This window comes from Perognathus longimembris, chromosome 15 (assembly GCF_023159225.1).
Source record: "Perognathus longimembris pacificus isolate PPM17 chromosome 15, ASM2315922v1, whole genome shotgun sequence".
Classification (NCBI taxonomy): Eukaryota; Metazoa; Chordata; class Mammalia; order Rodentia; family Heteromyidae; genus Perognathus; species Perognathus longimembris.
In genome coordinates this window covers 39198092-39300638 of record NC_063175.1, presented here as the reverse complement: position 1 = coordinate 39300638, position 102547 = coordinate 39198092, and the positions used below count along the sequence as shown (strand labels likewise).

Sequence of the window (102547 nt, the reverse complement as noted above, 5' to 3'; positions counted from 1 at the left end):
AAAAGGGTACAGTTACATAGTAGGGGAGTATGTACATTTCTTGTGATATCTTAAGCCCTGTTTTTCTTTCCCTTCTCTAGGTCAGGTAGACATATATACGATATACAATGTATCAAGAACATATACAGTAGCCACATGGCCGAGCCCAAGAAAATTCGCCTAGGGCTTTAAATGCAATGTCGATATTAGACAATATGTCGACAGTAGTCTTATATGAACATACATACATAGATTTTGAGCTATTGTATTCCAATGAGAGGTCAATTTTCGACTTTTATGTGTTGAGTAATTGTTTGGTTTTAGTTACATACTGTTGGGTCGCTGCCCCAATCCTGTGGGAAATACTATTTGACAAGCAGTTTTTGGTTTCACAGACTTGGTCTCTACTGTCTCTCCGTCTCCCTTTGTTAACAGTCATATATCAGGGAGATCATGCCCCTTTGTTTTCTGTGTTCTAGGCTTGTCTCGCTCAACATTATTTGTTCAAGTTCTGACCATTTCCCTGCGAATAACAATATTTCACCATTCCTAATCGCTATGTAGTATTCCATTGTGTATAGGTACCATATTTTTTAGATCCATTAGTCTGTGGAGGGGCATCTGGGTTGTTTCCATATTTTGGCTATTGTGAATTGTATTGCGATAAACATGGAAGTACAAATGTCTTTTTGATATCTTGGGGTTTGCTGTTTAGGATAGATGCCTAGGAGTGGTATGGCTGGGTCATAGGGTAGGTCTATATTGAGCTTTTTGAGAAACCTCCATATTGTTCTCCAAAGTGGTTGTACTAATTTGCACTCCCACCAACAATGGAGAAGGGTTCCTCTTTCCCCGCACCCCCTCCAGCATTTGTTGTTGCCTGAGTTCAGAGTATAGGCCATTCTAACTGGGGTGAGGTGGTATCTCAGGGTTGTTTTTATTTGCATTTCCTTTACTACCAGGGATGTTGAACATTTCCTCATATGTTTCTTTGCCATTTTTATTTCTTGTGAAGTCTCTCTTTAGCTCCTTTGCCCATTTCCTAATTGTAAACCCTTCCTTTTGCCTTAATTTTTTTTTTGTCCAGCCCCTGACTCATGAGACTTCTCCCAGGCTTCATTCAAGGACTGACATCTACCAAGGGACTCTGCTGCTAGCCATCTCCAGGAGGGGCCGCATTTCTGCATTTCTGCCTTTTACCCCTAATGCCAATGCCCCTTGCCAGCAGGAAGCAGCCAGAGAGTGTCTTCATCATTTTCCATAACTATTAAAAGGCTGGTATGTAAGGTCCATCCCTGGAAGGCTCCAGGTAGATGCCCCCACCTCATTAAGTCTCCACCCAGTTACCTGGGTAGCCAGCAGACCTGGAGGCAGTTACCTCCCCTTTCCCTGAGGTCACATCCTAATCCACCTGGCCACACCCCCTGCCCCTGCCCTGGATATGTGGCAGGGCTGGGTGGGGGTCGCCCTTCTCTCCCTTCTCTCCGGCATGGATCATCTTGGCCATAGGCCAGCAGTTCGGTAATAAACTTTCTCTCCTGACTGAATACCACGTGGCGTTCTCCTTTACCGGCTACCTACTTAAAAACCTAACATAAACTATATGGAGTTTACAGACAGGTCAGAGCACAGAGAATGTAGCTGAAGAAGGCAAAGAGGAAAGTGATGAGAAAAGTCCAAAGGCAGAGGACAGGCTATGCCACTGCTGTGTTTTACAGGTCCTGTCAAGGTTTGGTGTTTATTCCAAGTATAATCCAAAGGCATTAAGGGGATGAGAGGCAGGAGAGAGGGCAGAGACTGAGATAAAATTTTAACATTGTACTAACAATCCTCTCTATAAAGTAATCAATCCTCTCTATCTGGGAGAATGGAGCGGAATTTGGTTAAAGGCCTACCCAGGCAGAAAAATGTTGATTCTATCTCATCAGATATGAGCTTGGCCTGGGGCATGTGCCTGTCATTGCAACTACAAAAGTCAAACCTCAGTGACTCTCAGTCCAGTACCATACATAGGCAAGAAGTGAAACCCTATCTTTTTAATTTTTTTGCTATTCCTGGTGCTTGAACTCAGGCTCTGGATGTTGTCCCTAAGCCTTTGGCTCAAGGCTAGCACTTTACTATTTGCACCACAGTGCCACTTCTGCCTTTTCTGTTTATGTGGTACAATGAAACAATGAACGGAACCCAGAGCTTCATGCATGCTAGACAACCACTCTACCAGTAAGCCACATTCTCAGCCCTGGAAACCTTTCCTACCTTAAAATTAACCAGCACCTGCAAAAGAGTCATTTTGTTCAAAGTATATAATGAACCCCACTTGTATTACCAATGTATATTAACTTAAAAGTGAAAAAAAAATCTAGGTCCTTGTGACTCACCTCATACTGTGGAAGCTGAGACCTGAAGGGTCAAGGCTGGGCAAAAGTTCATGAGACCCCATCCCCAATTCACCAGTAAAAAGCTGGGCTGGAGATGTGGCTCTGTTACGGGGTTTGAGGGAGGAGATTCCACATCCCTCCAAGAGTCCACCACTCAGAGACAGTCTCAAGCAAAAAGATGGACTTATTGGGGAAGCAAAAAGCGAACTGACCAGCCAGGGATGCAGCACAGACTCGGGAGCTGAAACTGCGACAGTGAAAAGTGGGCTGACCAGCCAGGGACAGTGCAGACTTGGGCGCTGAAACTGTGACCCCGAGCAGTCCTCAAATTGGGGTTTATAAAGGTAAAAACGTAGCACAGATGTAGGGGGTTGACACAGGGAGTAGAGCAAGCAACAAACAAGCCATTTACAGAAGCAGAATTTTGGGGTCAGGTTGACCTAATAATGTTTCCCTAGTACCATGTTTCCCTAGTCAAGATGGAGTCAGCTCTACTCCCTACAATAGCTCAAGTTGTAGAGAATCACAACTGATTAAGAACACAAGGCTCTGAGTTCTTGTCTTGGTACTGGCAAACAAACAAATATTTTTTAAACTACATTGCAAGATGGGGCTGGAAGTGTGGCTCAAGAGTAGAGTACCTGTCTAGCAAGAACTAGGTCCTCAGTTTAAATTCCTATACTGATAGAAAAACAAACAAACAAATAAATATCACAGTTTGGGTGAAGAATGAACGCTAATGAGACATCCAGACCAAGAAATTCACCTTTAGTCCTAGCTAAAGAGGCTGAGCCATTCCAAGTAAGTGAAAAGCAGCCTAACCTAGAGCTGTTTGACCCTTGCAAAACAAAGGGAGAGAGATCAGGCATAATTATTACTCCAGTTGCATGTTTTAAAGAAGTTAAATGGGTAATCAGTAAATACCAGTTACACCCAGAACCAAGAATTAAAAAAAGAGTATTTTGCTTGCTTAAATGGTTCATTGCTTTATTTGCCAGAGTTTTACTGGAATGGCAATTTGTGACCACTAACTGCCAATTCGGCTTCTGTATGTCAGCTTGCTATCACATGCACTATCACCTGCATGTGGTACATGTGATTCTGGCCTTTAAAAACCCAGTCCTGGGCTGAGAATATGGCCTAGTGGCAAGAGTTCTTGCCTCATATACATGAAGCCCTGGGTTCGATTCCTTAGCACCATATATATAGAAAACAGCCAGAAGTGGCACTGTGACTCAAGTGGCAGAGTGCTAGCTTTGAGCAAAAAGAAGCCAGGGACAGTGCTCAGGCCCTGAGTCCAAGCCCCAGGACTGGCAAAAAAAAAAAAAAAAAAAAAAAAAAAAAGAAACAAAACCCAGTCCTAATAAGGCCCAGTGCTGTTTGTCACCATTCTGGTGGTGGCGATCAGACACTATGCACAGCTAAATAAAAGACTCCTAGCCCGACTGAGTGCTGGGGACTACCATCTTGGGTTCGAGGCCCACCTGGTTGTCCAGTATACAACACTAAAAAGTCCAAATCAAGGGCTAGGAATGTGGCCTAGTGGCAAGAGTGCTTGCCTCGTATACATGAAGCCCCAGGTTCGATTCCTCAGTACCACACATATATAGAAAAGGCCACTGAGATACCACCTCACCCCAGAAAATATGTCTATTAGCAGGAAATCTAATAATAACAAATGCTGGAGAGGATGTGGCCAAAAGGGAACTCTACTACATTGTTGGTGGGAATGCAAACTTGTTCAGCCTTCTGGAAAGCAGTGTGGAGATTCCTAAGAAGGCTAAACATAGGGGCTGGGAATATGGCCTAGTGGTAAAGTGCTCACCTCGTATACATGAAGCCTTGGGTTCGATTCCTCAGCACCACATATATAGAAAAAAGCCAGAAGTGGCGCTGTGGCTCAAGAAGTAGAGTGCTAGCCTTGAGCAAAAAGAAGCCAGGAACAGTGCTCAGGCCCTGAGTCCATGCCCCAGGACTAGCAACAAAAACAAAACAAGTAAAGGCTAAACATAGAGCTCCCCTATGGCCCAGCAGCTCTACTTTTATGCATCTACCCAAAAGACTACAAGCAAGATCACACTAAAGCCACCAGCACAACTATGTTCATCACAGCACAACTTGTCATCGCTAAAACATGGAACCAAGCTAGATGCCCCTCAGTAGATGAGTGGATCAGGAAAATGTGGTACATATACACTGGAATTCTATGCCTCCATCAGAAGGAATGACACTGCCCCATTCATAAGGAAATGGAAGCAATTGGAAAAAATCACACTGAGTGAAGTGACCCAGACCAAAAGAAACATAAACCCTATGGTGTCCCTCATAGGAAATAGCTAGTACAGGAATAGGCTAGTCATGGTAGAAGACCAAAATACCCCAATAATTACACCCATATGACCACATAAGATGCCACCAAGTGAAATGAGCTCCATGTTACGGTAACAAAAGTTATACCACTGTTGTAATTATTCTCAACATACCATGTGAACTCATACTACTTTTTTTCTCTTTTTCCTTGTCAGTTTGTTTGACTGAGTGGTTTGTCTAGTTTTGCTTCTCTTGTACTCCCTTCCTGTGGCTGTACCCTTGCTACCACTGTACTACATCCGAGTACCCTGGATATTATCTGATACAGGTAATGGAACTGGGGAAGGGAGAAGGAATACCAAAATCGAGAGACAAAGAACAAAAAGACAAACCATTCAAAAAGCAACACTTAGAAACCATTTGGTGTAAACCAACTGCACAACTCTTGGGGGAAGAGGGAAAAGGAGAGGGGTGAAAATGAGGGAGGAGGTAACAAGTAGAACAAGAAATGTACTCACTGCCGTTCATATGAATCTGTAATCCCTCTGTATCACATTTTGACAATAAAAAAAATGAAAGAAAAAAAAGAAAAGAAAAGGCCAGAAGTGATGCTGTGGCTCACGTTGGCAGAGTGCTAGCCTTGGGCAAAAAGAAGCCAGGGACAGTGCTCAGGCCCTGAGTTCAAGCCCCAGGATTGGAAAAAAAAAGTCCAAATCAATAGAGAATAGCTAAGAGGCTATTAAAATGTTCCAATGAGAGATTCTGGGGATTTGGACCAGGATAGTGGCTATGGAAACATAGATTCTTAAATCGACAATAAGATCTCCTGATGACAATCTCCTGTGAAAGACAGAGGAGGACCAAGAGGAAGAAGCTATGTATTATGACTTGAGAATTCAGATTTGAGCGATTGAGTGCATGGTGGCTTCACTTTCCCTGACTGAGGAAGATGGGGGAAAGTGTAGGTTTTAGAAAAGAAGGCTACAAGTGATGTACTGGCCAAGTTCAGCCACAGAAACTTAAGCTATTCTGCTAGATATATCAAGTAACTAGGTGACTCACTGGACTCTGTATTTCATCTTCTGGGGCATGGATCTGGTGGGTCTGAGCAAAAAAATTTGGGTCAACAGTTTATCTGGCAGAGTTTTTGGCATATGATGGTATTGAATTTATAAATCATATGTGACCATTTAGAGCTGTGGTTTTTAAACCTGCAGTGTGTGTTATACAAGGCAAGTTTCAAGACCCTATCCCAGAGTTTATTTCAATAAGACCTGGTGAGGATCAAGAATCTGCTTTATTAAAAATATATTAAAGGCAGCCCTTTTGCCTCTACTGCAAGCAATTCAGGCTCAGAGCAGAATGGATTTAAGTGCAATTCATAGTTACACGAATAGCAGTGGTACATATAGCTAAACCTTTGTAGAACTTGCAGAGAAATAAGCAGTCATTGGCAGCGAAAGAAGATAACAATGAGTTATTTCAATGAGTTATTTTGTTGTTACTAGGTTTTTTTCCCTCTCAAAATGGTAGGAGATATAACCTTTGCTACACAGTCTGTTAAGCATTTTAAAAATAAATTGAGCATGATACACTCCTGTAATCCCAGCACTATAGAAGTTCAAAGCCAGCCTGGGCTATAAAGCAAATTCAAAGGCAGCTTGGGCTGATGCACATATATGCTTAATTTTTTTCCCCCAAAGTATCCTATTAGAATTTCCAAAAATAGGCCCCAGATAATTTTTTTAAAAATTTTAATTTTATTCAACCTCCCCCTCCCTAAAATACACTGTTTTTGTCTCCTCGGTGAACATGCCTCCAGTTTACATTCCATGTTGTGGGAAATATTCCTAGCCTATAGAAGATGCCACATACAACTAAAAAACACAGAACATATTGTATACTTCATGTAATCTTCGTGAGAAAAGGCTTACAGTCTCTTTCCTTACTTTCACGTGAGAAATTGAAGCCACGAGAAGAGTTAACTGACTCAAAAGTCTCGCCTCCTTAGTCCCAAGTCAGGAAGATTCCAACTCGAGATCAGTGCTTTTCTATCTTTCAGCTGTCTCATTTTAACCATTTCCTAACCGCTAATCAAGATTCAGACTAGTAACTCCCTTCAATATTCAGTTCTCTAAGAAACCAAACCCAGTCTGCTGTCTCTTCTTCCTTTCAACAAACCATCTCTCATTGCCAAACCTGCCTCTCAGGTTTGTCCTCAGGTCTCAGAGTCCAGCCCAGCCCCCTCCTTGACCCGCTGAGCCCAGGACGTCCCATTGTGCTGGAGCCACTCAAGCGCAGGCCTGGGTCGTCATAGCTACCGGCCACACGCTCCTGGGCAGTCCTCAACGCTGGGACTTGAGTGTCTGGTGCCAGGGGGTAGTTTGGTGGGTGTTGTTGTTTGTGCATGTTTTCCTTACCGCCTCCCGCGCCTGGTGGGTCAGTTTCAGGGTCTGGTAAGAAAGTTCCATCAGACACTTTGTGAGGGCAGGAACCAAGACTGGAAAGGAGCCAGTTACTTGACTGGCCAGTACCAGTACCGCCAAAGAATTCAGCTCCCTGAAACCTGACACTTCAGCGGCCCGCCCCTTTCAGGATTGGCTGGAGACTAGACAGCTTGGCCAATCACTGGCCAGGGATGAATGCTTTACCGGGTCAATTTCTACGGTGCTGAGCATGGCCTGGCCAATCAAAAGATTTAGAGTGCAGGTGCCTGTAACCCTAGCTAATCAGGAGACTGAGCTCTGAGGATCAGATTTGGAAGCCAATCTGAGCAGGAAAGCTCAAGAGACTCATCTCTAATACACACACACACACACACACACACACACACACACACACACCTGCAAACTGTGACTCAAGTGGAAGAGCACAAGCTTTGAAAACCAAAGATCAGGATCAGTACCCTAAGACACTGTCTCAGAAAAAAAAAGTGTCATGAGATTGGAGGGAAAAATTGAGAAGAGCAAGGAAAGGGGTGACACTGGACCAAAAGATATATACTCTTTACCTAAATTATGTAACTAACACCTCTGTGCATCACTTTTATAATAACAATGTCATGAGTCATGAGATAAAAACATTAACAAATTCTGGAATAAGTTGATTCTGAAAATCATGAATGACTTCTAGGAGTACAGAGACTCAGTAGAAGTAGAAAATGCCAATGTGGTGAAAAGAGGCAGAGAGACTGTATTATATATGAAGCTGTGACTAAATTGTTGCAATCTCTTGATGAAACTGTAATAGCTGAGTTCTTCCTAATGGATGAAGAAAGTTACTTGAAATGGAGCCTATTCCTTTTGAAGATGCTATGCATGTTGTTGAAATGCCAACAAATGATTTATAATAGCAAATAACATTAGTGACAAAGTGGTGGCACCATTAGAGAGAAATGACTCCAATTCTGAAAGGTCTCTTATGGATAAGATGCTATCAGATAGCAATCACATGCTCCAGAGAAATCTTTCCTGAACCAAAGTGGTAAATCTCATTATTGTCTTATTTAAGAAATTGCCACAGCCACCCCAATCTTCAACCATCACCAACCACCCTGATCAGACAATAGTCACATATATGGGAGCAAGATTTGTCAACAAGAAAAAGATCATGACTTATCAAAGGCTTTGATGATCACTAGCATTTTTAGCAATAAGAAAATGTTAAGATACGTGTATTTTTTCAAAATAATTCTATTGCACACTCAATAGATCACAGTATAAACTTTTTTTTTTTTTTTTACCACTAGAGGTTGAACATAAAGCCTAGAACTTGCTAGGCTAGTGCTCTACCACTTGAATCATATTCCCAGGCCTTTGGTTTGGACTTTATTTTGGCACAAAGTTGGTTTTTTGTGTTTTATTTTTTTTTGCCAGTCCTGGGGCTTGGACTCAGGGCCTGAGCACTGTCCCTGGCTTCTTTTTGCTCAAGGCTAGCACTCTGCCACTTGAGTCACAGTGCCACTTCTGGCCATTTTCTGTATATGTGGTGCTGGGGAATCGAACCCAGGGCTTCACGTATATGAAGCAGGCACTCTTGCCATTAGGCCATATCCCCAGCCCCTTGGCACAAAGTTTTACTTCCTGTGCCTGGGCTAATATTGATTTCAAAAGCCTCCTGCCTCCAACTTCCAGGGTAGCTCAGATTGTAGGCATGTATCACCTCTGTTTGTGTGTGTGTGTGTGTGTGTGTGTGTGTGTGTGTGTGCAAAACATTCTATGGGGTAAGCAAGTGCTTTAACATTGAACTACATGCTAAGCCCTACACACAACTTTTTTTTTTGTAGTATTAGGGTTTGAACTTGCTAGACAGGTACCCTTACATGTGAGCCACTCTGCCAACCCCCACCTTTTTTGTGCCAATTCTGGGTATCTCCGCTTGGGTGCTGTCCCTGGGCTTTTTTGCTCAAGACCGGTACTCTACCACTTAAATCACAGCCTCACTTCTGCTTTCTAGTGGTTAATTTGAGCTAAGAGTCTCAAGGTCTTTTCTGCCCAGGTTGGCTGAGAACTGTGATCCCTAGATCTTGGCTTTCTGAGTAGCTAGGATTGCAAATGTGGGTCACCAGCACCCAGTGCTGGCTTGGCTTTTTTAAAGTAAGATCTGTTGTGCTTATACTGGCCTGCACTGTTATCATAATGCCTCTCTCACCCCCTCCCTTCCCACCAGCCTGTGATCCTTTCATTTTTCCCCCCACATTGATGGGATGACAGGTGCATGTCAACTTGCCTAGCAACCGGATGAGATAGAATCTTGAGCCCTTTTTGCCTAGGCTGTTCTAAAAGTACAATGCCTGTTCTCTTCAAAGTATGTTGCCTACTCCATTGCCTCTCAAATGGCTAGAATTTTAGGCTTGAGCCATCACCCTAATGACATGACTTTTAATTGTACTGGGAAACCCAAAAATGCATGAGATTTGACTTATTGCAATATACTCTTTAATGTGAGATAGTCTGGAACCAAATCTCGGTATCTTTGAGGTATGCCTGTACATTTTTCAAGTGATGACAGAAAAAGATATACTGTCAAATTAGACTTCTAATTTCAATAAAAATATTCTTGAGGGCTGGGGATATAGCCTAGTGGCAAGAGCACTTGCCTCGTATACATGAAGCCCTCGGTTCGATTCCCCAGCACCACATATACAGAAAATGGCCAGAAGTGGCGCTGTGGCTCAAGTGGCAGAATGCTAGCCTTGAGCAAAAAGAAGCCAGGGACAGTGCTCAGGCCCTGAGTCCAAGCCCCAGGACTGGCAAAAAAAAAAAATTCTTGAAGAATTATAGGGTGTGTGTGTTGGGTGCCAGTGGCTCATGCCTGTAATCTTTACTCTTAGCTATACCTGATAACAGCTCTGAGTCATCATACAGTGTCTTTCATTCCTCCGGTGTGCACATAGGCTGCTAGTTTGGAATTTTTCTATGGCTCACAGCACACAATCTCCATGCACAAGTCCCTAAAGTCCAGTCCATTCCTAAGTTCTCACAAATGATTGTCATTTCCATGGGTTTATCCTGCTTTAAGCCTGGCCAAATCCAATCCATCCAACGTGTTTTGGACCTAAATCAGGGTCCCAACCATGATCTCATTCTCTTTCTTTCCCAAAGTTTTCTCCACACTTATCCCACCTAATATGGTCTTCAGTTTCCAAGTAGACCTGAAGAAGAAAATATTGGGCAAGGAGAAGGTGACATCTGAGTGCAGCTCACATGTATACACATTGACCTACCTCTGCTGCTCAGCTGTGCATAGAGGTAGAAAGAACAGAGATCCATTTTACTTATGGCAATAATAGTTAGCTAGCTAAATTCATCAGATAAATGATTAATGGGTAAGTAACAAACGTGTGTGGTATTGCTCTAGATAGAAAAGTTTAGTAATGTAGAAAATATTTCCTGATAGACAACCCATCTTCATTTCACTGAGTGCTGAATCCCAGAAAGGCAACTGATACCTTCAGCAATCTTACTGCCAAATCCTCCCCATAAAGCGATGGAAAAAAAACCCAAGCTAAGAGAGTTTAGTATAGTGAAATGTTCTCTCCCAAAATGAATGGGAATATGGTTCCCAGGAATTGGGCACATAGGGGTTAAGAGTTTAAGAGCAGTAAAGTTGGAGGGAGCAGTGTAGAAAGATGAAAGTAGGGAGAACATCCATTGTAGAAAGCTAGCGGGGAGGAAGGAGGCATATCATCAACTCTGGGAATATTCCTAATTGAAAATCTTACCAGGGGGCTGGGGATATAGCCTAGTGGCAAGAGTGCCTGCCTCGGATACACGAGGCCCTAGGTTCGATTCCCCAGCACCACATATACAGAAAACGGCCAGAAGCGGCGCTGTGGCTCAAGTGGCAGAGTGCTACAGCCTTGAGCGGGAAGAAGCCAGGGACAGTGCTCAGGCCCTGAGTCCAAGGCCCAGGACTGGCCAAAAAAAAAAAAAATAAAAATAAATAAAAAAAAAAAAAAAAAAAAGAAAATCTTACCATAGAGGCTGCAGTCTTGTTTCTGAAAGACTATTTGTGTTCCGGGAGGATGGAATACAAGGAGGACTTGAAACCTGAAGATGTTCATTGAGCGGCTGCTGCTACAATCTCTATTTGAACAGTTCATCTCTGCTCCTACAACCTGCTAGAGGCATCCTTCACTGATCTGCACTTGGCTACCGTGCATGGGTACTGGAGAAAATGGAGGCTGTTTAATTGTTCAATTAGAACCGGGGACAGGGCAGCTTCTCTCATTGACAAGCTAATCCCAGGACAACTCAAGATCCTGAAAACTGTTTAATAGGTAGTCCATTATAGCTCTCAACAAAGGCAGAATGGTAAATCCTGTGAAAAGCAGTTAAGGAGGGGACATATTGCAACTTCAGTACCTTGAGGATGATGGTCAGTAAAGTGGAGAGCAAGGTAGGTAGGTTGGCTAGCCCTCAGTCCTACTCCAAAACTTGTGACTCAAGAGTCTCAACCATAGATGCCTATTAGAATTTCCTGGAAACTGCAAAATGCTGATACTTTGGTTACCCCTCCCCAAGATTTTGATGGAGTTGGTATGGCTGTGACCTAGGCATCAGAGTTGGAAAGCTTCCAATTAAAAATCTGGGCTGATTACAAAAAGAGAACCTGAGCTACTTGAGTTCTCAGGTCAACCAATTTTCTCATTTACCACTCTTTTACTCATCATATGGCCATAATCAAGTCTTGTTTCCTTACAGCCGTGGAGACTAGGAAGCACAATAGCCAAGTGTCTGCATCAGTTGAGTGTTTTATTGTGTCATGAATTGGCAAAAGGTATCACATAACAGAAGCAAGTTTAGTTTTTTCCCTTGGCCTAGTACTGGGGTTTGAACTGGACACTGTCCCTTGGCTTTTTCCACTTAGGACGAGGGCTCCATCATTTGAGCCACAGCTCCACTTCTATTTTGGTGATGAAGTGGAGATAAGCGTCACATAGACTTTTCTGCCTGGGCTAGCTAGCTTCAAATTACCACTCTCAGATCTCAAGCCCCCTGAGTACTTAGGATTACAGGCATCGAACCACAGGGACCCAGCTTTTCACCCACCAAGTTTAAAGTAAACTTGAACTGGGGCATGGAAAGGGAATTTTCCCAGGCATCAGTTAGACTCATCATCATCGCTCCTTTATCGGAAGTGACAAGTATCATTGAGCTTTTTCTCGCCTACTTGGGGTCTTTTTCCAATTTATTCTTTCCCAGCTATGAGATTTCCCGTACCCCTTGACCTTCTACCAAGGCCTTTCTGAGGCCTCTCTTATTTCACTTCTCGGCCCCACACACCAAAATACCTCCACTCCCAGGCAGCCCAGGACTTAATGGAGACCTTCAAGGCCAGAAGGAATGGACCAGGGTAGTAGTAGGCAGACATTAGCCATCAGTTGAACATCCCGCATCACTGAATCTGAACTCTGGCCTGCCTGTACCCCAACTCGGAACAGTTTGGGGGATAGTTTTTATTTACTTTGGCTTCGACAGTCTATAGCCACCGGATGAAGGGCACCGTTAGAAGCGCCCCAAATCACGCCAGTCATGGGTGCAGCCACGGCTTTCCTTCGGCTCCTTCCACTGGCCAGGCCCTCCACCAACCTCTTGGTAAAGTGGCAATCCTTTACCGCAGCCTCAGAGCGTCGGTAGCGGCGGCCGAGCAAGACAGCGCAGCTCCAGATTCAGAGCGACCAGGCCGGACCTGGGCCACCGGAAGCGTGCGGGAAGGGCGCGAGCGCCGCCAGCGCGGGCGGAAGACGGCGCGCGAGTGGGTAGGGGGCGCCGCGAGGGGCGGGGTCTCATTGCGCCGGGGGCGGGGCTCCTGCGCCAATCACGTGACGGGCTCGGCGGCGGTGGCGGCGGCGGCGGCCGCGGCGTCTTCAGCGGCGCCCAGTACAGGATGGTGCTGGAGGCGGCGGCGGCGGCCGTGGTGGCGGCGGCGTTGTTGGCTGCAGCGGGTGGGGGAGCGGTGGCGGCAGTGGAGTCCGCGGTTGGCATAAAATGGCGGATTTCGAAGAGTTGAGGGTAAGCGGGGGAGCTGAGGACGGAGGCGGCGGGGGAGGGGAGCGGAGCGGAGGGAGGCGGGGAGCTGCAGCCGCGATCTCGGACGCCGCCTTCGGATTTGGCGGGGCCGGTTGGCGGAGCCCCGTTACCCGGCCGGCGTTGGAGCTTACGGGGGGGGGGGAAGGCCGTGGGGGCGAGCGCGGGGGCCCGGTAGCTTCGGCAGGGCACGTGGGCCCGAGTCCCCGCGCCTCGAGGGCCGCGGGAGCCCCCCGGGGCGTCCGCCGCGATTCACGCGTCTCCCGGTCCGCCGCCCCTTCGGGGTGCGGGGGGGGGAGGGGGAGACTTTCCTACGGCGAGAAGAAGTTGCGTTTAGGAATTTCTCCGTCCTGCTCTCATGGCTGATGCTACTGTTTCGTCAGGTCTGAGCCGAGATAAGGCCCCTTCCTCCCACTAGTGCTTTCTCACGGCGCTCCGAGGAGCGTGGTGTTTGGGGGAACACACTGCCTTCAGATAATCGGCCTTACATCCTGAGAGTTGGCTAGTGCCGTGGTGGGAAACATGCCGTGTCCGTTTTGACTCGTGTGGTGTGTCTTCTTGTCTGTATGTTCCTTCTGCTTTTGAGGGAGAAAGATTGTTAGCCATTAGCATGAGATCATAACTTTATTGTTGACAACTTTGTTTCATTGGGCTGGTTGGGGGGGGTGGTAAATGGAAAAATAAAATAACCAACCACCCCCACTCCCATCAGAATGATAGCTTTCAGAGGATCTTTTTAACTGAATGAAACAAAACTCAGTGAGCCAAATGAGAGAACGGGGACGCTGGCTGACTGGAGACCTGTGTGAAATAGTTACAGATAAGAAACCCTGATTGTAATTTGAAAATGTATCTCAAAGTCGAGGTGAGAGAAATCTGAAGTTAAATTAACGGTAACTACTTTGTATAACCTGGGGTGCGTGATGTTAGGGTTATTTTATTGAATCCTATAAGAGATTCTGGTTTTGTATGTTTATTACTGTTAAGGAATGGAGGTGGGGGGAGAATAATGTAGGTTGATTATGTGGTGCTTAAGTGGACATCAGCCAACGAAAGGATGTTCTCTAAAGAACATTGAACATAGCACATTGCCTGCCAGCCATTTTCCCTAGTTTGAAAAATAATTCTTTTTCAGTAAGACGTTTGTTGATGCATGTTCTATCCTATACTAATTTACATAGAGAACCTAGGTAGCCTAAAGGATATGTAATTTATAAGTCTAAGGCTTTTAGTGGATCTGTGCCCCAGCTTTGGAGCTTTGAACACCTGTGGAGCTTTTGCCACAACACAGATGTGAGCCTTACCTGGGTAGATTGAAAAGACTCAAACTCGAGCTTAAAAATATTTTGACTTGCAGAATTGCCTCATTTTTGTTTTAGTTTTAGTTTTCCCAGTCCTGGGGCTTGAATTTAGGGCTTGGGCACCGTCCCTGAGCTATTTTGCTCAAGGTCAGCACTCTACCACTTATGCTACAGCTCCACTTCCTGCTTTTTGGTCATTAATTGGAGATTAATATCTTTTTTACTTTCCTACCCTGGTTGACTTTGACCTTGATCCTAGGATCTCAGCCTCCTAAGTAGCTAGGATGACTGGCCTGAGTGACCAGGGCCCAAGCATGCCTTTATTCATTTTTGTGTGGAAACAGATGTATACAATTTTCTTCCTTTTCCAAGATTTTTTTTCCCTAGTGAAAACTACCACAATGTTCATAATGTTTAACAGAAAGTAAAGAAATACCTTTGAATAGGGCAGGGAAGGCAGTCTGCACAGATTGGAACGGAATCAGGAATAGGGAAGTAGTAGAAACCAAAGAGGCTTTCAAACTTTCTGCCTCCTTTTTTCCTCTATCAATTTTGTTCTGTAGATAACTATCATCTGGCCCTGTAAATCAACTGTCTTTGCATATCTTCGTGAGGTGGTATCCTCAAAATTCACAGTCCATGACCAACAGAAACTTGACTGGTAAGAGTTTTCAGATGAGAGGAGAGTATATGGGGCTAGTAGGGTTGAAAGTTAACCACTTAACTTCCCTTACCTGCTCAAGGCAGATACATGTCACCTTTCATTTAAAGATGAAGTACCCCACCCCCTCACCCTCAGTGCAGAGTTAGGTGCCCAGCTGTGATCTAAGTAGTTAATGTGTACTTCTAAATAGTTGATTCTTACTTTGACAATTCTGTAAAGAAATTGAAGCACAGATATTAATCTGACCTAAATGATAGTTTGGGAACAGCAATAGGAATTTTAACATTAGCCGCCTGTGATCTTCTGATCCTGTAATGTATTACTTTGTAGACCAGGTAGGTACCTGTGTGTCTAGGTGGAACACCTATCATATTACAATTTGTGGTGGAAATTAAATGAAAAACAGCAGTGGAAGGAAAATGAGAGCTGATTGAAACACTAGAAAGGGAGAGGGGGGTCTCTGGTGAGGAATATATTGATGTTCAGACTGATAATTATATATAGTTACAGGCATTAGTTTCTTTGGCTATCTTGGAAGTGGAGGAAATGGTAGATTGATATGTATGCTATTTATTTGACTTGTTAATACTGCTACAGAGAGGATTCTGTTACTTTTCAGGGCCATTCCCTACAAATTAGAGTAAGACTACTATAGCCTGAGCAGTTCACTTGTTGCTGGTGCTGCACTTTAAACTGGAGGTTGGGGATTTAGGGAAAGATCGCTCTCAATGTTGTTTCGTGACCTCTGGGCTTTTAATTTTAAGTCTGGGGCGATGATATTATGAGGCAGCTTCTGTAGAACTTTATAGAACTTGTAGAACCTTAAGGGGTTGCTTGACAGTTTCAGGGTTTGCTGTTTTTTGGCCAATTTTAGGGTTGGAACGTGGCCTGGGCACTGTCCCTGAGCCTCTTTGTGCTCAAGGCTAGTGCTCTACCATTTGAGTCACAGTGTCACTTCAGTTTTTTTTTTTGTCAGTCCTGGGCCTTGGACTCAGGGCCTGAGCACTGTCCCTGGCTTCTTTTTGCTCAAGGCTAGCGCTCTGCCACTTGAGCCACAGTGCCACTTCTGGCTGTTTTCTCTATATGTGGTGCTGGGGAATCGAACCCAGGGCTTCATGCATATGAGGCAAGCACTCTACCACTAGGCCTCATCCCCAGCCCCACTTCAGTTTTTTTTTCTGAGTGTTTTGTTGCAGTTAAGAGTCTCAGGGACTTCTCTGCCTGAGCTGGCTTTGAATTGCGATCCTCAGATCTCAGCCTCTTGAGTAGCTAGGATTATAGAAATGAAGTACAGGCAACTGGCCATTTTCAGGTTTTGAGACTTACATGTGAGCAAGTACCAAGATCTTTTAGTCTGAATTACCAGTAAGGTACCAACACACATCTCTCTCGAGTCCCATTTCTGCTGGGAGAAAGAATAGGCAGATTTTCCAGGCAGGGTCTACTTGTAATCATCTTGCAGGGGTGGGAACATCCAGTCAGTTCTGTACATTGTGGGACAAACATTGAAATTCTTCTCTCAGCCTATCTGTGGCGGATTTGCTTGTATGACCCCCTGACCGAGAAAAGGTTCCTAGACCCGACGTAGAGAATGGGTGTGTTGGAGTCATACGGTATAAACTTGATTTAGGACATTACCCTGATATGTTGAGGAAAAAGAAAGGGGAAGATCTCTCAGAAGGGAAAATGTGGCTGGTGTAATCAGAAATGATTATAATAGTGTTCTGAGTTGGAAACTTTCCAGATGCCAGAGATGAAATTATTCAGTCTACTAGATGCTCATTTATAACATCTGTGTTAAAAGTTGAAGGATGACTGGCTTGTGAGTTAACAAGTAGATGAATTAACTAACAAGGTGTAAATTAATATAGTACAAGATCATGATTTCTGATATGTTGGACTTCGGTTGCTGTCATTTTGCTTTCTGCCCTAAAAATAATCTGTGAAGGAGTAAAGCACAGGAGTGGAAAGAGTTGGATTTCTGGAGCCACTCACTTCTTTAGGTAGCACTTTTTCTGCCTTCGTCTTTCCCTTCCTGTTACATATTTCCAATACTGTACATTACTGGTGGAAAATCATTCTTAAAAAGTTTCTTCTCCTGTTATCTCTGCCACTTAGGAGGCTGAAATCTGAGGATCACAATTTGAAGCCATCTGGGCAGGAAAGTTCGTGAGACTATTGATCTCCAATTAACCACCAAAAAGAAAAAAAAAATCCTGAAGTTTATCTGTGGCTCAAGTGGCAGAGCACTAGCCTTGAGTAAAAGAGCCCAGGGCTCCTGCCCAGGACCTGAGTTCCAGCCCCAAGATCAGCACACACAAAAAGTTACTTGTGAATTTTTTTTTTTTTTTTTTTTTTGCTTGAACTTGAACTCCAGGCCTGGGCACTGCCCCTGGCTTTTTTTTTTTCCCCCTCAGGGCTAGCTAGCACTCTACCACTTGAGCCACAATGCTACTTCTAGCCTTTTCTGTTTCTGTGGTGCTGAGGAATCGGACCCAGGGCTTCATGTATGCTAGGCAAGCACTCTACCACTAGGCCACATCCCCAGCCCACTTGTTAAAATTTTTTTAACCCATTCTCCCTGTTTGTCTCTACTCTTAAGATGACTCTTCTTACCCCCTCAACTCCCCTCCACTCCTGAAGGATCTCCCTTTTTTATTCCTCATTCCCTTTCATGCATTGGGAGTCAATTTACTGTGTGTATGTCACAATGTGAAGACTCATTCCAGAGTCTGGGTGTGTATTTGAGTCATGAAAGAACCAGTGATTGTACCTTTCTTTGTAGCTGGGTAAACCTGGATATTTACCATACCTGGTAAGCTTGCTTGTGGTATGTAACTAATTTGAATGTAAGAGTTAAGTTGGGCTGTGATCCTAGGTGTATCTCAGTGGTAGGGCAGCTAGCTTTAATGGGTCAAACCCTGGGTTTTGATTTTTAGTACTAAGAGTAGGAGATCCTGGAACAGAGTTGGATTTTGTCAGCAGCCTATGTAATTCTATAAATTGGCATTTATATATGTAACTTCATGTGCCATTAGGATACTGAGGTAGAATGGGGAATTAACCACCCCTCCCCCTCAGCTGTTGGACTAGGAAATAGACAAGGATATATATACTTTAACACCATGTAATTGAAAGCTATTAGGAGACAAAACTAAAATTGCCAAGACTTTTCCTGAAATGTCTTTGAAGGCATAACCAAAACTAAATACTAATGTTAAGATGAAGTAGGCAATTTCTGGTAGTCAGTAGTCAGTGAACCAAGATCTGTACCCTTCCCCGGGCAAATAAGAATTTTTATTTCTGATGAAGTTGATAGTTTTCTGACTTTCACATTCTCCATGGGTCTTTTTCTCAGCATTTTTGCCATTGTTTTTCTGGGTTGGATGTCAGCTTCTTGTTTATAGTTTTTTTTTTAATTGCTACATAATTTACATGCCATAAAATTTAGGTACTGAAAATGTCGAATATGGTGGCTTTTGGTCTCTTTACAAAGTCATGTCACAGTTGTCTAACTCTAGGACACTTTTTAGATTCCAAAAGAAATCCCATATCCATTAGTAGCCATTCCCTTTTTTTCTTCTCATCCACTAAACTACTATCTTTGAATATGTCTTCTGAACATTTTATATGAATTAATTAGTGTTCATATAATTTCATACTACCTGGGGTGTTTTATGTCCAGCTTTCAAGATTCGTTTATATACATTAGTGGTTTTCCCCCCCTTGGCTGAATACTATTCCATTATGTGTTTTGTTTATCTACTCATAAATTGATGGGCATTTGAGTTGTTTCTACCATTTAGCTAGCATGAGCACTTATTTACACACTTATGTATACATGTTTTTAATTTTTTCAGTTGAATACCTAGAAGCAAAATTTCTGATTAATTCTATGTTTACCTCTTTGGGCTATAGATGTAGTTCACCAATAGAGCACTTGCCTAACATGGATAAGGCCCTGGTTTGTGTCTCAAGTACCCCAAGTAAACAAAATGCTTCTTAGGTTTAACTTTTTTAAAGTTGTACTGGAGGCTTGAGAGTCAAGGTTGCTCTCCCTTAGCTTCTTCACTCAGTTGTGTCAGGAAGGATCTACTGGTCATAAACTATCTGAATGTTTGAAAATGGCTCTTCTTGTTCCTGAATGAAAGTTTAGGTATGGATCATAGTTACACATTGCTTTAACATAGTGATATATTCTGAGAATTATGTCAATTGGCAGTTTGATCTTTGTGTACACATAATAGTGTGTGTTTACAGAAAACTAGATGGGATAGCCCACAATACACCTAGGCTACATGCTAGGTGTATAGATTTGTGGAATAGCTCTTAGGGCCATATGGTGAACAAAAGAATACAGTGACAGATTAAATCAAGCATAAGGGATAATGGCGCAATTGATAAATGGAATGAGCAAGAGGTAGATGAGGCTATTGCTGAAGTTGTAACAGAACATACTGTTTGCAGTGAATTTTCAAAAATATTTAGAAGTATATTCTAATGATAAAAAGTACTGAACTTCATAATAGATGATGGGACAGTTTACTTGTGGAGAGAAAAATATGCATTTGGATCACCATTAATATTATGTACAAAACCAATTCCAGATGGATTAAGACATATGAGAAAGGTTTAAAAAATGGGCAGCTTCTATAAGGTGATAATGGCGTATACTCTGCAAGTACTGTTGAACATTTTCCCCTCTAATTTAGAAGTTCTGTTTATATGGGAAGAGACTTTAACCACATTAATAAATAATGGTAATAATTATGAAAATATACAGTAAGTACATATATTACTAGTATGTACTGCACATAATTGTGATAAATACATTCATATGACAACATAATAACATGATATTTACATACATTTGTATACCATCCCATATGTGTTTACTTAGACATTTATAAGTTAGTTCTATCTTCTATTGAGACCACGACCTTTGTAGCTGACCCTGACTTGATTCACTTGAATCTAATTTTTTCCAGTTCCATCTGTTTCTTTGCAAATGATGCAATGTTCTTTTTAACAGATGAGTAAAATCCCATTGTATACGTATACTACATTTTCTTGATCTGTTTATCTAGTGAGGGGCTTCTGGGCTGTTTCCAGATGATGAATAGTGCAGCAGTGAACATGGTTGTACTGGTGGCTTTAATGTATCCTGACTTGTAATCGTTTGGATAAATGCCCAAGAATGGTATTGCTTGACTGTAGGGTAGTTCTGTGTTTAGTTTTTTTGTTTTTTTGTTTTTGTTTGTTTTTTGCCAGTCCCGGAGCTTGAACTCAAATGATCACTGTCCCTGGCTTCTTTTTGCTCAAGGCTAGCACCCTACCACTTGAGCCACAGCACCACTTCTGGCTTTTTCTCTATATGTGTGCTGAGGAATCAAACCCAGGGCTTCATATATGCAAGGCAAGTACTCTACCACTAGGCCATTTTCCCAGTCCCTGTATGTAGTTTTTTAAGGAATTGCCAAGCTGCTTTTCTGAGTGGTTGAACAAGTTTACATTCCCACCAAGACTCTTATGAGCTAGAGAATTACCTTTTTTTTTTTTTTTTGCCAGTCCTGGGGCTTGAACTCAGGGCCTGAGCCCTATCCCTGGCTGTTTTTGTTTTTGTTTTTTTTTTGCTCAAGGCTAGCGCTCTACCACTTGACCCATAGTGCCACTTCCAGCTTTTTCTGTGTAGTGGTGCTGAGGAATGTACCTCAGGGCTTCATGCATGCTAGGCAAGCACTCTACCACTAGGTCACATTCCCAGCCCTAGAGAATTACCATTTTTTTTTTTTTTTTTTACAATTTACTTCTTTTCTGATGCTTTTTTTTTCTTTTGTGCTACATATGGAACCTAGAGTTTCTTGAATGCTAAATACATACTCTACTACTGATCTACAGCTCTACTCTCTGAGACTGAATTTTTGAGGCAGGGTCTTGCTATGTAACAAAGGTTAGCCTTGACTTGAGTATCCTTTTTTTTTTTTTCTTTCAAATTTTTATTATCAAACTGATGTACAGAGAGGTTACAGTTTCATACGCTAAGCATTGGATACGTTTCTTGTACTGTTTGTTACCTTGTCCCTCATAGCCCCCTCTCTCCTCCCCCTTTCCCTTTCCCCCCCTGAGGTGTTCAGTTCACTTACACCAAACAGTTTTGCAAGTATTGCTTTTGTAGTTGTTTGTCTTCTTTTACCCTGTGTCTCTCAATTTTGGTATTCCCTTTCAATTTCCTAGTTCCAATACCAGTATACATGGTTTCCAGTAGACTCAGATAAGATTACAGAGATAGTGTAGGTACAACCTTGAGAATCCTTCTATCTCAAGCTCTCTAATGTGGATAATCTCTGTGTGTGTGTGTGTGCGCGCGCGCGCGTGCGCGCGTGCGTGCACGTGTGTGCTGGGGCTTGAACTCAGCGCATGGGCATAGAGACCTTGAGCTTTTTCCCTCAAGGCTAGTGCCCCACCACTTTGAGCTACAGGGCCACTTCCAGTTTTCTGATAGTTAATAGGAGATAAGAGTCTCCTAGACCTTGCTGCCCTGTCTGATTTCGAACTGCGATCCTCAGATCTCGGTCTCCTGAGTAGCAAGGATTACAGGTGTGAGCCACTGGCACCTGGCTGGGACCAGAGAATCTTGATAGGCAAATAATTGTGATTTGTTGATTTTATTAACATTCTGGAAATTTTCTTTGACTTGGTCTTTGAATTCCTCTCCGGAATTTATGTCAGCAATTCTTCTTTATAAGAGATTTTTCTTTTTTCTCTCTCTCTTCTCATGATTTATGGGGAAATGCCTTGAGTTTCTCTGCGGATGCTAATTTCTTTTAAAAAGATTATTTGGAAATCAGTTTGAATTAATGATCTGAATAATGATGTGTGTGTTTAGGTATATACCACACTAATCTTTATCTTCAAAATGCTTCTTCTGTACCTGTCAAATAATCTAACAAGTAAGATGTAGATAAACATGTTCTTATCACCCACCGGGACAGTTATTACCAGAGGTTACAGCATATTTCTACTGTGAATCATATTCACCTTCACAGTGGAGGTAGCCACTGTGCTGGATTTTGGATTCATCATTCTTTTGTTGGCCTTTATACTTTTCACATATATAAATAGTTTATTCTTGGAAGACAGGTGCCGAGGCTCCTACCTGTAATCCTAGCCACTTTAGGAAGCTGAAATCTGAGGATCACTGTTCAAAGCCAGCCCAAGCAAGAAAGTCTGTGAGACTCTTATCAAACTATCAAAAAGCCAGAAATGGAGCTGTGGTTTTAAAGTAGTAGAGTGCTGGCCTTACACAAAACTCAGGGACATTGCCCAGGCCCTGTGTTCAAGCCCTAAGAATGGTATACACACACACACACACACACACACACACACACACACACACACACACACGTTTATACTTTGAAATTTTTATAAATGGGGTACTGTACATATTTGGGGTGGGATTATCATTTTCTGTCATCCATTACTGAATATACCTCAGTTGATCCACTGTTTGGGTGAAAATTAGTACCTTCCATTTTTTCCTAATAAGGGAAAATCCTTTACTTAGATTTCTAACATCCAAAAAGCTCTGAAAATGTGAATGTTTTAAAATTTCTGCATCCTTAACTAGTAGAAGAGTAAAAGCATCCCCTTTGTTCCCTCCTTCTTGGTCACTTCTTGTCTTCTCACTTTCTTCCCTCATTCTAGTGGCAGAGATCAAACCCTGGGGTCTTAGTCATGCTAACTAAGCACTCTACATACCAATGAGTTTACATTCCAAGCCCAGTTTTGTAATCTGAATCAAGCTTCTTTTTATTCCCTTTTCCTTTGTGCTTACTAGGATCTTAAGTACAGTGCCTGAGATCTGTGTCGGGGCATCCTGGAGAGTGTTCCTGATTTTAAAGTGAATACTTTCAGTCTTTTTTTTTTTTTTTTTTTTTAAGTTCAGTCTCAATGCTTCCTGTGGGTGTATTTTGTATTGATTCTTCGTGTTTAGGATATTTTGCTGGGGGCATGCCTTAAGTGATAGAACACTTCTGGCCTTAAAGCCCTGAGTTCAAACCCCAGATTGCCTTGAGAACCAAAAAAGAATGGGGATATATGTACATTTTCACACTTATGTATGTATGAATATAAATATATATGGGGTTTGAACTCAGGGCTTTATGCTTGCTAGGCAGGTGATCTACCTCTTGAGTCACACCTCCAGCCCCTTTTCTCAGGTTATTTTTGAGGTAAGGTTGATTTTTTTGCGCAGGCCAGCCTAGAATTTGATTCTCATATTTATGCTTCTCTACACATCTTGGATGATAGCTGCACCCTGCTATACCTAACATTTTTATGCTGAGATGGTATCTCACAAACTTTTTGCCTGGGCTGGCTTTGCACTAAAATCTTTCTGATCACCTCGATCTCTCAAGTAGCTAAGATTACAGATATGAGCTACTAATACCCAGCTATGAAATGTACCAAAAGCTTTTCTGCACCATTGAAAAGATCGTGTATTTTTTGTCTGTAATCTGTTAAGCTGGCACTAGTATTGAACATGCATCTGGACTTTGTAATCTATTAACATCGTGAATGAGTTGATTTTCTAACACTATTAGTGTTCCAAGTATAAATTCTACTCAGATCTATCTCTTTTTTTCATTATCTGACTTAGTTTGGATTTTTGTCCCTAGTAAGTAATAATAATTGGCCTAAAATCTTTTTTAAATATACCTTTTCTGGAAGAGTTTGTATGATAGTAGAATGATGTGTTTCTTAAATGTTTACTGGAACTTACTTGTAAAGTTGTTACTGGTATTTTCTTTGAGGGACATCTAGTTGATTCTGCCACTTTGGTTATAGGATTGTTAATATTTTTAATTTTCAAACTTATTTTGGTAGGTGTGTGTTGTTAATGTCTAATAAGCTAAAGATTACTAATAGTTAAGCGTTCAAAGCATTTACCTGTTTCTAGTGTATTTCCCATTTCATTAATATCTGCCATTTTTATGCTTACTTTGAGATTTAAAAATTTTTCTTACATTGTACGCCTTTTATTTACCTTTAGCACCAGCATTTAAGATCATACATGTCTTTGTTTGCTTTCCCTGCAATACACAAGCTTAATGTGTAGTGACTTCATTACTTGTAATTTTGCTTTCTTTTGTGGATTCTTTAATTTATGAGTTAAAGATTTTATTTCCCAAACAATGGAATTTTTGTAGTTAATTTGGCCTGTGTTGTGGTTAGGCAGCCCAGTTTGTATAACAAATCTGTTAAAACTTGTCATTTTTCCTTCCTGTGGTGCTTGGGTTCAAACCCAATGATAGGCAGGTGCTCCACCATTGAGAACTTCTGCTTTGTGGCTTAAGGCTGGCCTTGATGTTGAGATCCCTCCTGCCCCAAATTTCCACATATAGCATCACTTCTGGTACATGTATAGCCAATTTTTGTTTGCCCTTAAGGAAATCTGTAGTTTTCCTGTTATTGATGTAAACTTTCAAATATGCTTAGTAATTAAATTTGATTGGTACATTGTTCATGTCTCATACCTGTTTTTCTTAAAGAGCAGAGACATGTTCATCTTTGGAATTAATTTTTTACTCAGTTTTTTTTTACATCTATTTAAAAATATACTTTTAAATTATTAACTCATAACGTTTAAATATGGTTTGCTGAATTGAAACTTCTAAGAATGCTGTTTGTATTAAATACCACTGTTTGATCTTACTTAAATCAAACATTTCTGTGTTCTTTTAACTCTTGTTAAAGGGTTAAAAAAATTAAGCCAGGTGCCAGTGGCTTAAGCCAATAATCCTAAACTTCTCAGGAGGCTGAGATCTGAAGATAATGTTTCAAAGCCAGCCCCAAGCAGGAAGTTGGTGAGGCTCTTTATTTCCAATTAACCAACCAAAAGCCAGAAGTGAAGCTGTGGCTCAAGAGGTACAAAGCCAACTTTGAGCAAAAAAGCTAAAGCACATTACCTAGGCTCTGGCAAGAAAGCAAAAACAACAAAAAACTGTTATGGGGATAAGAATGATACTCAGCTGGTTTCTTATGGCTCATGACTGTAATCCTAGCTATTCAGGTGGTCAAGATACTGAGAATCATGATTTGGAAGCCATCCCATGTCGAAATTTCATGAGACTCTTAACTCCAATAAACCACCCAAAAGCTGGAAGTGGAGGTGTTGCTAAAGAGGTAGAGCACCCAGCTATGAGCAAAAACTGAGCCAGAGCTTGAAGCTCTAAGTCAAGCCATTGATAATACTGGTGTATGAGCATGCACACAGACACACACAGATACACTCAGAATTGTGGATCATACAGCTTTTTGGGTTTACCTTTTTCCTTCAGAATAATTGGAAAAGTCATGTAGATTATACACTTTTCTTTATTGCTCAGTGTGTAATATGGGTCGTGTGTTTAACCCTTCAACTCTTGAAGGACATCTGGGTTAATAGTTTGGGGCTGATATGTTAACAGTCCTATAAACATTTGTGCATAGATTTTTTGGGGGGAGCGAAATGTTCTTTTTTTTTTTTCTGGGATAAGTACCCAGGAATGCTTATTGTATATGTAATTTTTAAAGAACTTGCTGAACTCTTTTCCAGAGTTGCTGTACCATTGTACATCCCTACCAACAATGTATGAAGTGATCCAGTTTCTCTGCATCCTTGCCAGCATTTGGGGTTAACACTTTTTCCTTTTAGCCATTCTGGTAGGTATCTGGTGATATCTTAGTTTCCTGATGGCTAGTGTTGTTAAACATTTTCATGTGCTTATTTGCCATCTGTATATTCCCATTGATGAAATGTGTCCATGTCTTTCATCTTTTTTATTAGAATTTTTTCTTTGGCTATTGAGTTTTAAGTATTCTAAGTATATTCTAGACACTAGTGTTTTGTTAGATACATGGCTTGTAAATATTTTCTCCAAACCTGGTGACTCATTTTTCATTCTCTTAAATAGATCTTTTACGGACCATGGGTTTTTTTTTTGTTGTTGTTGTTGCCAGTCCTGGGGCTTGGACTCAGGGCCTGAGCACTGTATCATGCTTCTTTTTACTCAAGGCTAGCACTCTACCACTTGAGCCACAGTGCCACTTCTGGCCTTTTCTGTATATGTGGTGTTGAGGAATCGAACCCAGGGCTTCATGTATACGAGGCAAGCACTCTTGCCACTAGGCCATATTCCCAGCCCCCAGACCATGTTTTAATTTTAATAAAATCTATATTTTTCTTTTTCTGAATCTTACCAGTATCAATTTAAGAACTTTTGCCTATTCCTACATCCTGAAGATTTTCCTGATTTAAAAAAAAAAGTTATATGATTTGTTACATTTGTCTGATCCATTTATAGAACATGGCAGATTTATATAGACGTTCATTAAAAAAAAAATCTGTGGCTGTCTTGTTCCATAGCCACTTACTGAAAGCCTGTCTTTGCTTGCACCTTTGTCCAAAATTATTTGGGGATATTTATGCAGATCTATTTCTGCTCCCTTGAGCTATATATCTTCCCACTAATAGCAGACAATCTTTATTACTGTAGCTAAGTTATAGAAAAGGATAGACTGACTCTATCTGTTCTTGTTTTTTGTTTTAAATTGCTTTGTTTCAGCTTCCCTCTCCTTGTCGTCCTTTCCCTTATTAGGATTGAGCTCAGAGGCTTTACACAGCCTAGACAAGTGCTCTACACTGAGCCATATCTCTAAGACTCCCATCTTTTAAAAAAATTGTGTAGCTCTTGTAGTAGTTCTTTTCTCTTTGTAGGTAAATTTAGAATAACCTCATCTGTATCTACAAAATGTCTTGCTGGGATTTCGATACTAATTATGGTAAACTTCGATCTCAGTTTGGGGAAAATTGATTTGCTTATAAGTCAAGCCTTCCAATCCTTGAAGACTCAAATCACTAGATCCTCTTTGATTTCCTTCTCTATAGTGTTTTGTAGTTTCAAATACAAGTTTTAGACAAGTTAGATTTTCATATGTGTATTTTCATTTTCTTTAGAATTGCTATGTTTGATTGTTTTTACTTTTTTCCACATATGTTCATTGTTAGTTTAGAGTGATGTGATTAGTTTTTGTGTATTGGCTTTACATTCTGTGATCTTGCCGGACTCACTTGTAAGTTTTAAGGCTTTGTTTACTTCATGGGTTGCCTATGTAGTTATGACATCTGCAAATAGTTTTCTTTTCAGCTTATTAAGTCTTTTTTGTTCATTTTCTTGTGTTATTCTGCTATATGTGAGTACTATGTTGAATGAGTAGACATCCTTGTCTTATTCCCATTATTAGGTAGAAAACACTTCACCATTCAGTAAATTTGAGTGTGTGTGTGTGTGTGTGTGTGTGTGTGTATGTATTGTAGATGGTATATATCTAATTGGGGAACTTCTTATTTTTTACAAAATCACGATTGGATGTTATTTTTCTGCATTGATTGATTTGATTGCTTTTAACTATTAAGGTGGTATACCATGTTGATTTTAAAACATTGAACTCAGTCTAAACTTTCTTTTTTACATATTTATGAGAAATTATTGATCAGTGACTTAGAAAACTTCTTTATTTTCTGGTATGATAAAATATTCTAGGATCCTCCTCTTGGTGTATTTCCAACTTAGATTTATAATCAGCTACTTCCTTTAAGGAGCCTCAATTCCTTTTATGGGAAATAGTATTTAGACTACAGTCACTTTTTTTCTCTCCCACCTGAAAACAAACTAACATTTTTGTTTAACTAAAACTGGAATACTTGTTTTATTTTTTAAATTATTATTATTATTTTGGCGGGGGGGGGGCATTCCTGGGGGCCTGGACTCAAGGCCTGAGCACTGTCCCTGGCTTCCTTTTGCTCAAGGCTAGCTACCCCTTGAGCCATAGCTGTGATACTTAATTGGAGCTAAGAATCTCATAGACTTTCCTGCCCGAGCTGGCTTTGAACCTGGAACCTCATATCTCAGCGTCCTGAGTAGCTAGAATTATAAGCATTGAGCCATTGGGCACCCAGCTATTTTTTAGTCATTCATTCATTCATTTATGGCCAATCATGGGGCTTAGACTCAGGGCCTGAGCACTGTCCCTGGCTTCTTTTTGCTCAAGTCTAGCACTCTGCCACTTGAGCCATAGCGTCACTTCTGGCCATTTGCTATATATGTGGTGCTGAGGAATTGAACCCAGGGCTTCATGTATACGAGGCAAGCGCTCTTGCCACTAGGTCATATCCCCAGCCCCTATTTTAGTCTTTTAAAAACTTAAGTTTTTTAAAAGTTTAATGTGTACCAGCTATGCAGGGAGATATTCCATCTCCATAGAATGATTTTAATTGTATTTAAAAATTTTTCTATACATATGCACAGTGTGCTTTGAACAAATTCATTTCATTTCAAACAATTTGATGGGTTTCGTTATGTTGTCGTCGTGTATATGTGCCGATAGCTCTAGATCCTCATCATCCCCTCAGTGTGGCCTCCTTTTCCTGCTGCCTGCTTGCTCCCTTGGAACTTCAAGACAGTTACTCCTTCTACATTCATGTCCCATTACCACTACTGCTGTTGTCATCATTGCCATCATCATCTTAGGTCTCTAATAATAAACCAGAAAGAACATGGAATATTTAATGGTTTTCCTTTTTCTTCTTTTTCCTCCTCTTGTTGCTGTTGTTAATGTTATTTTAGGGCTTCAAGTTTACTTAGTTTGCTTCTGGGAATCTTATTTGAGCAATGCTTTCAGTCCAATATTCGGCTTTCTGAGTTTGACTTTTCTCTATTAATATGGTGATCTCCAGTTCCATCCATTTTATTGCAAATAATATAATTTATTTATCTATATGTTTCAATGGTATTCAGTGTTTTGTTGGTGTGTTTGTATGTAAATACATATATAAATCATCATTTTCTTTATCCATTCATCAGTTGTTAGGCACCTAGACTGATTGTACTACTTGGCCATTGTGACTAGTTCTGCATTAAACATATGTATATAAGTATCTTTCTTACATTCTTACTTTTTTTTTTAATGTTCTTGGATATATGCCTAATAGTGGTCTAGTAATATCATAAAGAAGGGTAGATCTGCTGGGTGCTGGTGGCCTTTGCCTGTAATCTTAGCTACTCAGGAGGCTGAGATAGGAGAATCATGGTTCAAAGCCAGCCTGGACAGACAGTTGTTGGAGGAGTAGAGCTGACTCCATCTTGATTAGGGAAACATGGTAGCAAATGTTGGAGGGAGTAGAGCTGACTCATCTTGATTAGGGAAACATGGCAGCAATTGTTAAAATGAAGTTAAATTTTAGGTCACCCTGACTACAAAATTCTGCTCCTGTACATGGCTAGTTTAACTTGTTTGTTGCTTTCTCTACCCCCTCACCAACCCTCCTCAACTCCCTACATCTGGGTTATGCTTTTACCTTTATAAACCCCAGCTCGAGGACTGTTAGGGGTCACAATGTTAGCTCCGGAGTCTGTACTGCGTCCTGGCTGGTCAGCCAGCTTTTTTACAGTTGCAGTTTCAACTCCCCTGAGTCTGTACTGCATCCCTGGCTGGTCAGTTGGCTTTTTACTTCCCCAATAAATCCATCTTTGCTTGAGACTGTCTCTGCGTGGTGGACTCTGGAGGGATGTGGGTTTGAGTCCCACTTGGGGTACCTCCCCTGGGCCCCATAACATCTGTGAGACTCTTTAACTCTAATCAGTTACCAACAAAACTGGAAGTGGAGCTGTGGCTCAAAGTGGTAGAGTTAGCACAGAAGCAAAAAAAAAAACCCAGCTCAGGGACACTGCCCAGGCCCTGTGTTCAAGCCCATGACTGACCAAAAAGAAAAAAAAAAAAAAGGTAGACCTATTTTAAGTTTTTGGGTGAACCTCTATACTGATTCTCATAGTGGTGGAAATGTAAACGGTACCAGTTTACATTCCTACTAGCAGTGTATGAAGGTTCCTTTTCCCTCGTATCCTTGGCAGCATTTGTTGTTGTTTACTTGATGACTGACATTCTGATTTGGGTGATAGTAATCTTAACTGTAGTTTGCATTTTCTTAATGGTGAAGAATATTGAATTTCTTCATGTATTTGTCATTTGTAGTTTTCTGTAGAACGGTCAACTGATTTGCCTTGCTAATTGGATCATTTGTCCTTTGCTGTTAAATTTTTGGACCTCTGTATATTTTGGATATTAATCCTTTTCCCATTGAATAGCAGATGAAGGTTTTTTTTCTCTTCTAGTAATTGTTTGGGGAGCAGAAAGTTGGTGGGTTTTTTGGGGGGGCTGGCGGGGGCGGGGTTGCCAGTCCTGGGGCTTGGACTCAGGGCCTGAGCACTGTCCCTGGCTTCTTTTTGCTCAAGGCTAGCACTCTTGAGCCACAGCACCACTTCAGGCCATTTTCTATATATATGTGGTGCTGGGGAATGGAACTCAGGGCTACATGTATACGAGGCAAGCACTAGGCCATATTCCCAGCCCAGAAAGTGTTTTTTTTAATGTCATAAAACCTTGTTTATTTACACCTTTTTGACCCTGAACAAAGAATTAGGTATAATAATACAATTACGTGAAAACATTAGTGGGTGTGGAAATGTTGACAAAGGGAAAGAAGATAGGGAAAAACAAAATTTTGTGCCAGAATTGGGGCTTGAACACAGGGCCTCATGCTCTTGCTTAGCTTTTTTTGCTCAAGGCTGATGCTTGAGCTGCACCTCTACTTCCAAGAATAGGACATTTTCATAGCAGTTTGTCACTATACTCTTATCTAAGCTGAGATCACAAAGTTTCATGTGTCAGAGGCAGGGAATGTGCAGAAACTTAATGCAGTACCATTTACCAGTTGTTCTTTCCTTATTTCCTGGGCAATTGAAGTTATATTTAGAAAATAATTACCTATGCCTATATCTTTCAGTTTTCCTATAGTAGTTTTTAGGTCTTATGATCTTTCATCCATTTGAGTTGATGTCTTTAACAGGGAAAAACTATTTGTTTTTTGCATCTAAAAACATCAGATCTCCCAGCATCATTTGGTAAAGAGGCTGTCCTTTTCCAGTGTGTGCTTTTGGATCCTTTGTGATTTTCTTTTTCTGGGTCTTTTTTTTTTTTTTCTGGTCCTGGGGCTTGAACTCAGGGCCCGAGCACTGTTCCTGGCTTCTATTGTTCAAGGCTAGCACTCTACCACTTGAGTCACAATCTCTCTATAGAATAATTTGAAGACTGGTGATATCTTTAGTGTTGCTCTTTTTGCTTAAGATTGCTTTTGCTTATCAGGAGTCTTTGAGGTGTCTACATGAGTTTTAGGATTGAAAATCTGGAATATTCTAGATTTATAGAAAAGCTTACGTTTGTAGAGTCCTTAGATGCTTATACGTTCTTAGTTTCACCTGATTAAACAAGTGTGTGTGTGTGTGTGTGTGTGTGTGTGTGTATGTGTGTGTGTCAGTACTGGACTTGGGCTCTGTCCCTTAGCTTTTTCTGCTCAAAGCTGAAGTTCTACCACTTGAGCCACAGCTCTGCTTCTGGCTTTTTGGTGGTTCATTGGAGATCAGAGTCTCACGAACTTTCTGGCCCTGTGTAAGCTTTGAAACTCTGATCCTTACATCTCAGCCTCCTAAGCAGGTGGGATTACAGGCACCTGTAGCATGGCAAAGCAAACATTTATAGGAACAGTCTTTCCCTTTTGAAGACAGAAAGTTTAATTTTTCATGTTCTCATTACTCATGTATACTTCTGCCTATTCACTACAAATTATTTGGGATAAAATCTTGAGTAGTATATAATTTTATGCATATTTAGTACTATATAACTACATAGATAGCATAAATATCTGTGATAGTTACATAGATATTTTCTATTTTGTTTACTTTTCCTTCTAAACTCTAGGTAGTATTTCTACTGTGGGGCAAACCTATCTCTGGATAGAGACAACCAATAATTTATTCAGTTTTATATTAAACCATTTTTACATTTCTATATTAAACTATGTTTGAATGACTTGTTTTATTTTGATGTGTGTGTGTGTGTGTACACACAAGTACTGGGACTTGAACTCAAGGCATCATACTCTTGCCTAGCTTTTTCACTCAGGGCTGACAGATTACCACTTGAGCTGTCCTCCCACCTCTTAACATTTTTGCTGGTTAATTAGAGATGAGTCTTTCAGATTTATCTGCCTGAGCTGACTTTGAATTGAGATCCTTAGATCTCAGCCTCTTGAGTTGTGGGAATAATAGATGTGGGCCACCAATGTCCAGTTCACTGAGGACTTCAATGTTTATACTTACAGGAACATTGATGTATTAATACTGGTTTATAAATTGTTATATTTATAAATGAAAATGTAAATTATTATACAATAGCTCTAATAAGCAGCATTAATATTTATCAGTTTACTTTAGTAATCCTTCTCCCTACCTGGTGACCAATTAACCTGAGATAACCAACTGCATATGGATGAAAGATTTATCTTGACTGTTGTTTCAGAATGTTCTGTCTATGGTTACTTTGCTTCTTTGTCTTGATCCTGTGGTAAGGCTGAACATTAGGCAGGGAACACATGGTGTCCTAGTTACTCACCTCATGGCAGCCAGGAAGCAAAGTGGATCTACTTCAGGGGCAGTCTTTACAGTGACCTAACTTCCTTCCATTAGGTGCCTTCTAAAGGTTCTTTTATCTCATTAGTTTGACAGGCTGGTGACTAAGCCTTCAAAGTATGGCCTGGCTTTTTGCTGGTTATTTGGAAGATGGCGTTTCATGAATTTGGCTGGCTACAGGTACCAAATGCCTGAGTAGCTAGGTTTATAGACTTTAGCAGCCAGCACTCAGCCTTCTTTGTTGTTGAAAGAGTGTCTGGCTAGCCTTAAACTCAAGATCCTATTGCCTATACTTCCTGAGTAGCTAGGGTTATAATGTTGTACTATCATGCCTGGCTTAGTCCTTATACATGAGGTAATAGAAACATGTAGAGAGATGTTCTCTGAAGCTTCAGCTTGTTACAGATATTGAATTATAGTATGTTTTTATTGTTGAACAAGTGAGTTTCAGTTTTGGTGTCTGTCATTTGGGAATTCATTATACTGTAAAGAAAAGATCCATTTAAGGACCCTTAATTGTAGGAAGTAAATTATTTTCCCAGTGATATAAACCAGGAATAGATCCTGACATGAACTCTGAAATAAGTAGTGATTAGGAATTAAGTCATCTTCCTGGTTTGCATACAGTTTCTCTTAATCATATTAGTATCTTTGCTCTTTTGACATGATGATTATATTAATCTGTGGTCTTCCTTTATGATTATTTATAAACAAAGATGTAGGATTTATGTGTGAGTCTGTGTGTGGGTGTGCTAGTTCTGGGCTTTGAACTCAGAGCCCAGTCACTGTCCTTGAGCTTCTTTGTTCAAGGCTAGCACTCTACCACTTGACCCATTGTTCCACTTCTGGCTTTTTGGTGATTAAACGGAGGTAAGAGTCTCAAGGACTTTCCTGCCCAGGCTGGCTTTGAACCATGATCCTCAGATCTCAGCCTCTTGGGTAGCTATGATTATAGGTATACGCCACCAGTGCCCTGCAGGAATGGGCATATTTTAAAAAAAAAAGTGAGTTGTTATCCTTAGTAGCCTTACTTTCGGCCTCCCATGTTAGGTGACATGGCAGATATGGGTATATGCAAAATCTATGTTAGAATTTCTCCAGATTTAATTTTTTTGTTTATTTCATATTTTTGTCATTTTCATCTCATATTTAAGTCTCAAAGAAACATTTTTATTCATTGATGATTACATGTATCCATTATTTTCCTGTTCAGTGAGATATGTTCTAAATGTAGTGACTTCAGCTTGCCTTCATTGGTATATGCAATCTTTCAGTTACATAATACATTAGCTTAAACATTTGTATAACTTTGTGTATACCTTAAGTGTAAAGAAACAAGTTACTTTGGGCTGGGGATATGGCCTAGTGGCAAGAGAGCTTGCCTCATATACATGAGGCCCTGGGTTCGATTCCCCAGCACCACATATACAGAAAACGGCCAGAAGTGGAGCTGTGGCTCAAGTGGCAGAGTGCTAGCCTTGAGCAAAAGGAAGCCAGGGACAGTGCTCAGGCCCTGAGTCCAAGGCCCAGGACTGGCCAAAAAAAAAAAAAAAAAGAAACAAGTTACTTTAAAGTCTTAGTCTTTATATTAGTTTTTCTTAAGAATGCAGTTTATCAGCTGTGGGGATTATCAATTGTGGGGCTACGGATAGATTCTCGGGGCATGTGTCTGCTAGACAAATACTCTACCACTGAGCCATACCTTTAGATTTGTGCTTTCTTTTTTTTCCCCCCCTTGTACTGAGGTTAGACTCCTGTGCTTTTGAGGCATTCTTGCTTCTTGAGTTGACATTATTCCACTTGAGCCATACTTATCAGCCTAACCTTTTGTTGATTATTTTGAGGATGGAGTCTTACAGGTTTTTCTGCTTGAGCTGTCTTTGAACCTTGATCTTACTCAGCTTCCTGAGTAAGATCAGAGACCTGAGCTTCCAGTGCCCAACTCTTTTGTATATTTAAAAAAAAATGAATTTTGCCATGTTTCCCTGTATAGAAATTTCTATACCTAGAGCCAATACCAGTTGTAATGGAAATATTGAAAGGTGGATTTGGGGAGCTTTGGGGAGGCACCAGGGCAGAGTGGAAAAAGTGTGCTTTGAAAATACTGGACCAAAGATGTAGACATCAGAAATGAATGAAAGAAAATAGTTGAAATTCATTCTTTGTGTGTGTGTTTAATATGATTTGATTGTTAAGGTGTTGTACAGACAGAGGGTTTTCTATTTTATAAGTCAGGTAATAACTGCCTTTTTATTTTTATTTTTTTGACAATGTCATCCCTCTCTTTGCTTTCCCTAGAAATCCATTCTTAATAGTACTTTATAGTCAGCTAGCTTTATTCTTCTGATGACCCTTTTTACAATACATGCTACGAAAAGGACCAAATTTTGAGCTTGGTTCAAAACTAAGTTTTTGGGGGTTTTTTTTTGGCCAGTCCTAGGCCATGAACTCAGCACTGTCCCTGGCTTCTTCCCGCTCAAGGCTAGCACTCTGCCACTTGAGCCACAGCGCCACTTCTAGCCATTTTCTGTATATGTGGTGCTGAGGAATCAAACCCAGGGCCTCATGTACACGAGGCAAGCACTCTTGCCACTAGGCCATATCCCCAGCCCCAAAACTAAGTTTTTAAAAATCCACATAATCCTATTTTGTAAGTGTTTTGGAGATTGTACAAGTGCTGAAGTAAATGAGGGTTGTTATTGTTCTTCTGAAATTGAAGTTGATGACCAGAGGGATGAAAATACTTTTTCCGAGTTCTGATGCTTAGTGCCAAGGCTTAAACTCTTAACTACAATGAGGTTTTCCCTAGGGTCCTTTTGACACTCAGATTATTCATTATCTTTAGTTGTGTTTCTGGTAGTATGTCTATCTTGTCAGCATTTTGTAGTTCAAAGACCATTCCATTTGCTGTTCAGAATCCAGTAATTTCATATTTATGGATATAAACCTTTACCTCTGTCTTCCTTTATTGTTTTTAACTCCCTGCCCATCCTTTGGATGCCCAAATAAGGCCTTTAGTCTTGTTTGTTTGTTTGCCAGTCCTGGGGCTTGAACTCAGGGCCTGAGCATTGTCCCTGGCTTCTTTTTGCTCAAGGCTAGCACTCTATCACTTGAGCCCCAGTGCCACTTCCGGTTTTTTCTATACGTGGTGCTGAGGAGTTGAACCCAGGGCTTCATGTATACGAAGCAAACACTTTACCACTAAGCCATTCCCAGCCTGGCCTTTAGTCTTTATTGGAAGTAATCCAGGCTGCTATGGATATTCCTTACTGATCAGGAAGGCGGGGAAACAAAAAAGTATAGTAAGAAGAGGGTGCCCTGAGATAAGGCTCTAAAAGGGCTTTGGTCAGTTCCAAGAGGTCTATCTTCTCTTTGTGTCTGCTCTGCCCACTCCCTGCCCCCCCCCCCCCATGGTCTTTATAGGTAAATTCTGACTGGTGTGGTTTACAGATTGAGAACCACTAAGTAGCCCTATTCTTGAGGCAATGGGGCAGCAAGTGGTAAAAGTACTTAATAGGTTTTTCTGAATTAATGACAGGTAATATGTAAAGCTTACAGTGTTTGTTTTAACATCCAAGAACAAGTTAGTAGAGTGATATTGAGGGTGATCTTGATGTTTAGAGTTTATGGCTATCTAGTTCTTTACTCTCCTCTGAAGAAGGTCTTTTTCTCCAGTGAGAAAAAGACCAGGCTGAGAATTTAGTTTTGGAAGTTTTACATACTTGTAAATAAGATTTACTTGAGACAGGTTCTTGTAGCTGAAGCTAGTTTTGAAGTAACTTTGTAGCCTAGAACTTAATATCCTCCTGTGTGTCCATTCCCTCCTCCTGAGTACAGGGATTATAGACATGTACTACTGAGCCCAAGATCTTTTTATTTAATACTTTAAAATACAGTGTGTGTGTGTGTGTGTGCGTGCATGCGTGTGTGTGTGTGTGCGTGCCAGTCTTGATGATTGAACAACATATTTTTTAGATTTTTATCTGAATTGGCTCCGTGAATATTAATCTAGGTAGTATATGTGAAGCTGGTTACTAATACATGCAAGTTGATGGACTACAGGAGACTGTAGGTTTTAGAATTTTTATATGCTTAAAGATGACTATTGGCTTTCTTTTCTTTTCTTTTAGAATATGGTTTCTAGTTTTAGGGTTTCTGAACTACAAGTGTTACTAGGCTTTGCTGGCCGAAATAAAAGTGGACGCAAGCATGACCTCCTGATGAGGGCACTGCATTTATTGAAGAGCGGCTGTAGCCCTGCAGTTCAGATTAAAATCCGAGAATTGTATAGACGCCGATATCCACGGACTCTTGAAGGACTTTCTGATTTATCCACAATCAAGTCATCTGTTTTCAATTTGGATGGTAGTTCGTCACCTGTAGAACCTGACTTGGCTGTGGCTGGAATCCACTCGTTGCCTTCCACATCAGTTACACCTCACTCACCGTCATCTCCAGTTGGTTCTGTGCTGCTTCAAGATACTAAGCCCACATTTGAGATGCAGCAACCATCTCCTCCAATTCCTCCTGTCCATCCTGATGTGCAGCTAAAAAACCTGCCCTTTTATGATGTCCTTGATGTTCTCATCAAGCCCACAAGTTTAGGTAAGTGCTAGAGAAATCAGTTGTTGTTGTTTTTTCTGGATAAGAAGGAAAATCAAGAACTTTCACCTATTGGATGTAAATTGCTGTTAATTCTGTAAATTTGAAGCATTAATGAAAATGTTTAAATGTACAGGTACTAAAATACTGGCAACCATAACTGAAATCTAACATAAATTTTGTATCTTGTGCTCTATTTTTCCAACTTTGCGTTATGCTAAAATACATGTGATATAAAATTTACCTTCATGACCTTTTTTTTTTTTTTTTTTGAGACAGTCTTATTGTCTCCAAAGCTAGCCTTGAACTCATGTCCCTCCTGCCTCAGCCACGCTACACATGTGGTTCTTGGTGGTTTAAAATGTATAGTTCAATGTATTAAGTATCTTCATAATCATTTTTTAATTTAATTTTATTGTCAAGGTGATGTACAGAGGGGTTACAGTTAGATACGTAAGGTAGTGAGTACATTTCTTGTCAAACTTGTTACCTCTCTGAGTATATTCATAAGCTTGTGCATCCTTTAGCCCCATCCATTTCCAGAATTTTTTTTAATCTGGTGAATCTTAAATACCATCTCTAGCTCTTTACCCTTCTGGCAACCACCATTCTCTCCCTCCCTCCCTCCCTCCCTCCCTCCCTCCCTCCCTCCCTCCCTCCCTCCCTCCCTTTTTTTCATTTTTTTATGCCAGTCTTGGGCTTGAACTCAGGGCCTGAACTTTGTCCTTGAGTGTTTTTGCTCAAGGCTAGCAGTCACTATACCACTTGAGCCACAGCTCCACTACTGGTGATTAATTGGAAATAAGAATCTCACAGACTTTCCTGCTTGGGTTGGCCTCACACTCAACCTCCTGAGTAGCTAGGGTTATAGGCATGAGCTATGAGTGCCCAGCTTCTTTTCTTTCTTCTTATTTTTACTGGGGATTACACCCTGGGCCCTTGGCATACTGAGTAAAGGCTCTATGATGGAGCCACATTCTCAACCATTGTACTTTGTGTATGTGTATATATAAAGTCTTATCTGTTAATATATATTTGAGACAGGTCTTACTTTGTAGCCCAGGCTGGTTTTAAACGTGTGATCCTTGTGCCTCAGCCTACTGAGTGCTGGGATAACAGGCCTGTTTTAATTTTTTTAGTGGAAGGGCAGTACTGGAGATTGAACTCATTCTCAGGCTTGCTAAGTAGGCACTCTACCACTAGGCCATTCCTCTAGCTCCCTTTTCTTGCATTGGTTATTTTCAAGGTAGGGTCATGCTTTATACCTTGGCCAGTCTGGATTGCTACCTCCAACTTGTGTTTCTTCCTGTTGTTGGGGGCAACACACGCAACCACTGCATCCAGCTATTGGTTGAGATGGAGTCTCACAAGTTCTTAAGCTTGGTTTGGCTTCATACTTTGATTCTCTGATCTCACCTGCCAAGTAGCTAGAATTGTAGGCTTAACAACCGTTATGCCTAACTCTTAATTTTTTGAAGAGTCACTATAGCATTTTAAACAGCAGCTGTACCATTTTATGTTCCTACTAGCAATTCCAGGAGTTACAATTTTCATATTATTTCCAAACCTCCTTCCCTCCCTTCCCTACTCTCTTTTTCCCCACTCCCTCTCTTTTTCTTCTTTGGTTCATGTGGTGGCCATTTTAATATGTAGGAGGTAATTTCATGTCTGTGATTGTGATGTTGAACATCTTTATATGCTTATTGACCATTTGTAAATCATTGGACAAATGCCTGTTCACATCCTTTGCCTCCTTTTTGCTTGTTTTTTTGAGAAAGGGTATCATGATGTAGCTCAGGTTGGTTCCAAATTCACATTTTCTCCCAGATGCTAGCTAGGATTACCACAATGTGCCACATGTCCTGCTAATTACTTTTAGTCATCTGTTTTTATTTGGAAGAATGAATCTATTCAATAAATTCTCTATAGAAAGAAGAAATCAGTCTCTAAAAATCTTAATAAAATTAAGCCAAGGTGCTTTGCTCTATTTCGTTTTATTTTATTTTAGCTTTCTTTTTTCATGTGTGCAGGTATATTTTATACTTTTAGTATTTTTTTCTTTTTGTGTCAGTTGCGGGGCTGGAACTCAGGGCCTGGTCACTGTTGCTGAGTTTCTTTTGCTCAAGGTTAGTTCTCTACGACCTGAGACACAGTACCACTTCAGGCTTTTTCTGAGTAGTTTATTAGAGAAAAAGAATCTCATGGACTTTCTTGCCTGGGCTAGCTTCAGAGTGCGAACCTCAGATCTCAGCCTTCTGATTAACTAGGATCACAGGCGTGATCCACCAGCACCCTGCTATTTTTAGTATATTTGTACGTATTTGACATATCTTACCAGATTTATGATTTGTAAACATTTTCTTCCATTCTGTGAGTTGCCTTTTTTTTTTTACCCTATTGATAGTATATTTTGGTGCAGAATTAGTTTTTGATGATGTACAGTTTGTCTACGTTTGGATTTGTTGTCTGTGCTATTGCTGTCATATTCAAGAACTCATTTCCAGATTATAAGGCTTTGCTTTATGTTTTCCTGGAGTATTATTATTTTAGGTTTGATCCTTTTTAAGTTCATTTTTGTGTATGGCAGTATAAGGATTCAACTTTATTCTTTTGTGGATAGATATCTTCTAATTTTTCCAAAATAATTTTTTGGGAAGCCTATCCTTTCCCCTGAGAATAATCTTTCTACCCTTATCAAAAATCAGTTGGCCATAACAGACAGCTTAATCTAGTTTGTCTATTCCTTTTTGTAGGTGTCTGTCTTTTGATTACTGTATCATTACTTGTAACTATGTAATAAGTTTTTTGTTTTTGGTTATTATTATTTTTTTGGTTCTTGATTTGAATTTAGGTGTGGGATTTGCAAGCCCATTTGCTAGACTTTAACTTGTATAGAGTCCCCCTCCAAGTTCCACTCACCTATTTTTTGATAAGGTGTCTAATTTTTCTTCTGGGGTAAGATTTGGACCTCAATCTTCTACTAATGGCCTTTATCTGAGTAGCTGGGATTATAGGGGCATACAACCATACCTATCTTGTTGAGATGATGTCTGCTTTTTGCCTGGGATGGCTTCCAGCCTTGATCTGATCTCTGCCTGCTGTGAGTAGTTAGGATTACAAACTTGAGCCCCTGCACAGTATTTTGAAATCTGGAAGTGTGCATTTTCCAGCCTTATTCCTCAAGGTTGCTTTGGATTTTCAGGGTTCTTTGAAGTTCTGTAAAAAATTATTACTATTGTTGTTGTTATTATTTTCTGGGTTATTTGAGGTTCTGTGAAAACATTATTATTACGATTACCTCTACTACTATTTTGTGTGGGTCCTGGGGCTTGAACTCAGGGTCTGGGTTATGTCCCTGAGCTTTTTTGCTCAAGGCTAGTGCTCTATGATTTGAGCCACAGTTTCACTTCAATGGGCTGTGTGCTTTCAAGGCAGGCACTTTATCACTGAGCCATGCCTCTCCCCATTTTTGAGATAGGTTTTCACTTCCTGCCTAGTCATACACGTGGACTGCAGTCTGCCTATTTTAGGGGTCCGTAGTTGCTGGTGTGACAGGTATATGCAGCTGCATCCAGCTTCCCTCATATTGAGAGGGAGTCTTGTGAACTTTTGTGCCTGGGCTGACCTGGACCTTCTATCCTACTGATTTCAGCTTCCCAGGTAGCCAGGAGTATAGCTGTGAGCCACCAATACTCAGATTAAAGTCACTATTTTTGTTGTTGTTGCAAGACCAGGATGCGAACTCAGTACCTTATGCTTTACTTATTGGCTGGTACTTACCAGTTGGGCCATGCCTCCAACTCCCAAGCTCACTATATTAAAGAGGTCTGAAACATCAGTTCTCTGACCTTCCCAGTTGACCTTTATGATGGTTGCTTTCTATTATGATGAGTTCTATTTTAACACACTCTGAAACAAGTCATCAAAAATGGATTCCTTAGTTAACATGAAAGAGAAAGCTTTATTTCTGTTAGCCATTGTGTATGAGGATGTTTTTACATTTTGTATTTATATGTTTGAGATTCAACACTCCTGTACTTTAAAAATATTTTCCTTGATTTTTATTATGCTAAAATACATGTAAAACTCAACAGTTTTGAATATTTTAATGTTCAATGCCTTATGATTTTGATCATAAACTACCTCATACAAATGAAATCATACAGTATTTCTTTTTGACTTGGTTAATTTTAATTAGTATAATGTCCTTAAGACTCATCCTTGGTAAGTATATGTCAGAAATTTTTTCTTTTGAGGGCTGAATAATACCCAGTCATATCCATATGCCACGTTTTGCTGCTTTATTTGCCTATCTGTTTACATTAGCTATTGCAGATAATATCACTTAGGCCTGTAATCCTAGCTGTGAGGGAGACAGAGATCTAAGGATCCAGGGTTCCAAGCCAGCCTGGGCAGAAGGAGTTGTGGCTCAAGTGGGAGAACTCTAGACTTGAGCAAAAAAGCTAAGGGATAGTGCTCAGGCTGAATTTAAGTCCCATTACTAGCCCTCACACAGAATACTGACAGCTGTGAATATAGTGTACAAATTATCTCTTTAACTTAAAATTGTCTTTAATTTTATTGAATTAATTTTCTTTTCTTTTTTTTGCCAGTCCTGGGCTTTGTACTCAGGGCCTGAGCACTGTCCCTGGCTTGTTTTTGCTCAAGGCTAGCACTCTGCCACTTGAGCCACAGCGCCACTTCTGGCCATTTTCTGTATATGTGGTGCTGGGGAATTGAACCTAGGACCTCCTGTATACGAGGTGAGCACTCTTGCCAATAGGCCATATCCTCAGCCCTTATTGAATTAATTTTAACTTCATCAGGAGTAGAATTTCTGGGTCTAGTGTTAATCTCTAGTGCTAATTAATCCCTTGCTCTGTTTATTTGACTTTCAGGGCTTGAGCAATGTTTCCTCTGTGTGTGTGTGTGTGTGTGTGTGTGTGTGTGTGTGTGTGTGTGTGTGTGTAAAAAACATACTAAAAGATTTACTAAGATCTTTTCCCATTTTTTCTTTGTTTTTTAACCTTGCATAACTAGCTATACAAGGGGGAGTTTCACTGTGACACTTTCACACATGTATACTATTATGGTTAATCTCTGCACCCCTACTAGTCTCCCTGACTCCTTTTCCCGTTTCTTAATACAATTTCAGGGGGTTCATTGTTCTAGTTTCCTAATTGCTGGCTATTTGACTATATCCATCCCAATACACTTTTTTAAAACTTTTTTCTTTATTGTCAAAGTGTAGTAATTCATATTTAAGGCAGTGAGTACATTTCTTGTTCAACTTGTTACCTCTTCCCTCATCCCCCTCCTTTCCTTCTCCCCCTAAGAGTTATGCAGTTGGTTTACACCAAATGGCTTTTGGAATGGTTTGTCTTTTTGTCCTTTGTCTCTTGATTTTGATATTCCCTTTCTCTTACCTAGTTTTGTTAACCTAACCCCTTCTTGCTAGTATCTCCTTCAAAAGATCCTATCACTGCCCTTCCTTCACCTAATTGAAAACACCTTTCATTTAAGTTCTTTTTTTTTTTTTTTTTTTTTTTTTTGCCAGTCCTGGGCCTTGGACTCAGGGCCTGAGCACTGTCCCTGGCTTCCTTTTTGCTCAAGGCTAGCACTCTGCCACTTGAGCCACAGCGCCACTTCTGGCCGTTTTCTGTATATGTGGTGCTGGGGAATCAAACCCAGGGCCTCATGTATATGAGGCAGGCTCTCTTGCCACTAGGCCATAGTCCCCAGCCCCTCATTTAAGTTCTTTATGCTGTTTTCATATGTAGTTACAGTGTATCTCAATTATTTTTTTCTCTTTCACTTTTCCTCTTCAGTAGTCCCTTAGATTCATGTTCTGTGTTTATCATGCAAATATAATTATGTATAACAATACACAAACGCACATACATATGTGTATGCTCATAAGTAAATTTGTCTTTATGTCTGGCTTCTACAAATGAGCCAAGCCATACAAAAAATGTCTTATTTTTGAGTCTGGCTTATCTCATTCAATATGATGTCCTCCAGTTCCACCCATTTTTCTACAAATAGCGTTGTATTTTTTTCATGGCTGTAATATTTCATTGTATATGTATATTTTGTCATATATGTCCAAGGACACTACTTATTCAGCAGTTACCTTTTTTGTTTGTTTTGGGTGTCAGGTACTGGTGTTTGAACTCCGCTTCAAACTGGTCACATCTCCAATCCCATATTTTTGCTGGTTTGTTGGAGACAGTCTCAAGGACTTTTCTGCCTAGACTGGCTTCAAATCTCAGTCCTCTAGGTCTCAGCCTCCTGATAGCTAGGATTACAAGCATGAGCCACCCACCAATGCCAAGCAAAGCATCTTTTTTTATCTTTATGCTCTAGGAATATTGCAGTAGTAATATATACAAGGATGTTTTGCCCTTTCTTGGGAAGTCATAAAATTTGTTCTCGAAGCAGAAAACTTGGAGCCTGTATAATTACTTTTTAGATGGATGGTTTCTATTTCACTAGGTAATCTAGTAAAGCCATTTGACTAGGTAATCTTTTGTAAACAAATGATAATTATGTATTGTAACTTATTTACTTAGAAGTAATGAAATGTTATATTTTCTTTGCTCCTCTGACTAAGGCACTGAGAACATGGCATAACAAAGCAAATAGTTCTTGGATAGCACTCTTCTGGGGGTATGTTTCTGACCCTTTGAGTTCTATTATATAGTTATAGTTCAGTGACAGTACAGGGTAGCTACTATTTTAGAGTAAAGAACGATTAAATGCTTAGAATTAAGGTAACTCCTTTGGAGTGATTTTTACTTGTAATTCCAAGACTAATGCAGTTAGTTACCTACTTGACTTTAGAATTTTAGCGTTTTCGGATTTGGTAGAGACTTTATCAAAAGTACCTGGTTATTGTAACTGCCTCGATCCTTGGATTTGTTACTGAAATGTTTGTGTTTTTTTTTTCCCCCTCCTTTTCCCAGTTCAAAGCAGCATTCAACGATTTCAGGAGAAGTTTTTTATTTTTGCATTGACACCTCAACAAGTTAGAGAGATATGCATATCAAGGTAAGAGGGATGTTTAGAATGTGTTTCTCCATGAATGGGTGTAGTCCCTTAGTGATGCTGTGACAGTGCCACACACTGTGTGGCCTAAACAGATTTTTTTTTCTTATAATTCTAGAGAGTTCTGTCCAGTATCAAGGTATCAACAGGTTTCACTTTTCTTAATCCCTTGTCTGTGTATTTTTCCGTGTCCTCATATGGCTTTTTCTCTTTTCCAGTACATCCCCGATGTCTTTTCCTGTTTTTATGAGACCAGCATTATTAGATTAAGGATCTACCTTTAAGAACTAATTTAAGCAGGCCAATGGTGGCTCATGCCTGTACTTTTAGCTACTCAGGAAGCTAACATCTGAGGATCCCGGGTTTGAAGCCAGCCCAGGCAGGCAAGTCTGTGAGATTCTTATCTCTAATAAACTACTCAGAAAAGACCAGAAGTGCTGCTGTGGCTCAAGTAGTAGCATGCAGTCCCTGAATTCAAGCCCCAGGACCCTCCCTCCCCCCAAAACAAAACAAAACCTCATTTAACCTTAATTGCTTCTTGAAAGGTCTAGTTTCCAAATACTGTCAAGGAGAATGTGTGATAACAACTCAAAGACAGAGTGTTCATGTGTTTATATGACTTCAAAATGAGGCATATTTCAATAAAGTGAATATTATTACTAGATAAGAGCAAAACCTTGAACAGTTCATGGCAAATTGAGCTGTATGGTCACCTTGACCAAAAATTAGTAGAAATTTGAGAACAATTAAGAGAAGTGCTGTTAGCTTTGATAGTTTTGAAAATAGAACTAATTATGACACATTTGGAAAGAATGAATAAATGAAAAAATGTAAAAGGAAAGGAATTTATATCATGTACTTTTCAAATAAAAAATATAGTCATCTTTAAATTCAAGGCCCAGGGGCTGTCCCTGAGGGTTCTTTTTCCCCCCTCTTCCTCAAGGCTAGTACTCTACCACTTGATCCAGGGCTCTACTTCTGCCTTTCTGGTGGTTAACTGGAGATGGGAGTCTCACAGACTTTCTTGCTTTGAACAGCAATCCTCAGATCTCAGCTTCTTGGATAGCTATGTATTTATAGGCACAAGTCACTAGCACTTGGCTAATATCTTGTTTATATGACTCTCTGATGTTGCCTTCTTACAAGATGCAGCATAAGCAAATTGAAAAGTAATTTTTCTGAGACTATAGAGTTGAGTAGAGTGGCACTATTTTAGAATCCTTTTTTTGAGATGTTAGAAAGTTCTTTATAAATAACGGTGTTATAGTTTAAGAAACTTGAGTAATTGCTTGTTGAATGTAATTCTATGAGTTGTTTACAGTCAGAATTTTCAGTCTTTAGTCTCTTGTTAAGTGTGTATTATCAGTCTCCCAAGTTAATGGGTCTGGATTTATGGGCCATGCAATTCTTGAACACCTGTTACCTTAAAAGTGTGTTGTTTTCTGGAAGACTCTGGGACTTTTCACAGAGTCATAAGATTTGTTAAGGTTGTAAACCTCACCAAAACCCTCAAGATTTTAAAAGTTTGAGCTTTGAAAAGCTGGGTAGATTGACTTGTAATAATTTTGAGGATACTCATAAACCAACTGACCAGTGAATTAGAAAAACTTTAAAAATATTTTATTTAAAAATATTATTTGTTCTTAAATTTGTTATCACATGATGAAATGCGGCTTGAGATCAGTGCTAACTCAGTATTTAGTAAGTACAAGGCACTTTCTACAAGGTGCTTTTTAGTCCTGTAACTGAACCAATTTATTTACTGATATTGCAGGGTGTTACAGGAAAAGAGCCAATTCAGTAATAACTGATGATGTTAACCTTGGTAGTTTGGGAAAACTTCTGGGATATCCTGTGCACTTTTGAGGGGAAGAGATTGGAATAAGTACATGTAAAGATACATTTTTTTAAGTTGACAGAATGGGAACAAATTGTGAATAGTTTACTACTTAATAGTTGCCTTGAAAAACATGTGTGAGGTATGATCTGGTGGCTCATGTTTGTAATTTGTAATCCTAGCTCTTTAGGAAACAGAGAATGAGAGGATTGCGATTTGAATGAAGTCAGTACAGTCCAAAAGTACCAAGAGCTGGCATTGTGATGTGTGTCTATCATCTTAAGCCTTGTGGGGAGCTGAGATTGAGAGAATTAGGATTCCTGGCCAACCTGAGTAGAAGTCTGAGACTATATGTCAGCCAAAGAAGCTAGATGTGGCCTTGCGTGGCTGTCATTCTAGCTACAATTGGAAGCCTAAAATAAATGTATTGTAGTCCAAATGCATGCCTAGGCTGAAAGTGAGATGGCTCTCAAAAATAGCCCAGGCAATGAAAAAGGTAGTAGCATACCTGCTTAGAAAACATGAGGCTCTGGTATGAAACCTAATACTGCCAAAAGAAGCATGTGTTTATATATGTATGCACACACAATTTGATTATATGCATAAATATGTAAATATGAATACATGTTAAATGTAAAGATGAGCTGCTTCTCAACTGAGTATATAGGTGACTGAGAATTGACTCAGATTGTTGAGTGTACATGCTTTTTGTATTTGTGGTTTAGGCTACAAATGAATTAAGTAGTTAAGTAATAACTACATTTTAATTATTTTAAAATAAAAAAGTCATGTTCTGCTGATAAATGGTAACGATGATTGCACAGTATGAATGTACTGAATGTTAGACCATTAACTAATTGTAATGATGAATTTACTTTTCATATATTTAACTCAAATTTGTAGTTCTCTTTCCAAAAGAAAAAGACTACACAAATGCATATGTACATTACAAACCCCAGCCCTTTTCACAATCTTTAATCAAATGATTAAACAAAAAGTCTATGTGCACTTCTTCCCCCAGCCCGGGTCATTGGACTTGAACTCGGGGTTTGGGTGCTGTGTCTCTGATCACTTTTGCTCGAGGCTACCGTTCTACAACTTTGTTGAGCCACAGCTCCATTTCCCAATTTCTGGTGGTTAATTGGAGATGAGTCTCATGGCCTTTCCTGCCCTGGGCTGTCTTTGAATCATGATTCTGAGATCTCAGACTCCTAAGAAGCTAGGATTACAGGCGTGAGCTACCCCTTGTTTTGAGCCACTGGCTTATTTTTCAATTAAGTGGAAGTAAAGTTTTGGTATCCATTACCTAGTTGCAGTAATCAATTATAACACATAAAAGAAATAGAAGAAAGAAATAATCCATTTGACTGTAGCATGTTATACATTCTGCATTTGAGTCATTGCTTCTGTGTCATTTCAGTGTGCCTGTTTTGATGGTTCTTAGACTTGGTTGCCTATTGGAATTAACTCAGAAGCTTTTAAAAATCCAATTCAAGGGGCTGGGAATGTGGCTTAGTGGTTCTTGCCTAGCATGCGTGAAGCCCTGGGTTTGATTGCTCAGTACCACATAAACAGAAAACGATTGCTCAGTACCACATAAACAGAAAGTGCTGGAAGTGGCACTGTGGCTCAAGTGGTAGAGTGCTAGTCTTGACCAAAAGAAGCTCAGGGACAGTGCCCAGGCCCCAAGTTTAAGCCCCAGGACTCCCCCACCCCCCCAAAAAAATATAATTCAGATGCTCAGGTTTTATTTCATTTGAAGAAAATTAAAATCTGTGAGGATCAAACCCTCAAATCACTGGGTTTTAAGGCTTCTTGGGTATTTGCAGTGTGCAGCAAATTTAGGAACTGTTATCTTTAATCTCTTCCCTTCCTGAAACAATAGTGAGATCTAGAGTAGAGCCTTGAATACATTCAGATTTGGAGGTGGGAGAATGTATCTTGTGAAGATTAATCAGTGGGGTTAGCTGTTTTTGGCTTTAGCACTAGTTCCTTTTGGTACTATTACACTACTAATCTTTGTAGCTCCCTCCCATTGATTACACATTCCCAGAAATCAGTCTATGATTCTCTTCCTTTGATTCTCTACTTGCTACTCTTTGACAGTAACATCAATATGCTTTATTATTTTAGTGTTGGAGGCAGAAAAATCACCAACACCTCCTTCTGCAGACTATTATCATTGACTCTACTTTGGTAATACACAGTACATCAAACATAACACAGGCTGGTCACTGGTGGCTTACACTTGTAGGTATTGAGAAAGCTGAGACCTGAAGGATTTTAATTTGAATCCAGCTTGCACAGAAAAGTATACAAATGGCATAATGCCATTCTAGGGTCATGGCTCAAGTAGTAGACTACATGCCAGCTGTGAGTAAGAACACCAAGTTAGAGCTTAAGGGCCCAAGTTCAAGCCATATACTGCCACAAAACAATAACAACAAAAATAAACAGCAGCACAGCACATCTAAAGTTAAATTTGCTTGTTTCTCAAACCTGCTTGTTTTTGTGTATGTGTGTTTTTTCACTTGTTCATTCCTTTAGCACATGTGTTGTGGTCTAGACAATATTCTATACATCAAAAATTCTCCTTTAGGAGATTTTTGCTTGGCATATATCCTCCCATAGTCCCCATTATATTGCATTGGGATCTACCTGGGCAGAGGCCCCTTTAGCAATATCTTATATCGCGTATTACCTTTTGTTGATTTTTTTCCCCTCCCTCCCTCTATCCCTCCCTCCCTCCCTCCCACCTTCCTTCCCTCCCTCCCTCCCTCTTTCCCTCCCATCTTTTGCCAGTCTTGGGGCTTGAACTTAGGGCCTAGGCATGCCCTTGATCATCCTTTGATCAAGGCTACCATTCTACCACTTGAGCCACAGTACCACTTCCCGCTTTTTCTGTTTATGTGGTGCTGAGCAATTGAACCCATGCCTTCATGCATACTGGGCAAGTACTCTACCATGAAGCCACATTCCCATCCCTGATTTTTCTTTTCTCATTTTGAAGATTCAAAGCGTGACCATGCAGCTCTTGACCGTGCATGATCTTTAGAGCGATACAAATGGGAAAATGAGGTTTTACTGTACCACAAGGTCTGTATGCCACTGGGAAAGTGACTGAATCACTTACTTATCCAGTAGGTAAGATGGAATAAGAAGTTATTACCTCCGGCTCTGAACTGGAAGCATAGAGAGGTAGTAGAGAGCCAACCTTAAGCAAAAGAGCCAAGCAAGAGTACAGGCCCTGAGTTAGCGCTCCAGTACTGACTCCTCCCACCCCCAAAAGAAGCTCTTGGCCAAACTATCAGAGTATTTCAGGTATCTCAAATGTGAAATATAATTCTGCTTGTCCTACAAAGTATGAAATGGTAGAGTTTGGCAACATAAAGCTCAAGTTGGTAACTCCTGTGCTGCCCAAGGAACTTAGAGATTAGTGATTAGAATTCATAGCCAAGATGAGAAACCACTAAAAATATAGGTTAATTTATCAGACTTCTTCAGAATCTAGGATGTTCCTTTTCATGTTAACCAGATTTGTTGCCTGTTGAAGTAAGTATTGTATCATCAAAGTTCGTATGTATTGAATACCTTTGACATTGCCCTGAAGCATCATTGAAAGTTAAATAAATGGAGTTTTTTGATTAAGGCTTATGTTGTTGATAGGCTAATGTTTATCTTTTAAGGATAAGACTATATGGGATATGTGTGTACCTGCACATGCCTGTGTGTGATTATGCGTATATTCTCCCTTGCATGAGTACAGTACTCCTGTGAAATCTGATGGTGTTTTTTGAGTCTTGCTTTCTTTCTCATTGTCATAGGGATTTTTTGCCAGGTGGCAGAAGAGATTATACAGTCCAAGTTCAGCTGAGGTAAGTTTGATATCTTATCCTTGTTAACTGTCTATATGTCCCTGAATTTGAAAACACAGAAGTATGTTTGGGTACACTAAGAAAATTTTTCAATTTCTTTAAATACAGACTTTGCCTGGCTGAGACAAGTTGCCCTCAAGAAGATAACTATCCAAATAGTCTGTGTATAAAAGTAAATGGAAAGCTGTTTCCTTTGCCTGTAAGTTGCTTTTTATTCATCACATGCTTATGTCAGCTTAGAATAAACACTGACCAAGTCTAGAAACAGTGACAACTCAGTACCAGTGAATAGTTCTAACACCCCAATTAAATACAGTTTTCCCCAGGAATAATCTCTGGCTAATTTCAACTCTAAAGAAGATGAGCTTTGAAAACCTTGCTTTAGAATTAAGAGATGCTATAAAAGACTCATGGGATCACATCAGACTAGTGAATATAGCTCTTCAACATACAGGACAGCATGTTGTGCTGGATGTCTGGGTTGGCTAAGCCTGGAGCATAAATGACATTGTGCTAAGAATGATTAGCCACAGAATTCTAAATTCCAGGTTTGTTCCTTGATGATTTCAGTTAGGAGGATGCAATGATATTTTGATGGGCAATCTATTACTCAACAAGGAAGCAATATATGAGGTACAATACCTGAGATACATATAGGTGAGTGTTTAACAGCCTTTTTCTCACCTAATATTTGAGTGTCAAATCATTTAGTCTTTTAAATAGTACTTAAATTATTGAATTTCTGTGTGTCAGTTTCACTGAAGCTTGTAATGTGTTACTAAGTTGGTTATATAGAAGCCTAATAACAAAGGCATAATAATAATAAAATACACATAGTCAGGCACATTTGTTAAGTACTACAAGGTGTAGGTATATTTGTTGTAACTGAAGTTCTCTAAGAACAAAAACCCTACTGGTATATATTATGTGCTGTTTCAGCAAAATGCACCATTGCAGCTGTTGCAATTATGGGAAAGCTATTTAGCATATTCACTGAGCATGAATCTTGGCTCTGGAAAGAGTGTATGAATAATTCCTATTAGCAGCTGATCAAGTCAGACAGCACAGTCTAGGACTTTGGTGTATCTCAGAGCCTAATACTTATAACTGAGTTGGATCTTACTTTTCTTACTTGTTAAAAAGTCTTGTTTCAGATCTTATGGTCTTGGAAACCTGAGATATGGTTGTCCCATAAATTTTAAATATGAATGTCACATATTTTTCAGAGCTTGAATACCACCACATCAGTGATGGGCTTTTCTTGTAAATGCTCTGGAGACTAAAATCAATTTAGCCAGTCCTCTGTAGGACAAAGGGGGAAATTATATACAGACTGAGTAGATATTTTTAGGGAGGGTTGCTTACTATGTGGTCCTGTTCCTGTTCAAAAGTCAGGTGGGAATTTTGCCTTTTATTTTACAAATCCTAGCTTCCAGCAATGAGATTACTAAAAGCTCTATTTCATCTAGATGGATTGAACAAAGAAATCCTACAGAGTTAAAGGATAACCAGTGGCTGGCTAGATGTATGAGGAAGGAAGCCTGGCAGAATTATAGATTATAAAGTGATTCTGCGTCTGCTTTCTTTTTTTTTTTTTCCATTTCATTTCATTTCATTCTATTTATTTATTTATTTATTTATGCATGCCAATCCTGGGCCTTGGACTCAGGGCCTGAGCACTGTCCTTGGCTTCTTTTTGCTCAAGGCTAGCACTCTGCCACTTGAGCCACAGCGCCACTTTGGGCCATTTTCTATATATGTGGTGTTGGGGAATCGAACCCAGGGCTTCATGTATATGAGGCAAGCACTCTTGCCACTAGGCCATATTCCCAGCCCCTGTGTGTCTGCTTTCTAATACCTTTTTGTATTCATTTTTCTTTTCCTTTAACCTTTGCCTCTCATATCTTTTCTCACTGTCCTTGAAGAAAGGTCTGTGGAGCTTTGTTGGAATCTACTTATTTACCCTTAAAGACCAACCCAGTCTCATTATGTGCCTGTGCCAGTAATGGACTGTCTGGAATGTGTGAAGTTCTGCCTAACACTTTGCCATTTTTACGGAAAATGCAGTGGATGCACATGAGTATGTTTACACTCACAAGATGCATCAAACATCCAAATGGACAACTCAGTGGCTTCATTGCTGAAGTCTGTAGCTCCACTGTGGTAGCTCTAAATTTGTCACTCTTCTAGTCCTTTTTAGAAAAAGAATATTAGGCAGTTTGCCAGCTCCTCTGTGACATTGTTAAGCCAGTAATAACTGCTGGTTCCTGCCCCAAAGCACCAAGTAACCCTTGAGTACATCATTAGGCTATTTGGGACCATACCAAGACATAAAGCATCCTTTGTCTGATGAGTCTGTCACTCCTCCTTCAGGCCAGGGGCAGTTGTAAAGGAGAAGAAATAGAGCATTGGGAGAAGGGCAAAGACATATTTCAAAAAAAGAAGGCAATGGGGTGAACTTGCCTGACCCATATACAGCCATTCCAGAGAATATCAAATACTAGCCTTCAGGAAATCTTATGGAACAGCTGATGTAAATTTACTTGAAACTGATGAAAAACTTGTTAAATCACTTGTAGAACCATAGTTACTATGTAGGATATGAACTATAGAGTTCTGATTTTGAGGATTGTTAAGTATGCTGCAGCTGCAGAGGAAGAAAGCTTTCTTGAGTCTTCAGGAGGTACATTGAATCCTAGAGCCTCAGGGACCTTGTTCTAATTCTCAGCAGTACTAACAGGCCCCAAAAAGGAAGAAGGGGGGGAGCGGGGAGAGAGAGAGAATGAGAATTTTTGACCTGGATTAAGTTCTTCCTTGTGTATGTAACTGTATAAAATATCTAGTCATTGTGAATCCATTGCAGTTGACCATTATATTGCATGTACAGAATAAATAGAATGGGATATTGTCTTATGTCTTGACCATAGTTATGTCCCTAGACTTTTAAGGATCAAGTAATAGTGAAAGCAGCTTATTTGCTGCTCTACCCAATTTGAGATGGTAAGTTCTGTAAAACACTTAGGTTCTCTTAATGCAGGGAAGACAGTAAGTATCTCATGGAAGAGGTTGCAGGGTGATGGACAGACACGCAGTCCTCAGACATTCCTGCATCTTTAACTCTTAATTAATTAGATTGCCCATGTATGGACTGAAAGCCATAAGAAAAATGTCATGTTTTTAGGAAGAAAGGAAAAAAGCTTTTTTACTTAGCTGAGTAGTTGGATTAACTTTATTTTTTAACGATCAGAAATTTCTGTAAAATCTTTGGAGTTGTAAGGTTGGATGGGGAACAAAAATATGAGCCAGGCACTTGGTGGCTCATGCCTGTTATCCTAGCTCCTCAAGAGGCTGAGATCTGAAGATTAGGGCTTGAAGCCAGGCCAGGCAGGAAAGTTCATGAGACTGATATTCAGAAAACCACTCAGAAAAGTTGCAAATGGCAATGACTGTGGGTCAAGTGGTAGAGTGCTAGTCTTGAGCCAAAGAAGCTCAGAGACAGTGCCCAGGCCCAGATACGGTTCGACCCCAGGACTGGGGGAAAAAAAAAGTATTATGGTTGCTTTTTAGCATGTAGATGTTACCAAACTGAGAAATCTTAAATTTTCTAAAATACTATTTTGAGTTGAAAACTAGTCTGAAAAGCTTTGTGGCAGTTCTTGAGAATTGATTATACTGTGACTAAAAAATAGGTATGTTTTCTCTTTAAAACAAAATCAGACTAACAACTTTTGTTCATTAACTAAACTCACAAGATTTTAATCATCACTTTGAAATTCACTTAGGCACTCCTTTTGTTTTCAAATTTCCTAAGTTTTTTCCTTCCCACTCTTGTTATGATTTTGAGCAGGGCCTTCTCAGATGAGTCATTTCACAGAGATGCCACTTGATTGGGAAAGCTTAGTTACCTATTTATTAAAAGGAGGAAGATTCACAGGCAATATGGCAGGATGTCAGAATCTTTATAATGGTGGAATGTTGATTTGTGTTGGTGGTGGTTGTAGGGCTTGAACCCAGGGCTTTGGTGCTGTCCCTGAGTTTTTATGCTCAAGGCTAGTGTTCTACTCCCAGTTTTCTACTTTCCAGTTTCCAGTGGTTAATTGGAGATGAGTCTCTTAGACTTTCCTATTTGAGCTTAGCTTTGAGCCGAGCCATCATTCTCAGATCTCAGTCTCCTGAGTTGCTAGGATTACGGGCATGAGCCACCAGTGCTCAGCCAGAATGTGGGATTGTATTTTTTTTTTTATTAGACTGGTTTTCAGGATAAAATAAAAATGACTTAGTGGCCAGGCACTAGTGGTTCATGCCTGTAATCCTAGCTACTCAGGAGACTGAGATCTCAGGATTGTGGTTTGAAGTCAGTCCTGGCAGGAAAGCTGTTATCTCTAACCACCAGAAAACCAGAAGTGGAGTTGTGGCTCAAAGTGGTAGAGTACTAGTCTTGAGCTGAAAAAGCTCAGGGACCACATCCTGGCCCTGAGTTCTAGCCTTATGACCACCACCACCACCACCAACAACAACAACAGATAACCTAGTATAACCAAACTTAGACTGTATTTTAGAGAAAATATCTAATCGCTCATAATTTTTTTAACCCTTATAGGGCTATGCACCCCCACCTAAAAATGGGATTGAACAGAAGCGCCCTGGACGCCCTTTGAATATTACATCTTTAGTTAGATTGTCTTCAGCTGTGCCAAATCAGATTTCTATTTCTTGGGCATCTGAAATTGGAAAGGTAAGACCTCTCCCCTAGGTAGTACAAAAGTGACTCTGCTTAGGATGCTAGCTACACCTCTTTCATTTTTCTGGTCATAATTTCTGAAAAGCAGTAGTTTTCAATTGAGGGGTGGTGTTTGGAAATTCTTAAGGAAGATTGTGGTCTGACATCAGCTCAAACAAATAGCTATCCAAAACCTAACTAAAAAGCAGGAAAGAACTGGGGGGAGTAAAGTGGGGGTTGTGATTTAAATAAAAAAGATTAAAAGTTCTAACTCAGGTTTAATATTGTCTCTGCATTTTGCCTGAAAGCAAATGGAAATGTGTAGTATGTATACTTTTTCTTAAGGTAATGATTTAATCATAGTTGTATATGTACATAGTGTAGTAATAAACTGAAAGCTTTGAGTAAATATGAAGAGGAATGAAGAACTAAATTTTCATGTCTTTGTATGGGACATTGTTAAGTGAACTCATATTGTGAGTAGAAATAATTTCTTCCCAGCTTGGAATCAACAGCTAATAGTTCAGGTAACACACAGGCATTTCATGAAAAATAATCACATTGAACCAGACATGGTGTCACTTGGCCATAATCCTAGCTTTTCAAGAGGCAAAGAAAGGAAGATTGAGACTTTAAGTAAGCCAGCCCGCCCTCTCAAAATTAGCAGGAGACCTTACTTGGAAAGGAAACTAAAATCAGAAGGACTGGAGGCATCGTTTAAGTGGGTTTGCCTCACAAGTACAAGACCCTGAGTTCAATACCAATATGGGGGGTGGGGCGGTGCTTTTTCTAAAGAATTGCTTTTTATAGGCCTTTAGACTGATGAATGTAGCTTTCTGTCTTTTTATGTATGGTACAATTGGTTAAATAATGCATCTGTCATCCTAGCCACTCAAGAAGTATGGTTTAGGCTGGCCTAGCTAAAATGTAAGAGACTGTTAAAAATAACAAAATCCCCAAGTCTGAGAGGGTAGCTCAAGTGGTAGAAGGTCTGCCTAGCAATTGCAAGGCCCTGAATTCAAACCTTTGACCAAGGAGGCAAAAAGAAAAACTTACTATTTTATGGTTGGAGAAATAGACGCCTATTTATAGAATTTTTGTTTTGCCTATTAAGATAATTACAGAGTTGGAAGCAACTTACAGATTTGTGTGTGTATGTGTATGTGGTATTGGAGTTTGAACTCGGGGCTGCACATTTGGTAGGCATGCATTCTACCACTTGAGTGTATATACACCTCCAGCACTGATTTGTGTTGGTTATTTTCAAGATAGGGTCTCATTTTATGGCTAGCTTGGACTGTAGTCTTTTTACTAGTACTTCTTGTATTGTTGGAAATAATAGACATGTGCCATTCCACCCAGTCATTGGGTGAGATGGAGTGTCTCAAACTTCTGTTGCCTAAGCTGGCTTTAAGCATCAGTCACTCCATCTCTACCTCCCAAGTAACTAGGATTACAGGCTTGAGCTACTATACCCATCTTAATTTACAGATTTTTGAATAAATTATTATGCATATTGAAGACGGACCCATTGTGTCACATGTTTACTCTTTATTCTTTTTCTTAAAGCAAATAATGAACCTAAAATTTGTGCAGTGTATTCAGTTATTTCAAACAACATTTAAAAGTCAAATATTTGGTTTGACAGCTATTAAAAGTATATGCTTATTGTGAATCTTTTGAATAAATAGATGAATAAAATCTGTTGAAGGAAAAATATAGTAAAATGGGAAAATAGGGTATTTTAGCGTAAATTACATTTCATCTCATAACAGCTTCCTTTGTATCTTATCTATAAGGCATGGAACTGGATGCTATTATTTTTGGCCTTCCAGGTTTTATTTCTCCATGTATATTACATACTATAATAGTTGCCCTTTTCTGGTAAAATGCCCACTTAGGAAGTAGAATTAATTTGTCAAAGCTTTCCTCAGAAGAAAGCGATACTGTCTTTATCTGAGTGATGGCTATATGCCATGTAATGTGTGGTCTCCTCTTCAAGAATTAGAACTTTGGAACTCTGGACTTGGAGCATTTAGTCAGAGTACTGGCACTTTAGCTTTGTTTCTACAGTGAAACATTCTTGTAAATGAAAGTATGAGAGCCTTGTTACATAAGTAGATGAAAGCAGGATTCTGATTAGAAGTGGATATGGGAGAGTACTATTCTGATGGTGGCTCCTGTTATTCAGCGTAGTTTAAAAAAAAATCACCAATGGATGCTACTTACCAATCTAATAGGTACTGTAAAGTGATTGAGAAAGTTCTTTATTACTACACAGTTATTTCTTCTCTGAAAAGGCCTACTTGATTTTGTCACCATCCCATTGCCCTTTCTGCAGAAGTTATTTTGAATGTTATTTTTAGAAACTAGTTTTTTAGGTAATAGGGTTTTTCTAACAGAACATTATTATTATTTTTTGTTTTGTGCTTTGGAATTTTTTTTAGAATTACTCCATGTCTGTATATCTTGTACGGCAGCTCACATCAGCCATGTTACTACAGAGATTAAAAATGAAAGGTATTAGGAATCCTGACCATTCCAGAGCACTCAGTAAGTAATGTTTGTAATAATGAACATATGAAATGCTTTATGAGAGAGGAGAGACCAAGTTCTCATGTACATATTAATATTTGTGGTATTTATTGCATTTCTATTCTATTAACTTAGCTTCTATGCCGAGTAATTTGTACATATTGTCTCAGACACATCATTGTGTACGTAGTAGTTTAAAGTGTCAAAAGGAAATAGACTATATTTTTTTGTTTCTGAATTTAGTAGTTATTGGAAACAACTACTAACCTAATAAAAATAATAATGAGCATTTGTTAGCAAAGAATTAAAAGCTCAGGATACTGCTATCATGTTCTCCTAATTATTATTTTGTGCTTAAATTTGAAAAGCAACTTTGGTTTTGTAATGCTTCTTGATGAGCAATCTTGCTTTAAGAGATAAATACTAAAATTCAATTAAATTTGTGATCTGTAGTTTGCAGATTCCTAATTTCAAATATGAGGAATATTGTCAAATATGAGGAATAGTGTTCAGTACATAAATATTCAACATTTTGTATTTCTAGACTATTTGGAAGAAAAGTTGGATATATTAAAATAGGATGCCTTTCTATAATTCTGCTCATACATCACCATTAATACTTAAAGTTGTTGCTATTTTGTTTCTCTTTTTAAAGTTAAAGAAAAACTTACTGCAGATCCTGATAGTGAAATTGCTACTACTAGTCTTCGGGTATCCTTGATGTGCCCTGTAAGTAAAGTGACAAAACATTCTGGTCAATTTTACGTTTTACAAGTTACTGATTTTCAATAAAAGTAAGGCTAGGACTAATGATACATTTTACTAGAATTCTGGACTTACTTTTTTTGTTTTTTTTCTATTTTGGAATCTTCATGAGTAATCATTATAATTTATTGTATTTGTCAGGCAATGGTAAAAGGTTAATCTAAAAGGCTATTGTATCAAGTGTCAATACATATATGTGAGTTGAAAATAATCTGTCATAATAATTACATAAGTAATCCACAGCTATTAAACATACATTGTTGACTTCTTTGATAAGAATGTATATGGTACTGGAAAATACCAGTTATATTGCTAGGGCCTGAATGTTAATTTGTAGTTTTGCCTTGATAAGTTAGGGTGTATAAAGTATCATTTTAAATTACACAGTCAGCAACTCTAAGATCCTCTGTGTACTTGACACTTAGCTAATTGTGGGAGAAAGTACTGAGGACTTAACTATGAACGTTATGAGAAAAGTTATAGAATCAGGAAAATGTGATGACTAAATATACTAAAGGGTTCTCAAGCTTTCAATAATAGCAGAAATATGTGTTAGAGTGGTTGGAATTCCTTTCATATAAGAATACAGAGCTGTCAGATGCTAGTGGCTCATGTGTGAAATTCTAGCTATTCAGTAGGCTATGAGCTCTCTGAGGATTGTGGTTCAAAGCTAGCCCAGGTAGGAAAGCCCATGAGGCCCTCCACTTTACTACCATAAAAAGCCAGATGTTCCTCAAGTGGCAGAGCACTACAAACCTCAGGAACAGTGCCCAGCTCCTGAGTTCAAGCCCTAGGATCTGCACCTAAATAAATAATAAAAAGTTTTTAAAAAGAATAAAGAGTAATAGCAAGCATTTTATTTAAAAATGAAAAATTTAAGAAAACTCTCTTAATTACCCGAAGAAATGGTATAAGTCAGTATCTTTCCGTCTTACTCTGTGGTACCAGGGGTCAAATACGGAACTTCATGAATACTAAGTTTGCCCCTACCTTCTTTATCCTGTTTTGTTGTTATTATTGTTTTGTGTGCTGGTCCTGGGGATTGGACTCAGGATCTAGGTGCTGTCACCGAATTTCTTTTGCTCAAGGCTAGTGCTTTACCACTTGAGCTATAGTTAAACTTCTGGGTTTTTTTGAGTAGTTTATTGGAGATAAGAGTCTCATGAATTTTCCTGTCTGGGTATCCTCAGTCTCAGCTTCCTAAGTAGTTAGAATTACAAGCATGAGCTATTGGCACCCATCTTGTTTGTAATGTTTTAAGTTCATTGCACTTCAGTGTTTGTAATTTTGTGTATGTATGTGGGGAGGGAGTACTAGGATTTGAACTTGTGGCTTCCCCTGTCTAGGGAAGCGCTCTACCTTTTGAAAACCATGGCCCCAGCTTATTTTAAGTTGGTGAAATATTTTCTTTCTTTGGCTTATAAGTGACAATATGTTTGTTCCCTCAGTCTTTTCCTCAGAATTTATCCTAGTTGATTTCATTCAGCGTACTTTGAAGGAAAGAGTAATTGGTACTGTTTGGACTGTTATAGTGTTAAAATAAGCTTATTAGGGGCTGGGGATATAGCCTAGTGGCAAGAGTGCCTGCCTTGGATACACGAGGTCCTAGGTTCGATTCCCCAGCACCACATATACAGAAAACGGCCAGAAGCGGCACTGTGGCTCAAGTGGCAGAGTGCTAGCCTTGAGCGGGAAGAAGCCAGGGACAGTGCTCAGGCCCTGAGTTCAAGGCCCAGGACTGGCAAAAAAAACCTTATTAATTACAAAAACAAGTGCATGTATTTTAATCATATTTAATGGAAAGGTTCTTGAGAAAGAGACAATCCTCACACCAGATAGGGATAGCATAACAGACTCTTAGCTGTAAAGATAATGTGAGATCTGGTATAATAATGAGAAATGAAGAAGGAAAAAGAAAATGTATATCCCAGGACTTGGAAAGATAAAAAGTGAACCCTGGGTTTATGTGTCAAAAACCTGAGAAAACTATGGCCTATGGAAGTAAAAAAAAAAAGTTTGTTGTGTTTCATGAAAGTCTGACAAATGATTTGGGATAGACATGAGTCTGAATAGTGGGAACCAGTTCTAAAATCTCTGCTCTTAGGGGACGAAGAAAGCAACTGTACAGTCGTTTTTGAAGAGAGTTCTGAGTGTGCATAATTATATCTGTCCTATAGAGAGCACCTGTGTTGTTTATATAACAGTGTAATGGACAAATGGAAACTGAGTAAGGATTATGAATTGACAGTTCTTAGAAACACAGGTCACTCTTAAAAGCACAAAGAGGCTCAACTACCAGTAGTAATAAGAGAAAAGTAGTTCATAACTGTTTCTCACCTGACACCTGACAAGGTGAGTGAAATTAAGCACATTGGTACACATGTATATATGAATACCAGTAGAGTCCTTTGTGCAAAGTAGTTGTCAATGTGGCAAAGATCAGATGTTTTTTCCTTTTCATTGAAAAACTTTATATGTAGGTATTAATTACGGCATTAATTGTAGTGATGAAATATTAGAAACAATGTACATTTCTATTACCAGTGTACCGATAAGCTGTGATGCTCTTGGAAAAAGGTAGCTTTTACATACTATTTATGAATAATAGCCACCCAATTATGTTACAGAAGTATAGGGTTCTGTGTAGAGGACACTACACTACCATTTGTGGAAAAATACTTTGTTAAATATACATTTGATTTATGCTTAGAATATATATGAAAGAATATCCTTCTTAGCAACGAAATTGAGGATCAGGTAATAAATAGTCTTGTTTTCATTATGTCTGATCTACTTCTGCCTTACACTTTACATATTTCAAAAAACTGAAATGATACTTGAAAAATCATGGGATAGTCAAAATGAATTTTTAAAAATGTTGGAATTAGTCTTGGTTTTCTTTTGTGTTCTGATCATCCCTCTGGTGTTGTCAGAAGATTAGGAGCATTTCTGGATCCTGTGAGGCTTTCTTTGTTTAAATCAGCTTCTGTATTGTGTTCTCTATCCTGTAGTTAGGAAAAATGAGGCTGACAATCCCATGCCGCGCAGTGACTTGTACACATCTGCAGTGTTTTGATGCTGCCCTTTACCTACAAATGAATGAGAAGAAGCCCACCTGGATTTGTCCTGTGTGTGACAAAAAAGCTGCCTATGAAAGTCTGATACTAGATGGGTAAGCACACACTCTACTCCTTTTCTACTACTGAAAATCTAACCCAGGACCCTATAAATGCTATACCCTAGCCTGGTTAGTATTAACTCTTAACAGTTACTAGCTCTCTGTTCATTAGATCCTAATGTAAATTTTACTCTAGCAATAAAGTCCAGATGTTTTTCTTTTTTATTCTTTTTTTTTGGCCAGTCCTGGGCCTTGGACTCAGGGCCTGAGCACTGTCCCTGGCTTCTTCCCGCTCAAGGCTAGCACTCCGCCACTTGAGCCACAGCGCCGCTTCTGGCCGTTTTCTGTATATGTGGTGCTGGGGAATTGAACCTAGGGCCTCGTGTATCCGAGGCAGGCACTCTTGCCACTAGGCCATATCCCCAGCCCCTCTTTTTTATTCTTAATTATCTGTGCTATTTTTAAAAACAATGGTTAGTGGCTCTTTTGTCCTTATGAGTTCTGTGTTACTTAAGTGTAATGTTTGAACCATGTTTGGGGTTTTCCAGATTTTGCAGTAGACTCAGTTGTATACATTCCTAGTCTGAAAATTCTAAACCTAATACTTGTTGGTGTTTAAAATAGTGTTTCAGGGGCTGGGAACATGGCCTAGTGGCAAGAGTGTTTGCTTCGTATACATGAAGCCCTGGGTTCGATTCCCCAGCACCACATATATAGAAAACGGCCAGACATGGCACTGTGGCTCAGTGGCAGAGTGCTAGCCTTGAGCAAAAAGAAGCCAGGGGCAGTGCTCAGGCCCTGAGTCCAAGAGCTCCAGGACTGGCCAAAAAGAAAAACAAATAGAGTTTCAGATTTTCATGTTACTATGCTCATCCTATAATAATGATTCGTGTTGGAACCAGTGGGCATATAGTTTACTTTTCTTTTTCTTTTTCTTTTTCTTTTTTTTTTTTTTGCCAGTCCTGGGGCTTGGACTCAGGGCCTGAGCACTGTCCCTGGCTTCTTTTTGCTCAAAGCTAGCACTCTACCACTTGAGCCACAGCGCCACTTCTGGCCATTTTCTGTATATGTGGTGCTGGGGAGTTGAATCTTGGGCTTCATGTATACGAGGCAAGCACTCTTGCCACTAGGCCATATTCCCAGCCCCTTGTTAGTAACATTTTGGAAAGTATAATTTTGTGTATGTCTGTGGGGTTCTCCTTAAGATAAATCAATAGAAATGCCAGTTCAAGGAAAAAGTGTGTCATTTAGATTTCACTGTTGTTATGATGCCTCCTGGGTGTTGTTTTACCGTACTTGTAAATCATTTCACTTTACTGACAGCATGTATATTACCCATTTCTCAGTCTTTTCACTGGATTTACCTGTCAATTCTTCTTCACTGTGTTGATTTTCTAATTGGAAAAATAGCACATTGGTTTGATCTATTCCTCCTTCCTCCTCTTTTAGGATAGGGTAATAGTCTCAGACACAAGACTAGCTTGGATGGAACTCACTATGTGGTTTAGGCTGACTTCAAACTCTTGGTCAAGTGTTGGGATCAGAGGCATATGCCACCACATCCACCTCATACTTTTTATATTTTCTGAATTGTGAGGTTTCATTGGGTTTGGTTTTGAGGCAGTCACAAATGGAAATCATACTGACCTGGTACTCATGATGCCTCTAGCCTCCATTGCTTGTATTAATGATGTGTGCCACAATGCCAGGCTTAGGTAGTTCTTTACTTCATATATTGATCATTATAATATCTTTTGTGGATTACCTTTTAATATTCCTACTTTTCATAAGTGGTTATTATGTATTGGGGTTATTAATTTCTCCGTTGGGGTGTAGTCAATATTTTCCCAATTTGTTTGACTTTTAAAAATTTTTTTTATTTATTTATTTTTGCCAGTCCTGAGGCTTGAACTCAGGGCCTGAGCAATGTCCCTGGCTTCTTTTTGCTCAAGGCTAATACTCTACCACTTGAGCCACAGCGCCACTTCTGGCTTTTTCTACATATGTGGTACTGAGGAATCGAACCCAGGGCTTCATGTATACGAGGCGAGCAATCTTGCCACTAGGCCTTATCCCCAGCCTGTTTGACTTTTAATTGTATTTATTGTGACTTTTTCTTTTCAGAATATTTATGTTTTGATTTTATTATCTTTGTCTCTTCTTTCTGCCTTTTCTGTCTAGGTTTCTAGAGTCTTTATATAAACATTCACTTATTTTTCATGTTATGGCTTTTTTCAGTTATGCAGCTAGGTCTGTCATATATTCCTTCAAGAATATGTTTCACATGTTATTAATGTCTATTCTGTATAAGGTACTGGTCCTAAAATTGTGGGATACACTAAAAAGAAAATTAGTATATTAAGTTATTAAGTGTTATGAAGGCAAAGAACAGCAAGCACGGGCTGGGGTTATGGCCTAGTGGCAAGAGTGCTTGCCTCTTATACATGAGGCCCTGGGTTCATTTCCCCAGCACCACATATATAGAAACAGCCAGAAGTGGCACTGTGGCTCAAGTGGCAGAGTGCTAACCTTGAGCAAAAAAGAAGCCAGGGACAGTGCTCAGGCCCTGAGTCCAAACCCCAGGACTGGCCAAAAATAAATAAATAAAGAGAATATACACTTAAAGAACAGCAAGCACTATGTAAGAACACTTGGCAATAGGGAAGAAATGTTAGAATATGGGCTACAATCCCCTTAGTTCCCCTTCTTCACAACCCTTATTATTATTATTATTATTATTTTTGGCCAGTCCTTTGCCTTGGACTCAGGGCCTGAGCACTGTCCCTGGCTTCTTCCCGCTCAAGGCTAGCACTCTGCCACTTGAGCCACAGTGCCCCTTCTGGGCGTTTTCCATATATGTGGTGCTGGGGAATCGAACCGAGAGCTTCATGTGTAGGAGGCAAGCGCTCTTGCCACTAGGCCATATTCCCAGCCCTCACAACCCTTATTGTTTAGAGTGAATACTGTTTAATGAATAAGCTCTTCTTTGAGCTAGTGTCTGTTCAGAGGTCTTTTGCTTTTCTATACAAATAGGCAGAATTAGATTTTGATTTGTATTGCCTTCACTGTAGATCAAATTGTGGTTACATAAGACAGTGTTGAGTCTTCGGTTTCTCAGTAGTTTTAATATATCTTGTCTTTGTTTTGCAACATTTGTTCCTATGTATTTTTTATCATGATGTAGTAGTTTTTCAAGAAATTTTTAGTTGTTGCTTATATGTAGAAATGCAGTTGGTTTCTGTATGTTGTTCTTACATCTTGAAACTTTCCTAAACTCAGCGGTTCTATCAAAGCTTTATTGTGGACAACTAGGATTTTCTATAAAGACAATTATGTTGTTTTTGAATACAGTTTTATTTCCTTCAAATCTATGAAAGATTCCTTTGTCTTTCTTCAGCTAATTGCCTGTTAATATGTTGATTAACTTTGGAACATTAAACTAGCCTTGCATTTTAGGGATAAACTCCAGTTAGTATCGTGATTTGTTTTTGCTAAGTTCATGATTAAGTATTTTTTTAATGCTTTTGGCATTATCAGTATAATTTGGCACCATACAGAGTTTTTTTAATGACAAATCCAGTGTCTTTAGCAGATATAAAACTCTACAAAAATTGTTTTTCTTGAGTGAACTTAAGTAACTATCTGGTAGTTTGTCAGTTTTACTATTTTGTTCAGTGAACTAGCTTTTCAATTTCATTGATTTTTTTTTCTATTCATTTTCTACCTTATTTTTTATTCTCTTCTTCTGGTCCCTCTTTAAGTTTGCTAAACTTAAAGTTATTTTGTGTTTTTCTACTGGTTTAAAGTTACTGGTTTAAAACCTTTCTAGTTCAAGAAGACAAATTGTACCAATTTTCCACTACTATTCTATGTATGGTCCACATATTTTATTGTATTTTCAGTTTAGTTTTGTTCATATTACTAGGTTTTCTTTTCTTTTCTTTCCTCTTGTTTCCAAATATTGAGATTTCCCAGATATTCGGAAACTGGCTTAAAATTTAGTTTCATTTTGGTCCTAGAAAATAATTTGTATTATTTTAAATTGGAACCTCTCTGTATACTTTCCCCCTTCCCTCAGTCCTCTGTTCTTCATTTCTGATTATTAAAGCTTATAAATACATTGTGTAATAATAACCTTTGTCTACTCTTGTTTTATGTGCCATGCTGGAATTCTTATCTGCCAGTCCTAGCTAAGAGGCTTCAGGTGCCTATTTCTGTCTTAGTCACTGACATTGTAGTTGATACTCAGTAAGTCACTTCACTCTTGTGCCTTTTGTATGCCTAAAACCTCTCTGGGGATTAGCTGAGTTACAGAGCACTTACTAGCAAGTACAAAGTCCTAAGTCCTCATACACACAAATTCTAGGATCTTAGGAGGAAGAGAATATAAATTGCTTCTTATAAAGTATACATGTTGAAATATAAAAAAGTTCAGCATTGCTTTTTTCCAATGTATTATACTACCTATACTATGGTTTATCTTTTAATAAATCCATTGGTGACATGTGTGTATTTCTTAATTGGTTTCAGGCTTTTTATGGAAATTCTCAGTGACTGTTCAGATGTGGATGAGATCAAATTCCAAGAAGATGGTTCTTGGTGTCCAATGAGACCGAAGAAAGAAGCTATGAAAGTATCCAGCCCACCATGTGCAAAAATAGAAAGTATGTGCAGAATAACAGTAGAGAATGTAATCATTGAGATTAGTGCAACACTATCAGTGAACTGCTTTTGGAGTTGGATTTGCTTACTTTATATTTTGATTACTTGCCACATAATTTCCCCCTAAATTCTTTTTATTCTTTCCTTTAGAAATGTACTGTGGTATACAACAGCACATCTTATCCTTCTCATGATGTCTGTTTCATGTGTAAAATAAATGAGTCACCTAAAATAATCTGAACATGCTATGTTATAGAATGAAAAGTTAGAAAATACATTTACATTGGCATTCAGAATTGATTTGAGACTATCTGGCCAGAATGCTCAAATGGAGTTGTGGTTAGAAAGGTTTGGTTGCATCATCCATTAATGAGTGTGAAGGCAGGGAGTCACAGATTAGTTATCAAGAGGGTGATGGAGTTGTTTCTATTACTTTTGGGAAGGATATTTGCCATTGTCTTGGTTGTGTAGCATGTACACTCAGCATTTGGTCACTTATTTGATTATTTGAAATTGAAAATCCCTTTTTATCTAAGTGTGTGTGTGTGTGTGTGTGTGTGTGTGTGTGTGTGTGTGTGTGTGTGTGTGTGTGTATGTTGATACTGAAGCTTGACCTCAGGGCCTGGGCTTTGTCCCTTAGCTTTTCACTTAAGCTGGTACTCTACCATTTGAGTCACAGCTCAACTGGCTTTTTTGCTGGTTAATTGGATAAATGAGTCTCAAGGAGTTTCTCAGCTAGGCTAGCTTCCAACACAGTTCCTCAGATCTCAGTCTCTTGAAGAGCTAGGATTATAGGAATGAACCACCACCACCCAGCCACATATGATTTTTGTCTTGGCTCTATAAAGTTATAAAAAGCAATAATAGATTTTTCAGAGGAAAAGGAAAAAATAAGGATGTTTACTTATTCTGTGACTGGAACGTAAGGGTGCAGTAGCCAGGGTTTTGAAAAATGAGAAATAACTTGATTAGCTGCTGTTGCTTTTCCAGTATAAACTAATTTTTTTATTTTCTACTACGGAGAATTATTATACTCTATGAAAATATGAGTTAACATATGGTATATAATTGTCCTTATGGGAAAAAAGAACCTCGGTAATGAATCGCTAATTCATAAATAAAGCTATAAATATCTGAGATGGGAATTTTTTCCCCACTTTATCAAGGTGCTTTTTGTTTTTTTGCTAATACTAGTGCTTGACCTCCTAGCCTCTGCTCTAGCCCCCCTTTTTCTCATTGGACATTTTTCTCTCTTGGCTAGTACCTTTACCACTTGACCTGTACTGTCACTTCCATCTTTTTGCTTTTTAAGTGGACAATAGTCTCTCAGATTTATCTGCCTGAGTTGGCTAGCTTTAAGCAGTTCTCACATCTCAGCCTCCTAAGTAGCTAGGATTTATGGGTGTGGATCACCAGTGTTTGGCATCAAGGTAAATTTTTGTGAAGTTCTGACCTTAGAATGATGTTTCTTTTTTGTACATTCTTTAATTTGAGCAGAATTGCTACCATGGAATTAGTGAATTCTAATCTAACTCTGGGAAATATCTCTGAGAATACGTAGCATGTGAAACTATCTACTCCTTTCTCACAGTTTTGTCATTGTTCTATATGGAGACCAGTTCCATGATCCCAGAGTTTTGTATATACAATTATTGCTGATCTGGGAGAAAGTGTAAGCAGCAGCAAATTTGCCCATGTCCAGCAACAGTATTGTTGAGAATGAGAACATTTTCTGAAGGAAGCTTTTGGTCTCTGTTAAGGAGTAACAACAGTCTTGCTGTCTCTGTGGGTAAATATTTAGTGGACTTTTGAGTTAAGGAGTTGGTCTTGGGTCTATGTTACAGAGCATGTGGCATTTCTAGATGTGTATCATTATGGCAGTGCTGCACTGTTGATGTTGAAACAGCCATGGCTAGAGTTTACTGTTGTTACACCATGTTTCTGTTTTCTTCCTGTTTTTCTCTCTCCAGGTTCAAGTGTCCTCAGTAAACCATGTTCAGTGACTGTAGCCAATGAAGCAAGCAAGAAGAAAGTGGACGTTATTGATTTAACAATAGAAAGCTCTTCTGATGAAGAGGAAGAACCTCCTGTTAAAAGGAAATGCATCTTTATGTCAGAAACACAAAGCAGCCCAACCAAAGGGTTTGTTAATTTCAAATTCATTATTGTTCATTACATTTTCAAACCAGTTTGGGATTTTCTTGAGATGAATGTCTTTGAGAAGTTGCATCACTATAGAAGGCAGTTTTTAGTTTCATTGAAATATCTTCAAGTAAGCACATTGTTTATAGGAAAGTAAATTTTGATGAAAATACTCAACCTATCTGGGACATGAGAGTTTGAGGAACTAGATATTCTTGAACCTATGTGTAAGGAAATTTGGTTTCTCGGCAAATGTTGAGGATTCTGGAGAACTTGAATGTGAAGTCAGGAGTCTTATAAAAGCAGATTCTATTTCTGACATTTGCATACTTAGGTATTCTTGGTTGAAAACTTTAACTTGCTTGGGACTATTTCTAGCCTGTAAAATGAGGTTAAATAACATTTATCTCAAGATTATTGTTAGGTTTCCATGAGATCATGAAAAACCTTATCCTTCATGCTAGGTACATAGTAGTTTCTCAGTAAAAATCTCCTATCTTCCCTTTATACCCTTTCCTGGACAAAATATGGGTAAGTAGATACAGTCTTTTGGTCTTCTACTCTCTGATTCATCTGGGAGAAGCCATTTGAATCTTAAGGAAAACACTTCTCAGAGTTTAATATCAGTGCTTTTTCACAGTGCAATCTTAGAACACACATAACAGGGTTCTCTCGATGACAGATGAGCACATTCTTTCAAACTTGAGTGTTTGCTTGTCCTAATCTCTGATCTCTTGGTCCACTTTTTGTCATCTTTTTAGGTACAGTAACATTTACTTACCTTAAGCTTGTATATATCATAGAAATGTACACATCATCATAAATCAGTTATAGAGTATTTCCAACATGCAGAAAAGTTAAATTGAAAGCATTTAGAATCATTTCTCTATTTAGTCCTGAGCTTTTTGATGGTACTACTTCTTGATAATTAGGTTTTATTTAGATAGTATATATTTTATATAATACTGACAGCACTGTGTGTTTAATTGTATCTCTAGTTAGGATGAGCAGCGACATTTCAAAGACACAAACTGTCTTAGAAGCTTATCTTTATTTCTAGATATTATATCTTAAGTACTGGCCATCTTTCCCTGATTTCTTATTGCTTTCTATTACCAACAGACTAGCTTGCTTGAAATACCCAGTTTTGCTCAGATCTTTCCCATGTAAGATTTAAAATACTACAGTTCAAGTAGAACCGAAGACCCTACTCAATCATATTTTAGGAGTCCTCTATTTTAGTTTCAATTTATAGATAAATTATCGAATATCAACATATATCACTGATCACAGATATACAGTGTATTTCTACTTATGGATAAAAGTATTATGTCTTAATCCACCACTAATGACAACTTGCTCATATATCATAGTTGATGTTGAGAGCCAAGATACATTAGTGTTAAAGTGAAGACTGTTAGGTGGAATAGAGTGTGGAGTACTGTGTAGTGAGTGGCTGTCATATAATTGCATTGGGAGTAAATGTACATCCAAAAATGCCCAGAGAGGTTCAGCTCTTTTTCCAGTGAACTAACAGCCAGATTGTTGTAATTTCCCATGCTGTTTAAAACAGGGTTCTCATGTATCAGCCGTCTTCTGTAAGGGTGCCCAGTGTGACTTCAGTTGATCCTGCTGCTATTCCACCTTCACTGACAGACTACTCAGTACCATTCCACCACACACCAATATCAAGCATGTCATCAGATTTACCAGGTATGTGGAGAATGTTTGCTTTCTTTTTCTTTCCCTTTTTGGAAATAGAATTACTAAAGAAATTTGATGGCTTCATGTAAAAGTATTAGTGTTTTAGTACATCATATTCAGTTACTTTAATTACCTAGAAATCTATAGATTTCTGATGACAAGAAATATAGAATAAGGCTGGGAATATGGCCTAGTGGTAGAGTGCTTGCCTTGCATGCACGAAGCCCTGGGGTCGATTCCTCAGTACCAAATACACAGAAAAAGCCGGAAGTGGAGCTGTGGCTCAAGAGGTAGAGTGCTAGCCTTGAACAAAAAGAAGCCAGGGACAGTGTTCAGGCCCTGAATCCAAGCCCCAGGACTGGCAAAAAACAAAACACAAGAGATATAGAATAGTAGGAAAATTTTATTGAAAAGAATTTTCATTCTAGAGAATTTATACCCAAACCTTTTCTTGGTTTATTACATAGAGGTTTCACAGGTTAGGGAGAAGGTTTTCTTATATTATTCTTGGTAGCACCATCATAACTTCATATGCTAACATAGTTTGGGTCTGATTTTGTCACCCATAAGGATAGAATCTACCAAATGTTTCAAAGCTTAGCATTTGGGAATATATTTCATATGAATTAGATTTTAGAAGTATTAGAATTACATGTTTTATATGTAATTTGGGAATTAATATTTTTATTTATTTTTATGTTTTTATTTTTGTAAAATAGCTAACACTAAAAAGTATTTGTTCTGTGTATGGGCTGATCCTAAGATGTAGATGAGAGGTTTGGGTCCATAGCAAACTCTAAATATCTTAATTTCTAATATCATGCGTTACTTTAACCTTGACTAGGTTGTAGAATGTTTATGTTATTATCTCAATGTTGTTGTTTTTTAAATAGTCCAAGAGCATTTGTTTCCTTTTGATCATGAGTTAAAAATTAATGTTGAAAAAAAGATAGTGAATGATTTAAAAAACTGCCTGCTTGTTTTCAAATATTACAGTCTGGATGAATTTGGGGATGAATTCCATTTTTTCAGTTTTTAAAAAATATTTTTATTTTTGCTTATCTCTGGCCTTGAACTCCTCAACCTCTAAGTACTGGCCCTAAACTTTTTTGCTCAAGGCGAGCACTCTTACCACTAGAGCCACAGCTCAACTTCTGGATTCTTTGCTGGTTAATTGGAGATAAGAATCTCAGGGAATTTTCTGCCTAGACTGGCTTTGAACAGTGATCCTGAGATCTCAGCTTCTTGAGTAGCTAGGATTATAGGCATGAGCCACTAAAGCCCTGCTGATCTTTTAAAAAATGAACATGCAGGGGCTGGGAATATGGCCTAGTAGTAGAGAGCTTTCCTTGTATACCTGTAGCCCTGGTTTTGATTCCTTAGCACCACATATATAGACAAAGCCAGAAGTGGTGCTGTGGCTCAAGTGGTAGAGCGCTAGCCTTGAGCAAAAAGAAGCCAGGGTTAGTGCTCAGGCCCTGAGTTCAAGCCCCACAACTGGCCAAAAAAAACACAAAAACCCACAAAAAACAAAAATGAACATGCAAATATCAGGGGAGGAAAAACATACATATGCACTGTGTATTTCATAAAATGCATTTCAAGCTGGTGTTGAGTAATGCTAATATTTAAAAAGACTGATACTTAGTATAAACTAATATTTGCTTTTTACAGTGTTGGAAGGCTTTCTTACCAATTGATAAATAGGAAATTCTTAGGAAGAACTTTGGAAGAACTTCAAGCTTATTATTGAGTATAAATTATGTAGCTATTACTCCACCTCTAAATAGTTTAGATTTTTACTTTTGTTTTATTGTTGATGTGCTCTTTTGTAATTAGTACTTTGAATTCATTTTTGTGTAGCATTTTTACTTAGTCATCATGTAGAGTTTTAGTATGGATAAATGAATACGTTTACAATAAAATATAAGCTAGAACACCAAGAATGGAGAGATGACAAAGTTTGATCCATTTCTTAACATTTCTTGTAAACATCATAAATATGAATCTTCTGAATCTGCAGGAGAACAAGGAAGAAATGATATTAATAATGAACTGCAGCTTGGAACATCTTCTGATACTGTGCAACAGTGAATACAAAATAAGTAATTTGTGTTTATGGAATGGAAAACAGCTTGATTATTTCAAGAAAAAATTATGACTGCCTTATTATTACTAGTGCCATGTTGTCAGGTGCGAATGGTGCTCAAAGTTGTATCATTAAAATTTGGAAGTGCTAAACTTTTACATATTTAATCATGTAGCAGTTATGTTTTGTGAAAGTTCTTGGCTTAAGTAAAGGGGGGAAAATGTATTGGCCTCAATGAGGGGAAAAAATGAGTCCATTTCATTTAATAAAGGATTTAAAATTACAAAATTATAACTTTATCACTGTTACCAGAACAAAAACATTTAGAGTGTACCATCAGAATATTTGTCATGGGCTGGGGATATAGCCTAGTGGCAAGAGTGCCTGCCTCGGATACACGAGGCCCTAGGTTCAATTCCCCAGCACCACATATACAGAAAACGGCTAGAAGCGGCGCTGTGGCTCAAGTGGCGGAGTGCTAGCCTTGAGCGGGAAGAAGCCAGGGACAGTGCTCAGGCCCTGAGTCCAAGGCCCAGGACTGGCCAAAAAAAAAAAAAAAGAATATTTGTCATGACTTGCTTTTTAGTTAAAAATAGTAAGAGGATGTTCAACCATAAAATACTGTAAAGGCAAAAAAATACATGAATATGGTATAGATTACAGTTGGAACTTAACAAACAATAAGGAAGTAGCCTTCTGCAAAACTTACAAAACAGGCAGCTAAACTTAAACCAGTATAGATGAAATTTTATGTAAGAGTTTTGAAGATTTGAATGATAACTAAGTTTTTTGGGGGGAAGAATAAGTCCAAAATGTATCAAACTTTTCACTGTTGAATGCTTGAGACAAAATGGTTTCATTGAGAAATAGGCACATTGAAACCTTTTGGGGGGTTGTAAAGTAGCAGCACCTGTGTAATGCTTGAAAGACAATTAGAGTTTCCACTAAAAATTTAGAAAAATGTCTAGGTATTTTATTTGGGCACTGTGTAAGTCACTATATTTCTGTTGGTTATCAAAAGATATAAATCAAATAAGTCACTTAAATTTTTTCTGAATGTGCACACATCAAAGAGAATTCATCTGAAGATCTGAACAGTTACAATAATTAAAACAGGAAGATTCTTTGCTCCTAAAGTGATGAGTTACAAAAAAGTTTGAATATTGTATCAAACCTTTAAATTTATTTAAAAATTTGAAATAAGAACAGTTGAACATTTAAAATAGGAACATTGAGGTGATTTGGTTTCAGTACACCTTATTTCATCTGAGGTGTCAATAGTTTGCTTTAGTTTCAGTTATTAAAGTAGACTGAATAAACGTTAAAAACATGGGATGCAGAAATCTAAGAAATTATTAAAAGTAAAAGCTCTTATAAAAACGAAGAAATTGCCTGGTGCTGGTGGCTCATGCCTTGCTACTCAGGAGACTGAGATCTAAGAATCGTGATTTGAAGCCATACCCAGGAAAGTCCATGAAACTTGTATTTCCAGTTTAACCATCAAAAAAGTCAAAAGTGGAGCTTTGATTCAAGTAGTAGAGCAGAAGCCTTGGCAAAATGGCTCAGGGATAGCACCCAGGCCCTGAGTTCAAGCCTCAGGGCCAGCATAAAACAAAGGAAAAATGCCATTTAAATCCAAACAAAAATTAATTAAGCCAGTTGACATTCCAGTAAAGTTTGTATAGCTTAGTCAATAATGGAAATATTGACTCTATAAAACATTCGAGGTTTTAAAGGCTGCACAAGTATTTAAAGGCTGCACAAATTTTGAAGTGCTGTTCAGAAGAAGAGAGAATAATTACTGAACAATATCATTGAATGAAGATAAATGGTCTCACGTGATCAGTATAATGAACAAGTCATTGGAAAAGTGCATTGTGATTTCCTTAGCCCAGTGTTGGCTCAAACTAGTATCATGTAGCAAGAACAGCTGTAAATAAAGTTAGTATAGTAACATTTTTTTAAAGCTTTAGAAATAGTTTCATTGATTTCTTGCAAATGATTGGTGCTACAACTTAAATCACTGATAATATTTTAAATACCCTCATTTAGAGATAAAGGAATAAATATACTTTTAACTTTTGAGTTAAAATTATTTGTAGTGGTTATTAAATTTTTCAAATACCTTCCATACTATTTTGAAAACAGTATAGGACCACACTTTGACTCTGTCTGATTGTTGCATTTGGGATGACATTGAATACCAGAATATAAAATGTCATGATATTGATGATATTTAAATACTATCCTGTCTTAATGACCTGTACCTAGTATCTGATATCTTTTTTTAAAAAAATATACTTTCAAAGAATTTGGACACACAGTGAAGTGTAATGGAGCCGACTTAGAAGTTTATTTCCAGGCTTTTCATAGCTGAAATATTTTTACTGTTAATTTTAATACCTCAAAATGATTTGGGAGAGTGGCCTTTTCCACATCTCTATTTCTAAAACATGATTGTAGAATTCCAGTTCTTCAGTTTAGAGAATTGTATTGTGAATCTTTTTGCCCCTTAGCTTGTTAGTGAGCAGAAAGTGCTTGCTTTGTGCAGAGCATTGCACTGTGTATTAACTACTCTGGATGTGGGAATGGGGACAGAGAGCTTTCAAAGAAATAAGTATCTGTTTTAAGAGTGACATTTCAGATGAACCTCCGTGTGGTATGTATTTCTGAAAAATAAATGTGAAATATCCTAAGAGCCTAAGTATGTTTTTTTTAAATAATGGTCTGAAGATCATTATGATTTTTCATTGCTTCTCAATTGTGTTAAATGACAAAATATATTTGCCTTGACTATATTTCTTTCCTGGGCATTTTGGACCACTGACTTTGAGTTACTTTGAGGTGGTTTTTCTAGTTGTTTGGTCAGGGAATGTGTTCATCTTTGGAATTTCAAGACACATTAAATTATCTGATCATGGTTATTGGACTTTAATATGGCAAAGTGATGAGCACTTACTTCCCAAGTATTTTGTGATTTGTGGTAGAGAATGATTTGAGAAAATAATTCTAGTCTCCAAAATATGAGGCAATTATTAACAAAGAATTTTTGTTTTAGGTTTGGATTTTCTTTCCCTTATTCCAGTTGATCCCCAGGTATGTATCCTGAATTTAAGCAACTAATTTGTATCTATTGTTGGTTTTATCATACTAGAAATGACCAGTTGCATAAAATCAGGACAGTTGACTCTTAATAACCTATATTGATAGGAAAGAAGTACTATATAGATATCTCATTATTTTTGGAGGAAAATTTCTCATTTGATAATTCTTTGTCTTTAATACCTAATTTTAAGTTATATTTTACTCATCATAGTCAGCTGATATTATAAGCATCTAAGAGACAGAATGTATGGAAGCATTGCCGGAGGACCAAAACTTAAATACGTCTAAGTAAAATTTCATATTACATATGAGACTTAGAAAATCAGCCATTAAAACTTTAAACAGACTTGACTTGTTAGCTTGTGTCTTCATTGTTTGAAAGAAAGTTAGATTTATACTGGGGGTGCTCTCAATTCAAAGTTTTGGTATCTCTGCTTCCTCCATCAAAGATAAATGCTTGCATATCTCAAAATCCTAGACCGATGATTGTGTAGTGAGCATGGGTCTTACTGTCAGACTTACAGCAGAGGCATAGTGAATGAAGAAAATAGGGACAAGAAAACATCAGAAGAGCAGGTGTGGCACCTAGAAAGGAAGAACCCACAGGTTGCTTGTTTCATGAATTTCTCCCCATCAGCTAATTTTGCATGTCTAGTGTGAGCATCCTTTTTCTGTTTTTTAGCTGATTGCACAAACTACATAGTAAATTTGTCCCAGGGTAGTATGTAGACTGAGGAAATTTTCGCATTTATCAGTACATTTTATACCATAGTTACCTGTCTTTCTAGGATATAGATTCTTCAGACTTATAAAAGATTACCAGTTTTTGTTGATGGTTTGTGCCTATAATCCTAGCTACTGGGGAGGCTGAGATCTAGAGAATTAAGGTTCAAAGCCAGCCCAGGAAGAAAAGACTATGAGACTCCCTCTCCAAAATACCCTATAATAAAAACCAGGCTGAAAATCTAACTCAAGGAATACCGTACCATCTGAACAAGGGCAAGATCCTATACTGGTTAAAACCCTGGTATTCTTTTTTTTTTTTTTTTAATGTGGACAATACTAGAAGAATAACTTAACTCATAAATTGCTAAGTTTGTGCCTTCCATTTACCAAAGAATCTTTTGCTTTCCCTCATCAACTTTGAAGTGCTCCACAATCCCTATTGTGTTTGTACAGAAGTATACATAGGGGTGTAGGGTTAAAAGCAAATTAGCTGAAACACAAGTTTAGGAATTGAGTACATCCTTTGGGAACAAGACTATATTATTACTTACTTTATGAATGAGGAGTATCTTTTTTTTCTAGTCAAAGGTAGACTAAAAAGTAGCATGAATAAAGTTTCTGGACTTTTTCTAGATTTCCCCCTCACTTCTAGTTAAATTGACAGGCTGAATGCAGTGGCTTACATCTGTAATCTTAGCTACTTGGGAGACTGACTTGTGGAGAATAACAGTTCCAGGTCACCCTGGCAAAAAAAAAAAAAAAAAAAAGGCCCTGAGACCCTGTCTCAACAGACAAAACTGGATATGGCCATACACACCTGTTGTCCTAACTACAACAGGGAGTGTAAATGAAGTTTTGTGGCCCAGCCCAGGCAAAGTGATCCTCAGTACCAGAGCAAAATCATTTTGGAGGAGTGGCTAAAGTAGTAGAGCACCTGCCTAGCAAACTCAAAGCCCTGAATTAATACCCCAGGATCTACTACCAAATGGGTGGTTGCTTGGTAGGTAGGTAAGTAGATAGATAGATAGATACATAGATACATAGATACATAGATGCATAGATACATAGATCATAGATCATACAGTGAAGAAAATTAAAATAAGATTAACTTTTTAAAACTTACAAGCTCTTTAAGAGCGAATACATCTTCGTCTTCTCTGTGTGTGGCAGTAATTTTTGCCAATGAAACAATTGATATGCATCCAAAATTTTAGTTGTTCTTCCTCTGACAGCTAAACCTCAAGCCATTATTACCATTTTAGGGAGATAATATAGTTTAAGCAACTTCAGTTTTAACCACATACCCTGCAGTATATTAGAACTTGTGCTAAGGTCCATGGTGTTGTTTCTCATGTAAATTATTCTATGGTGATATATAAATTAATATTTATATTATTTATATTATATTGACTCTGTCCCTCAAGTTTGTACTTCTTTGAGAATCAGCCGCCAGGATGTGAAATACAAACACTTGAAGAAGGATATAAAGTAAACATTGCAAGGAAGATTATAGTAGATCTCTAAGATGTATTTCAGAGTTTTGTGATGTATGATAGGATTCTGGACCATCTTGTAATTAACTGTGTGGTCTAGAATGAATGTTGACATTCTAATTAACATAAATATTATGTATGTATGTCCAGAGGAGTTGAATGCCAATATTCAGCTGGTCATTCTTAATATTATTCATAAAGGGTGTGTTTGATAATAATTTGAGGAATTGTTGGATTTTTACCTTAGTATTTTTCATAATACCATGAAAAATAAATCCTTGTTAGCCTTTCATAATTTTGTTTAAACCTCGTAAAAATACACTTAGTTGAGGAAATTACTTTGTGCTTTTAGTCTGAGTCATAAATGCAGGAATAATGTTTAATGTTTAGTTATTGTTGACATTACTGATAACTCTATCTCTGGATATGGTCAACAAACAAGTTGCATACATTTTAAGTGAATAAGAAATATTCTGCATTCATTAAAGAATATAAAGCAGCTGAATTTATGCCATCTTTTATCCAAAGGTAAAAAGATTTGAGATTTTTTTTAAGTCTAGGGGGATTTCACTTGCAGCTCTCACTTGTGCATATCTAAGTTTCTAGTCTTTACTTAAAACCAAGTAGCCTCTTCCTTATCCACATCATTGTTTGTTTCAAGCAGTACTGTCCTCCTATGTTTTTGGATAGTCTCACCTCACCCCTAACAGCAAGCAGTACGTCTGTCACCACTACCAGCCCCCATGAAAGCAGTACTCATGTTAGTTCATCCAGCAGCAGGAGTGAGACAGGGGTCATAACCAGCAGTGGAAGTAATATTCCCGACATCATCTCATTGGACTAAAGGAGGACTCACTTGATTCTGGGAATCATTCATCAAAACTGCCCTTTCTTGGATCTTTGGTCCATGGAAACTTTTTGTTTATTTGTTTTGGCAATTTGATATTTATTGAAACACCAAATGGATTCTTTCACTTTCTGAGAGATGAACACAGATGACTCCAGCAAGAACCAAATGACTTGAAACAACTTTTGTTATTCATATGCTGAGCATCAGATACATTCAGCCATAATGGTGTCTTCTTGAGCAGTGGATTTGTTTCATACATTACTGGATGATGGACTCTACAAATCAACATAAACTTTTTTTGTTACAATAAACAGCAATAAAAATCATGTACATAAAATTTAAACTTTTTAATTAAAGATGAAATCACTGATTCTAGATAACAACTTCTGTTTAATCCAATGTGAAGGAAAAAATAAGGAAAAAGAAGTCAGTCATGTTTGCTGAATGAGTCTTTTCCTCTGAGATTTGCTCTGTTTTGTTGAAGCAGTGAAGTTTTGATAAGTGGCCAGAACTTAGGTCCGCTTTTCTTCTCAAAGGTCAACACTTCATGATCACATCAAAGAAAACTTGTGTTGTGTGTTTTTCTGGTTGTCATTTCCACTTTGACACTGTTTGCTAATGTATGCAGAATTAAGTGCGGGGACTTTACTGCTCTTTACTAGTGATTATGTTTAAGAACACTATGCAGATTCTGCCCTGACATAATGTGTTATTTTTGGTAACTGTACATTTTCATTCTAAAGTTTTCTATAAGTGCGAGGCTTGCCTTCTTAAGGAAGAAAATCCTGTGCAGCCTTTAAAATATTTTTGAGGTAAAATGTGGCTGGAATGTTTGTTATAATATTCATTCACAGTGTCCAGAAATACTGATAGTTTGGAGGCAACAGAAGGGTTTTATGGGAGATGAAGATAACAAAATTCAGTTTCTTCCTATGAGCTTAATTTGCTCATTTATTTTATAGAAGAAAATACTATAATGCACAGTCTTTGTTGAAAATTTTCAAAATTTTGGTGGCACTGACTCAAATATATTTTATGTCCGTGATCCTATCTTGTCAGTACAGTTTCTGTGTAGCAATGATTTTGAAATTTAAGGATAAGGAAATGGGAAGGGATTAGGGGCAACATGGGAATCATTCTTTTTCCCCAAATCACAAAAGACAAGAGTGTTTGGATCAAAGTGAGAAAGGGTCCGAAGTCTTATTTCATGGCTCCCTTGTGGCTGTGCTGTGCTGTGCTGGCTGTACTTTGAAGACCAGTTTTCTATGGTGTTTGATTTTGAATCCCTGAAACAACTGGGTTTGACTTGTAGAGAAACATTTTCATCCAGCTTTTTTAGTTTGCTCCCAAGTCATTTTGAGTTCTTGTGGATTTAGTGCTTACTTTTTTTTCTTTCTCTAAGCTTTACGCATTTTAAGGCAAAACTTTTAGTGGCTAATTTAACTGATTTCTCAAAACAGAAGTGCCAGGTGAGGGAACACCACTTGCAGTTATTTATAATAGGGACATACTATTTCAAGATGGATGCGACCCATCCCTACTGGGAGTGTTTCATAAAATTTTCATGGCCTTTGTGTTCTGTTCTTGTGTCTGACATAATATGTGGTTTTCCACATCATCCTGTATTTGATGCTGTATCTTTGGGAGGTTTATATGTCATTAAGCATGGAACAGCAAAGCCCAACCCAACTTTTACAACAGTACTTGTATGTACCACAGTTGCCAGCTTTGCCATCTTAGTAGATTCCAACCCAGGTGACTGTCTTTGTCAAGATACCAAATTTCTTCCCGGTAGGATTTTATGTTGCTGCTGTAAGTACAGATTGAATTTGTTAGCTCTGTAATTAGATCAAGTAATCTGACTTGTGTGGCATAATTTGTTAATAAAAGAATGATGTATAGTTAACATTTTGTTACCCATTAGTCTCAGAGTCTCCCTTTTTCCCAGTTTAATCAACAGTGTTTTATAAAGTAAATTAATATATTGATAGAAATTAGTTTATTCTTATTGCAGCTGATAACAGTACTTTTGTACTTAGGGTATGTTTCATTGTTATTTATTTTTATTTATTTTATTCTATTTCTTTGCAGTGGTAGGGATGGAACTCAGGGCTTTGTTCAAGCTAATAAGCAAGTGCTCTAACAGAGTTGTATCCCCAGCCCCCCCCCCCCCTTTTTTTTTTCTTGAGGCAAAGTCTTCCTAGATAGCTCAGAACTTGCTGCGTAGCCCAGGTTGCCTCCTGAGTGTTGAGATTAAAGACTACCATGCCCAGCATTCTTGGTTGCTATTTTATATAAACAGTTTCAATGTGCACTTCCTGGTGCTTTACACTGAAATTACATGTAAAAACTTAAATCGCAAATGACTGAAGACTTAAAAATACACAAGAATTTCAACTTTAAAAGTTGGAACTTTTCCAGTTATCTTTGAGGACACTTTATACCTTTGGCCCCGTGACAGCATAATTGTTCATTTTCTTTAATATAGCTACTTATTTTTTAAAGATCTCTGGCCTTCTAATGGTGTATGTGTTGCCTAGATTCTGCTTAACCAAGTGTAATGGCAAAGAGGAGTAGGTTGTTACCTGGCATCCAACCAGCTAGTTGTAGTCTGGAGTGTGTTAAGGGAAAGAGCTGCAGTTAATATTTATAGTCATTTAACCTCTATTTTGATCTTGCTTCACTAAGAAATACCGAGCTTTTTTTCTTGGTTTGACACCTGGTTTTCTGGCCTCTAGCTGAGCAACTTTAGAACTTCATTTCCCTTTTTGCCCAGAAGTTATAAATGTTCACCATCTGCTCTAGACCAAGTGAAACTTGAATTCAAGTCTCAAAGCCATTTGTCTTAGAATAGTCTTACAAAATTAAAAGAAAGGAGAATAGGAGATTTTAGAGTAAGTAGTGTACAACAGAGACAGTTAAGACTCTAGATATGCCTTCAGGCCACTCAGTCTTAGACACTCAACATTTAGAAGCCTAGTTATCTTTTTTTTTTTTTTTTTTGCCAGTCCTGGGGCTTGAACTCAGGGCCTGAGCACTGTCCCTGGCTTCTTTTTGCTTAAGGCTAGCACTCTACCACTTGAGCCACAGTGCTACATCTGGCCTTTTCTATATATGTGGTGCTGAGGAATCGAATCCAGGGCTTCATGTATGTGAGACAAGCACTCTACCACTAGACCATATTCCCAGCCCCTAGTTGTACCTTTTTTTTTTTTTTTTTGCCAGTCCTGGGGCTTGAACTCAGGGCCTGAGCACTGTCCCTGGCTTCTTTTTGCTCAAGGCTAGCCCTCTGCCACTTGAGCCACAGCGCCACTTTTGGCCGTTTTCAGTATATGTGGTGCTGGGGAATTGAACCCAGGGCCTCATGTATATGAGGCAAGCACTCTTGCCCCTAGGCCATATCCCCAGCCCCCCCAGTTGTACTTTTATGTAAAGTTTTCACAAACATTCTTTTAGTTCTCAGGTTTAACTTTTAGCACTTAGCTTTACTAAACATTTTTTTCTGTTGAGTATTTCTTCTATGTCTATCATGATGATTATTTACTAACTTTTCATTTTAGTAAATGTAAAGCTGTGGCCATTTAAACTTGAGTCTGACCTTGGGTTTAGTGGCCCCGGTCCCTATGGTGTGAAAGCTTGGAGTTACTGAGCAATTGGATCCCTTCTTTTGCTACAGTTGTACACACATATGATAAAACTTGTTAAAAGAATTTAAGGAGTCCTCTGCCTTTTAATTGTTAATGCTATTTTGACATAAACTGGTTTCCCCACACATACATTTTGGGGAAGGGGTGGTGTCAGAAACCACACTACATTTTCTAAGAAGATAACTTCTCTATGCAGGAATCTTCACTAGGATCTTTCTGATACTAAAGTGGGCTGAAGGAAGAGATTATTGGCAGACCTTTTCTGAGATTTCAGTTAAAAATATATGCTTGCCCCTCATTATCTGTGGGAGATGTGTTCTAGGACCACACTCCACCTGAACACCAAAATGCACAGATGCTCAAGTCTTAGAAAATGTGCATAGTATGTACACATAACCTACACGTCAGCTCCCTTGCCCACTAAAACATCTAGGTCATTTATACGACATTTTGTTTGCACTGTGAAGCTGCAGTTTATTCTTTATCAGGCTTCATTTTGTGTTGTGTTCTGTTTTACGCTATTTGTGCCCGGGGCAAGCCCCTAGTAGCCAGCTCTCTCTTTCCTCTTGTAGGCTCCATTTGGTCTTTGTGAGCTCCTTAAAGCCATTAGGATCTACTGAGACAAAGGCAGTCCAACTCAAACTGGACAAGTGGTAAGGCTAACAAAACAGGGCCAAGCTCTGCTTCTTTCACTTTGTATTTCATCTTGCCAGTTAGATCTTATTCTTGATGTTCTAAGAGCTGCCATGGAGAAAGAAAACAAGCTATATTCAAAATTTCAAGGTGTAGCATTTTCTTGATTGGCATGGCCTGTTTTCTCCACTGCTTTTTATTTGTGAATGGATTTTAAAGCTTCCTTTACTTTGTGTTATCGAAGTTTAGAGAATGTTTTAAAATAGAGTGCCTTGATTGGACCATCATCAGACTAGTCAGAATATTTAGTGTTTTTGTATGTAGGATAAAGTAATAGTTACGAGATCTTGTCTCTGGCTTCAAAGGATTTAGTATAATCCAGATTTTAAAAACCAGAGTTCTTACCTAGTAACAAGCATTATGCTAAGAACTATGAGACTTGTTCCTTGTAGCAGCCTTTTTGTTTTTTGTGTGTTTTTTTTTGCTGCTTGGTTTTTTTTTTGTTGTTGTTGTTGTTTTTTGCCAGTCCTGGGGCTTGAACTCAGGGCCTGAGCACTGTCCCTGGCTTCTGTTTGCTCAAGGCTAGCACTCTACCTCTTGAGCCACAGTGCCACTTCCGACTTTTTCTATATATATGGTGCCAAGGAATCGAACCCAGGGCTTCATGTATACAAGGCAAGCACTCAACCACTGGGCCATATTCCCAGCTCTGTAGCAACCTTTTAAAGGCAAGTTATATCCCATATGAGAAATGATGAAACAGAATGGATATGGGAGGTCTGACTCACAGCTGTCTCAAGACCTCTGACTTAACAAAAATGACACATGTGATACATACCAGTGTTGGTATGGAAGAAGTGCAGATGATTTGAAATCATGACCAGTAATCAGGAAGGAGTAGACACCATTTAAAGAGATGGCTCAAAAGGAGGTGACTCAGCAGAGACATCAGTAAGGGCAGGGTCTCTACTTGGGCCTGAAGTGATGCTGCTGCTATCTATGGTCATATTGATGATAAGCTACCTATTTACAGAGAACAGAGGCTGAGTGGTCAGTCATTTAGGTTTAGGGGAGTGACAGAATTCTCCCTGGTTTTCCTGAATTCATTTAAGAAGTGCAAGCTTCCTTTGTCATCATTTTCTCCTTTACTTGCCTCCATGATATGCGTTGTAGTCACTCCCAGTTGCCTGTTCATGCTGAGCCATGCCTAGTTACATCTCAGTCTTGTTGCCCCTTTCACTGCTTTGTAGTAACAAACTTGGCTGTCGCCTGAGGTCCTGCTATGTATGCCCTGCCACTCCCAGTGAGTGCCATGTGTTTCAAGAGGTGTTAGTTGCTGACCTCTCACCCTCTTGTAATGCCTCTGTCAGAAGTCTGCCTGGCAAGGAGAGGTCTTGTGAAACAGTGGAAAGGTATTGAATTTTCTTGATCATTAACAGTAATAAATGTTGTCAAGTTTGATGTGATTATCTCCATTTTACAAATGTGGAAACTTTCTGGGAGGGTAAGTAGCCCAAGTGAGAAGTTTTAATCCAGCTTTTAACTGCTTTTGAGAGACTCCTTCCCTGTCCTGTTTTATTTTTTGGTCATTTTTGTTAAACCCCAGGGTTGATGGGCATGTGCCATTGATCACCAAACTACGCCCACAGATGTTTCCTAATTTCTGTGTCTTCTTTCATACCACCCACTTTATATCTTGTGTGGTCTTTTTACCACACCGGTGACTTATGTATTAGTTTACTGTGTCTTGTCTTCTAGATTGTAAGCTCCATGAGGGCAGGTGTGATAACATTTCACTTGCATTTTAGAGCCTAACATAGTAGATGATCATGATCAATAAATATTTGTGAATTAAGAAAGGATGGATAATCATTTCCATATCAATTGTGCTAAGTGGGAATTTAAGGCCTGTTGGGAATGTTTTACCTAAACAGCAGACTCCTACCAATAGAGAAAAGTAAGGTGGTGTACATGTTTGCCATGGAAGATGAAGGTAACACATGTCATGGAGTTGGGGAGAAGACCGCGGTCTTTGTAGCCTGCAGCAGTCTCTAGAGGCAAGTTGTCCATAAAGGCTTGGTAGACTGTGTGCAGAGGAGATGGTAATGTGCAGCATATATTACAGTAAAATTGACTACCTAATCCCTTGTAGAGTCACACTACTGTATGTATAAAGGTTGAGAAAAATATAGATCATGTACAGTTACACAATATAATTGTAGATATAACATTCATAAGAATAGCAAACTTGACCCCGATCATTTTGGTTTCAGGTTGTTGGAACTGGAATAAGTTAACCCAGTGCCCCTGTCAGTCATGCTGCGTACATGCTATCAGATGAGCTACCGTACCCTAAAAAACCCTCATTCTCCATTCCCTCAGCCATCACACTGTTCCTCCCAGCACTAAGCAGCCGCTATGCAAACTTTCTATCTTTACATGGGGCAATTGCAAACATTGAATCACAGACTGTTGTCTTTGTGACTGTCCTCATTTTGCCTAGGATTTGAAGAATCATCCATATAGTAAGTGCCTTCCTACATGGTGGGGGGGGGGGGGAGTCCACTGATCTGTGTATCATTTCCCAATAGCACACATTGCTCTTGTTGTGGGGCTTGAACTGGACCTGGGCCCTGTCCCTGAGCCTCTTTGTGCTTTGCCACTTGAGCCAGCCACAGCACCCCTTCCAGTTTTGAGTGGTTAGTTGGAGGCAAGAGTCTCACAGGGACTTTTCTGCCCAGGCTGGCTTCAAACTGCAATCCTCAGATCTCAGTCTCCTGAGTAGGATTACAGAAGTGAGCCGCCAGCACATGGGTACACTGTTCTTAATTACTGTACCTTCATAGTGAGTCTGAAGTTTGAGTAGAGCCTGTTCTCACACTTACTGGCTTCTTTAATCTCATGCTGGCTATTCTCTTTTGCCTCTCTATACTGACAATAACTAAACAGCTTGTTGAATTTTTATTAGAGTTGTATTGGTTGTATAGATCAAATTGGCAAGAAGTGACATCCTAACCATGTTGTCTTCTATGACCATGGAATATCTTCATGTATCCTTTCATTTTTCTCCCATTGGGAGGTTTATGTTTTTCCCTTTATAGTTCCTGTACATATTTTATTAAACTTGTTTTTCTAATTCCATTCACCTCCCTCTGATGCTAATGTAAATATGAGGCTGGGGGGACATTGTTACAAATTTCAGTATTTGTTGCTGCTATGTAAGAAAGCCATGGGGTTCTGTATGTTCATCTTGTATCCTGCCAAGGTATTAGTTCCAGGTCGGTTTTTGATCTGTTCTTTCTGCACAGCTGATTATATTATTTGCAAGGAAAGACGGTTTTATTTCTGTTCTTCTGTCTGAATACCTTTTCTTGTCTTACTACATTAGCTAGGCTTTTAGTGTAATATTTAGATACTTCTCGCTCATTGCTTCCATGTTTGCAAAACAAATTTCAAAGACTTCAATTAACCAGTGAAAAGCCGGGATTGGAGGCATGGCTCAAGTGGTAGAGTGCTAACCAAAAGCAAAAAAGTGAAGTGAACATCCACTGCCTGGGGTTCAAGCTAAAGTACAGATGCACATGTGTGCCCGCGCACGCATGCGCGCACACACAAGAATCAAGCAATAGATATTGTTAATAATGGAAATCATATAGATGATAATGATACTACATGTTCCCTCATGTCAAGAAATGTGAAAATGTAGGTGGGTAAATAGCAATAGAAAAGTGGCAATTACCCAACAGGGTTGATGAAAATCTGAATTGTTTCATAATCACGGAAGGAAATTTACATGGATGAACAGCTTGACCAGCAAAGAAAATTGCAGGTCTAGTTGACTTCACGAGTGAGTTTAACAAATACTCAAATGAATAACTCCATTTTTACACAGTAAACCATTAATGAACATAAGGAAGAGGAAACAAAACCCTCCCAAATTTCCTAGCACATTCATGTATCTCTAACACTCATTGGAACAAGGATAGCATGAAAAAGAAAAGGTATAAACATTACAAATACAAGAGTTCTAGATGAAATACTGGCAGACTGAATTAGGAGTGTTCAAAAAGGATAACAAATTAGTTGAATCATCCAGAGTTTGGTGATAGTTTAACGTTTGAAAACAGCTAATGGAATTCACATTCTATTAACAATAAAGAAGTGCAGTGCAGTCATCTTGATATATAAACAACAAAAGCATTAGATAAAATTCTTTTAGGTAGGGATGGTAACCTTGCCTGGTAAAGTCATGTCCAACCATCCGGGGATACCAAGAGAGACTATATGTTGTGATGAGTTACTTGCTGTACTTACACAAGCTTAACTACAGAGCAAGATTTTTTCCCCCTGCAAATTCGACATTAAGACAAATCACAAAATAGGCATCTGGAATTTCCACACATGTAGAAATGTTTCTTAGATAATTTGAAGAACTTACACACTTTGCCATTTAACTATGCCTTTTCAGGGCACAGATCATTCACTTTTAATTAAAACTCAACAGCATTGAACAGTAAAAATGTGGAGCACAAGGGGCTTTATCTGTGCAATGATACACTAGCAGTACTGGCACTTGAAACATCAGCAAACAGCTGAACTGTGGGATAAAGCCAGCTAGTTTATTTATGAATGGTGTTGGGAAAATGGAGAACGGAAAAGGAATAGGCCAGACTTGGTTGTACACAGGTGAGAACTATTTGTTGAGGAACAGCGAAGGGGCACAGACCTTCCTGCAGGATTGGGAGTTCTGCCAGGGACTGGATTTTGGGGTGGGCTTATATAAGTTTAAACAAGTAAGCAAAAAATAGGATATGGGTTGTGGCCCAGCTCGATGTGCTTGGCTAGGCCCCCAGTGGAATGCTCCACTTGGTTTGAAGGGACTGTTGTGCCCTGGGGACCAAGGGTGGTGTCCTTGGCCAGGCCCAGATTAGAATAAACCTGTCCGTGGACCGCCATATGGTCAAGCCTGGTCCACGGGTGCCTGGTGTCTTGCCTGAACTTTGGGAATACGGCAGGAATCAATCCTTCAGATGTGACTGTTATTAGCTTGAGGATGATTACCACAAAGTCAAGACAGGGATGTACTACAGGACCTTTAAGGTCCTTGCAGCTTTACCCTCATTAACCCCAAGGGTGGTAATCAATTCTTGCTTATTTAACATGTATGTGTGAACCATTAGCTTAAAACTAAAAACTTTATGATCTGAATCACCACCCTCCCCGCCTTGCTTCCTCCTCTCACTCCAAGCGTCCCAGCTTCCTTGTTTCTCAACTACTCTACCACAGCCCTGCTGTCTAAGACTTTAGCTCCTACTGATTTGCTCTTCTGGGGGTGCTTTTTTTTCTCCAGATACCTGCATGGTTTGCCCCCTTCCTTTAAGACTCACTTTGACAACCATTAAATTGGTTTTGGGTTCAACCACAAATATTAAGACTACACAAGATATCAATGACCTAACCATATACAAGGCCATACAGCCCTCAGGGACCCAACCTCCTTTTGGTTGCTGACCTTCAGGCATGTCCCTTGTCCTCATATTTTTGTCATGGCTGGTACTGCAAATAAGGCCGGGCAATGTAGTCTTTATTCTGGACCATGTATGTGCTCCACTTAATTCTGCTTTGTGAGACAGCAGCTATCTCTGGTGTGTCTTCTGAGAACCCTGTCAGAGAGCCTCCCATGTACCACTCTTCTCACATCAATTTGTCTCCATTGTGTGTGTGTCAGATATCTGCTTATTGTCTGGATTGATGTCCCAGTCTTGCTCATGCAAGCAGCACGTAGCTGGCACTCAAGAGTTGCCAACTGAATGAGGGCTTCAGTCCATTCCTCGCATCCTTCAGCTTGCTGGCTCTTGCTCTTTAGAACCCAGTTTGCTCATATGTTTAGCAACTGTGCAGAGCAGTTTCCTCCGGTTGAAATGTGAATCATTGCTGAAACCTGTTTTTGATCAGAATCCTTTGGAGGGCTGAGTAGAGTTAGGTTGGTTTTCTACAAGTTCACAAGGATCTAGTACTGCTCCTGTGGGGAATACTGCTTTAGGGGTTTTAAGGAAGTGTCCAAGAGATTCTAATTTATTCTAGTTGAGGACCTTAAAACAATCACCAAGTATTTCACATATGTAGCCAAGGCTTAGGGCCTCCTCTCAGAAACATTGCCACACTGATTCCTGACCTGCTATCCAGCACTGACAGCTGTCTGCCTGACCTCTGCACTGGTAGAAAGCTTTTGGGAAGAAAAGACCTTGTTTCCTTTGCACTAACTTCAGAGCAGGACAGGCATTCAGTGTTTCTTGAATGGAAAATACCTCAAATTATTGGTGGCAGACTTACACAGGAGCTGGGGGACATTCTCTATATTGACAGAAGTACAAAGACAGGCAAGTGTTCTGTGGTTTGAGATGAGGTTTCTGAAGAATCACATTGGAAGCAGTCAGATTTCCTCCATCAATCACTTGGATGAAATTAGGTTACCTCGTGCCAGTCTCATCAGACTGAGTGGTAGTTGTTAGCACAGTAGACTGTGGCTAGGCTGTGTAGGTTCAAAACTCTGTGTTTTCTGTCAGTTGTGATTTTGGCATTGCACTATGGTCAGTTTCCTCTCATGTAAAATGTGGCTATAAATGATCCTTTGGAGTTGGTCATTGTTTTTGTTCTCCTAAAATAAGTGTTTTTATTAGATTTTATACGTGAGTATAATGTTCTTCAAGATTGTATTTACAACCTCTATTATTCATACCCTTTCCTCTCTTCCAACTCCACTTTTCTTCTCCCTGTTCTACATCCCTAGTTATTATCCTTTCAATTTCATATCACTTTCATTTTAAGTTTCATACATTAAAAAATGTGACACTTGTCTTTGGGGGATTGGCTTAATCACTTAGTACACTCAAGTGATTATGTTAATAACAATCTTCAGTTCTGTCATTTTCCTGCAAAAGACATTAGTTCATCTTTCTTTGCTGCTGAGGAAAACTCACTATGTACATAGACCACAATATATGAGTTGGTCATTTTTTGAGAAATAAAGTACATGTGTTGCTATTAGGGCAATTAGGGAAATAGCTAACATTTTTAAGAGCTATCCCACTCTTTAACTTATAGAAGTGGTCAGAAATTAACTGATTATTGCATTTCAGTTTGTGATAAATAAATGGTTTTTATTTTCCAAGCCCTCAATTAAGCCTATTATCTTTACCCTTTCATGAGGACTGTGAATACAACTGAAGTAGAAAAATTAAGTAGTGAAGCAATGCAGACTGAAAATTATTAAACCAAGTTTGTCAGACTATTTGCTAGCATGTGTTCAGAAATCACTCAGATTGAATCCCTAAAATGAACCTGGTTTCAAATGGCTAATTGAAATATTTTCTAGTTGGGCATAGTTTGCATATAATGAACTTTCTATAGTTTTAACTATTAGCACATTTTTAAAATTTTGTTTGTCTTACAAGTTCTACTCAGAGCTTAGAGGTAAAAATGTTGCAACTCAAGAAAAGGACACAAAGATATTACAACATACTGCTTATATTGGGGTATTAATGAGGCATATTAAAATGCCTTTTCCATTTTGTGCCAGTACTAGGGCTTAGGGCCTTGCCTTTTTTTTTTTTTTTTTTTTTTTTTTTTTTTATCAAGGCTGGTACTCTACCACTTGAGCTATACTTCCACTTCTGGCTTTTGGTTCTTAATTGTAGGTAACTGACTCATGGACTTTCTTTCCCGGCTTTGAACTGGCTTTGAACTGTGATCCTCAGATCTCAGCTTCCTAAGTAGCTAGGATTACAAGCACAAGCCACTGGCACCCAGTCTAATATGCCTTTTATCTAACTTCTCCTAAAAGTTATATCCTATACTTGGAAGGAATGCAAGGTGGAAATCTTTCTCCTCTCCTTCCCTACAGGAAAATCCTAGCCACACACTCTTGGTCAAGAGTCAGACTCCAAACTTTCCACCCAAGACATTTTGCATCAGATCCTTGTACCTCCAGGAGAAGTCATAACCAACTGTGTAAGGCTGAGGTGGTTGGGCTCTGAAGGACAATGTGAAGCCTCTGTACTATATCCATTTGATCTAGATAGGCAAACTGACCTATGATTCCCAGCCTGAACGGTACATCGGTCATCTGGGGAGCTTTTGCAAATTAACTTGTGGGCTGGGAATATGGCCTAGTGGTAGAGTGCTTGCCTTGTGTACATGAAGCCCTGGGTTAGATTCCTCAGCACCACATATATAGAAAAAGCCAGAAGTAGTGCTGTGGCTCAAGTGGTAGAGTGCTTGAGCAAAAAGAACAGGGACAGTGAGTTCAAGCCCCAGGACTGGCAATAAATAAATAAATACATACATACATACATAAATGAGGAGGAGGAAGAGGAAAGAAGAAGGAGAAAAGAATAATAAAATTAACTAGTGACTGTGCCCCACCTCTAATGAATCAGTTTTCTAGAAGATGAAGTCCCAGGCTTGGGCATGTTTTAAAAGCTCCCCTAGGGATTCTAAATTACAGCCGAGGCTAACGACCGCAATGCTTGCTAAGTGGGATGCCTTTGATAGATAGCTGGACTGAATGAGAAGTGGAATGACCCCATAGGGCCATGCAAAGTTGCAGATCCCTGAAGCTTAGTCACTGCCTGCCCCAGAAGGTTAATCATCTCAGAGGCTTCAATCTGGGCGAGAGAATCCTAGTACAATAGGAAGTTTGAGTCCAAAAGCAGGGCAGCAGGAGCATTGAAGCTCTGCCACCCTATACTCCAATCTCGTCCATGCAGCAGGTGCCAGGCTCGGGGACTTGTTAAGTTGTGAATCTGCCTGGGCTTTAGCTGCCCTAAGTCCTTTGAGGGAATTTTGCTGGACATCTTGTAAAATACAGGATAGAGGAATGGTGTTCCCCATCCAGATGAAGACAACCAAGTAAAGGCCACAGAAGCTGAGGACCAATACCTGAGACTTGCAGCCCAGAGCCTCTTGGCCGTGAGAGTGGAGAAGCAAGAGTTCTTTCCATTCGAGACACTTCATTCTCTGTCTGCTCTGGGTGCTGGAAAGTCAAAAGCAGGATTGTATTCATTCTAGGCCCTGGGAGAACTTAGTCTCCAGCACCTTTCTGATGTGATTATGTGAGCCTAGATCTTTATATTGAGCCAGTAACTGAGGATTACTTTGGATCAGAGAGCAAATTGGGATATAACTGATGAGGGGGTCAATCAAGAACCTTATTACTGGAATGAGTTTTATAAAACTCAAATCTAAATTCATTCTGAATGTGTGGTTAAGTTTTTGCAGACATTTATAAGCAAGATTGAAATGAACAAAATTTACTCTAACTGGTAGTTTTATTTGTTTGCTTGTTTTCTAGTAACAGAGCTTGAACTCAGGCCTCACTGGGTTTTGTTTGTTTTTAACTCAAGGCTGATGCTCTACTACCTGATCCACACATCCAGTACAGCATTTTACTGGTTGGAGATAGTCTTGAGTGCTTTTCTATGGGTTGGCTTACTGATCTCAGCCTCCTGAGTAGCTAAGGTTAGAGGCATGAGCCACCAGTACTGGGCTTGATTTTACTTTTTAAAACATAATAAATCCAAACTGAATCATAAAAGCCACTATTATGGTAAAGATAACCAAAAAGACTGATGTGAGATAATGAATAAAAATAAACTTGAAGCATTTATATTTTAAAATAAAGTGTAGAAAATCTCAATGTATTACAAAATAGGCTACAGAATAAACTGAAAAGGTGTCTTGTAATGTGATAAGAGCAGCTAAGTGATATTGAGGTTTTTGTTTGTGTTTCTTGTTGAGGTAGGGTCTTAACTGTCTAGCACAAATTGGCCAGGAACTTTAGATCCTCCTGTTTCTGCCTCCCAAGTGCTATGATTACAGGTACATACCACCAAACTGTAAGGGAAGGGTTTTTTTGTTTGTTTTGTTTTTTAACATTGAGATGGAAATGGACTGGGTAGCTGTTCAAAACCAGCATCTGCCTGTCCTTTTGGGGAGGGGATACATTTTGGAGGAGAATCAGGCTTTGCCTCAGGTATGCTTCTAGCTTATGAACATTCTGCTTTGTGGTATACAAGCAGCTCTTGACTTGGTGGGATGGGAAGAGCCTCGGATCTATACAGAACATTTACTGCACTTCTCAGGAACAACTGGCCACAGTGGGGAGGGATGCAGATTTTGCACTCTGTGGGGACAGGGAAGCATCAGGAACCCTGAGCCTGGAGTCCAGCTGCCCCAAATGATTTACATGCAAGTGGATGTTCCTGTGGCTTGGGGAACAACCAAAACAGTAGATAAAAGAGAAAGGAAAAGCCCCCACTCAGAGCATCCCTCCAAGAATTTGAGAGATTTCTTGTTTCTCCTTTCATAATTTAGAGCAACTATTTTCCTTTTTTCATTCTTTTAAACGTATCTAGTAAACCACTTGGCCTGCCTCAGAGGTGATGCTTTGGTTACATCTTCTAATTCTTTTCATCATTTTATTTTTGTCTAGTTAGACTTCCTACTTTTTCCTAAATGAAATCGGGTAATTTATAGTTGCTTGCAAAGAAAGCCACTGACTTTGCCATTCAAATTACAACTATTAAAAGAAAGAGCTTAAATTAAAAGTATTCTCAAAATTGGAACTAGAGGGGGTCTAGAGATCTCAACCACATGCCACCTCTTTATTTGAACCAAATTCTTATCTGTATTTTGATCTGATTGCGTGTGTTCTGTTCTGTTTCATTAGTAATCCATTCAAGAGTCATGTTACAGATTGTGGTTTTATAATATGTTTTCATGTCTCATTGTGCTTCTTTTTCAGAGTTGGAGAAAAAGGTATAATCATATAGAATCACAACAAATTTAATCATACTGATTAACTTATTCATGCCAGTGGCCTACAAACCATTTCCCTCCTTGTTCCTGATCCCCACTGTCTTTCCCTTGTCTTTGGTGACACTTTTTCTTTCAAATAAAATCTTTATGAGTAGGGTAAGAGAAATGGCCCAAGTAAATGGGTAATATAGCCTGTCTCCTAAAGTGCTGCTATTAAAACTTATGATTTGAAAGGAAGTCCTGAAGAGCTTGGACTTAGTGTGTATTATTTTGCATGATAATTTGCTAGAAATATCAAGCAGTTTTTCTCAGTGACTGCAATTAACACTTTTCAGACGGACTGCTTGTTAAATCTCTCTTACTATGAAAGCGCTAATTGATCATTTGTGTGTGATACTGGGGTTTGAATTCAGTACTTCACACTTGATAGACAGGTGTTCTGCCACTTGAGTTATGGCTCCAATCTTTTTTTAATTGCCTCAGACTATAATCTTTCTGACTCTGGCCTCCTGAGTATCTCAGATTATAGGTATGAGTATGGGGCATGATAGCTTCTCAACCACACCCAACTCCACTGACTCATAATACCTTAGTCATGGGACTGGGAATGTGGCTTAGCGGTAGAGTGCTTGCCTAGCATGCATGAAGCTGTGAGTTTGATTCCTCAGCACCGCATACACAGAAAAAGCCAAAAGTGGTACTGTGACTCAAGGGGTAGGGTGCTAGCCTTGAGCAAAAAGAAACCAGGGATAGTGCTCAACCCGAGTCCAACCAAGCCCCAGGACTGGCAATGAAAAAGTCAATACCCTAGTCACTATCTCTATCTCACCCGTTCCTTTCCTCCCTGTCCCTCCCGTTCTCCTTCTTCCTCTCCCTTTCTTCTGTCACAACACTAAAGGCAGGTGAGGATGCAAAGCACCAGGGACTCTTGTTCATTGCTAGCAGGTGTGCAAGATGTTATAGCTGCTTTGGAGGACAGTCTTGCAGTTCCTTTCAGAAGTAAGGATACAAAAAACAAAAAACAAAAAGTAAAGATACTGGTAGCTGGACACACTCATGCCTGTAATTCAGCCACTCCGGAGGCTGAGATCTGAGGATCACCGTTTGAAGCCAGCCTGGGCAGAAGACTCTTACATCCATTTAACCACCGAAAAAGCCAGAAGTGGAGCAGTGGCTCAAGTGATAAAGTGCTAGTGTTGAGCACAAAAGCTCAGGGACAGTTCAGGACCTGAGTTCAAGCCCAAGGACTGGTGTGCACATGCACAAGCGTACACACACACACACACACATCATATTCCTATCATATGTCCCACCAGTCATGCTCCTTGGTGTTTACTGAAATAAATTAAAAACTCACATCCTACAAAATCTGCATATATTTATTTGTAACAGCTTTATTTGTAATTACCTAAACTTGAATGCAATGAAGATGTCCTTCAGGGGGATCATTGGATGAATGGTGGTGTATCTGAGAGATGGAGTACTATTCAGCATTTAAAAGAAATGAGACGTCACGCTACAAAAAGGTATTACTAAGGGAAAGAGGCCAAATACTGCATCGGGTAGGATTCCAGCGATATGACATCCAGGAAAAGACTAAACTGTGAAGACAGTACAAAGGTCAGTGGCTGCCAGGGGTAGGTGGGAGGAAAGGGTGAAGAGGCGGCGTGCAGAGGATTCTTATAGTAGTGTGTGACATGCCACTGTAATGTTGCATACAGGACATTATACATTTGTCAGAAACCCACTGGACGTGTAACATGAAGAGTAAATGAACCCAGATGGAAACTGGACTTGGGGAGATGTTAGGGCAACATAATTATGACTAATGCAGCATTTGAGAATCTGAGGCCCAGAGACTGAAAGCAGTATAACCATTGCCCCACCGCAGCACGTTGATGATGTTTGGAATCTAGGTCCTAGCTCTGTCTACTGTCTCCATATCAGCCGACCTGCATTCTTCTCGCTACTAACCAGGCTTGTCCTCGGGAATATCCACCACTGTCTAGGAGAGTCCCCTCTCAGCATCACCTGGGGCTGCGACTGGCCAGCTGACGGCGGGCAGGACACGGAGGCCTCGCTGGGGCTCGTCCATGCCCTGGAACAGCCGCGCACTGCACATGGCTGTCAGGCTGACCCTGCGAGGCATTATTATTTTAAGTAATTCATGTTGGAGGGAGGAAATGACAGGAAAATGTGAAAATGAGTAACTATTACAAGATGTGTGTTACAAATGAAACAGGGAACATAAAGACAGACAAAGAGGCACATCTGTTATTTTTGTTCCTTTTTATAGCAACCTCCAAGTCTGATTTTTCACACAGAGGAGGAACCCCAGAGCTCCTGAGTGGTTTTCTGACCCAAGCCCTCATTAGCACCAGCAGGAGTGAGGAGGAGGGAGGCTTCTGGGCCCTGGGATCCAGCAGGGACTCTGAGAGGGTCTCCAGCCCCCTCTCTAAGACCTTTTGGTGTGCCGGGCACCGGAGGTCCTGTGCAGGAGGCGTGGGTAAGGTTTGGATGCCGGTTCTGTTCTCCTTCCCCTCTGTTTACTTAATAATGGGGGACCCTGACCCCGGTGGTTCCACATGAACAGCACTGTAGTGAAGACATTTCTATAAGAATACAGACATTCCCCTGAGCTCTACCACCAAACTACACAGTTATTCTTCAGTGAGTGCCTTTAACTGTAAGTAGAGACAAGAGATTAGGTGAATTTAGGGCTATTCAACCTCATCTTAGCAGTTTTTACGCAATACTACTTAAATGGTTAACATGTCTATGTTCTGAATTGAACAGCACTCTGCTACCAAGTTGTAAGGCAAAGGAGACATGCAAAGCAGAAATCTGCTTTTAGCTATCCATTGGGTATCTGCAGGACCCAGTGAGGAGTCCGTGCTTTTTAGCAAAGAGCTTCTACATCCTTGTTAGGCTGGCTGGAATGTAGACTTTGTAGCTGGAGCTCACACAGTCATTTTGGACAAGTCAGTGTGCTAAGAATGGTCAAACAGCAAGAGTGGACAGTGTGGGTCCCTGGCAGACTCAGAGCCAACGCAGAATCCCTGGGCTCACCACCTCTGGATTTGTTGTATTTGAAATAAGCTCTCATGAGTTTAAGAACTGTTATGTTGGGTAATCTGCTATATGCTACTGAATCAAAATCAAACAGAAGCAGACCAAGGGTGAGGGAACTATGGATAAGCATAATAATATCAGTAAAGTGATCACCATGAGGTCTCTACGAAGTAATAGAGACAGAAGGCCAGGAGGCAACCATTCACTGGAGAATGGAGACTTCAGATTGGGTGGGGCAAATACAGCAGAGTAGGTCTTTTAAAGAAGGAAACAGGAGGTAGAATCCTTGATTTTAAGATTTCAGATTTGCTTTGACAAGCTGTGAGTTCAGTGCTAACAGCCTCTAAATTCCTTCTGTGTAGCCAGCTTCTACTATCCTCTGGCTGGCAGATTTTGTTTTTGTTTTTTGGTGTTACTGGGATTTGAACTCATGTCCTAGCACTTGGTATTTACCTCTCGCTCCCACCCCCCCTTTTTTTTTTTGCTCAAGGCTAGCATGCTACCTCTTGAGTCACAGCACCACTTCTGGCCTTTTTTTCTGTTTATGTGGTGCTAACGAATTGAACCCAGGGCTTCATGCATGCTAGGCAAACACTCTACAGCTAAGCCACATTCCCAGCCCTAGCCCTTTTTTTTTTTTTTTTTTTTTTTTGTCCTGGCTGTTTTTGACATATGGTCTGACTTTGTGCCTGGACTGTTGATTTGCCTATTTTAGGCTTCCCATCATAGCCAAGATGCCAAGGGTCTACTATGACCAGCTTCTTCTGTTGAGGTCACCTCCTGGAGACTTTTCATCCTGGCCTAGAAACACAATCCTCCTGATCTCAGACTTCCACGAGGCTAGGATGACAGGAACACATCACTGTGCCCAGCTAGAATCTGAGAAAGGGATCTCATGGACATTTTGCCTGGGCTGGTCTTGAACTGCATTCCTCCTGTCATCAGCATCCCAAGAAGCGAGGCATCAGTAGTTTCTTGTATTGGCATAATTCATAAATGAAGACATGGAGGTTCGGAGTAGCTAAGAAACTTACCCAAGGGGACAAAACTGGTGACTAGAAAGGTTAGCAGGTTTCTCAATGTGATTCTACAGCCCAAACTCTTTACCATGCTGGCTTCTCTGTCCTGCAACCCCCAGGTATGGCCAGGCACAGAGATTCAGTGATAGGCTCTGAGGAAGAGGAGACCAGTGAGGCTGGCTGCGGGCTGCAACTTCCAGGTGAATGGAACGTCTAGAAAGCTCAAACCCCTAGAAGGAAGGTAGAGGAGAAGCATAGGATCACAGCATAGACTCTGAGAGCACAGGCTGGGGCAGGCCTGGAGTATCAAGCTGCATGAGAGAGCCCTTCAGGGGGACACAAAGCAGATCCAGCCATCCAGATCAGCACACTGATGCCACCCCAGGCCGTAGGATGACCTGGGCTGCGAAAATGCCCAGGAGTGCAGGCAAGCAGTGTTTGCAGGGTGGACCAAACCCTGACTAAAGCAGAAGCAGGTAGGTTCTGAGTTCAGATCACATTTCCAGCTCCTACTTACTGGGTCATCTTGGCCAGATTACATGTAAACTTTTGTACCTCCATTTCCTCTGTGCGTGGGCATAATCGTAGTTCTACCTCACAAGATTATGCCCACCAGATGAACCGATGCAAGGGAGCTGGACCGGCCCAGCCCACAGAGAGCCCTCAGTACTGCTGTGTGTGCATCCCAGAGAGAAAGCAGAGAGAGAGCTAGGCCAAGGAGGACCAGAAAGTAGGGCAGCTGCAAAGGAGAGGCCACTGGAGGGGACCCGAGATTCAGTACTGTGCCTGCCTTTCCTCAGCCAGCCCCTCTCAAGGAAGCCATGGCCCTTGTCCGTGAAGCCATCATCCCCAGGCTTCCAGTCCAGGGTTATCTGATTGTCAGCCTGTGTATCTAAGAAAGGACTTAAGCTGCATTGAAATATCTGAACTCCTTGGAAGAGGTAAGGAACTTTCTTCTCAACTCCCAAACTACACACACCCATTTTACTAAGTGCCTGTTTCAGGGTGATTGTCTGGTAATATTTACTGGATAGTGACATGAACTGCCCTGGCTTTCCCACTGTAGCCAGGATGGGGCTGGCTTCCTGCCCTCCAGCTCCTTCCAGGTGCCCGTGTGTCTTAGGCCTGGCTGCCACCATTACTGATTAAAGACCCTGCCTTGGGCCCTGACTACCTCAACCTTCCATCTGATCCTGGAGGGTCCCACACACCCTTTGCATTCCCAGCTGTATGCTCGTGCATGTCTGCAGCTATTATTAGGCCTCACTGGAACCCAATCCTGCTGAGATACTTGGTTTTTATTAGCAAGTGTCATAAGGTTGGTATTTGTGTGCTTATTTAGGAAGCATCTCAGGAGTACTCAGATAAATATTAGTGAGGATGGTGGTAAATCTTCTAAAGAACCAGGCAGCCTGGCCCCAAACCAGCATGGGGATAGCCAGGGGTGAATCTGAATCCCCCTGCCTCCATCTTAGCACCTTGGATCGTGTGGCTAAGTCTCAGAGCCCAGTCATAGCCTCCGCTCTTCCATGAAACTGTGTGAGATGCTGGCTGGGTTGTAGCATCTCTGCGGATGACACAGTGGACATGGTGAGTGTTCCCAGGCAGAGTGAGAGGCCCACACAGAGGCACATCGTGATACTCCAGTGATTGAACATGAGCCGCCACAGGCAGAGCCCCTGCCATGCCCACATCCCACCCAAAAGGGTGCAGGTACTCAGGATAGTACTGAGTGCTACGGAGGAGGTAGCCTGCCTTGCTCTGATCCCCCAAACTAGAAAGTCTCTGAGCTGAAAAGGCAGATCTTGGGGACTGAGGCTCCAGTGAATATGCTTTTCCTACTGTACCTGACTACAGGCAGTCTCTGGAAAGCAGCCCTGGTGGGGATGAGGTACAGAGAGGGATGAGAAGGAGAGGAAAGGACTCAAGATGGCACCAGAAATGGAGGAGACAGGGCCTCCAGGAGCTGGTGGTTTCTTTCTTTCCTTGTGTTCCTAACATGGGTGGCTTACTTGGAGATAATTCACTGTGATTTATGGACTTTGTTGAACATATGTTATACTTTTTACAAAGGTTAAGAAGGAAGAGAAGAACTTTGTAGGATATAGTTATTGAGTGCTGATGTATTTTTGAAGTTCACTTATGCAGCTCTCATTTGCGTCTATGCAAATGACATTAAAGGTTATGTTGAAGCATCTGAAAATAGGTAAAATTCTAAAGTTCAACAAAAATCCAAAGCTAATCGGTCCTTATTCAGATAACCAGTCAGTGCCAGTCCTAGCATTCAGGCCTATTTTGGCCCTGCTGTTCTGTCTGTGTTAGGTTAGCTCTGCACCTGTGTAAAGGAGACGAGATGGTGAGACTCAAGGTAAGAAGATATTGGTGGCAGAGGGACAGCCACGGACTGAGCTTCATTTAGGACATTGGAGTGTCATACTGAATGACAGTTTAGGACAAGTGTTGGTGGGGAAGAGGATACCACTAAGGGTACCTGACCAATGCCATGGTTTGGTTAAGCCTCAACATTTGTGAAATTTCAGCCCCTATCTGAGGTCATAGTAGAGAATGAAGTTTAGGGGATGGGTGCAGTGGTTCATGCCTGTAATCCCAACTGCTTGGGTCATAAAGGTGGATAAGATCAAAGCTGGAGATCAACACAAAAGTTTTATCAAGACCCCATGTTAACTAACAGTAGGGCATAGTGGTGTACACCTATCATCCCAGCTATGAAGGAAGTATAATAGGATTGTGGTCTAGGCTGACCAGGCAAAAAGCACAAAACACTATTCAAAAGATAACTAAAGCAAGAAAAGTTGAGGTTGTGTCTCAAGTGGTAGAGTGTCTACCAAGCAAATATGAGGCCCTGAGTTTAAACCCCAGTACTGCTCCCCCCAAAATAAAAACATGTGGTTACCTTTGGAGCTATGTAGCATCTTCAGTTACAAAAGGTTCTGACATTTGATCCTCACGCATACTTGGAGAGCTAGCCTCCATGTGAGAAAACCAGCAGGTGACAGCAGGTGTCCCTTCTGTCCTCTGTCGGGCTCTGAGGACGCTGCCAGCTACCTCCTTCACATCCTCCTTTTGTGCTAAACACCAAGTCATTAAAACAGAAAAGCCAAAGTTGGTTCCATATTTGTTTCCTGATTTCTTTTCCTGTAAGCTTGGTGGTGATAGTCATAGCCCCAGCATTTGGTGTGTATATATGTGTGCACATGTGTATGTTTGGGGATGGGCAAGAGACAGGGCCACAGGTGATGCTATGCATGGTCCTGCATCATGTTTCTGGGGTGCTGAAGGCACAGATCTCCCCACCGTCTTATTTCTCTGCTATCAGCACTCCTCTTCAGCACAACACCGGAGTTCTATGGAAGGGAGGAAAGGGGGAAAGATGGAGGATAATGTGATTCTCCTCACATGGACATGGGAGTGACACTCCAACACCCATTCCACTGCCATCTGTGTAGCAGCCCGTGGTGTCTACACTTGTCCTAGCACCTGGGGAGGTAAACTGAGCCAATGGGGACAATATTGCCCTCTCATCCCAGCTGAAACCAGAAAGTGCTCAGCATTCATCTGGTGATTGTTGTTGGTCTCTGATTGGAGGAGAGTCAGAGTCAGTATCTGCCCCCACTCAGTCTTCCCATCCCCTTCTCTCTTATACTACTGTCTTTGTTACTGCTGTAGCCATCATGACCTTGAGGCCAATTCCCTGAGGGAGAAGCCATCCCAGGGATGGAAAGACCTTGGGTCCTAGGAATACCGAGGAGCTCATATGTGACCCTTGCCCCAGAATTCATCGTGTGAAACAATAATGAGTTCCTCTTCTTTTGTCAAAACCTCCTAATTGACACGCTGACCGTCAAAAACAATAGTTTGTTGTCTCCAGAAGTAGAGGTGGAGCTCACCAAGCAACTCAACAATGGTCAAGGACCACGGACCTGCCTTTATTAGATATGGGTGACTTGTGAACAGAAATGTCATCCATGATCTCCAGTTCTGCTTCAAGGATAAATGAGTCTGGCTAATATATTGGTTATAATACAGTCACATGTAACAATTTGTCTTCGTAGATACCGTGCCTAAGCACAGAGGAAGTCTGTTGTAGAGACCCATTAGGTCCCTGGGGTGGGACTGTGTGCATGAGCCCTGAATACAGCACAGTGTGGGGACTAGATGCCAGCAACACAGCCTGTGGGCCAACTCTGGCCACACTCACCGACTTCTGTGTTGTGTGAGCTTCCACAGTGCAGCAGAAGGGCAGGAACTGTATGGCCCACAAAGCTTGCTGTGTTTACCGCCTGGCCTTTCAGGAACTTTGCTGATTCTTGGTGGTCCCCCTTGTCCTCATGGCCTGTGAGTGATGACAATCGGAGTTCCCCTGTAGACACTGGTCTCTTCTCACATCCTTGGGCAGAATACAACAATCCTATGGTTGTATTTTGGGCTCTAATCATGAATACGTATGTAGTGAATGGCAATAAAACTGTACAAATCCTATTTCCACTAACTTATAAAATTATATATATATATATATACACACACACACATATATATATAATTCTCCAGCACCTTGAGTTAGTAATGCTTAAGGATGTGGTTAAGATGACAGCAACTTGTCTGTTTTTTTCAATGCACTGAACACCGTTCTAATAGGACACCACATCCATTCAGGATACTTCAGGTTAAATTTTCTCTCTATCAAGAACAGTAGAGCTGAAATGAAAGCCAGCCAAGCCTTTCCCAAGAGCAGAGATTATAAAGAGAAGGGAAGAGTGTAGAATTGCATCAGGAGCCTGGAGGACACGGGGCCCAAGAAAGTGTGAAACGTCTGTACAAAAGACATGCTCTGCCAACTACACAAATTTGCAGTGGACAGGCTCTAACCATGCTTAACCTATTTCCAGGAATCTCAAATGAATTGAATAATGAGGCACTTAATATGGTGACAGCTTTTATAAAGTAGTGATCATATTTCTCTTTCTCTGCTCCTCTGGAAGAAAGCAGAGAATTGAATCTCAAGTTGGTGCAATCAGGAGAGCTCAGTGGCAGAGCCACCTGCCAGTGGGGTGGGGGTGGGAGGCTGACGCCTACAGAGAAAAGAAGGGGAAGCCCGCCCATCCATGCCCAACAGGCATCGCTCCCTCAGGCACTGCTCTAGCAGCATGCACATTCATAAAGTGCAGAGGCAGTCATGTCATCATTCTTTTACCCTAAATCTTGCAATGGTTCCATAGACCAAATCACAAGTCCCTGGCCTCCGCCCTCCCACCCCCATCCTCAGCCACGATGAGCACCACACACATCTCTTGCCCAGAGCCTCCCAGTCCACCGTCTCTACCTGGCTGATTATCCTTACAC

General features: G+C 39.8%; 1 protein-coding gene across 9 annotated transcripts; it reads left to right on the top strand.

The window, feature by feature from the left end:
* Nucleotides 1-13006: 13006 nt before the first annotated feature.
* Nucleotides 13007-91638, top strand: Pias2 (protein inhibitor of activated STAT 2). 9 transcript variants are annotated; one of them, XR_007213448.1, is made up of 15 exons: nucleotides 13011-13183; nucleotides 36858-37332; nucleotides 44295-44379; nucleotides 50038-50088; nucleotides 50197-50287; nucleotides 54689-54823; nucleotides 57256-57361; nucleotides 57999-58072; nucleotides 61120-61280; nucleotides 65757-65890; nucleotides 67859-68030; nucleotides 69604-69743; nucleotides 71758-71927; nucleotides 74882-74919; nucleotides 77812-77916. XR_007213448.1 is itself a non-coding variant. In XM_048363686.1 (15 exons), exons 1-15 carry the CDS (start codon nucleotides 13160-13162, stop codon nucleotides 88258-88260), a joined length of 1755 nt encoding a protein of 584 aa, XP_048219643.1. In that variant the 5' UTR covers nucleotides 13011-13159; the 3' UTR covers nucleotides 88261-88264. The 9 variants fall into 9 exon arrangements, 8 of the variants coding, with proteins under 8 accessions (XP_048219640.1, XP_048219639.1, XP_048219646.1 ...); XM_048363686.1 differs by lacking the exons at nucleotides 71758-71927; nucleotides 77812-77916 and adding exons at nucleotides 85265-85327; nucleotides 88255-88264; XM_048363684.1 differs by lacking the exon at nucleotides 71758-71927 and adding an exon at nucleotides 25761-25867 and having other exon boundaries at nucleotides 13096-13183; nucleotides 77809-79913.
* Nucleotides 91639-102547: the final 10909 nt, after the last annotated feature.

What these genes read in the sequence shown, in the direction of transcription:
- Pias2 (XM_048363682.1), top strand. Translation starts at nt 13,160, where the DNA reads ATGGCGGATTTCGAAGAGTTGAGG. An exon ending in AGAGAGATATGCATATCAAG is followed by an intron (nt 44,380 to 50,037) that starts GTAAGAGGGATG and finishes TCATTGTCATAG; the next exon opens with GGATTTTTTGCCAGGTGGCA. An exon ending in CAAAGCAGCCCAACCAAAGG is followed by an intron (nt 68,031 to 69,603) that starts GTTTGTTAATTT and finishes TGTTTAAAACAG; the next exon opens with GGTTCTCATGTATCAGCCGT.